Below are 144,179 nucleotides of genomic sequence, written 5' to 3'. Positions count from 1 at the left end.
GTACAAACTGCCAGGTATAAAATAAGTACATCACAGAGATGAAAAATACAGAATAAAAAGAAAAAAAGAGGGATCCCTGGGTGGCGCAGCGGTTTGGCGCCTGCCTTTGGCCCAGGGCGCGATCCTGGAGACCCGGGATCGAATCCCACGTCAGGCTCCCGGTGCATGGAGCCTGCTTCTCCCTCTGCCTGTGTCTCTGCCTCTCTTTCTCTCGATCTGTGACTATCATAAATAAATAAAAATTAAAAAATAAAAATAAAAAATAAAAAAAAAGAAAAAGAAAAAAAGAAAAGTACAGAATAGGGAATATAGTCAGTAATATTGTAATACCTTTGTATAGTGAGAGATGGTGACACACGGTGGCAAGCCCTGATGTATAAAATTGTTGAATCATTATGTTGTACACATAAAATATACTATTAATTGTACTTCAACAAAATGAAACATGGAGATATCAAAAAAATAAATAAAAATGAAGGTGAACAATCCATTGCTAACAAAAAATATAAAAATAAAAAAAGCAAAGAATCTCATTTATAATGGCATCAAAACAACAACAACCTAGGACCAAATTTAACCATGAAGGTGAAAAACCTCTATGCTTCAAAAACTCTAAGACACTGACAAAAGAAATTGAACAATGACCCGAATATATGGAAAGATAGTCTGTGCTCATGGATTGGAAGGATATTGCTAAACGTTCATCATATCCAAAGCCATCTACAGATTCAATGCAATTGAATGGCAATATATCGATGGTATTTTTCACTGAACTAGAATAATCTGAAAATTCATGGGGAACCACAAAACACCCCAACTAGCCAAAGCAATACTATGGAAGAACAAAGTTGGAGGTACCACAGTCCCTGATTTCAAACTATAGTACAGAGCTACAGTGATCAAAACAGTATGGCTCTGGCATGAAAACAGACTAACAGGGCAGCCCCGGTGGCTCGGTGGTTCGGAGCCGCCTTCAGCCCTGATCCTGGAGACCCGGGATCGTGTCCCACATTGGGCTTCCTGCATGAAGCCTCCTTCTCCCTCTACCTGTGTCTCTGCCTCTCTCTCTCGGTGTGTCTCTCATGAATAAATAAAAGTCTTTATAAAAAAAAAAGGAAAATAAAAAAAGAAAACAGATACACAGATCAATGGAACAAAATAGCCCAAAAACAAACCCATGCATTACATGGTCAATTTATCTATGACAAAAGCAGCAAGAATATACAATGGGGGAAAAAGTCTCTCCATTAAATAGTGTTGGGAAAACTGGACAGCTACATGCAAAACAATGAAGTGGGACCACTATCTTAAAGCATATAGAAACATAATTTCAAAATAGATTAAAGATTTCAATATAAGACCTAAAATCATAACATTCCTAAAGAAAATAGACAATAAACTCTTTGACACCAGTCTTAGCAGTGTTTTTATTTTTTTGGACCAGTATCCTCAGGCCAGGGCCACCAAAGCTAAAATAAACAAATGGACGTACATCAAACTAAAACGCTTTTGCACAGCAAAGGAAACCACGAACAAAAAGGCAACTCCCTAAGTGGGAAAATGTATTTGCAAACCAAACACATGATAAGGAGTCAGTATCCAAAATACACAAAGAACACACTCAACTCAATATGGAACAAAAAAAGATCTTATAATGGGCAGAGAACTTTTCCACAGCAGACATGCAGAGGACCAACAGGTACATGAAAAGTACTCAACTTCATCGAGCATCAGGAAAATGTAAATCAAAACCACAGGTAGAGGACACCTGGGTGGCTCAGTGGTTGAGCATCTGCCTTTGGCCCAGAGTGTGATCCTGGAGTCCCAGGATCGAGTCCCACATCGGTCTCCCTCCATGGAGCCTCCTTCCCCCTCTGGCTATGTCTCTGTGTCTCTCATGAATAAATAAACTTCAAAAAAAAAATAAAAAAAAAAACACAGGGAGGTACAGCATCACAACTATCAAAGTGGCTATTACCAAAAAGACAAAAGCGTTGACAAGGATGTGCAGAAAAGGGAACCTCATCCTCTGTTGGTGGGAATGTAAGCTGGTGCAACCACTCTGGAAAACAATGTGAAAGGTTCCTCCCAAAAATTAAAAACAGAACCACTGTAAGACTCAGAAATCTCACTTCTGGGTGTTTATCTGGGAAAAAAAAAAAAAAAACACAAATTCGAGGACACATATGCATGCCTGTATTCACTGCACTATTGTTTACAATAGCCAAGATGTGGAAGTGGAAGCAACCCAAGTGCTGCTCAAGAGATGAGGGGATAAGGGATCCCTGGGTGGCTCAGCGGTTTAACACCTGCCTTCGGCCCAGGGCATGATCCTGGAGACCCGGGATCGAGTCCCACGTCGGGCTCCCTGCATGGAGCCTGCTTCTCCCTCTGCCTGTGGATCTGCCTCTCTCTCTCTCTCTCTCATAAATAAATAAAATCTTAAAAAAAAAAGAGAGAGAGAGAGAGAGATAAGGGGATAGAGGACAGTGGGGTGCATACATACCAAGGGGGATTATTCAGTCATACCAAGAATGAGGGCCTGTCACTTGGAACACCAGCTACAGACCTAGTACGCAGCTGGTGGGTATTATGCTAAAGGAAACAAGTCAGAGAAAGACAAATACCATGAGATTTCTCTCCTATATAGAATCTCAAAAACAAAGCAAAGATGGACTTACAGATACAGGAAACTGTTGGTTACCAGAGAGGGGAAGGGGCTGGGAGTCTGGCAAAGCAGGTGAGGGCAGTCGAGAAGCGCAAAGCCCCCGTCACCAAGTAAAGGGGTCACAGAGCAGAGGGAACAAAGTCAATAATATTGTAATAGGTTTGTATGGCTGGTATGAGGCGGTAGGTAGACGTGTCCTAGGGATCATTTCATCATGTGAAACTATCAGATCACGCTCACGAATACCTGAAACTAGTACGATATCCAATGTCAATTATATAAGCAATAAAAATAAAGTATTTGGCACTGCCAAGGGCAATAGTGCTACTTGATGGCACAAAGGGCTTTCAAAGCCTTCACACAGGATAAAGTTAGGTGGTGATCCCTGAACAGGACAACAAATTTATTTTCTAGCAAGATCTTTGTCTGAGCTGCCCAAGAGCAGTGCCGTTAATATATTGTTGGTCATGGGTGCAGTGAGGACTGTGGAGCGAGCCCTTCGTTTGCTCACTCTAAGGGCAAGGGATAAATTCTGAGCCAGAGTCACCATCATCCTTCTTGGGAAGGAGGAAGAAAAGGGAGTCAAGTAACTGAGGATGGCACGAAATAAAGACTGTGTTCTGTCGGATTGGAAATTTGATTGTCATGTAGAGGTTGGTAAAGAAGTAAAAGTTTGGGAGCCCAGGTGCCTCAGTGGTTGAGTGTCTGCCTTTGGCTCAGGGCGTGATCCTGGAGACCTGGGATCAAGTCCCACATCGGGCTCCCCACCTGGAGCCTGCTTCTCCCTCTGCCTGTGTCTCTGCTTCTCTGTGTCTCTCATGAATAAAAAAATAAAATCTTTTAAAAAAAAAAGAAAAAATTTATTTGGGGAGCTGGGAAGTACATGAAGAGCTCACAAACCAGAATGATAAATTTGGCAAGTATACTAATTACATTTTAGGCTGCAGGCCTGTTATTAAGGGCTCATTTGTGTGGAAATATTTATTTTATACACCCAACATAAAGGTAGAGTTAAAGCAGGCAGCACAGCATAGCAGTCAAGATTATAGGCTGTGGTTCTGAGTTCAAATCCACCAACTTCCCTGGATACACGGCTTTAGATAATGCCAAACTATATCCTTCTCCTTAAAATGGAGATCCTATCAGAACTTTGCACCTCAAACATTCATTTATGAGGCTTAAAGTGTTACCACATCTAAATTTCTTAGCACATTACCTAGCACAGATCTGGCACGTTACTCAAAAACATACCTGAGATGAAGAAATGGGTGTTCACTTTTGGGAACTGCAAACCCTTGAGTTCTTCCTAGATTTAAGTTGGCATTTATGCCCCTGGGAACATTCCAGAATCCCATAAGGGAGGCCAGCTCTGCACCAGGCCTCCTAGAGGAAGGAGTGAGACCAAATGCAAAGGGTGGAGACACCAGGGGCCTTGGCCTTGCCTCCTCACCGTGCTGCCCCAGGAATCTCAAGGCCCCGATTGAGAGAGTAATCCTGACTTGCAAGCAACCATTTGCCCCAGACAGAACTGCAGGGCTTAAGAAAGGCCTAGAAGGCCCCAATGGGACAGGACAACTCTCAAGAGAAGCTGCTACCAGTGAAATTCCTGCTACAGATTTCCGGTCATATGTCCTACCCCTCAGCGAACAAGAGTCCCAGGGGGGTACCCAACTTGGGGGAAGGACCCTCTAAAAGGTCTTCATCGACGGGGCTGCACGTAGAAGGTTTGGAGACGGGGCCCCCAATGTTGGCATCACAGCCTTAGCTCTTGGCCATAGATCTCTTCCAGTTGCTCCCCCTCGGCCAGTTGGAGCATTCTTGACTTTCCAGAATGCCTCGTGGTAGAGCGGAGCCCAAGGGGAGAGGCCCACCAGTGTCAGCACGTCCTTCTGCTCCCTCATCTTAGATTTTTTTCAAATGTAGCCAGTGAGACGAGAGAGGCATTGTAGCCGCTGTGTGTAGACTCGGTGAGGAGACAACACAGAAAGTTAAGGGAAACATGCTGACAAGAACTAAAAGGTAATAGGACCAGGGAGGAGAAGTGGTGAAGGGGGGACAACTGAAAAGACTGTCCCACTGCTAGTGGGAGCACGGAATGAAGACCCAAAATGCAGACAAAGCCAGAGGTATTTATGAAGAAAAGCAGTGGCGTGGAGTCATCAGAGATCCTCTCTTATCAGCCAGGGTTCTTCCTGAAATAGAACCGATGGCGTATTTATAGACCCACAGGTACGTATGGAAATACAGAGATTTGGCCGTCCTGTACACATGACCATGTGTGTGCGTATGTATCTACCTAAATGCATACAGTTGACCCTCAAACAACACAGCTCTAAACGGCAGGAGTCCATTTGGGACTTTCATTCTCTCCAAGCTTAGGAAAACGTCTGACGTACAAAAGACCTGTTCACCCACAGCTTATGTTATCAGTGAAGCTTTCAGTCAACAGTAGGCTGTTAGTAGTTGACTTGTGGGGCAAAGTTATATGTGGATTTTTCACTGTGTGGGGAGTTGGGCCCCTCAGGCCCTGTGTTGTTCAAATGTCGCAGTGGGGTGAGGTGGGATGCAGGGAATCTGTTATAGAAATTGGTTCATGTGAGGGGATCCCTGGGTGGCTCAGAGGTTTGGCACCCGCCTTCGGCCCAGGGTGTGACCCTGGAGACCTGGGATCGAGGCCCACGTTGGACTCCCTGCATGGAGCCTGCTTCTCCCTCTGCCTGTGTCTCTGCCTCTCTCTCCCTCTCTTTCTTCCTCTCTCTCTCTCTCTCATAAATACATAAATAAAATCTTAAAAAAATAATTAACTCAAGTGGTTATGGAGGTTGAAAGGTCCTGCCATCTACAGGCTAGAACACTGGGAAAACCAGTGGTGGAATTTAGTCTGAGCCCAAATGCCTGAGAACCAGGGAACAGCTGGTGTTAAGTCCCAGACCCTGAGGGCCTAAGAACCAGCAGCTCCAGTATCCAAGGGCAGGAGATGATGGATGCCCCAGCTCGTGAAGAGAGAGAGAGAACTCACCCTCCCTCCCTATTTTTGTTTTATTCAGATCCCCAATGGATCCCATGATGCCTACCCACATTGGTGAGGACGGCTCTCTTCACCATTTCTACTGAATCAAACACTATCTCTTCCAAATATACTCACACAGGCACATCCAGAAATAGTGTTATACAACTCTCTGGACATCTTTTGGTCCACTCAAGGTGACATATGAAGTTCAATGTCATATCCTCCTTTTACTTACTTACTTTTAAAACTTATTATACATTGCCTCATGCATTGGAAGGGGGAATAAGTGGTCAGGATTCCACTGATTTCCTCAACAAAATCTAGCTGGAGCTACTCTGAGCACAAAGGGAGGAAGGTGGGATTTATTTAAAGGCTTCAGAGATATCTTATGGAACCCCAAAGGCAGGAATGGAGTCAGGCTCCCAAGGCTGGAAAGTTCCTGGAAAGCCATTTGGGTCTCATCTCTGTTTTTGATTCTACAAGTCCTTTTTTCCCCTCTCCTTCCTCTGCAAGCGACTTTCTCTACTTCATAGGAACTCTTAGTGGAACATGGCCACCTCACCAAGTTGTAGTTCCAACTACCTGCAGAGAGTTTACATTCCTAGAAGCCATCTCTTTGGCCCAGCCTAGGACAGATGGGTAAACAGAACACATAATGGGCAGTGGGCCTCTCCCTCACTTCACCACAGACCTCCATTTGGTACTTTAAAGCCCTAGGACATTCGTGTTGCCCATTTTATTCAGGCTCTGAAAGGGAAGGAGGAAGGCAGAAAAGGAAAGGAGGGAGGAAAAAAAATGGAGAGAGGAAGACAAGGTAAAAAGTCAACTTCATGGTGCCACAAGAGTAGACCTAGGATTGAAATTAGAAGAAACAAAGAAGGAAGGAGTGAAGAATAAGCTGACAGATGTAACTGGTATCATCATGAAAACTCCAGGCTCATGGTAACCACTTTTGCTGACACTCACCTATCAGGAATACCAAGATGGAGGCTGTGGCAAAGAGCCGAAGTTAATACTAGAACTGGACTGATCCTGCACCCAAAATAGGGGAAGCAAAGGGATTTGTCGATCATTTATTACGTCAGTGTGGGCACCTTGCAAACTAGGTGGTTTGAGGAAAACGAGCAGAGAGACTGACTAGAGTGTGATCACCACACAGTGGGGGGTGGAGCTCACATTAGCATCCAGGCTCACCGAGATGGCACAGCCCATGCCAGCCATGGGAAACCATGCTCCAGTCCAATTATGTTTTACTGTTGCTATATCATTTAAACTATAGCACCTACTTGAAAGAAAGTGCTAAGTCTAGATAAATAGCCTATTGAAAATCATTCTTTTATGAATAAATACTACAAATTAACATTTTGTAATACTACAAATTAATACTACAAATTAACATAACACATCTAAAATATTTGAGGATGTCGTCCTAAGAAGGTAAATCACATATCTATAATCCTAAGTACTTGGTTTAGGGACTATAAAAATGAACTTTACCATCCCTGTTTGAATCAGCAGGGTCAAAATTTAAAACTATTTAGGCTATTCTCCTTGTTATTTCTCTGGATATAAACATGTCTACGTGTAGAACATCAATAAAAACTTACTAAAGCAGCACCAGGGTGGCTCAGTCAGTTAAGCAACTGCCTTCGGCTCAGGTCATGATCTTGGGGTCTTGGGATTGAGCCGCAACTTGGTCTCCATGCTCAGCTGGGAGTCTGTCCCTCTCCCTCTGCCCCTCCCCCATTAGTTCATTTTCTCTAATAAAATCTTTACAAGTAAATAAAATCTTATATGAATATCAATATGACTAATCACAAAAACAGGCTGAACCTTGTCAACTCATCAGAACCACTATTCTTTGGCAATCATGGGATAGGACTATAAATTCACTTCATAAAATAACTCCCAGCAGTTGAAGAGGGATCTTAATGAGTAGAGGAATTGGGTGGAGTGGAATATTAAAGGAGAGTTACTCAATTAACAAACGTTTCTTGAGTACCTACTAACTATAAAACACTGTTGAGTGCTACAGAGTGAAAGCTAAATAGTCTTATTCCCCTACCTATAGAGAAAGTCTAGCAAACCTCAGTGCTCAGTTTTAGAAAGAAAAGGTTTTTAAATTGGCTAACATGGTTTTCATATAGCAACATTTCATTTCTATACTGCCTATCCACAGTTTCAATAAAATACTTTCTCTTGTGGTCATATCAGTTAGCTGGGCTGCAGGGGAAGTGGGGGGCTGGGTTTCTTCCTTGGGCTCTCTCATGCAGTGGGGGTTAGAGGTCACCTGGGGATACAGTAATCTAAATGCCCACTTGGGCTGGACATCCAAGATGGCACACTCAAATGGCTGACCGTCAGTGGTGACTGTTCACTAGGGGATCAGCTGGAGCTGTGAACTAGAGTACCTGCATGTGCTTTTCCATGTGACTTTGCCTTGGGCTTCCCTACATAGCATGGCAGCCCTAAGAGGGAGATTAAGAGTGAGCAGAGAAAAGCAGTTTCCTAATGCCCAGAGAGGATCAAACAGAGTTAAGGTCTATACCAGAAACTAGCAGTGTCCCTTATTTCCACTATATTCTGTAAGTCAGAGCCATCACAGGTCTTATCCAAAGACAAGAAAATAGAGAAATAGAGACACCTGGGTGACTCAGTGGTTGGGTGTCTGCCTCCGGCTCAGGGTGTGATCCCTGAGTCCTGGGATCGAGTCACACAACAGGCTCCCTGAGGGAGCCTGCTTCTCCCTCTGCCTAGGTCTCTGCCTCTCTCTGTGTCTCTTATGAATAAATAAATAAAATTAAGAAAAAGAAAATCGAGAAATAAATCATCTCTTGATAAAGTAGCATCAAAGTCATATGTAGAAGACAATGTGGGATTAGTGTTATCTTTGGAAAACACCATCTGACATATATATAAAAGCATTGTTTTGACCAATATTGTACTTCAGATTATTTTAACTATTAAAACTTTAAATGCAATAAATTATCATCTATCCAGCAAATAAAGTTATCCTATCTAGACTTTCCTAAGGGAAAGAAAGAAATGCCTCATTTGGGGAAAGAACTCCCTTCAAATAGTAAGATAAGTACTAGTTTATGCCTAATATGTACATCACACACACCCACGCTACACATAGAACAGACAGAAGTCTTTAATATGAAAGGCAAGATCATAAATCCAAACACAAACCTCATTGATAATAAATCTAAATGCTTATCTTAGAGTGTCGTATCTTCTCAGCTCTTTATCAACTCAAACTGAGATTAATTCACTTAAATCATCTATATGATACTGTTAAGTGTTTCAGACTATATAATCGTGTCTTCTTGGATTTTACGACCTATATCAAGGGGGAGAAAAATATTACCTCCTCTTCATGATGAGTCTTAACAATGGTTGATGTGTCCCTTATTACTGTTTGTTCTTGGGCTTTTTCTTCCCCAAATGGCTACCAAAATAAATTGCACAAAATATAGAGTTGACTGGACTGCCTTTTAACCTGCGTTAATTTACTGTTTCAAGCATTTGTTGTTGCTCATCAGTAGAGACAAGATTACTGTAAAAGTCTCAACACTTTTTAGTGCTCTGTATAAAATGGAAATGTAAATTCCTTTTATAGTAACTAACACAGATTAACTTTGATGAAACTGATATCAACTCTTCATTTTTTAATAGGGTCATCAGGTAGACTTGGAAAAGCCCAAAATACTCTCCTGATGCTTAAAAATTTCTAGGTCTCGTATATGTTAGTCTTCTTACAAAGACTACTTTCTTAAGTGGGGACTTAGAAAATTCCAGATGGTAAAAATGTAGGCTCTTCCAAGGTCAGAAAAGAGAAAAGCATTTTAGAAGACTGCAGTTTTTCCTGAGAACTTCCTCCTGCCTCGCCTTTTGGTGCAATGGAGAGGAGTCCTTTCACCTCTTGTTCTCCATGAGCAAAGATTCAGTCCTCTTTCCTAGCTCCCATCCCCAGTGTAAGCCTTGCTGCCATTTACCAGTATAGACAGTCCTGAGAGCTCCCAAGCTCTCTGAATGATGAGGTTAGGGAAAAAGTAGCAGGAGGCTGGTTCACTGGAGGGCACTTTGAATCGATTGTTAACATGTGTTGGGAATGCAGGTCAATGCATTCTGGGATTGGGCTCAGGTGGCTCACTGAAGGAGGTTACTTCCTTGGGCTACCTTTGACCTCAATTTAAGCAATGTATTTATAGTTGGGATAATGTAGTGATAGCATGACCTTATAGTAAATTGAACGAGCCCATTAACGATGCAATGATCACCCATTATGAAGCCCTTTTTTACAGGAATGATGCATTTAGGTCTTGGATAGAACTTGATAGGGACCAAGGTGGTAGAAGCGTGGGAAGAAACTTCAGAAACAAAGATAAACGGTTTGTTTTCTGGTGAATAAATAGGTCACTGTTCCCAACACTCCATTTCATTAATCAAGTTGGCAGGATAATCAACAAGCTTAATTGCTAGCAAATGATTAAAATGGGAAAAAATAACATGTCCAAATAGCTGGAAAGTATGGTCAAAATTTTATAAGATTTTAATATAGTCTTGTCATCCAACATATCACTGGCACAGTCAGAAGAGAATCTATTAAGATTTTTTTGGCCAGAAAAAAAAAAAACCCTCAAGGATTTACTTCTCCATTACAGGCTATGTATCCCTTATTTTCTTGAGAATCTTATTCCAATTCTCAAGTTTACTGGAACTACCTTGATGCACTTATAAAACTAAGCGGATCTCCATTATTCTTGTTCATGATGCTAAAAACAAATTCCTTAAGGTCGTTATTGTATTCTGTTATCTACACATTTTGTTGTGCCATTACCAAAAACCTCTAGGAAATTGAAAATGATGATGGTAAACAATGAAATCGCTACATGAAAATCAAATGTAATATACCAAAAATGTAGAGAATAAAGGAGTGTTCTTTTAACTGTCCTCATAGGTTATGAAAATGATAAAGAGAGGCAATGACTAACGCCAAACTCTTGTTCCAAAGACAGACAAGTGATATTTCAGATGGGTACAGATGGGTATCTAGAACATTCAATTTCCAAGCCCTGAGCCTTCAACACCTCTGTCTCCTACATTGGATGACTCAGTGCTACAGTCTGGTTTATCTAGTCCCCACACACCTGGAGCTCTTGCTTAACTAATCTATTATGTCTGTCTGACAAGAGGACTTTCCCAGAAATACTTCTGAACCTCCTTCTCATGAATTATTTTACAAGCAAGCTCTCCCTTTGACACCTTACTCAGCATAATACTGTATCCTGTGTAGATGGATCTTTGAAGAGATAAACAAAACTGATATACCTCTAGCCAGACTCCTTAAGAAAAAAAAAAAAAAGTCAAAATAATTAAATAGGAAATAAAAGAAGTTGCAAACATACAACGGATATACGGAAGACCATACAAGAATGCTACAAACAATCCTATGCCAATAAATGGGACAATCTAGAAGAAATGGATAAATTGCTAGAAACATACAGTATTCCAACATTGAGTCAGGAAGAAATGCAAAATCTAAACAAATTGATTACTGAGTTGAATCAGTAATCAAAAAATTCCCCCCCCCCAAAAAAAAACCAACAAACAAAAGTCAATGCCCAAACGGATTCAACGGTCAATTCTACTGAACATTTAAAGAGGAGTTAGTATCTATTCTTCTCAAACTCTTCCAAAAAAATAGAAGAGGAAGGAAAGTTTCCAAAGTCATTCTATGAAACCAGCATTATCTCTGTACCAAAACCAGAAAAAGATATCACATAAAAGAAAATTACAAGCCAATATCCTTGATGAACAATAATATAAATATCTGTAACAAGATGTAAACTGAATTTAACAATACATTTAAAGGATCATACACCATGACTAAGTGCTATTTATTCTAGATATGCTAGGATATTTCAATACCCACAAATTAATCAAATCACATTAGCAAAAAGGATAAAAATTCCATGGGGGATCCAACACGGGAGAAATCAACAGAATCCCAAAACGAAATGAAGGAAGATCCTAGGTCCACGTCTGTGCTGCAAGCTAGAGGCACACCCATTCCAAACAGGAAACACCAGTAGGCTTGGAAGAGACTTCCAAAAGAAGTTAAATTAGGGCAGCCCAGGGGGCTCAGCAGTTTAGAGCCACTTTAGCCCAGAGTGTGGTCCTGGAGATCCAGGATCGAGTCCCACGTTGGGCTCCCTGCATGGAGCCTGCTTCTCCCTCTGCCTGTGTCTCTCCTTCTCTGTGTGTCTCTCTCATGAAAAAATTTAAAAAAAAAATTTTTTTTAAAGAAATAAAATTAGCAGAGTACCTAATGTGTTTGAATATATTAAGGATTTATATAATTCGGAGGGAGTTTTCAACTGAATTGAGTACGTAAAGCCATGTAAATGATGGACAAGATGCTTAACAATCCCAAGGAAAACAAAATGTGTAGATGAAACAGAGAAATCACGACATACTGCAGGAATCAGCAGCAGATGGGGTTTACTCTGGCAGCATAACATCTGAAAACCAAACACAGTTTCTATTACACATATCTGTACAGGAAAGATCAGCATGGGAACTCAGATGGAGGTAAAAAATCAAACTAAACCCTCTTCTTTCAAAATAAAAAGGTCCTAGTTAGTGCCTGAAACTGTAAGATTGAGAAGTAGCCATACACTCGCTGTCTTTAGGTATATGTTCATTACATATACATAAAATCAGGCTGGAGAGTTAAAAAATAAAAATAAAAAAAAGAGCCAAACAATGGCTCAGAGGGCTACTCTTTTCCATAAGAGGTTTGTGGAGGTATCTAAGGTCTTTGTAGTATGTGTATCTTTAATCCCAATAAAAGTTAAAAAGTGTATTTCAATTAGTTGAAGTACAGAATACAAAATCTTACCTATTGTAACATAAGCAAGAATTAAAAGAAGGTACGAGCTGGCAAAGACATTGATATGGAGAAAGAAAGGTCTTCCTTGGGTTTTAAATGATATACTTTCATAAAAATGAAATTTGGGGTTTGCATACTTTTCAGTGTTTATCACAGATTTCAAAGGTCCAGAGATGAGAAAAGCCCCATATGTTTCTATTAGGTTGTTAGGACAATGATCTCACAACTGGTTGACATGAAGGCTTTCCACAGGGCACACGATTTCCAGGTTCTTAGTTCATATGTGGTATTTCCTAAAATAGTTGTCCCTGAAGACATCCTTGGGGCTGAAGACGATGCTGGTTTCCCTTGCCCACGTCCTCTACATAATCGCCTTTCTCCCAATTTTCAAATGAAATGCAGATCCCTCCCTCATCCCTAGTCTTAGCGTGGGACAAAGCCACGACTCCAAAAACCTCTGGAGCATCAAGCCAGGAGACAAGTCAAAAATGAATGACTGGCGTAAGCAAATGAATGACTCTGATGAAGGGGTGATACTCATTTTACAAATTGCGTAGTTTTTTATTCTTTCTTCCCACAATACAGGAGTATCTAAGGCAATTTGTCAACTACTAGGCCATTAAAATATTTCTGATGATCACTGTGACTGTCAGCATGTGACAGGGCAGGAGTTGAAGGAATTTTGCTACTCCCTCAACAAAACACTCTCCGTTTCTATATACAAATGTGGTTGTTAGAGCAGAAGAAATAAAATCGATGCTGAATCCTGTATCACTCTAAAATGTATCCTGGTCCATCTCATCAATATCTACATTTTGAGTACCATTTTACTTTTTAGGTTTAATAATTATCAACACTTGTATTTATGCTATGATTATATATTAGTAATAACTAATAATTATGGTCACTTGAAGTTTTTTTTTTTACAACTCTTCCAATTCATATTTTTGCAGGAAAAGCTTGAGAAGGCAATCTAGAAAACCCTACAAATATGTATGTTGTGACAGAAGTGGAATTTATGTATGAGAAGAATGAAAAGCAAATTTTCCAATTTCTAAAGCAAGGCTTTCCTCATAACCCCTTTAGGGATTACGAAGGGGTTTTGTTTTTTTACTTAGTTAACGACAAGGATGAGGGGCACCCGGGTGACTCAGTGGGTTAAGCATCTGCCTTGGCCCTGGGTCATGATCACTGGGTCCTTGTTCAGGTCCTGTGTCAGGTTCCCTGCTCAGTGGGTAGTCTGCTTTTCCCTCTCCTCTCCCCTCTGCCCCTGCTCATTTTCTCTCTCTCTCCTCTCTCTCTTGCCCCGCCCCCCTCAAAAAAATAAATAAAATCTTCAAAAAAAAAAAAAATACAAGGATGAGGCCAGGCAGGGCAGTAGAGACATACCACCCATAGAAAGCCCAAGTTCCTTGGGCCCTCCCTCCTCTGTTCCCCACCATCTACGTTTTAAATGGATGGTGATGACTACCAAATTGTCATGTATTTATATTTCTTTGACTATATGGAAAAGGTGATAGTTTTTTTCATTTGAAAATTTTTCTTTATTTTTAAGTGTCAATATTTAAAATATGCCAGAGATCATCTTTTGTTACATAACAATCATGCCTTTCTCTTGAAATAATTTAGGTACCAACTTCAGTGAAGATATTTAATTTTTAATACCTTAAACTTAGTTACCAATTCTACAAAGGGATGCATAATTTTTGAAATTATTTTTACAAGTCTGAGAGCAAAAATTTTGCAGTACACCTGCCCAGTTTAACGGGTGGGTTCACATCGCCCTCTTGTGGTGGTTATGATGGAAGGACACATAATTTAGACATGGTTTTTTTTTTTCCCCTCAAATTACATTCTCCTTGTTGCAATGAATAAATAGCAACTTGTTGTAGAGATGAGTACATCTCACATCTTCTTACTAGTTTTATAAAATTTGGATATAGTAAAAGGATCTTGAAAGTTAGAATATGACAACGCTTGGGGCATCTGAGGGGCTCAGTTCCTGATCCCAGGGTCCTGGATGGAGCCCAAGTCGGGCTTCCTGCTCAGCGGGGAGCCTGCTTCTCTCTACCCCTCCCCCGCTTGTGCTCTTGGTCTCTTGGTCTCATTCTCTGAAATAAATTAAAAAAAAAAAAAAGAATAGGACAACCCAATAGATTAAAAAAAAAAAAATCAGCTTATTTGCCTTCAATAATTGGGATTCGGCATTGACCAAATAAGATTTTTGCTCTCCACATATGTCCAGACCGTGCACAGAGTCCAGAGACACAACGGAGGCACTCCATCAGCTGAATGAAAAACTCATCCTATCGTTTCAGGTTGTTCTCAGGGTAACTGTGGAGCTTTGCCTAGGAAGGCAAAGCCTCTGCACAGTTTTCTCCCTACTTCCCCCTTCCTCCTACCCTGCCCCACGGAACTCCATGCCCTGGTGCTGTCAGCAATGAGGATATCCATTGTGGACAAAGGGTGGCACAGTAGACAGCAGGCGATAATGAAATATCAAACAACAGGATGTGAATTTTGCACACACACACTCCCCTCCCCCGCCAAGCTCCTTGCTAGCTGTGACCTTGGTTAACATAACAGAATTCTCATGGTCAGTTTCTACAACAGTGCAATGCAGGCCTCACAGATGCCACGTGCAACTGCCAAAACACATTGGAAAGGTGCTCAATAATGGCAGCCAACTGGGGATCCCTGGGTGGCGCAGCGGTTTGGCGCCTGCCTTTGGCCCAGGGCGCGATCCTGGAGACGTGGGATCGAATCCCACGTCGGGCTCCCGGTGCATGGAGCCTGCTTCTCCCTCTGCCTGTGTCTCTGCCCCTCTCTCTCTCTCTCTCTCTATGACTATCATAAATAAATTTAAAAAAATAATAATAATGGCAGCCAACTGCAACGATGGCTCTTTTACACGTGCGAAGGATGAGCGGGTCTGCGCACATGGAGGATACAGTCCCAGCGAGACACTTCGGGTAGCTTTAGTCACTTTCATTTGTTCAGTCACAGCAGTGCCATCACATACATCTTCCGAAGTGTTTTCTTTCCTGTTCTGAGACAAAAATTTCACCCTTATTACACTTGCTCGCTCTTCTCGCTTCCTCAGGTGACTGAAGTTGGTTTATGATGAGCACAGATGCCGGCCCCACAAATATGATCCTGTCAGCGACCCCAGCCTGACAGCAATGCCCCACTCGCTTCCTTCACTACGGAGAAGGCCAGCTTCTCCCTGTGTGCTCAAACCCTACCCGTCTCACCTTCGCGGAGGCTTGACCGTTGCTTGATCATGTTGTTTTCCTTTTTAGTGAGAAATATCCTCAAGTATTTGCTTCTCTTTCAACCAACCTTACCTCCACCTCCTAAATAAAAATTGTCTTTGTATGCCACGTGATCCTGTAGATGATGATTTATTGCTCTGTCCCCCTTCATCATTAAACATCTTGAAAGAGTGGTCTATAGTCAGAGTTCTGTTTCCTCACCTCATGCTTTTTTCACTCTACTCCATGTGGAAGGATGAATGTTCTTCCCCTTGACTGAAACTGGTCAAGGTCAAAAATTTAATTCTGATACCAATTCCAATAAAATGGGTTCTGCTCTTAACAGATTCCTTAGCAGCTTCTGACGGTTGACCACTCAAATGAGAAAAAATATATATATGGTATGTGTAGATGGTGTCTTAGGGATGACTTGGTGGTAAAGAATATAAATTCACAGGAACTTAAATAGACAAACAAACATTCATTTGGGGGAAAAAAGTCTCTATTATCTCAGGAAATCTCAGCAGGAAATTCAGCCAAGTGCTGTAAGATCATTCACTGGGTCACTCTGGGTATGCACTCTGGGAACTCTTGTTCCTCCTCCTCCTCTCCACATGTCGGCTTCATACCCATGTTTCTTTGAAGATTTCCAATATATAACTTTCTAGGTCAAGGGATCAGCAAAGACCTCTAAGAGTAACTAAGTCTCTCACAATAAATTTCCACGAGAGAAACCTGATTAGTCCAAGCTTGAAGTATGAATCTTTTCCCAATTAGCTACGGTCCGTGACGGTTAATTTTTACATCAACTTGCCGAGGCTACGGTGCCCAGTTACTTGATCAAATGTTAATTAAATGTTCGTATGGTATCAATGTTGCTGTGAATTTTTAGATGTGATTAATATTTAAATGAGTAGACTTTGAATAATGAGGATTAACTCCCTCCCTCTAAATTTGAGTGAGCCTCATTCAATTAGTTATTAACCTTGAGAGCAAAGACAGATTTCCCAAAGAGAAGAAACTTTGCCTCAAGTCTGCAAAATAGAAACCCTAACTTTCCAGCCTTCTGACTTGTCAAAAGGATTTTGGACTCCCCAGCCACTACAATCATGTGATCCAGGGCCTTAAAATTAATCTTTCCCTCTCTTCCCTCTTCTTCTATCTCCTCCCCTTCTCTCTGTATCAATACAGATAAGTAGATAGGGAGGGAGAGAGGAGGGAGAGAGGTATAGATAGACCAGAAACAGGTATTGTTTCTCTAGAAAACCATAATAATACAGTCACAAAGAACAAGCTTAATCCCAGCAGTCTCTCCTGTTATTGAAAAGCAGGTTTAGGGTACTGGATATGAGCAGAGTGGCCCCAGCTCTATTATGCATATGATTCCAGAGAATCTCAAACTTAATTATATTTATAGTTCATTGTGCTTGCTCAAGAAAAATTCGCCAATATATTAACATCTGTTCATTACTATTTAATCTAATATCAATTCAAATATTATTAGCTACCTAATTAAAATTTCAATCTTTTCTTTAAAGCATGCCTATTCATGTTGACATTTTATACCTTCAAAGTCTAGAATTAAAATAGAGAAGACTCTTTGGAACCCTCTGCATTCTTGGAGGGAGAGACAAGTTATGGTTGACAAAAATATCCTGTACATAATATGGGTTCCTGTGATGGGGGAAAGAGGTGGGAAGACCAAGGACAAGAGTGGGAAGGAACCCGATTCTCTTTATGACACCAGTAAACCTTCATTTTTGCCCCCTTCTTCCTAGAGGAGCAAAAGATGATCTTGGATTCCATCATAAATACAAAATATGTATTCATCCAAATGCTAAAATTACTGAAGAAATATAAATGGTGTTTTGTTTCTGTCCATGGGTCTTATTTTCAAATCATCTATATAGTTACAGTAAAACCATAATCAACTGGAATTCTACTTACCAGAAAATAAGCAATGGAGAATCTGAGGTGAGAAGCCTTTTTTTTTTTTTTAAGATTTTATTTATTCATGAGAGCTGCAGAGACACAGGCAGAGGGAGAAGCAGGCTCCCTGCAGGGACCCCATGTGGGACTCGATCCCTGGTCTCCAGGGTCACGCCCTGGGCCAAAGGCAGACGCCCAACCACGGAGTCCCCCAAGCGCCCCAAGGAGAGATGGTTTGAGGAAGGAACATGGGTTGACTTAAGAGAGGGAGAATTCAAGGTGCTAGCAGACAACCAGCCCCTAAGAGCAACACTTCAGAGCTTAGGAGAAGTCACTGTTGGCAACAAGGTGGAAACCATCCACTGAAACAAAGTACTTCAAGTGGCAAAAGTTGATGGGCTTGCTAAGGGCGAACAAGTAAAGACAACAAGTAGAGTTTGGTACATGTTTAACGATTTCAAACAGAGAAAGTGGTCTGACACGAGGGAGATAAAACATCTGCTTGGAGCAAGCACCATGGTTTGCCTCTCAGAGGCGTTTTTCCTCTTTCACTCTTGCTAGGCAAGTCTTAGTTTGCCTCATTCCACTGGGGGGTGGAGGAGTTACTGCAGGCTCCAGGGTAAATCCTAACTGAGTTAAGCCCACCATTTGTCCTCCTTTCCTTTTGCCACAGGCTTGTTTAGGCATATGCACGTATACACACGTTTGTACAGCACTGGTGGCTGAATTATGAGAGGGAGAGTCTCCAGTGTGGAGACTTCTGAGAAAGATACCTTCACTAGGATAGAAAACACGGAAGAGAAGCCTCCCTTCGGCTACATATTGCTCCTGTTAGAACAATACAAGCAACGTGGCCCTGATGAAGGACACTATCTCAATAAAGGCAAAGTAAAAAAGGAAGGAATCCGTGTTGATTATAATCACTCAATTATTAATTATCCTCGATACTAAGTACTTCAGGACTATGGGAGGTGACTTCTCTTCCATGTTTAAATCAGTTGAATAAGATTTTCTGTTACTTTACTTGCTGTCCAAAGTACAAATTAATATCTAAAATACAGTCAGAGTCTTAAAATCAAGGCAAGTGAGAATCAGCAATGTCAAATGCTCTCAATAATTCAAGAAGAAGAAAAGTCATTGGTCTAGATCCCAACTGAAACGTGTGTGTGGGGGAGGAGGGGGAGAGTCAAAATCTTTAATTTTGTTTCTTATTTTATATATCTCTTTTCTTATTATACTAAGTGAAATAAATTTCAATTTCTCTTATTCTATACATATCAAAACTTAAAAATGTATCCATACACTTACCAATTTAATGCATGCAACTGAGAAGGACATTTTATTCACACTTGTATCAGTTAGGGTGTAGTCAGAGAAGAAGAATGACAGTGTGGGGATTTGGCACAAGGATTTGAACTTATTGATTGTAGGAGATGGTTAAGGAGTCTCTGAAAGGCTGTTGACCTTGCATCTGACGTTGGAGTTTGATACACACATGTTAAGACAGATGGGAAGGGAAGACAGATATGAAGTGAGGAAGAGAAGAACAATCCCAAATTCACAAGGAAGAGCTGGAGCCCACAGAACAGACTGAAAATATGTTCAGTTTTTGTTGCCTCTCACACTGATTGAGTGAGTATCCTGCAAGAAGTAGGGCCTTTGATCAAGCCAAGGGATCAGAGACAGGTGCAGTCCCAGCCGCTGCCTCATGCTAGGAGGTGAGCCAGCAGATAAATGACAAGATGCACAAATGGTGCCCATACCCTCATAAAGCCCCCTTTTGGTCCAGCCTTACTGGCAACATACAGAAAAGGGAATTCTGGGGAATGTAATGGAGACTAATAAGTTGGCACATTACAGTAATCCACATTTGCTAGTCTCATGAAAGAAAGGGTCTCTATTATCATGGTGATACTTTTTCCTTAATCTCATGGAATGGCCTTTGGAAAGGACATTTGATACTTGTCAGTATCAGACTACTAGTCTTTTAGTAGGACCCATTTTGTAAAATACTTGCACCTGCTCAGGCATCCTACTATTTCAGTTAGAAGTTACAAATAAGGGACCATTTATCACCACTGGACTATACCCTGAACTTGGTGCGTATACAGATAGTGAAAAGGTACATTCTGAAAGCAGTTGCTTTTAAAGACACATATTTCTTGCTATGAATTCAAGAGACTTCTACCAAGTTGGCATCCTCTACTCTCAATTTTGCCCAAATTTATCAAAAGTACTGTTGTCTCAACCTACAAAATTTAGACCCACAATAAGGGTCATCTAGAAACAAAATAACATGTAAAGACCCTGTTCTATTCTTGGAAAACTAGTTTTGCCAAACACGTTTTTCTTATGTTACAACTGAATGAAAGACTAAGCAGCATATAAACCATAGCTATGTTCAGAACTGTAAATAAAAGCCAAGTTAAGAAATATGTATTTACTATTGATTTCACCAGTAATTTACCTGTATCCACTTTGGTATGTCAGTTTACCTCTTTGTGCCTCTTTTTTCTTATTATACTAAGTGAAATAAAGTAAATTTCAATTTCTCCTATTCTATACAAACCAAAACTTCTAAGCGTATCCATATACTTAAGTCCAAAATATTTAAGACGTATAGAACAGAACAATTTAAAATATAAAAATATTTCCATTCATTCTGACTCTGGCATAAATATACTTTAAACATACCATTATAATGGAGTCATTAACTATTTTTTAATGATTTGGATAGACCAAGAAACAAATCCAACCAGAGAAATTTTGCATTAAATGTATCATACATTTTTCCTTGTACATTTTTAAAGTTGTACAAATTAATTAGAAACCTTAAGGCCAATATAAATAATGTACAAAAAAATACATTTGCCTAAAAACACATACTTGTGAGAACAGCAAAGAGGATAGATTCACCCTACCGTGTAGCAACACTCTTGTAATACTGTAATTAAGTGGTCAGACAACTGGATGACTGAAACAAAATAGCACAAAATTCCACTTATGTATACCCAACAATTTGATATAGGTCAAAAGTTACACCATGAATCAATGGGAATAGTAAGGACTAAAAGATAGTGTTATAGAAATTAGTTCACAATATGGAGGAAAATAAAACTATCTCCTTGCCTAAAACCTTGAACAAAGTAGATTCTAAATTAATTAAAAACTTAAAAGTAAAACCTAAAGCCATAAAAATGAAAAGAAGATAATGTAGAATAGTGTTTTGTGACTAATGTACAGATAAAGGACAGTCAAAATTCAAAAGTACAAAACACAAGGCAGGGAAGAGACAATGGATTTGATCATCAAGAAATTCTGTTTAATAATAGATTAGGAGGAGATATTTATAATATTTCAAACCAAAAAGGGACTAATTTTGCAGCACCCCCAAAAAATGATAATGATCTATCGATTTCTTGTTAGAAATCGACAATTAAGTAAGACAAGCAATAGGAAAATGGGCAAACTATATGAACAGGCAATGCACAGAAGAAACTCAAAGGAATGTGAAATATAGGAAAAGATGCTCAAACTTAATCTGGATGTGCAAGTAAAAATGAAAAAATTTTAAATAACATGTGAAAAGATGCTCAACATCCTACATTATTAGGAATATAGTTGCTCATTAAAGTAAGTGAGATACCCTTACACACCTATTAGAGTAGCCAAAATACAAAACACTTGACACCGCCAAATGCTGGAGAGCATGTAGACAACATGTAGAACAGCATGCAGAACAACTCTCATACACTGCTGGTGAGAATGCACAATGGTAGAGTCTCTTTCAAAGCCAATTTGACAGTTTCTTACACAACTAAACATATTCTTACCATATGACCTCTTTCATATTTATCCAAATTAGTTGAAAACTTAAGTCCTCACTGAGGGGGGCACTTGATGGGATGAGCACTGGGTGTTATTCTATATGTCGGCAAATTGAACACCAATAAAAAATAAATTTATAAAAAGAAAAAAGAAAAAAAAAGAAAGAAAACTTAGGTCCTTACTAAAACCTGTACACTAGTCTTTATATGATATCTTGACTCATAATTGCCCCAACTTTGAAGCAACCAAGATGTCCTTCAGTACATCAAGGGATAAGTGAACTATTATATCTAGACGCAGTGGATTATTCTTCAGCATTAAAAAGAAATTAGTTATTAAACCATGAAAATATAGGAAAAAATTAAATTGCACAGTATAAAATTAAAGGAGCCAATCAGAAAATGCTACATATTGCATTATTCCAACTGTATCACACTCTAGAAACAGCACAACTATGGATATAGTAAAACGATCAATGTTGCCAGGAGTTGGGGGAAAGGAGGAATGAAAAGACAGTGCACAGAGACTTTTTAGGTCAGTGAAACTATTGTGTAGGACATTATATTGGTGTATACATATCATGCATCTGTCACAACCCATAGAATGTATACCTCTAAAATCAGGAACAAGACAAGGATGTCCACTCTCACCACTTTTATTCAACATAGTACTGGAAGCCATAGCAGCAATTAGACAAGAAAAAAAAGGCATCCAAATCAGCAGAGCAGAAGTAAAACTGTCACTATTTGTAGAGATGTGACACTACATAAAGAAAATGCTAACTACTCCATCCCAAGGCTATCAGAAATGATAAATGAATATCCATAGTTGTGCTGTTTCTTGGGTTTCATACAATTGGAATCATACAATATGTAGCATTTTCTGATTGACTTCATTTTTATAAACCTGTAAATTTGCAGGTTACAAAAATAATACACTGTAATTACTTGCTTTTCTATACACTAATAATGGGCTACCAAAGAGAAATTAAGAAAACAACCACATTCAATTGTAACAAAAAGAATAAATACCCAGGAATAAATTTAATCCAGGAGATGAAAGACTCATACTCTGAAAACTGTAAGACAGTGATCAAAGAAATCGACCAATATTTAAATAAATCTTTAAATAAATGGAAAGATAGAACATGTTTATGGATTAGAAGAATATTGTTAAAATATCCATAGTGCCTAACACAATCAACAGATCTAATGCAATCCCTATTAAAATAATAGTATCTTCCACAGAACTAAAATAATCTTAAAATTTGTATGAAATTACAAAAGACCACGTATAGCCAAACAATATTGTCAACGATGAAAAAAGCTAGAAGTATCACAATCCCAGATTTCAAATTATACTACAAAATGATAGTAATCAAAGGAGCATGGTGCAGATACAGAAATAGATCAACAGAACAGAGTGCTCAGAAAGAAACCCACATGTACAAGTGCTCAATTAATCTATGACAAAAAAAAAAAAGGCAAGGAGAGTTTCTTCAATAAATGGTGTTGGGAAATGGGGCTGGGAAAACTGTAAAGCTACATGCCACATCCTGGATCACTTTATTGCACCATACACAAATACAAACTCAAGATATATTAAAAACCTGAAAACATAGACAGTGAACTCTTAGACATTAGCCTTAGCCATATTTTTCTGATCTGTCTCCCCAGGCAAAGTGAACAAAAGAAAAAAAAAAAAAAAAGGGAATTGAGACTATGTCAAACCAAAAAGCTTTCAAATAGTGAGGAAACAACAAAACTAAAGGGCAACCTAAAGAATGGTAGAGGGTATTTCCAAGTGATTTATCTGATAAGGGATTAATATTTAAAATATATGATGAATTCATACAACTCCAAAACAACAAATAATCCAATAAAAAAATAGGCAGATGACTTTAATACACATTTTTCCAAAGAAGACATTCAGATGGCCAACAGACACATGAAAAGATCCTAAGCATCAGTAATCATCAGGGAAATGCAAATCAAAAATCACAATTAGATATCGCTTTACATGAGTCAGAATGGCTAGTCAAAAAAGATGATTAATAACAAGTGTTGGCGAGGTCGTGGAGAAAAGGGAATCCTCGTGCAGTGCAGGTAGGAATGCAAACTGGTGCATATGGAAAACAGGACAAGGTTCGTCAAAAAATTAAAAACAGAAATGCAATATGATATGGTAATCCCACTACTCAATATTTACCCAAAGAAAAAGAAAATACTATTTTAAAGAGATAGATGCACTCCTATGTTAAGTGTAGCACCATTTATGATATGGAAGCAATTGAACTATCATGGAATGAATGGATAAAAATGTGGTATATATAAAGAGTGGAATCTCTCTCAGCCATAAAAAATGAAATTTTTTTTGTGACAACATGGATAGACTTAGAGGTTATTACGCTAAGTGAAATATGTCAGAAAAACACCAATACCATAGGTTTTCACTTACACCTGGAATCTAATCCAGAGAAAAAACTTCTTTCCCAGAGGGGAGGTTGATGGAGTGATGGGCAAAATAGGTGAAGGGGATAGAGAGATACAAACTTCCAATTTTAGAATAAGTAAGTCATAGGGATGAAAGATAAGGTATAGAGAATATAGTGAACAAAATTACACTAACATTGCATGGGGACAGATGGTAACCACACTTAAGGTGATGAGTAATGTATATAATTGTCAAATGAATATATTGTATTATAATTGTATGTCAAACTACACTTCAATAATTTTTTAAAATGTAATGACAAAAGAAAAGGAAAGAAGCGACGGAAGGAAAGAAGGACTGACACAGGCAAATAAACTACTGAGAAAAAATAAAAAGCCATCAGAGGCCTCTTTGTCTCCTCCACCCCCACACCATTGCTGTCCCCCTGTGGGCGCTTCCCTTGTACCCTTTTTTGTTCTAGGTCTTGCTGAACTTCTCTTTTTCTCAGAACCTCTCCCTAACCTCCTCCTCAGAGCCCATTAAGACCCGGCCCTTTAAAATTAAACCCTCTGAAAATACTAATGTTAAATCCTTAATTTAACCTATCCCCTGGACTAAAAATTTCCCCAAAGTAAGTGAGGATTCCCACAAATTTGCTAAGGAATCTAACATAGTCGTTTGGACTTACCAACCTGGTTCCTCAGACTTAGACCGGCTAGTTCACATGATCGTTAGCAAAGGCCAAGCCCAACTCGGGATGAAAACAGCTAAGTAGGATGAGCCTGAAAAATCTAGAACCACAAAGGTGAGACCAACCCCCTGCCTTGTTATACTATCTGGTTTAAAATCACGAAGTGAATTCACCTGGCAATTCCTAGGGCTTTTCCCGAAACCTTCTGATGAGAATGAGATTCAGGCTTGCACTCAGAAACCCAGTGAACCTGTGCACAATTCTGACCCAAGTTGACTCCAAATGGTTTCTAAGGCAAATTCTGGCCTTCTGTTGATGTTGAATCCACTCAGGTGGATTCACTCAGCCTTTAACTCTGTGTTCATTAACAGGTTCAACTGAGATCTTTTCTTTCTAGTTAAAAGGACCAAGGTGGGGCAGCCCCGGCGGCACAGCGGTTTAGCGCCGCCTGCAGCCTGGGGCATGATCCTGGGGACCCTGGATTGAGTCCCGCGTCGGGCTCCCTGCATGGAGCCTGCTTCTCCCTCTGCCTGTGTCTCTACCTCTCTCTCTGTCTCAATAAATGAATAAATGAATAAATGAATAAATCTTAAAAAGAAAAAAGAAAATAAATAAAAGGACCAAGGTGGAATGGAAAACCATGTCCACTCTAGCTTTGGTTAAGTTAGCACATCAGCTCGCCCCCACCCTAGGTGTTTCAACTAAAAGGAAGGCCACTAAAATCCTTAGTTTTCAACTCCAACAAACGGAAGCCTCTAAACAAAGCCAAACTTCATCTGATCTTTGTCACTACTGCAAAATCTGGGACACTGGAAGAAATACCAGTTTAAGCTCTCCAGGAGCCTTCAGCTCTCCAACCAATCCTTTCTGAATTACAGACTCTGAGGAACTACAGCAGCATTTCTCCATCTTTCTCCAGGTTGGAAATGAATCTCTTTCTGTACTTATTGACGCCGGAGCTACACTGTTGGAGCTCAACCCTGTTATTTTTTTGTAAGATTTTATTTACTCATGAGAGACAGGCAGAGACACAGGCAGAGGGAGAAGCAGGTGCCCTGCGGGGAGCCGGATGGGGGACCTGAGCCAAAGGCAGATGCTCAACCGCTGAGCCACCCAGGTGCCCCTCAACCCCACTATTATTAAACAGTCTCTGCCTTGAAGTATTCAAATGGCTCACATAGCAGGGGTTTCTAATAAAGCTCAACACATTCCTGTGTCTCTACCGATTCCATTTAAGCCCTCTGAGGGATACCCTCTTCTCCTTATTTCTTTCATCCCTATCCTTTTATTGGACCAAGATTTCATATAGAGATAATACACTAAAATCTCTTTCTCCAGAAAGGGAGAGATAATTCTCGAATTTGATAGCAGCAACCAAAATAGGCAACCAGATTGATCAAATAACCCTTCGGTATCTTTATTTGTTCCATCTCTGACAACACAAGATCTAATAGTAAGGATACTAACTATTGTTCCCTACTGGACGGGCTACAGGGCATCAAGCCCATTAAAAAAAAGATTATAAGCTTGGGGGGGGCGGGGTGGGAGCGCGCGCATTACCGCTGGAGATAAGACCTGCTAATATCTCTTTATCTTTATTTAGGAAGGAAAAGATTACAACTGGACAGTAAGGCCCCAGGGATTTACCAAAAGTCCTTCCTACATCTCCCCAAATTTAAAAACCATTTTGGACGATACAGTCACCTGGAGGCTCTGCTTTGTGACAACATGCAGAAGACTTGCTTTCTCTGCTCCTCTTCTCAAGCCTCTTCGCATGGAAGACAGCATCCACCTGTTAAAACTTTTAGCCTTAAAGGGACACAGAGTCTTCAAGGAGAAATTGCAGTTTGCTCAAAGGAAATTCTGTTATTTGGGGCACCTAATTTTACAAAAAGGGCTACATTTGTAGATCAAAATAGGTTCCATGGCTCCTTGAGCTTGCCCCAAGTCAAAACTAAGTGCCATTTACAAGGTTTTCTTGGCTAGTGGAATCTAAAAAACAAATCTGACCCTATCACTTGGGAAGATCGGGATGATTTTGCCTTTAAAACCCTAATGAAAAGCTTAAAAAAAAAATCCTCCACCCTTGAACGTCCCAATGACTAATTTCCTATTTTCCTGTCCCTGCTAAACCCCATCCCACTTCCCTGCTCCTCACACAACTAATCATAAACCCCCCACCACCACCTCCTTGCCTCTTCTGGGAGTACTGGGAGTAGTCTTCAGGACCGGTTGTCTCTGGCAGGTCACCTCCTTGCCCCTCCCTGATGACTTACAGAGAGCTCCTTTGCTTAACATCAACTTTTTTGTCCTGACAGTTCTTTTTTAAAAGGATCAAAGTGGTAAATGTTATGCTGGGTATGCTGTTGCAGCTTCATTGGAAATCATCCAGGTATCTCTGCCCTTGGTTACCTCGGCCCGGCAGTCTCAACTGTCTTAGCTGAAGCCAAACTGCATATACCCATGTGACAATGGTGATGCCTCTGCAGTAGCTCATGACTTTGGAACGCCCCAAAGTTGCACTGCTCTCAAAGGAACCAACAACCAAACTTCAGTCATGGTCTGTGGAGATGTTCCTTCAAATGATAATCTAGAAAAATTGTAGATGCCCAGCAATTGGCCCTAGAAAAGGAAAAACAATATTGGAAATCTAATAATTGTTGGTTTGGTTAGAAAAAGAAAACTCCAGCTTAGGTCAAATAATAATCCAGTTGTAGGATACTGACCTTAGACGGGAAATGCCTCAGAGTTCTCCCTCATTCCCCTCCTTGTTACTCAAATGTAGCCTCGACAGTCTGCAATCTGTGCAGTTTCCCTCTGACGTGGAATAGGACAACCAGTAAATGTCTCTCTTTTGTTTTTAAAGATTTTATTTATTTATTCACGAGAGACACAGAGAGGCAGAGACACAGGCAGAGGGAGAAGCAGGCTCCACACAGGGAGCCCAATGCAGGACTTGATTCAGGGACTCCAGGATCACGCCCTGAACCAAAGGTAGACTCTCAACCACTGAGCCACCCAGGCGTCCCTAACCACGCTTTAGGACAGTATTTACTAGCATGCCCCAGGGGATGAAGACCTTAAACATCCCACCTTGCAGCCCAGAGATTTTGTTTATTGGAAAAAGCTATCCCCAGAAAGGCTTCATAGTGCAACTCTGTTAGAAAGGCCCCTCTCAGGTCCTGTTAACGGATCCTTATGGAGCCAAACTCCAAGGAATCGACCCTTGGATCCATGTGTTGCATCTAAAGAAAGCACCAAGCCTGGGGCACCTGGGTGACTTAGTCAACTAAACATTGGCCTTTGGCTCAGGTCATGATCCCAGGGTACTGGGGTCAAGCCCCATGTTGGGCTCCCTGCTCAGCGGGGAGTCAGCTTCTCTCTCTCCTCCCTGCTCATGCATTTGTGCTCTCCCTCTCTGAGGTAAATTAAAAAAAAAATCTTTAAAATAAATTTTATTTATTTATTTTTAAAAGATTTATTTATTTATTTATGATAGACACACAGAGAGATAGAAAGAGAGAGAAGCAGGCTCCATGCCGGGAGCCCGACGCGGGACTCGATCCCGGGACTCCAGGATCGTGCCCTGGACCAAAGGCAGGCGCCAAACCACTGAGCCACCCAGGGGTCCCTTTAAAATAAATTTTAAAAAGAAAGCACCAAACCCTGACTGGAACTGCATCCCCACTGGCAGCCTGGAAAATAAAGATTTCCAGGAATTAAAGCAGCTGAAGGAGATAGCTTTCCCCAGAAGACAGAACGGGTTTATTTACCTTTTCCTTGCTGTTGCTTTTTATCCTATTTCCTTCTTTACTTTTTTGACCCAATCTGTTGCTTAAAGAGGGAACTTCCCTGTTGGATCTGTTACCAGAAACTCCGATCTATCCACGATGTCAGGGATCCCTTGGTTTTCTCTGCAAGCAATTTGTTTGATCCCAAGACCTATCAGGATAGGCTGTTAGAGCTGGATGTTCACATACTGGTTTTAACCTCTAACCATAACCATACTCTTTAGCTGTTTGCCTTCAAGTTCGGCTCCTGGTTTAGAACGATTATACATACAACCCAGGGTCATTATTCTGCTACGTAAACATTTTGCACCTGTTGCCTGTCAAATCTCTATAGAAGTGACGCACCCAGTAGGTGGTGTTAGCTCGGCACTCACGGATGATCTCTGATGCTTACAACCGTGTAAGATACTGACCTTAGATGGGAAATGCCTCAAAGTTCTCCCTCATTCCCCTCCTTGTTACTCAAATGCAGCCTCGACAGTTTGCAATCTGTGCATTTTCTCTCTGACATGGAACAGAACAACCAGTAAATGTCCTTCTTGGCACTAAGGGATAAGACCACTAAATATCAAAAATCTAATCTTGGAGCAGCAAGGTTTTGAGGAAAGATCTTCATCAGAAGGGGGACATGGGGAAATGTGAAAATAAGTAAAAGAAACCTCATTTAAAATGGAATTGGGAAGCCCTAAACGGTGAGCTTTCATGTACCACCAGTCACCATAAGAAGCATTACCTTGCATTTCCCAACAGGAGACTTACTTGACATACTCCGGCAGCGGGAAGGAAGAATTTCTCTTTGTCCAGCAATAGCCCAGCCAATGAGAACTCCATGAAACAGCCCTTTCAGCTTCCTCCTTTCTTCTGTAAAAGCAAATCCCTCTCCTCTGTTCTCCAGACTTGCCTCTGCTTCACCATACTTTGCTTGTCCTGAAATGCAATTCCTCTGCTATTCTCCAATAAACTCATTTTGTTGGTAAAATAGCTGGCTCTTTTGTTTAAGGTCAACAGATAATGAAGGACTTAGAGTAGCCACAACAATTTGGAAAATGTACAGAGTTGAAGCACTCTCACTACCTGACTTCAAGAGTTATATATAGTTATCGAGATTATTTTAGCATAGGGTCAGTAGAATATTCAGAAATAGACACACATGTGGTCAACTGATTCTTTTTATAAAGGGGTCAAATAACCTAGGAAAATTATTCTTTTCTGGAAATGATGCTAAATAAACTGGATATCCACATGGAGGAAAAAATGAGCCCCAACTCTTAGCTCTCATCATACAAAAAAAATTAACTTGAAATGGAACGACCTAAATAACTCTTCTAGGAAAAAGAAAACACACACACACACACAAGAAAATCTTTTTGATTCTACGGTAGACCTAAGCTTCCTATATGGATGGGATACAAAATATAGTAAATATTACGGGGAAAAAATTAGAAAATGGACTTCATAAGAATTTGAAAGTTTTACTCTTTGAAAATTACTGTTAAGAAAAAAAAAGTAGGTCACATTTGGAGAAAGTATTTACAATACACATATCTGATAAAAGACTGGTATTTAAAATATATTTAAAATGCTTCCAGAGGAAGTTGATATTTTGAGACGATATGTATATGTTGGGGGCAAGGGACATTAACAAAATCTCTAGCTTCTCCATTTTGTTGTGAACCTAAAAACTGCTTTAACAAATATGAACTACTAAAAAAATAGGATAGAATAAATGCTTACAACTCAGTAACAAGAAAGCAAAGAATCCAACTACAAAATGGGCAAAAGATTTGATAGGTACTTCAAGTAAGACATATAAATAGCCAAAGCACATGAAGAGATCAATATCATTCGAAATCAATAACATGCAAATTAAAACCATGTGACTGCATTACAAAAGTATTACAATAGCTTTTTTTTAAAAAAGACACCATAGCTAGTGCTGGCAAGGATGCAAAACAAGTAGAAATTTCATACATTGTAAAACGGTACAGCTATGTTGCACGCATTTGGCAGCTTCTTTAAAAGTTCAGTGTTTACCGTATGATTTAGCAATTCTAAAGTATTTACTCGAGAAATGAAAACATATGCACAAAACAACTTGTAAAAGAATGTTAATACAAGTTTTATTCATATTAAAAGCTGGAAGCCCATGAAGTGAGCAGTATATCCATACAATGGAATATTATACACCAATAAAAAGGAATAAAAACATGAACTAACCTTAAAAACAATGTATTAAGCAAAAGAAGTCAGACAAATCTAATAGTAATTAAGCAAATCAGTACGTGGTTTCCTGGGCTACAGTTTAAGTATGGGGACTGACTGGGAAGGGCACACAATAAAAACTTCTGGGGTGATGGAAATATTTTGTATCATGATTATGTTAATGTATACATCTCTCAAACCTCAGCAAACTGCACATGTATAGTACATACAATTTACTGTAGATGTTTATCTCATGCCTCAATAAAGTTGACTTAATAAACACCCATTTAGAGTTTCTCTTCTTAAGACAGAACATTCCTCCTATCCTAACAAGAAAAAATAATCTAAAAAATCATAGTCTTATTTGAAATCATTAGAGAGTAGAGGTCACCAGGCAACAAAGAGAACTGAATTCTAAAAACATGACAAGATTCTCCAAGGGGAGCTGATACAAATGAACCATATATTTGACAAGAAGAAAGACTGCATAAAGCAGTTAAGAATAAATCAGTTAGGGGCACCTGGCAGGCTCAGTCAGAACATGTGACTCTTGATTTTGGGTCCTGAGTTTGAATGTCATGTTGGGTGTACAGAGATTACTTAAACATAAACCTAAGCAAGCAAGCAAGCAAGCAAGAAAGAAAGAAAGAAAGAAAGAAAGAGAAAGAAAGAAAGAAAGAAAGAAAGAAAGAAAGAAAGAAAGAGAAAGAAGAAAGAAAGAAAGAAAGAAAGAAAGAAAGAAAGAAAGAAAGAAAGAAAGAAAGAAAGAAAGAAGAGAGAGAATAAACCAGTTAAAGTTTAATGGATTCTTAAAGGATGACTGTGGGCTAGGCTAGTGCTGGGGTTTGCAAAAGCAGCATAAACACGAGGTGCTACAGGAAATTTAAAATTTTTGAAACACACTGATAATGTCCGTCTGTCCAAAATATTGACCACCAGCTTGAGATGATTCAATTTCATCATTAGATCCCACTACATTACAAAGTTTCATGGTTTTTTTTTTTTTTTGATAAAAATCAAGTGCTATAAGAAAATCCGTGCAGAACAGGTAATGAGGATGGCAGTCCCCAATTTGATTCCATGATTTAAGATGTTATACAACAGGTGCACATATCCCAAGAATAAGAACTTGTGGTTATTTTAATACAAAAAAAAAATCACTTTTTTTCTTTTAATACTCAGAAAACTAAGATTAGAAGGGAACTTCTTTGACAAGATAAAGATCATATACAAAAGCGCTATGGCTAGTAACTTACACAGTGGTGGAAGAATGAATTCACCCCAAATGGGAATAAGGCAATTCTTGTAAGATGTCCATTCTTACCAACATCATAATAAAGGTCCTAGGAAGTAGATTAAGGCAAGAAAAAAAAAAGGCATAAAAGATTGTGAAGTTACAAAAAAAATTTTTTTCACAGACGATACAATAATCCATGTAGAAAATCTCAATGAATCTAGAAATTATAATTATGGAGTATACCAGGGTCACAGGAAAAAGGTTAAATACAAAAATCAATAAATACTTAAAAACTGAAATTAAATGGGTACCCGAGTGGTTCAATTAGTTTTGGATTCTTGGTTTCAGCTCAGGTTATTATCACAGGGTGGTGAAACCAAGCTCCCCCATCAGGTTCTTCACCCAGCTAGGAGTCTGCTTGGGATACCTTTCTCTTTCTTCCTTGTCCTCTGCTCCTCTCCTCACTCTCAAATAAATGAATCTTTTTAAAAATTGTAATTAAAAAGAGCATTTATAAGGAATAAACTAACAACATATATGCAAGATTCATTCATATAGTGAAAAACCACAATGATGGGAGAAAGACCTAAATAATTGAATATATACTGTGTGCTCTTAAGTCAGACATCTCAATCTTGTTAAACTGTCAATATTCTAATTGATTATAGGTTCATATAATTTAAATCAAAATCCCAGCAGGCTTTCAGTAGAAATTTACAATTTGATTCTAAAATGTTTGGGGAAAACCAAAGGAATTTAGAAAGCTCTAACAATTTTAAAAAAGAACAAAATTTAGAACTCACACCACCTGATTTCATAATTTACTATTTATTTAAAGATTTTATTACTGAGAAAGAGAATGAGCATGCATGAGTATAAGCAGGGGAGAGCAGAGGAAGACAGATCATCCTAAGCCGACTCCATGCTGGGCACAGAGCCTGACACGGCTCGATCCCAGGACCCTGAAATCATGACCTGAGCTGAAACCAAGAGTCCATCACTTAACCATAAACTGCGCTACCCAGGTGCTCCCATAATTTACCACTTAAAGTGTAGTAATCAAGACCGTGCGTTGTTGGCATAGGCAGAAATATAAAAATAGGACAAAATGGAAGCACAGAAACAGACTCACCTATATATGAACAATGGATTTTCAATAAGGTAAAACAGAAATACAGGGAAAAAGATAGTCTTTTCAATAAATGCTGGAAGAATTGGATATATACTCCCAAAAAGAAAACCAAAAACTAAAATCCTGCCTGCACACATACGCCTCTCATTCATATCTCACATTATATACAAAACTCAATTTGAGATGGATCATAAGACTTAAATGTAATTCCTAAAAGTATAATCCTTTTAAAAGAAAACATGGGAAAAATCTTTTGTGATCCTGAGTCTACCCAGAGACTTGCACGTGAAAGTTTATTGCATCTTTATTCATAATGGCCAAATGACTGGAAACCCAGTTGGTAAATGGGTAAACAAACTGTAGAATATTCAATATAAAGAACAGCACTTAATAATAAAAAGTAATGAGCAGTTAATGCAAAGCACAGATGAACTGCAAAAATATTATACTAAGTGAAAGATTGGCTCAAAGCCTTTATTTTGTAGGATTCCTTTAAATAACATTATGGGAAAGGTAAGCTGATAGATAAATCAATGGTTGCCAGGGACTGGGTTTGGGGAAATTAGGATGGGATAACTTTTTTGGGGTGATGGAAAGATTTTTCTATCTTAAATACGTTGGTGGTCAAACAACTATATAATATACAAAGGTTATTACAATGTATACCTAAATACTCCTTAGGGGTAGAAAAAGATAGTCTATCTAAAAACATCAAAATATAGACAAATCGTTTTCCATTACATACCACATCTCTGAATATCTCTTCAAAGTATCATGATCTTTCCTAAGTAGCCATAAGTTACAAAACCCAATTTTTCATTTTATATATATATAAGCATAGTGCTTTAAGTGGTTAATTAACCTCTGTATTGTTCAAGTCAATAAAATAAATATTAAAATTCCTAAAATTTACTTGAGACCTTTCTCTCTTAATTTCTAAACATGCAACTTAGGTGTTTATGTTTTAGGTGGTTTTTAAAAATTAGTTGAGTTAAAAAAACAAAAAGATAGTGAAAAGACTAGTAATAGAGATATTGATAAGGCAAATAAATGTTTCCAAAAATACTAACGGATCAGGTAACAATGTTAAGACAAAAAGCTTAATAATGCTGGCCAACTTATGGAACATAGCATTTCTGGGAAAGAATCAAAATAATGAAAAAAAAATACAATTGATATGTGAGGCACAGTTTTAAGTGCTAGGGTTACAGCAGTGAACAAGATAAAGTCCTTCCCCTAATGGAACTCACATATTCATGAAAGGGCAGTCAATGACAAGTGAAAAAGAAAAAAAAAAAAGTCAAGTAATACTCTAGGTAAGTGCTAGAAGGAAAAGGTAAGGGATTAAAAAATGATTGATAGGGGCAGGGTACCAGTTTAGAGACTTGACATGTGAGCAGGGACTTGACTTGATTATTCAAGCGAGGGAACAACAATGCAAAGACCTAGAAGTTCTTTGGGGTATTCTAAGCAATGGGAGTAGTGTGAGATAGAAAGAACAGAAAAGCTAGGGGTAAAGTGCCACAGATTATCAAGTTGTGAATGCCGAGTCCACCCATTTATCAAAAATTATAGACATTGGCAGTTTTTATTTGATGAAAGGCTGAGTCTGGCTTTCCATATTTAAGATTAGATGCCTCTTAGATATTTAAGTGCAGATGAGTTCAGGGGAGTAGTTGAAGCTGAAGATACTCCGCACAGCAATGAAAAGGAAAAAAAAAGTAAAGCAGGTGAAACAGAGGACACAAATAAAAAATATTATGACAGTAACACCACAGGTTTCCAGAAAGCAGAAAGAACTGGTCAAGAGGCAAGACCTGATCTAAAATATCAAATAAACAAAGAATATAACACCTAGACACAGTACAGTGAAAAGAACACCAGAGACAAAACAAAGTTTGGAAAGGACAAAGAGGGAAAAAACCGTGAATGCCAGGTCAAATTCCACAGCTCATCTACAGATTGGATACCTAATAGTAGTCTACAATAATAAAATTACAGCACAATCCACATTTCTGCCAGATAATATAGATGATCAATGCAATCAAGATGTTAACTCATTTAAAGAGAAGCATTATGACTTCAGGTTTTGAGACTATTTATATGTTCCCAATTAATATTTAGATCAAGACTCAAATGTAGACTGGGACAAAGAATTAAAATAATCTTACTCATTTGGGAGTTTGAATTACCAATCTTGTTTCAAGTAAGAGCTAATTTTTTTTTTTTTTAAAGGACAGGTGGCTAATGGCCTTTTAGGATAGAAAATATGGCACATGAAGCTTCACCAAAGAATTTATATAGATATTTGGGAAAAAACCTGGAATTATTTTTTAATCATACTTTACCAAATAATCTTATCTTTCATTCTTTAACATAGTTAATATTTCCTATCCTTAAGTCTTTATAAAGAATCCAAAGATTTCCTGTAATAAAACCAATCTACTAGGTTCTTAAAAAAGAAGAAAGAAGTTAGCCTAAATAAGGCATCTATTAAATTACTTACTATAGTCATTCTCCAGAGAAAATTTCAATTGTTTTGTTTTAAATGTCTACATTTAGAAGATTTAAGAATTTTAACAAAGAAGTTTTGACATTTTGTCTCAAGATTTTTGTACTATTGCCTAGTTGCCTGTCCTTAAATATGTTCATCATAAATCTTGCACTATATATAATAGTTTCATATTTTTGAGTCTTAACTAATGTGTTCGATAGTTGTTCATATTAACATGTTTAAATATCAATTTAGACACAGTTAAAAATATTTTTTGCATTACTTGCTGAGCAATGAACTACTCAAAATTTTAACAAGCCACATTTATGAGTTCACATTACAATTTCAAATGAAGCTGGTTGTCTAAAAGAATCTGATATTTAAAAATTGCTTTTCCATCCCCCACCATCCCCCAAATCGCTACACCCCTTGTAAAGAAACATCACAACTGTAAAACTACATTATTTACAGCCCAAAGACTATTTTCCAGTCAGAAACAGTAACGAAGGTAGGAATTACGGCGTTTACCCTAGTGCATATTCTTTAAATCTCATGGAAATGAAATCAGTATATTTATATAATCCTTTCATTACTTAACTACAAAAATGGATTACAGAAATTATATAACGTACTGTTTTATGCAAATACAAAGGTTTGTTTTATTAAGCCACTCACTCTGAAATTAATGAACGAAATCATTCACACTCCAGTTTTCCACAGCTTTCCAATCTAAAATTACTTTCTAACGTATCCTGAACAAAGAATATTTTCTTTATAAGCAAACAGGCCATTGCTTTTAATAAGAATCATTTATTGTATATTATTAAAGTGGAGGGTTAATTGGTACAGTACTGTGCATAATCTCTCACCCTTGAAAATTTAAACACAAATGGATAAAAATAGCAAAGCAGAATGAGCATGTAAAAGACAAAATTTATGCATATCTTATAGAGAATGTTCCCTGTTATATTTATGTACTAATGTTCTCCATTGTGTCTTAATAAGTTTATGGCTTGTTCCTCTTCTACAGGATTGCTGACTTCTTACAAATAGTGAACATATTTTCCATCAATTAATGTTACATACAGTTTTAGGTTTTTCATTCAAGTCAACTAATTAGGTGACTGAAATATTTAACTAAATGTTAAATCAGAGCCCATTCCATTGCCTCAAAATATGTAATACTGTTCTATGAAATCTGTACAATAGGATATAATACAAATATCCCAACTACAAAGTGATGATTAAAAATGCCAACCCTGATCTGTTTACTGTATTAATATAACTTCATTAAGTATTATATTTTTTCGTTAAATGCAATCTTCTACTAAATGTGGGAAAAAGTGGAAAAGCTTAAAAATGTATACTGGCACTAAATTGTTTTTATCACTTTTATATTTATATAAATTAATGTTTAAAAATTGAGTTATTCTTCATATGTTATCTGATACACCAGAAAAAAATAGATTATCATTTTTCATGGTAACTAAAAGAGGGATCAATACTTAAAAAAAAAAAAAAAAGGAAGGAAAGCTTTGTTTTGTACACATAAGATTTTAGACCTAAATGGATAAAAGGAAAATATTTAAAAAATAAATCCATCTATGGATAAATTTCTGTAGACTGCTCCCACAGTTAATCAACAGGGACACATTTTAGAATATTACAGGCATATACCAATATATTTATATTTGTCAAAGTTAAGATTCAAATTTGTTACATCACAGCACACACCCAAAATGTATGCCAACATGATTCAAAAATCCCCACTGAATATAACAAAATAAAAATCTGTGAATAAATATAAGGCATTCTAAAATAAAATCTGCAGAAAACCAACAAGAGTCCAACAAAGATTTCTATGATCTAAATTTTACTTCATAGATTCATATAGTCTTCAAAATAGATTTAGTTGTAGTGCCACATATTAGCAAGAATCAACTGCTTACCAAAATACCTTTTTCCTGGTAGCTAAATGTTACTACTAAAAACAAAACGAAACAAAACAAAAAACAAATAAAAAAAAGTTAAGTGCTTAAGGGAATAAGAATGCAGCAGAAAATTACAGGAGCCCGCATATCCTTTTTCTTAAATTTAATTTGTCATATATAAGGTTTTTATATACAATCAGTGTGCATTGTAACAGTTTATATTAAAAGTCAATCAAGTTTATCTAAAATGTTACCTGGCTGCATAGCACATTTGACATTATTGCCCACATGAAAAGGGAAAACAAATGGATTTACAATAACTTTTGGCCATTTTGGATTCTGTAAAGTGTTCATACACCTACCCTTTTAAACCAAATGCATCTGAAAAAAATGTTTCCAGAGCATGCAGTTTAGATTTTACATATTATCTCACCATTTTGTTACTACAAACACAATATTTACTAAAAAAGAAAAAAAAAAAAAGAAAGAAATAACATGTATCTAATAAAATAGTCAATATAAAAAAGAGGACTAATGGAATTAAGTGGCCCCTTTCCCCATTTTTTACATTCTAAACAATGATTCCATCAAGACAAATCATTAAAAAGTGTTATTACACTGATAAATTTTTTTAAATGATAAGAAGGCCTGAGTTGGTAGGGAAAGGAACAGTCAAAAAAAGCCTGAGAAGGGAAAGGAAGTAAGGAAAGCTCATTTAATCCATTTACAATAATTTACAGCCATTTTTATGTGTGTATGTATGTGTGTGTAAAAAGGCATAATAATAGATCACAAACAGGAAATTCCTGGCTATTTTACAGATATAAGTACAGAATTTAAATATTCAAGCTTGTGATGAAAAGCGGCAAGGTGGTCGCAGTGTACAATGTAAACAAGTAGCTTTGGAAAGTGAACAAAGTCCTTGAGTGTTTTTTCTTTATTAAGAAAAGAACTCTCTTTCATTCCTTCCTGAAACATGATCACAGGTCAGAGTAAAGTTCATATACAAACATAATTTAAATGGAGGTCAGTCTAAAATCACTGACTTAAAAACAGTTTTATCCAGCCTATATGGAAGGGCAGTGTTGAGGTCCCTGTAATAGTAAACATTTTCCATTTCTTTAAAAAAGAAAAAAAAAAAAGTACTACAGTATTTGTAGTACAGTGCAGCATAATCCTTAAATATAAAAATATTTTCTCTTCTGTTGGGATAATAGACCTTGCATCCTGGAAAGAAGTAACAATACTGCTACTGATTGAAGATCTGTTTATATCTTTCAAGTCATGTAAGGCAATTACTGTGTTGGTTTATGATATATGGCTAAAAGAAAAGTCCAGAAAGACAAAGTATCAGTTTTTGTTATGTTTTCCGACTACTCCAGGTATGCTCAGGTGTACTTTTGTGTTCAATTGAATGTTCAAATGGAGATCTGGAGCCATAAGGAGATCTCTGATCTAGTGGTGATCTGGGGCCACTACTGGAAGCTCTGTGGTCCATTTGCCAATCTGAGTGATACCTATAATCCCTGGAAGATTTATGGTGTGTATACTCAGAACTTGCCCGATGGTCTGAATGTAACCGATGATCTGAATGAGAACGATGATCAGAATGAGATCTATCCTTTATACTTCCTTCCAAATTTGACCTGTGATCTCTACTCCTGTGATCGTCCAGTTTTCTGTGTTTCTCTCTATCACTGTAATACCTAATAAAAGATAAATTAGAATTAAATTGATACTCCAAATTAATTGTTTCCAGATAAAAACAATTAAAAAATAAAACACAAAAATACTTTAAGGCATCCTTTTAATTGTATATTAAGCTCTGTGTTTTACTATAAAAACTTCCTAAGTGAGCTTCAGTCATTGGACCTATCTCTGCATGCCTCTCTGGAAAAATCATTCAACTCACAAAATTAAAGTGAACCATACAGAATACCCCAGACAGCATCTAAGTTTACACGCCCATTTTATTTTTTAATTATTTTTTAACTATTTAATACTTAATATTTATTTTTAATTAAAGCATAATTGACATACATTATCATACTAGTTTCAGGTATACAACATAGAGATTTGAAATTATACACATTATGAAATGTTCACCATGGTTAAGTGCAGTTACCATCTGTCATTATACAAAATTATTACAATACTGACTATATTCCTAAACTGTACTTTATATCCCCGTGACTTATATAACAGTATAAATGGAAGCCTGTACTTAATCCTCTATACCTATTTCACCTATCCCCCCCCCAACCCTCCAGACAACCATCAGTTTGTTCTCTGTATTTAGGAGTCTTGTTTGTATTTTGGTTTGTTCATGGTTTTATTTTAAGATTCCAGACACACTGAAATCATATGGTATTTGTCTTTCTCTGCCTTATTTCACTTAGCTCACATGCCCATTTTTCAATTGGTTACTTTTTACTCTACATAACAATTACATTAATGCATCTTAATTATCCGGAAGTGGGGATTAAGATAATGGTCTAGAATATCCTTGCAATCAGAGCCTTTTATGAACCTCCAAACAGAAAAAAAAAAACAAAACAAAACAAAACAAAAAAAAAAACAAACTCTAAAATGCAGTCTGTGAACTAATTTGCAGAAGAGAATTTTCACTAGTTGGGGAAAGGTCATTGTTATAAATTATATAAATTATGTTCTATAAGCCTGTAAAATTATAAATATTTACTACTACAAACAAGGCTTTTCATTTTGTGCCTTTTTCTAAGAGCTAATCTACAATTGACATAATTATAATGTGACAGTGCTTCCACTACAGAGAAGAAATTATTGCAGTGAGCACAAAATGCAAAATGCAAAAAAAAAAAAAAAAAATCTATTAATTTCTTTACCTCTGACCTTTTATTCTCAAGTTTTTTTCTTTTGCTTTCATAGTTATCATTAACTGATGAAAATATTCCTTTACCAAGTAAAATGTATTTTGTTGTTATTATATTCAGGTTGTTTACTACTCAAAGGCTTCAAAAACCAATAAACTGAGAAAACTTCCTGATTTCAGGACTTCCCAGATTGCTGTGATGAAGTTTAACCTCAATAAAGTGTCTTCACATTTTTTTCCCCTTTGTGTTTTGTTTTAATGGAATGGAACATAAAACCCGCTCACTGAATTTCAGTCATATTCCATTGAGCTTTTATTTGACTCTATTATTGTTGAAGAGTATTTGAGCCAATATTCTAAAACCAACCAACAAAAATGAATCCCTATGACTTACCAATTATAGAACTCCCTACACTTTCATCTCTCACTGTACTTTCATATTTATAATTAAAAAAATATTTTATAGAAATTCAGTTCTCAGTATTAACAAAAAGTATTATGTATCAGTTTTTTTATTTGTAAACAAACATCTTTATTTCACTTAATATTTGCTATTATTACCTGAATACTGAATTGGATGAAAATGTCAAATATTATAAATTAAAAAAAAAAAGTCATGAATAGGCAAACTTTCAAAACTAATTGTACAGTTTACCTGCTTTCTTGCTTGTAATGATCCCAGTCACGATGATCTTTACCATTACTAAAAGAAGAATAGGGTCTTTTCCTAGAGTCACTCTTTTTGTAAGAATCTCCCTGATGCCGGTCTTTATGATGATCATGATACTGAGATAAGTGTCTATCAGATGAATAACTGTCCCTGCTACTATCATCGTGATTTGTATTCTCTTTTAATCTTTCCACATCTGTTAGATAAAGAATACAGCTTTTGTTAATGATGTAAAAAAAAAAAAGAAGAAGAAAAGAAAAGAAATACATGGTATACAAACTTTGCTGCTAGATTATAAGAACTCCTTTCTCAACTCCAGCAAAAAATCAGTTGTCCAACAAAGAGACTTTAGAGATGGTCTATAAAAGTAGTAGAGTAAGGCCTACAAAGGGGTTACTGTATTCTGAAATGTGAAAAAAAAAAACAACTAAAAAATATAAGGCCCACTCTTCTCAGACCATACTTTTGTGAGTCTTGCACCTACAGAATACATTATTCTAAATAATATTTTTAAAAATTACATTCATTTTAACAATTATTCTGTAAGTTCTAGAAACAAAAGGTTGATTTACGAAAGGTTAATTTAACAAGCTAATAAAAAGGATTACTGTTTAAGATAACAGATTTGACTTAAAAATGTGAGTATATATATTACGTAAAGCAAACCTGAAAGAAGAAAATAATTTTTAAATTTACTCTCTAAAACAAGTGGTAGCACTTACCTGGATTTCTAATCACTTGAGCATTCAAGTTGCTGTTCTGGTCATTATTTTGCTAAAATAAATACACATATGTAAGAATCTTTTAAGTGGCTTCAAATACCTTTATAAAATAAGATAAACAAAACAAAACACCCTAAAAAGAAATCATGATGCTGAAAGAAGTCCTCCTATATTAGGATGTATAAATGTATCATTTGCAGACATCTTTTTTTAAAGCATAGACTATCCCACAACTTTCTTAAAAATTTGACTTTGAAAGAATTCTAGATTTAGAGAAAAGCTGCAAAAATAATACCTAGAGTTCCCATATGTCTTTTACTCAGCTTCTCCTAATGTTAATATCTTATATAACACCACAGTATAATCGTAACTGAATAACACTGGTACAGTACTATGAAGGGAACTAGAAACCACATTCAAATTTTACATTTTTCTACTAAGATCTTTTTTCAGCTCCAGGATCCAATCTGGTACTCCATATTACACTGAGTCTTTATGTTTTCTTAATGTCCTCCAATTTAGGACAGCCTTTTAGTTTTTTTCTTGTCTTCAATGACCTTAACACTTTTATAGAGTACTAGACAGCTCTTTTGTAGAACTCTCAATTAAAGTTCGTCTGATATTTTTCTCAGGATCAAACTAAGGTTATGCACTTTTGTCAAGAATTCCATAGAAGTGCTATAACCTTTCTTAGTGCTATATTATACTGAGGGTTCATGATGTTAATCTTGGTCAAATGTTTAAGGTAGGTATTAAACATCTTGGAGGAGATACTCTGAGACTATCCCAATATCTTGTTTTCTTGCCCACTAATTTTAGCTTCTTTCACAAGATCCTATGGGCAAAAAACTTTAATCGTGCTCTAACAGTGATTTTATAATTCCTTCATTCCTTCTACATTTATTAAAGGAATTCTTCTATAAAGAAGAATATCTCTCAGTTTTAATAACAAATTAAAGGAAAAAATATGATGGATGCATTAATTTACCTGAGATTCCTGCCGTTTTTTAATAGCATGTTTATATAATTTATGTAATTTTCTGGCATCAAACTCTGTAAACTTAGATACAAAAATCCACAGGTTTCTAGGAGAAGAATAGGTAAATTAGTCTAGTGGAAAATATTTAAGCTTTTTCATGGAACCCTTAACCTTTAGATATAAACACACACACACACACACACACACACACACACACACACACACAGCCTTCTACAGAACAAAGTCTAGGAGATTATTTCTAGTATTTTTAAAAACTTTATATGGCTAAGACTCCAATCTATTTTAAGTAATCTCTACATGCAACATGGCGCTCAAACTCACAACCCTAAGGTCAAGAGTCACATGCTCCACTGACTGAGCCAGCCAGATGTCCTCATATGGTAAAATTCCAAATGAAATTAAACATTAAGGGACGCAGGAGTGGTTCAGTGGTTGAGTGCCTGCCTTCAGGGCATGATCCCAGGTCCTGGGATCAAATTCTGTATCAGGATCCCTGCAGGGAGCCTGCTTCTCCCCTCTGCCTGTGTCTCTGTCTCTCATGAATAAATAAAATCTTTAAAAAAAAAAAACCAAAAACAAAAAAAAAGAAATTAAACTTTAAGTTTTACTTTTCTTCCAAATCCCTTCATTTTATAATCTTTTAGAGTGAAAGGAGTAATCTATCCTAATTTGAAACCAAAAAAGATGTAAACTTACAAATCAGGAAGGGACTCCTAAGAAACAAGCTATGTTAGTAGTCTGACTAAAGATAGCATCAGATAATGTGGATTAAGTATTTAAGAAGGGTCCTAAAGAATTTGTTAAAAAAAAGTAACTGTATGGGGGTGCCTGGGTGGCTCAGAAGGTGAGTGCCTGCCTTCCATCTTATGCTCCGGTCATAATCCCAGAGTTCTGGGATTGAGTCCCACAGTGGGCTCCCTGCTTAGTAGGTAGTCTGCTTCTCCCCCTGCTTGTGCTCTGTCAAAAAAAAAAAAAAAAAAAAAAAAGCAACTGCATGGAAGTTATCAACAGAGAAACTTTGAATCTGGTTCTTGAAAATAAAAAGAGAATTTGGCTTTATCCATTTAAGCTACACACACACACACACAAAACTGAAATTTACTGTACCCCTGTTCTATGGTTCTGTGGTTTGGGGGTATAATAATTTCGTTTGAGAATAATTCTGTTTCATAGTATTTACGGAAAGCATTAAAACTCCAGTATATATATTCCAACTATAAATGAAAGATTAAGGCAGATAATATAGTACTTTAGGATTATTTCCTCTCCTTCCTCATAATTTATCTTTTTAAAAAAATATTTCAGAGAGAGAGAGAGAGAGAGAGAGAATGCACATCTGAGAGCAAGAGAGCAAGCAGGGGAAGGGGCAGAAAGGAAGGGCTTGATCCTAGGACCCTGAGGTCACAATTTGAGCTGAAATCCAGTCAGATGCTTCCCCGACTGAGTCACAAAGGCGCTCCTCCTATCTTATCATCATCATCCAATTGAAAAATATGCAGTGCCTTATATACAGTTTATAAAGGGTTTGCAGATGATTACTAGTAGGCTCAGAGATATTCTCTAACTGTTCAAGGTCACAAAGCCAGGAATTAGCCAAGATGGGGACCAAGCACATCTGATGCCAACTCCAGGAATCATCCCATGGCATTAGGGGCACATGACTTCAGGCTATTATCATGCATGGCTTCAGTGTCATCAGACAGGATAGCTCAGTTTCATCTGTTTTTAAAAGCCTAGTGATCATAATCAACTTCCTGTCTCTATAACAACATGGGTTCTGGTTAAAGGGCACAAGGATAGTACTTTTTTCATTTAGTGTAATCACTCCTTCTGAAATATGTCATTAGTTTTTTGCTTTGATGTGCAGCTGCGCTGCAAAGAGCAAGGAAATCAGCAGACTAATAAATTGATATGACTGGTTTGTGGTTATTTTATAGTATTCCTAAATTGTTTAATAGTTTGGTTTTAACACTTATCTGGATCTGGTAATCATTAAGTGATTTGTACAGGATTATGGCAGTTCAGATTTACAATTTTAAGATCAACTGTGCTGCTGCTGCTTCGAAAATAAAGCAGAAAATAAAATTCATTTTACACTGCCTGAGAATATTAATTTTTACAAGGCTATTTATTCATACCTGAGTATGAACTGCTAAATTTACATGATAATACATTTTTGTGTCTGGTACTACAAATTCTAAAGATATTACTAAGAAGAATTTGGTGAAGTAGATATTTCTAAAAATCAAATGCAATCTGAATTCTAGTGAAACAGTTTTCTTTTTTTTTTTTAAGATTTTATTTTTTGGAGAGAACACAAGCACACACGTGAGCACTGGCAGGTAGAGCGGCAAAGGGAGAGAGGGAGGGACAGGGAGACTCAAACTGAGCTCTAAGCCCAACGCAGGGCTCAATCCCAGAATTCTGGCAACAATGACCTGAGCTGAAGTCAGATGCTTAACCAATTGCACCACCCAGGTACCCTTCCACCGTTTTGTGTTTAAAGGCAGAGGTGACACCAGTGGTTTATCGTGATGTATAATTAAGCAACTGTTCACTAATAAAAAGCTTTAAAGTTAAAGGAAAAAATGAAAACAATCAGAATAAGAAAAATTGAAATGTAAGACACAAAAAGATGGCTACATAATTATAAATTTAACATTTCCTGTAAAGTACATTACTTACTTTCTCCACTGCTTGATTTGTTCAGGATTTGTATACTCTTTTAGACATTCTGTGATATGGTCTCCAATTTTTATTAAACACTGTCTAGTATGCTCCAGTTGTTCTCTTTCTGAAAGGCCTTTTTCAGGCCTATCAAGTTGTTTCAAAGCTGCTTTGACAGGCCTCATTCTTTCCTTACACTTTAAAAGGGAAAATAACATGTGTTAAAAAGAAGACTTCAAGAAAGATCTACTTCCTTCAATGATATCTTATATGAGTAAATATAGCACTGTTTGATGCTAAAATTAGCATTAAAGCTTGCCTCACAGCTCTTAAACATCAGGGTTTTTTTCCCTCATATTTTCTTCAGAAAGTAAGGTTTTCCATTATCATTTAAATTAGATCTTTGTGTATGTAAAAGCTTTGGATTTACTTACCTTCTGTAAAAATAGTTACTTTTTACCCTGTAACACATCATTATGCAGCCTTAAACACAGAATGTTAAGAAATAATATGTCTCAAAACATAATATCCTAGAGATCCATTCTTTTTTTTTTTTTTTTTAAAGATTTTATTTATTTATTCAGAGAGAGAGAGAGAGAGAGAGAGAGAGAGGGAGAAGCAGGCTCCACGCAGGGAGCCCAAAGTGAGACTCGATCCTGGGTCTCCAGGATCACACCCTGGGCTGCAGGCAGCGCCAAACTACTGTGCCACTGGGACTGCCCCTAGAGATCCATTCTAATAAAGAATATAATATAAAAAAAATAAGAATCTCCATAAAATAGGCTGGCAAAGCTATTAAAATCAATATAGCTATAAGTATAAATGTCTACTCTTCTAAATCTTTGGGATCAAAAAAAGCTGCTAATGAAATTTTACTCTTATATTTTGACTGGTCAGAGAATTGGAGATGCTTGATAAGAACCAACCTTTTCCTTGGCCCATGTTATCACTGATATGCTAATAAAAGAATGATATATCAAAAAAATTGTATGATTCAGTTAAAGTTTATAAGTGCAATAAAAGTAATTTTTAACCAAAACTAAAATAAAAATATTACTAAAAAAGCAAACTATACATAAATTTTACTTATATATACAAATGCAAAACAAATTTAAAATGAACAATAATTAAATTCTCAAGCAGCAAAATTGGGATAGTTCCAGGAAAGTTAAAGATGGATCAACTACAGACGATATATTTAGCTGATCCAACGCCATTACATTTTAAAAAGAAATCCTTACACTGCTGCTGTAGAAGGGCCATTCTTATTTAAGGGTCACACTTATTAAATTAAGTGTCTATGTATGTGTGGAATTGTTTGAGTATTTTATTCTATTTTATTTACCTATTTGTCCAAATCACTTAGAAGTTTTCCATCTTTTGTCAGGAATAATTTAAATAACATTAGAATTACATGTTTTTTTAGTTAAAATTGGAACTCAGCCAGGCCTGATGTCTTTTTTTTAAAAAGAGCAAACCCTTTTCCTTTCTAACTTTTATTTTATTTTATTTTTTAGAGATTTTGTTTATTTATTCATGAAAGACAGACAGAGAGAGAGAGAGAGGCAGAGACACAGGCAGAGGGAGGAGCAGGCTCCATGCAGGGAGCCCAGTGTGGAACTTGATTCCAGGATCACACCCTGGGCTGAAGGCAGGCGCTAAACCGCTGAGCCACCCAGGCATCCCCCCTTTCTAATTATTAGCATTACTCCTACCTGTTCTCTACATTTCCTGTTTCTTGTTCAATTTTGGTAGTTTATATTCTGATAGAAAAGGATTCATTCAGCATACGTAATTTGAGTGCATACCATGTTCTAAGCATTGTCCCAGACCCAGGAAATAAAGCAGTAAATAAAAGAGAACTTTTCTTTGTGGAACCTACACTCTAGTAGGAGAAAGCAGGCAATAAATAAACAGGATGCAGTGTGTTGGATGGTGACAACTGTGATAAAGAAAAATTAAAAAAAAGTAGAGAACTTTCTACCTCATATAAGATTTCAGAGAAGAGTAATGTTTGAGCATACACCTAAAGATAATGAAGGAGTAAGCTATTTTGAATAGAGGAAAGAACAAGCACCTATGTTCTAAAACTTGTATGTTCAAAGGAATAGTATAAATGCCAGTGTGGCTGGAGTCTACTAAATGAGGGAAATACAAAGCAAAAGATGATAAGAGTTAATAAATGAGATGTAGTTTCTTTTATCCTATTATTATGAAACTTTCATCCTGAGTGAGGGAAAGCCACTCAAAAGTCTGAAGCAAAAAAATAAGAGGAGGTGAGTTTCTTCTCTCTGTAACAGTCATTATTACTCTGGTTGCCATGTGGAGTATGCACTGAGGAATGAAAGGGGTATAAGTACAAGAGTGGGAGCCATGAGAAACAGCTATGAAGCTACTGAAATAATCGAGGGCAGAGATGGCTGTAGCTTGATGCAGTATGGTAGAGCCAATACGATTTACTCATTGACTGATAGCAATAAAGAAAAAAAAGAGGAATTCATGACTAATATCTATGCTAAGCCAAGGCTAAAGTTGGGAATTGGAACAATGATAAATATTTATAAAGCACTTATTAGATATCAGAAGCTATGTGCTGTGTAAAGACACCTCGTTTGATTCTGATGGTAGACCTTTGCAACACTATTTTATTGAAGAAACTAAAGCTTAGAGTGAAATGACATCTGTCAAACCCAGGTCTGACCTCAAATGCTGTACTCTTTTCCTTGACTGTTAAATTTTGAATGACATTTAGGAGACAAATCAGTAAGACACAAAGAAAATCAAGAGGTGTCAAATTAGGCAAAAGATGTAAAGGAAAATGACCAAGAAAAGGCCTCTGAATTAATAATCAGAGCTATCTCCAAGTAAAATTTATATAGCAATAAAATCCTAATCATGCAAGCTCAGAAAGTCTGGCTCCAGAGTCCATGTTTAAAATTATAGGAGATTTTTAGGATCAATCATGAAGGTTAATGGAGAAGAAATTCATGCATTGGGCACAACAGGAAATTTTCCATTTCAGCTGTTATATGAACAAGTTAGAAGGCTAAGGAGGAAATTGGGCAAAAAAAGGTGGCAAGAGGTACAAAGGTACAATTTCACCTAACTCAGTAATGAACAGGGAGAGTAAGGGAAGCACTTCAAAAGACTTCAGTTTTCATTTCAGAAAAGCAAAATCTCACCACCACCTCTCTATTCCCACCCAATAGAGAGTGTTAAAAAAAAAATCAACAGAAAATGGATAGAAATGCTAGATTAAGAACTTGGTCAAAAACAGAAGGTTAACCTTAAAAAGATGGGAAGGAACCCCAGCGTGTAAACATGAAGAGATAAAAATGAAAAGTCCAGAGAAAGGTTCAAATAAGTAAGATGGAAGACAGGAACAAAAGTAACTTAATTCTGACTGTCTCCAATATTCTTAGGGATTGAAGGGATATAAAAAGCCAAAAATTAGGAGGGGAAAAAAAAAAACTGTCATAGGAACTATTAAACTCAAAGAACATGAAAAATATTTGAAGCTGTATTAGGGCATGCCATGGAATTAACAGGAACAAATAAATGGGTTCATTGATCAACATTCTCTAGTTAGGGTACAAAGTAGAAGAAATGGGACAAGAAGGTAACCTGGGCATTTATAATGGTTTCAGAGGTAAAACAAAAACATGGTTTTCGAAGTGAGAAGTTCCATCTTTCAAGTATAGTATTTATTACTAGCAATAAAACTGACAAGACGACACCCAAACGGCACAAATGATTCAGAGTCTAGAGATCCTAAAGAAGAAATGTTCCCCCCCCCCCTTTTTTTTTTAAAAGATTTTGTTTATTTTTTGAGAGTGAGCTAGCAGGCATACACTCCTGAGCACAGAGGTGGGGGTGGGAGGCACAGAGGGGAAGGGAGATGATCTAAAGCAGACTCCATGCTGAGCCCTGACACAGGGGCTCCATCTAATGACCCTGAGATCATGACCTGAGCCAAATTCAGAGTAAGACGCTTAACTGACTGAGCTCACCCAGGCAGCCCAAAGAGGAAAATTCTTATATGAATGTAGATCTACATTTGTGCACATTGTAACTGCATATGTAAGACCCAGACTGTATGTTGTTCCTTTAGGTGCTACCAATAATAATGTATCTCTTATTCAAGGATAATATGTACCTGTCTTGTATCATACAGGCTTTTTCTTTAACATTGTTACTCCTTCCTGATTTTGCTCTATATCTGGATTTTTTTAGTCCTTTATCAATCTGCTGGCATGTCTATATTCAATAACAACATCCACTACAACCACTATCAATTTTTTGAGCAAAGAACTACCTGAAAACTTCTCATGTATCAACCATCTGATCATATTTAATTTCCTAACAGCAGCACTCTGGCTCTAGAGGCAGTACATTCAATTACTATGCATAATTATTTCCCCACACTGCAACCTCACTATAAAGGTTTCCTCAAAATGTGTATCAAAATTAATTTCACAGGTGAAACTATTCTGGGCTTCTGACTGTATCCAGTAAATAATTCATTTGGGAAAAGGCCAAGATAGATACTCCCTGACTTTGATGAACAAAAAAACATGACAGCGTGTAAAACCAGTGTTTTTAGACCTGTGTTACTCAAAGTGGTCTATGAACCTGTATTAGTCCAAAAGAGGGAAGAAGTACAGAAATTTTAGAAAACTTTGTATCATTTTGACAGTGCAATTTTTTATCTACTGAATCTAGTAATATAACATTGGAGCTTTACATTTTGCCTTTTTTTTTCTCTCATTTTCACTTTTCTAATGAAATTTTTTTTTTTTTTTAAAAAAAGAAATGTTTTCATTTGTTTTTATTATACTTTCTAAGAATACTGATCTATAAAAGATTGGGGGAAAAAAAGAAACTAGTCCTTCACTGTAGATAAGAAGCACTATTACATAGATAAAAGGTTCAGGATCTGAGAAGTTTAAAATTCTAAAGCTGAAGGGAAAAAAGTTTGCTTCAAGGATTCTCTAAATGCCTCTCTTTAAACTCTTTAATTTATTAAAAAGTTCTTCAAAGTTAATTCTAATTTTAAAATGACTTTTAAAATTTAAATCTATTGCCTTTATAAATCTGAACTGTAGTACTACCCAATTCAAATACATTTTTAAAGTGAAAGCTCCAAAAGATAAAATTGCCAATTAAAATAAAATGTTATATGAATTCTTATTAATAACCAGCAAGTCTACTACTTACAATGCTGAATGTCTTCTGATCTAGCTCTTCAGATTCTTCAGATATGGGAACTGGTTCACCACTTGCAGTGATATGAACCGGAGCATCTGACACTGAAGATTTCTTGGATCTTTCCTTGCTCTCAGACTTGGATTCGTTCAACTAAAGAAAAAGAGAAAATAAAAACAAAAATCCAACAAAAACAAAGGCAAAATAACACTTGCAGAAAACAATGTCTCACTTTCTATTATTGTTTGTTCTCATTTCATACTGTTTAATCTTCCTAGGAAACCAAAAATAATTCTACTCCGTACTATTACCCTATAGGTAAAGCATTAAAAAAAAAAAAGAAAAAAAAAGATTCAAACCTATTTTTCTCCTTTTCTAGATATCCACATGTATTCTTAAAGAACTTAGTTATTTAGGCTAATTTGAGCTGATAGGCAATTTATTTTCCTAAAATGTAAATAGGCTGATTGTGTCACTTTCTAAGTTTTACATTATGATTTGCATACCTTTTCTTCCTTTATGTCTTTTTCTTTCTGTATAGCTTCTTTTACTTTGTTTTCTCTTTTCTCTTTAAAATCTTTTTCTTTTATATCTTTCTTATCCTCTTTTTCTTTTATCTCCCTTTTAAGTTCTCTTTTATTCTCTTTTTCTTTTGCTTCCCTCTTTTCTTCTGATTCCTTCTTTATAAAAACATCTGGCTCAGGTCTTTCTTCACTGTCTCTTTCTGTTTTAATTTTTTTATTTGGATGTTTCACAGAAGTGATCTCATCCTGAAAAGTGCAAGTATGGCCAATGTATTACTAACCAAATCTTGACAAAGACTAATTCCTTTTCTTTGCAAGACTATAGATTGCATGTATGTGGATTCAGAAAGAAATAACCCAGAATCCCATTAATAATGATACATGCAATGTTCACCTTCCTATAAAAACTAAAGTAAGCCAACCCCATTTGAAATTCAAAATAAAATTAAAGGAAACAGAATCTCATTTTAAAAAATGGCAAATGTTTGAAAAGGAAGGTCCTTTGCTCTATCCCTCTTAGTGCTATCCTGTTAGAGGAGACTATGTAATGAACTTTATAAAAAAGGAACTTCAGTACCTAAAAGTAGAATTTCAGGTCTTAGTTCAAATTTTAAATGTCACGTATACTAAAACATGCTATGTCTCTTTCTAATATAAAAGTCTGTTTTTTCTAAAACACGTTCTTACCTTATCATCATCTTCATCGGACTTCTCTGAAGGCAGGGGTGAAGAATCACTCTTCATTTCTTCTTTCACTTTTATAGACTTCATTGCTTTATTCTTCTTAGCTCTTGCTTTTCTCCTCTTTGACCCTCCCTAAAAATAATTATTTTTATTCTAAACAACTCCACAGATTAAGTAAAAAACAATTTCTTAAAATACTAAATCTAAAAAGTTAAAAGAACACATATTCCTACCCAATCCTTAGTCTAATGGTAATGAGCTACACCAATCTTAGGAAGTCAACAAGAGTGACATAACTTAATAATATGAAATCAAATGCATAGTATTATGAATAATAGATATTAACTATAATTAATAATTCCTTTAAAAATTAGAGAAAAATGGAAGTTGAAAGAAGTTTTTTCAGCTTCCTAAATTAGTATTATCTTCAACTAAATTTGATCCCACCAGAGATAGCATCAGAGACATTTTTATTAAAAAAAGAAAAATATTTTTATTGGTACATAGGTATTTATGGACATTGTGGTTATAATGCAAATGGTGAAGGCTATTAGTGTCTAATCACCTCTCCTTCAGTGTATTTTTCCTACTTTTTTGTACCCGCCTCATAAATAAGCTCAGTGATCTTTAATGCTGTTTTTCCAAGACCACCAAATAAAATAATAATAGAGGCTTGAGCTCTTAAAAGTACACCACTCTAAGCAAACTGCCCCTAGTACCTATCCAAACACTAGGGGAAAAAAAAACAAAAAACAGGATCCTATTTCTGAAAGATAAGACTTGCCAGTTTTAACAGGAATGCAGAGATAACTTAAAGCAAAGTATCAGCATTTGCAATTAAAGCTACCAAATTACAGAAAAATATACTTATAAGGTCATATTAGCCTCAGATATCTAGGGCTATCAGTAAACCAAATTAATCTTACTAAAAAGTAAATTGCTCTTAAGCATCTAAATCTTAACTTACTGCACCAGAAAGTCTCTGAGCTTCTTTTTTTGCAAGATCTCTACTAAGTAATTTGATGAGGTAGTCTGCACGTGTCTGCAACTGCTTTGCTTGTGGTTTTTTATCAGGATCATCTGGAAGAATCTGAAAAGAAATTATTTTTTTCTAGTTGTCTTTAATAAATAATACGAGAAACCTATTGTCTAAAAAAAATGCTTACTCATTTAAAGAAATAATGTAAAATTTACTGGCAAGTTACAATCGTTAAAATTTGTAGGAATAAACAACTAAGAATGCAAAATACATTTTTCTTATACCTATAACCACAGCAAAGATTTCGTTTCCCTGGGATGAGTTCTAAATAAATACACGAAAAAAAATCCCTCCAATCAGGTAATAATACAAAGTATGAGGTTAAAAATTTCTTTCAAATATACGTGTATTGCTCCCGTGTTATTAAACATCATAATATTCTTAGATTTCTTTCCTCTCTCATTTAACAGTATATCTAACCACAAAGTATACAAAAATTCCTCAAAAACAATCTATCAGCTATTTAGGTGACCCAAAGCATGCACCATGAAGAAATTTTTACAGTGGAAATTTCAACTACTCAAGTTTGGCTTCATACGTAGCAAATGACATAGTACCAATATCAAAAGGTTCCTCTCCTCTGTGAAGTAGTAAAATATAAAAAGATAACTTAAATGATAATAAGGCAATGTTTCCAGTGTTTTCTAGTCTAAGCAAAGAAATGATTTTAGCTACTGTGGTAGTATCAGAAGACTAAAACCCGTAAACATTGATAGTAACAAAAAAAAAAAATCAAAATATTTTTTGCTCTTGAGTAATATGACAGAATGAGAATTTTACTTTAAACCTAGTACTAGGAAGAAAAATACACCTATACCTTAATAGTAAAGATATAATTTCAGAAGTAAAGCAAAATCTCAAAGATCATTTAAATTAACTCTCTCATGAAAACCAGGGGACCGTGGTCATACAGCTAGAGCCTTGGTTTCCTATCGAGTTTGTTTGTTTGTTTCTTTTTTTTTTTTTTAAGATTTTATTTATTTATTCATGAGAGAAACAGAGAGAGAGGCAGAGACACAGGCAGAGGGAGAAGCAGGCTCCCTGTGGGGAGCCTGATGCAGGGACTCATCCCAGGACCCCGTGATCACATCCTGGGCCAAAGGCAGATGCTCAGTCGCTAAGCCACCACCCATGCATCCCAATCAAGTTTATTTCTAACATAATTTAGAAGCAAAAATCTAATTCAGTATCAGTAGTCAACAGAAACAAGAAATATATAGGTACCTTGTGTGTTAAACTGAGGTCAGGATCCATTTTAATCATTTCCCAGCTTCCATATCCATATTCGTAGATACCAATTAACAAATTGGAATCATCTTCTTTGCCCCAGTCTATATCAAAATGAGCTGCCTTTGTGTGGCATGGGATAGTATACCTGTATCAAAGTTAATAACCACTGAGAAGTTTAGAACTGCCATATTAAAAATTAATTTTGAAGAACATATGTGAATTATTGAAACTTCAAAAATACTATGTTTTATTTTCTTTTTAAAAACATTTCATTCAAACTAGTCAATGACATAATACATTTTATACCATATATACATATCCGACTTATTGAATAACAACAAGTTTTTACAACGGATAAATTAAGCAACTCACTGCTTTCTTTCTTCTGGATCTGAAGGAATGGATTTGTGCAATGGTATTAATTCTTCTTCATGGGAGATGACGAGCTTGGCATTCACTTGTACTCCAGATATTCGGAACGTTGGACCCTTTACTTTTCCAAGTCGACCACCTTAATTATTTTCAAGATAAAAAAAAAGTGTGAAATATGCAATTCTATAAAATACGAAGCAAGATAGATTATTACTTATATTAATATGCATTACTTATTTAGCTGTATTAGTAAGTATTACTTGTTTGTATTACTGAGGGGTGGCGCTTGCTGGGAAACCTTATACTTCACTAGAAGATTTTTTAGTACGTACTAGAGTGATTATAATATAGCAGACGTGGATTCACAGAAAGCATCTCTTAGAAAGCATTTCAAAAAAAAAAAAAAAGAAAGCATTTCCATAAACGTTTTATCAACTGCACAAGATACATCAATCTATTAATAATGTCACCTTCTAAATAAGTATCCTAGTATATCTTTTTCAGGATTATTAAATCTTATCTAAATATTTTCATTTAGGTAGGTAAATTACGAAATAAGCTTAACGAAGTATCTATGCCCAAAGCCAGTATCACATGTGTACACTACATTTTCCCAGCCATCTATACTAAAAATACAGTAATTTCTAATGTTATCAACCAGCTACAATATACCAGACAGACTCCCTTGCTTTCTATAATACAACTCTGTTACCCATTTCTTATTACCCCAAAACAGTCCTGCTTTATTTTTTAAAGCATCTTTTAAGAGCGACGAATAGGTAACTGAGATGTAATACCTACATAACTCGTTAAAAGTTATTTGAAACTTCCATTTACCTCTCTTTAAATCACTCTCACTTTAATTTTTATTACCTGTTCGCTCTGTTCCTGAAGAATTATCCTTTAAAGCTTTAATGCAACCATTATGCACCAATTCTCCTAGTCGTCTGAGGTCTGTTTCTGACTTATCAACTAATTCAGCATCCCGAGCAATTGCATCTAATCTGTTAATGAAGTGATATAATTTTGAGTTAAACATTTAAGACAGAATAAGTTTTACTCTACCTCAAGCTCTACAAGTCACTCTACATGCCGTACAAATTCTAGTTCACATAAATGGCACAAGACATATAAAAAGAAATTTTTAAAATGTTAAAATATTTGCCAGGAAAACAATTCATTTATATAAGCAAGAAAAATAAAGTAAACCAATTCATTTTATAGAACAAATGGTATGCTTCAAACTTGAAGATTATGTAATAATTCTATAAAAGCTTTTCAAAACCAATTAAATCTTAAATTCAAAAATGATTAAGCATTGTAATACAGATGACCCTTGAGCAACACAAGCATGAACTGGACAGGTCCAGTTACATGTGGATGTTCTTCGATAAATATAGTAATTCTAAATATTCAAAATAAAACAAAATTACTTTAAGAGGGAGTTTTGGAGAGAAAAAAATAGAATTAAGCCAATTTGAGTCTTTGACACTGTATATTCAGACAGTGGGTATGCCATAACAAAGGACAAAGAATATTCAAATCAGCAATTATTGAAATTAATCATTAACTTAAAAACAAATTTTTCTGATAATTTCTTTTTTAATAGTTTATATAAAAAGGAACTATAATTAGGATAACGTAAGAAAACTTCCGTAGTAAGGGAAAACATAACTGGTCTTTAAGTCAAAAGACTGTATTAGCAGGATGCCTGGGTGGCTCAGGGAGTATCTGCCTTTTACTCAGGGCATGATCCCAGGGTTCTGGGAACGAGTCCTGCATCAGGCTCCCCAGGGAGGAGCCTGCTTCTTCCTCTTCCTATGTCTCTGCCTCTCTCTCTGCATCTCTCATGAATGAATAAGTAAATAAAATCTTAAAAAAAAAAAGACTAAGTTAGCAACTGACCTTCTCTAAAGGATAAATCTGCTATTTTATGTTTGTGATGAAAAAGATCAGATAAAAGCACAATTATAAAAATGCTGAATATTTTACAGACATGTGTATTTCACAGGAAACTTCATTTGTAGGTAAAATTTTAGAGCCTAGAAAGAATTATGAATATGAAATCCTTTAAAAAAGTCTATTTGAAATCTGCTTTCTACAGACTAACTTTGTGAATGATTTTCAAGGCAAATTTAGCAAAGTAGCTAAACTGAATAGTGGTATATATAAATAAAGCTGACAGCATGAAACACACATTCTATAATTCTATGCAATTATAGACAAATGTATTTACCTTTCCAGAGGGCCACCAAATTTCTTGTAACTCTTGATAAACCTAATAGAAAATAATTGTTTGGTTTAAATGTGGGCTTCACTATCTATTAAAAAATAGATTTATAAACATACAGAAATAAGAAAACAGTTGTTAGTGCAAAAGTTAAATGAATAAACTATGCTAAAAGCAAAAATGTTAAAACGTTAAGATATACTAAGTAAAACAAGACATATTTTAACACCCAGGATGATGTTTAGAAACCAATATAAATAAAACAATAGAAGCTAAATTTTATTTTAGAAATTACTTTATTATTTTCACAAGACAAGTTCAAGGCTACCACAGGAAGTGTATCCAGAACTATCAATCAATCATACTACACCTCCTCAACATTCCAAGTATTGATAAAAGTTTACTGAATAATAGCTTTAATTCAGATGTATGGTATTATACCAACAGTGGAAAATAAAAATTTTACTTAAGAACAAAGCTACCCAAATGGTTGATGGATGAGGGGAAATATCCAGGAAAAGTAGAAGTTGAAATGTTCTTCAACTAAAGACAGAAAGTCCAGCAAATCAGGTGGCCATAAAAGTACCCTTAATAAAATCTAACAATGTATTTAGTTTTCTGGTAGAAAGAATGAGGAAGAACTTTATCGGTCAGGTCTATGATTTAAAAGAAAAGAGTTACAATGGCTTGAAAGAAACAACAGACTCTCAAAATACAACAGTGAGCAAACCTTTTTACAAATTTCATAAGCAAAAATATTACATAAACAAAAGTAGGCTGTTATCCCATTCCCCTTATTATAAATGTGTATAAAGAAACAAACATACTTTGAAAGAAAAGTAGAATTTATACTTCATAACTATCTTACCTCAATTACTATTTGGACATATCAGAAATGCTTTTAACATTGTTCTTTCAAAAAGCAAATCTCAGTGTTAAAAAACTAGAAAAATATGGAACTAAAGTATTCCCACATAAAAACAGTAATATCGGGACTCATAAATGCAGTGAGAAATTTTAATAAATAAATCTAACATACTAAAATATTTATTATTCAGAAGGGCCACTATTCTGAACCTCATTAATAAAACCAAAAAATTTTAGCAGTCTAATAGACTAACAATAAATAAATAACATGCAGAGATTAGATACCAAACTCTTATTTTTCATAGCTATCATGAACACCCCAAAATAGAACCATACAATCCCTACACAATTATCATATATTTGCCTCCTCTAAAACTTTCATCTTAATCTTTGAAAATTATGGGATTTGTGTATTTTAGTTTCACCTCCTAACAAAAGCAAGTTGAAGTAAAATAGTCTGATGTCATCTTACCGCCGAATTTCTGCATCACTAAATCCTTTGATATTCTCTCGAGGAATAGTCCGTGGTCTTCCACGTTTCTTTGGCCTTTTCCTTTCTGAGATTGAGTCACTATCAGATCCAGAATATCTCCTACTTCTACTGCGCCTCCCTTCACTTCCATTAAAACTAATCTGGAATTGGAAAACAAAAATGCATCTAACCTTAGACTTACAGAAGGCTTCTACTGTAAGAGCAAAGAAAACATTACAAAAGACTGAGAGAACTAACAAATTCAAATGTCTGGATATCAAAAAATATTCTATAAATAAAATTTAAAAGCAATTAAAAATAAAATTAAAAACAGAGAAAAACATGGCAGGTTAATGACAAAGAGTTATTAATGGTCCTAACATCTTTAAAAACAATCTTAAAAGTCAGAAGGAAAATACAAAATTGCCTTTCTTTTTTTAAAGATTTATTGAGAGAGGGAGAGAGAGAGAGAGAGAGAGAGAGAGAGAGAGAGAGAAAATGCATGTGAGATGAAGAGAGGGAGAAAGAAAAATCTCCAATAGATTCACCACTGAACAAGGAGTCCGATGCTCGATCTCACAACCCCTGCCATCATGACCTGAGCAAAAACCAAGAGTTGAACAGCTAACCAAGTGAGCCCACCAGGTGCCCCCAAAATTGTCCTTTTGTAACAATATGAGAAAAATTAACAAGCAATTAATCAAATAGAATAAACAAAGAATTAACCTCAATGGTAAATGTCTTTTAAATGAAAATTAAAGTAACAATATTTATTTATAACACCCATTACTTAACAGAAACATCAAAACACTTTCTGTAAGTCTCTGGAATTTTTCCAAACTCATGATGCATTTTCTGAACCCCTAATATGCTGAGACCTAACTGAAAGTCAAAGATAGTATTCGGTTCTTACTCATTCTAACCTCCTCCCATCCTTTCACAAGAAGTAATATGGTGCTGTGCTTACCACGTACTATAAAAGGAAATCATTATGGGGCTGGCCAGAAATAAACACTAACAAGAAACTACATACATGGTCACTTTCAGACCAAATACACATTATTTAGCTCCATTTCTGCCAATGATGTAAAAAGATGATAGGATGCCACCACGATCCTAACAACAAATCTCATCTATAAAACCCTAACTTCTCTTACACATCAAAATCATTAGGCAACCTAATAGTCTAGAATATATGAAATACAGTAGAGCTTGTAAGAAAAGACAGAACTTGAACACTGGCTCACCTGTGAAAAGCAAAAATGGTAGACAGCAAATAACATATAGGCAGACAAAAGGAAGTTGGCTAAAACTTGCTAAAGGCTGAGTTTGGGTAACTATGAGAGCATAGGATCCCTGGAAATGAAAAACATGGAGAAAAAAAAAAAAAAAAGAAAAACATGGAGAACAGAGCTTGTACCCTCTCTCAGACACTCCTCTGCAAAACAGGTGCTCATGAGTGAAGACTGGAATCAGGGCAGGAGATCAGAAAAAACTTTCCTTCCAGATACTGGCCTGGAGAAAAGGAACAGTTTTCTACTGCACTAAGAGCACCCAGAGGAAACATAATACAGTAGCAGGAAAAGAAAAAGAAAACAAAAAAACTACCCTAGGGGAAGGATAGCGGAAGGATGACTAAGCAATTGCCTTACTTGCCTCATACTCAAAATTTAAGGAGGCACCAAAAAAGCTCAGTAATCAACACAAATAATCTTCTAACACAATGTTCTAAAAAACAAAACTTAATTCAAACAAAAAAATCTAGTATTAAAGTTTCTTTCCTTTTGCTGTAGGATCTGATGTAGCCTGGCACGGCACTGTTGCCATTATTTAAAAGTCTCCTCTATTTTCTTCATTTGGGTTATAAAATAAACAGCAGTAAGTTTTTAAAAATTCATATCACAAAAGGTATGCTCTCTAATGATGATAGAATTGAACTGGAAATCAAAAACAAAGACACTTAGAATATCTACCAAATATTTGGAAATTAAACACGCATCATAACAACAACAACAACAACAACAAAAACAAACCAACAAAAAATATCTAAGGGTCAAAGTATGTCATAAGGCAAATCAGGAAATGAATGAAAATGAAAACACAACCAGGTACCAAAATTTACAAGATTCAAAAAAGGCAGTGCTTAGAGGGAAACTCATAGCATTAAATGATAGTAATATTAGAAAAGAAAGATCTTGATTCAATTGTCTAAAGCATATATCTTAAGACACTAAAAAAAAGTAGAGCAAATTAAAGCAAAGCAAAAAAAAAAAAAAAAGGGTAATAATGAATAGAAATCAATGAGTTTGAAATAGAAAAATAAACAAAACCAGAGATGATTTTTTGGGGGATATTATTAATAACTTTATGCTCATAAATTCAATAACTTAGATAAAACGGACAAATTCCTTAAAAGAAACAAACTACTAAACTCAATCAAAAAAAGAAATATTCTGAATAGCTCTTTATTTATAAAAGAAATTAGAGTTAACTTTTTTTAAGAATTAAAAATTCTAACAAAGAAAACACCAAGCCTAGATGGTTTCCCTGACAAACAGTGACAAACATTTAATGAAGAATACCTATTCTATACAAACTCTTCCCAAGAGCAGTAGTAAACACTTTCTAATTGATTTTATGAGGCAAGAATTATTAAATTAGATAAAAACATTACAAAAGAAGGAAACCATAGGAAACCATAGACCAGTATACCTTATAAACAAAGCCAATCAGTTCAAGTATAAATACCCTTACAACAACAGACCTATCTTTTAAATGAAAAGGTCACCTGTTTTGCACAGTTTCTCATTCTCGGGAGCATATAAATTTCTTCAAGTTCCTTTTGCCTTTCTTCCTCTTCTAATCGTCTTCTTTGATCTTCTGGAATTATTTCCTCCCAATTCTTTGAATTTCTTTCTGGTTCCAACTCAATGTCATCCTCATCCATATTTGAAAAGTTGGCAACCTTAAATTCCAGAATTTTAACAGAGTAAGTATTAAAGAAGAATTCATCCTTAAGTTACATTTTGTGGGACAAGAAGTGACATATTCAGAATAAGGCAACAGAAGTTAAATATCCTCAGGATAATGAATATGACTATGGATTTGGTCAAAGTAGAATAAACCAAAAGACTTCTAAGAATGATTCTCTTTTGTCCTGCTGCTCAAGGAAATTAGTTGACAGAACAAAATAATTTATAGTAACGTGTTAAATCATCTTCTGCCAAAAATACCACACTAGTCCATTAACTACAAAGTGCTGTAGAACAACCCAATATTCTCATTTTTATAATCATAAAAAGTAGTATTAGAGCTACTGACAAGACAAAAAGAGCTCTGGGTCCTTAGGTTCCTAGCTTCTTCGTCACTTAAAAAAGAGGATAGAAAGAGCTAACTTTTGTGAAGATTAAATAGGACAATACATTTAAAGAACTATGACGACTCTGGTACACTGAAGGGATTCATTAAAGCTAATCACAGAAACTGGATGATAAAAACCTATGCTTATCCTGTGTAAGGAATAAGACTGCAAATGGTATTCATTCTCTCATGTCTATTATTTAGTTGTTTATTTACCTTAAAGATTTATTTATTTGACAATGTATGTGTATGTGCGGGGAGGGGGGAACAGAGGGAGAGAATCTTCAAGCAGGCTCCCTGCTGAGTGTGGAGCCCTACATGTGGCTCAACCCCTGGACCCATGAGATTATGACCTAAAATTAAACCAAGAGTCAGATGCTTCACCAACTAAGTCACACAGGAACCCCATATTTATTACTTACATGTGATGGAAGTCCTAAAGCCAGCAGAATAGGAGTATCAACTCACTGATATAAAAGCAATCTGTATTTACTTTACTTACCTTATCAATGACATTTTTTTAAACTGCCAATTAATCAAATTAAAACCAAATAGTATAACTTAAAATAAAATTAATCACAGCATACTCAGAATAAGTACCAGTTACAGAAGCCTTAATTTTTCCTTAAGATTAAATAGTCGTCTGACTTATCTCCCTGCTTTTAATTCTTACTCCATTACACTATATCCTCCACATTGCAAAGTGATTCACTAAAGTTACAGAAGTTTTTATTCACTGCTGTGTCCCTGTGCATGGCACACTCGAGGGGCTCAATCAACATTTGCTGGATGAACAAATGACACAAACCGAACTGTGGAAAATGGCCAGAGGAACCTACCTCTTTATACGAAACAACTGACATACAACTTACTCCATGAGGCTGGCTGACTTATGATGCTTTAGGACTCCTTCCAACCTTTTCGCCCTCATTTATAAGTACTAATTAATAGGCATTCGTTGCTTACATGAACTGATTAACTTGAATTTTCTTAGGTGTGATAATGCTTAATTTAATCCTTTGTCAAAAATTGCTCCAACAAACATTAAAAGCCTTCCATCATAACTATCTACATAAGAGATAACGTTCATTAATTTACCCATATATTTGAGGATGTGCTATTTGCCAAGCACTTTTTTAGATGCTAATCAGAATAACAGCTGTCCTCATTCCACTAAATGTACCTATTCATAAATGATTTGGTCCTTTTCAAAACAAGTTGCTACTGGTTTGTCAGAATAAGGGAGAAAAATTTTCATAGACTATAGCAAATTTTAAGACAAAAATGTTAATAAATTATGTGGATTGTGGTTAAAGAAATTAATAAAACATGAAATGACAAAAAAAATCAATCCCTTTCAATTTTAATAATTTTAAGGAAAAAAAATAAAAAGAAAGGAAATCTACCTTGAACTGGGAAAGCAATTCATCTCCTACAGTTAAAGGGCCTGGTTCATTTTCATGAGTTTCAGCTCTCTTCAAGATTTCATCTATATCCATTTCCTATAATTAGAAAAAAATCTTTAAGTATACTTTAATATATTTTGAAGTAAATATACCTTATACTTAAAAGTCTACAGAAATGACACATTTTGAGGCAATTTTTTTTTTTACCTGGGGCTCTTGTTCTTCTCCTTCAGGTTCCTTAAAAAGTTCTTCAGCACCAAACTTTAAAATGGCTGATAATTCCTCTTTATTGAAAGGAGTGGAACTAAATCAAGAAAAACAAAAATGCTTAATACTAACAGTTAACAACTTAATATTTACATTGCTGTTTTATTCACTATTGATACAGTCAACTTTATATAAGTAAGTTATATGACAGAGTCAGACAGGTGAATTATTAGTTCACTTATTTTAAAAGTAAAGAACTTGAAACCTGGAAGTTAAAGGAACTTCTCCCAAGACTTATAAAACTTGAGTCGTGAATTCAGCACTGAACGTATGCCTCTGACTAGAAATTACTCTGGTGCTTTAAAAAATTTAAAAAATTACAATACTAAATATGATGCTTCAAAGATCTATTTATAGCATGTAATACTTCAGGAGAATGATTGTAGAAGCATTCTAAAATTATTTTTTTAAAAATATTAAAGTAACTACCAGGGCACCTGGGTGGCTCAGGCAGGTAAGCAATCTGCCTCCGGCTCCGACCGTGATCCGAGGGTCCTGGGATAGAGCCCTCGTCAGGCTCTGCTCAGCAGGAAGGCTGCTTCGCCCTCTCCCTCTACTTTTCCCTCACTGCCCGTGGTTCATGTTCTCTCTCTCTCAAATAAAAAAATCTTAAAAAACAATGAACTACCTTGAGGGAGCAGAACCTGTATGTAGTACTGTCTTCCCCGTCGTGTCCATTCTCTGAATCACAAGATGATCTAAAACCATCTTCTTTTTGGCCCTTTCAAGTATATCCTCTTCAACTGATCCCTTTGTAACCAGACGATAAATATTCACCTGTGAAGATACGTATGATAAAACATAAAATGTAGTAAGAAGGCTCTGTTTTGCTAATCTGAAATACCCAAATACTGTATAGAGCGGGAAGCTCATGCTACATGAAATTTTAATAGGTCAAAATAAAAATTTAAAAATATATACCTATACATATATAAAAGCTAAATTTCTTCAATTTGAAGATGATTTTGAGGTTGTCCCTCTTACATTTTGGTTACAAGATTTTACTGGCTTATTTTCATTTTCTAAAAGCAATGATAGTAATTTTTAAATTATCTTTTAGCTGAGAAAAAAGGTAGAAAAAGTAGAAAATATATGATAATTTACACTAGGTTCCCTTAATTCTGATTAATGTTTCATACTCCACAGAATCAAAAATTCTGTGAACCATCCCCCCAGGGTAATGATGAAACCCTGCCATAAACAATGCTTTCTAAAATAGACAAAAACTGATGTGTAGAAATTTGGCCCTATTTCTCAAGGTCAGCAGTTCCATATCAAACAGTACCACCATATAGGGATATTTTGGAAATTTACGGGTACATTTTTATAGTTTTTGTAATCATTAATTAGGTGAGCTTACGAGCACTTATAGAGCATAGGGACCTAGGACACTAGACATTCTGCATTAAAATGGATATTGAGGCACAAAGACAAACTATCCCAAGTCTTACAAATGATTTTTTTAAACTTTTTAAATTATTTGGAATCAAATTTCGAATTCTATTTTAATGTAAACAAGAAGAGTTTTAATGAAGTTATAATATATACAATTTTTCAGCATTGCAACTATTCCATAGAGCAGATAACTGAGTGTCTTTTTATTTAATCTCTGTCAAAGCTATCATTTCCAAATGTGTTTAGTATTGGTGTCACCAATAAAACTCATCTGGATTACTCATCTACACTCATTTTGTAGTCATTGCATGTAAATATTTAAAAATAGATATGAAATACCTTTGTGTCAGATTTAAAACCAAATACTAGTAAAACAGCAGGTACATGCATAATTTCACTCATGTGGAATTTGAAAAAACTAAACAAATAATGATAGAGGAAAAAAGAGAAAAAGAGAAGCCAACCAGGAAACAGCCTCTTACCTATACAGAACAAACTGATGGTTAACTTGAGGAGGTGGGGGAAGGAGGGGGGGTTAAATAGGTGATGGGGATTAAGGTGTGCATTTGTTGTCATGAGCACCAGGTGTGGTATGGAAGTGCTGAAGCACTATATTGTACACCTGAAACTAGTATTGTACTGTATGAAAACTGGAATTTAAATAAAAACTTAAAAAACAAAGAAAAACCAGCCAGGTACATGAAGCACAGGATTCTTACTATAGTACATCAATAATGAAACAATAAAAAAATGTATCTCAATAACCATTAATAAAAAAAATATATATGCACACTTATATATTTTAAATTAAATGATAATGTACTTAATAAATGTATTATATTTTAAAGTATATTCATATTTATATCACATTTATTTTTTTAAGTTTTGTAACATAACAATAAGAAATCTATGTTACCATTATTTTGTGAGCTTATTCAGATATTCTTCCCAGAGGTCTACCATGTAACTTTCTAGGATATCTAACTGGTTCTTCTAATATATCCTCTATTTTCTATCATCTATTAGAAAATGTGGTGCCCTTTAAGTAGTCTTTAAGCAATATAAATGGAATGTGAACCCAGCCAGGTGTTGAGGATTTCAATATAGGAAGTGTCTGTTTAGTGCAATTAACCACTATCCCCCATCTCATTCATAAAACAGGGCTCTTTTGACTATTCACATATAGATTAGGCCCAGCTCATTTGTGAGATTATCTTATTTCCTGATCATCTATTCTTTGACAGTCTACAATTTATTGTTATGTTATTATCCATACTTCAAGATTTGCCTCTCTTTATAATGTGCAAGTGTTGTTATCTAATTTTAATACTAATTTTTACTCTCTTATGCACCAATATACCCCTGCTCTTTCCTTCCTTTGTACTTTCTATGGAGAAAGAGTCTTGCTCTTATTTCCCCAACTCTTAAATTTATTCTTTATATTCTCGTGTAGTACTATAGGTTAAAATATGTATTTTTTAAAAAGAGGCTCTTTTAAACCTAAATTGATATTAGGAGATTCAAATCAGTTTCAAATTCATGTATCCAATTCAAGGAAAATGTGGTGCTAAAAATAGCTGTTGTAAAATGGGACCATTGCTATAAATACAAGCTTTCACTTAGGGGTATGCAACATTGTTCCAGAGTATAAAAAATTACAGAAATAATAATGTATTTCTGATGACAGTTTTGAGAATTATTTGGGTAAAATATCTTTTCAGTTTAAAATTATGGGCATATTTTTCAGTAGAAAATATGAAATTTTAAAAAGGTAATAAGATGTGGTAAGTCTTTCTGTGCTACTTGCTCATATCTCCACTCTAGAGAAGTTTGAGCAGCACTATTCTAGGTAGAGTGAATTAAAATACAAAGACCAAGGCATCAGAATGACGACAGATGGTTTTTTCTCAAGGCCTATTACAACAGTGCCAGATAGCTGTACAAAAACTGTAACGAGAATGGCTTTTTTTGTGTAAAAAAATCTTATAGGCAAATGGATAAAATACAGGTAAACACAAAGGTAGCAATATACTAAGCAAAATCTCTTAATAGTCAAAGTAAATAAAGACATTATAAAGTTTATGTTTTGAATGAAAAACATTGGTTTTCTACAGCAGTAAACAGAATATGACTTAAAGAGGGTGCATAATCCTATTTTGGCATAGTTACTTCAATTCTGCCAGACTGACAGGTGATTTTGAGAAATGAGTTCCCATGTACCTTACCTGTTAAAGAGTAACATGACTGTGTTCCGATGATATGACCAGGAGGATAAACCAAAATCACTTCCAAACACTGATGATCATAAAAAAAAAGAAACTTTAACAGTAAAATAAATGGAAAAAAATAATACCTGTTTCTTCTGCCCAATTCGATGAGCTCTAGCCTGTGCCTGAAGATCATTTTGTGGATTCCAATCAGAATCAAATATAACAACAGTGTCAGCAGAGGCTAAATTAATTCCTAGGCCTCCAGCTCTTGTGGAAAGCAAAAAGCAGAAATCCTGTAAAAAATCATAAATAGGCTCAATTTTAAGTTATTCTGAATTGTGACTGTAAATAATAAATAGGAGAATTTTACAATTGATATTCTGATTTTTAAGGTATTTTACCAATAAAACTAAAAGGTAGTTTTAAAAAATACTAATAAAATACAAAAACCTTTGGCAAAACCAGGCAACAAGACTCCAAAATACAAATATACATTGGGATAATGTAGACCAAGTTTAAAAAATTCTAAATAAAATTGGGCTAATTTATTTTGAAGCAAATTAACTGTCCTATGCTGAAATAGTATTGATAGGAAAGGGTAAAATTCTTCAGATTTAACACAGAATACTGATTTTTAACTCTCATGTACAAAACAAAGTTGGCTAACAAGATTTTTTTAAATAAAAAACAAGCACATGATTAAAATAATGATTAAAATAATTTGCAATTTTAAAAAGCACTCATACCTCTGATCCTTCAGCATTAAAATGATCTAGAGCTTGTTTTCTCAGCTCCCCCTTTATTGATCCATCTAATCTCTAGAATAAAACACATTAAAATACTGCATATAACAGAATCAAATATTTAAAAATATTATAATCAATTATAGAATTAAGTTAGTAGAAAAGGCAGCATTGCTTTTGCTAAGACTGTAAGAGTAGAAGGTACTTCTTAGGCAAGAAGACCATGCCCAGCCATTCTATCTCTCAAGTTTGTGCTCTTAATTACTAAAGCTATTTCCCTAGTAAATAATGGCAATGGCAATCATTCTGCCTGAGTCTCACTATAAGAAATACATTTTAGATGTGAATGAGTACACAAAGCAAGTTACGTGACACAATGTACCATGATAAACTCTAATGCATTAAAATCTACTGCATTTTTTGAAAATGTTAGTACAACGCATTGATTCCCAGTTCCATTAACAGGTTACAGACCAACAACCATCAGTGTCACCTGAGAACTTGGAAATGCAAAATTTTGAGCCCCATCCCAGATCTACTGAATCAGAAACTCTGTGAAAGGGGTCCAGCAAAAGCCGCTGATTAAGTCTGAAAGTCACGGATTTGGGCACCATGGGTTCTAGTCAAACAGCCTGCATTTGAGTGTCTTCAGTATTCATGGGTGCCTGGGCAAGAGATCTCGACTTTTCACCTTGTCCCTTTCTGAGGTAATGGACATGATAGTAGTACTTCCTTCAGAAAATTCAGAGGATTCAGTGAATTAACACAGTAAAACACTTAGCACAGTGTCTGACATATATTGAGTGCTTACTAAACACTAGCTGATATCCACCCCCCCGCAAAAAAAGAAATTGAGCTATTTTTTATTAAAAATCATAATTAGTATAAACTTAAAAAACTAAGCATATCATTTATTGAGGTATGATTTAAACCAAAAGAATGTTAAAAATAATTTTCTCTGGAAATTAATCTGGGAATGAGAAGGGATTAAAGCCAGAGAACCACTGATTACAAGCACTTGTTTACTATTTGCTTTGTTTGACCACATACATGTAATAGTTTATCTAAAAACAAACCAACATAAGGTTGAGGCGGGATAGAGAGGTGGAATGGAAAAACAGGGTAATAGCTAAAGGGTAGTTTCTTTTTGAGGGGATGAAAACATTTTAAAATTGTGTTGATGGCAGCCCAAGTCTGTGAATATATTAAAAATTACTTAATTGTGCACTTCAAGTGGATGAATTCCATGGGATGGAAATTACATCTCAATAAAGTTGTTAAGGAAATCAAACAATGATACTTTTTCCTAGCTTGAATGACTATATATTTCTCAATCATGTTCATAGCACCAAAAACCTGTCCTTCAAAGCAGACATTAATTACCACAGCTGTAACATTCTATTTATTTGTAATTATCTGCTTAATGTCTATCTTCCAGATTAGGATATAAGCTCCAACAGAGCAGGGATTATATTTGCTGAGGTTCATCATTATAATTCTGCTTCTATTTTACTGCCTGCACTAAATATGTATCATTTACTAGTTATGGGAGTGTTTACTAGGTTCTAATCACTGTTCATGGAAGGATTAAATATGGATTAAATAAATTATTAGAAAGTACTGAGACTAGCACCTGACTCTAAACATCACTCATTCCTATTAGCTTTAATTACACTGAATGGATTTCAAAATAAATACTGAATAGATGGAATATACACCATTTTGGTCGTTAGTACCTTCGTTAGAGTAGTCTACAGTTTTATTCAGCAAACTGTATCAGAATAATTATGAGAATATTATTCTTCAGAATCTGTAAGTCCTGGTAACATTCACAAGGAATGCTCTTTCTCTTCCACAAACTAAAGCCTAATACATAAAGCTGCCCATTTAGATTTGGGCACAGAAGAGGAATATATAATTAAAACAGAAATCAGAGAAAAGGAAAAACTGCTTTGCTGCTAAAATGCAAGGTCAAGAAGAAACAAATAATGCCAAACAGAAGTTTTAATTTTTTAGAGAGGAAGATGGGGAGGAGGAGAGGAAGAGAGACAATCTTCAGCAGGCTCCACACCCAGTGCAGAGCCTGATGCGGAGCCAATCTCACAACCACAAGATGACCTGAGCCAAAATCAAGAGTCAGGCGCTAAACTGACTGAGCTAATAGGCACCCCACGGATAATTTTTTTAAAGATTTATTTGAGAGAGGGAGACAGAGAGAGAACACGGTGGGGGGGAGGGCAGAGGGAGAGAAAAATCTCAAGGAGACTCCCCACTCAGACCCTGAGATCATGACCTGAGCCACAATCAAGAGCTAGACGCTTAACCAACTGAGCCCCCAGGAGCCCCCACAAATAGAAATTTTTAAAACAAATATATTATCTTAAGAATAAGTTTATATAGAAATCTATACACAGTTAATTTTATAGAACACCTTCAAGAATCAAATGAAATTTAAGTCAAAAACAAAAAACGAAATGCTTACTTGAAAGGGGAATTGACGGTATTTCAAATATTCTGCAAGTATATCTAACATCCGCACCATTTGGGAAAAAATAAGAACTCTATTGCCTCGTTCTCTTAGGCGAATTAACAGTTTGTCAAGAAGAATCAATTTTCCGCTACTACGGATTAAGTGCTAGGAAACAATAAATTACAACTGTTATAGCATGTAAAAAGAATCAATCAAATGAAACAAATGCTCCACTTAACAGTTCACCTTTAACTATTTAAAACTGAAATACTATATTTTTATAATATTGGAAAATAGTTTATTTCAGTTGTGAAAGTTTCCTAGGACCCTTCTAGGATCATCTTGATCTACGACAAGCTAAAATTTTCATTGCCATTTAGCACCTAAGCTCTCGTCATGTTTAGGGGGCGAAGGGGTCAGTTTTACTTTATTTGCTAGTTATTACACTACTTCTCCAAAAACCTTAGCTGAAAAACAATACACTAAAAGCAGCAGCAACTAAGCAACTAAAGGTTTTAAAACAGTTAAGAAAACGTTTTAATTTATACCTATCAGTCACTGAACCTACAACTATAAAGCAGTACTGCGGCTGGATGGCAGCTGTGCCTTCTTCACACTTCTCATTTGTCTTCCAGAAGTGATAAAAAGGGTAAAATCTGAGGTCAAGAGATTTTTCTCAAGATTACCATTTGCCATATCACAAATTCAGCATATTCACTGACATTAATTCTTGTCGATTAAGAATATACAAAGGGATTTCTGCTGGATAAATCTTAGTAGTCCCTTCAAATCCATTTTTAGAAAAATTATTAAAATAATTAATTGGATAAAATTATAATTTTGAAGGCTTTCTTATAAAGACTTAAAAAAAAAAAAAAACCAACACCACTATTTATACCATAACCAAAGAGAATTCCTAACCAGTATATTAAAGCCATGTGCCATTTTCAGTTATAACTGACATAAGCATTTCTAGAATTTCGTTTTACCATAAGGTAACAATATTTTAAAATCCTTACTTGTAAGGCCTCCTGTTTATTATAGAATTCATTATTATCTGGTGGTTTAATGAGGTAGCAATGGTTACAACATTTCTTTAGCTCCATCATAATGTTCAAAAAGCCTGAGGTACTGCCCTTGGAACCTTTGCTGAGGGCTTTATAATTCCTAGTTAATATCCATCTGTTTAAAGAAAAAGAAAAAAAAAAACACAAAAATGAGGCTTAGCAGAGTATTTATCAGAATAAATTCTAAAACCATAAAAAAACAATTAAGCACCAAAGCAAAACTGCACTATTATGACGTTCACAACTGGATATACAGTGGACCAAACCTTATTCATAAGATTGATGAAGTTCTTTCATAACATTGAGAACACAACAAATAATTTATTATCTGTGCAATACACAATAAAAAGGCTTAATGTAACACAGTGAATACCATGTATTAATCCTTCCCCCCACCCGCCAAAGTTACTTCAAAAATTACCAACTGTTATCTATGTTAACCTTCCTACAAATTTTATTAGATTAGGAAACCAAAACCCAATTTCTTATAGACCTACAAGAAATCTCATAAACATACCTGGTTTACTCACAATGCCTTCTAATTTAATTACAATAACACAATACATATTACTTGTAGAAAATTTTGGGTGGTTATTTTATTACTCTAAAATACTTAATAACTATGTAACATTTCCCCTCATCATAATGTACTTTGTCTTCTACCACCTTTAATTTTCTTCTTTTTTATGAGGAAGTCTTAGAGGGATTTGAAACAATTTCACCTCTGATTTGCCTCAAAATGATAGGAGGTGGGGGAAATGGGAATGGTTAGAGATAAAATAAGACTGGCTACGAGTTGAAAACAATGCTGAGTGTTGGGAATTTATTATATGACCCTCTTTTTTGTATATGTTTGAAATTTTCCACAATACAAACCTAAAATTTATGCAATAAATGTATTTCTTTCAATGTATGGCACTTATAGACTTTATCATGAAATAAATTTCTGAGAATCTAAGTGCATGTAGCAGTGTTTTTTATGCAACTAAATGTTTTAAAAAGACATTAGGACAAATATTCCCTTTTGATTCTTTGAAGTACTACTGCACAGATTTTACATATATAAATTATCTAAGGTATGATTAATATTCAATGGGGAAGTCTAAAATTTTGTTTCTTTTTCTGGCCTCTAACTCTGTCAATTAAGTAATTATCATAATTACAAAATAATGCCTTAGTAGTACTAATACTTTAGTACTTACACTGAACAGAACCTTCTATATGGTAACAAAGCATAAAACAAACTCAAATTAATTACGAATTAATCTTAGGTTAGCCAAGAACTTGAACATGCCATTCAAGCTCTCTTTGTTCAATGGCCCAGAGAGTAAATCTATTCTAAAATTCAAGAACTGTTACGGCTCTACAAACCTACTGTGCTGTGGGACACCTTGATGAGACAAGGTTACAGGAGGTTATTTAGAATTAAATGTCTAAAACATGTGCTCTGTTTACTGCTTACTTGTAATACTGTTTCTGTAAAGCACTCATTTCCATTCTTAAAATCTGCTCAACTTTGGCAGGAAGAGATTTTTCCACATCTTTTTTAACTCTGCGTAACAGAAACGGCTCAAGCTCCTTGTGGAGGCTTGCATAACCATATTCTCTGCCTTTCCCATGTTCTTCTTCAAAATCTTCCCAGGAAGAAAACCTTAAAAATTTAAGAAAATGGAAGAATCATTGAAAAAAGTCATACAACGTGAGTTTTTTTTTTTTTTTAAGATTTATTCATTTGAAAGATAAGAGTGAGCGCTCAACGCCAAAGAGACAGCACCAGCAGAGAAGAGGGGCAAAGGCAGAGCAGACTCCCCACTAAGGAGGGAACCCGATGCAGGGCTCCATCCCAGGGCTCTGGGACCTTGACCTGAGTGGAGGGCAGCCACCTGGGCGCCCCTGCATATGAGATTTTTGAGAGTAGTCATATATAAGCAAAATACAGACTTTCAGGAAAAAAGATTTGCTAATATTAGCCACTTCTAAGAATTATCCTTCCCAAGAAATCCACCATGTATCCATATAAAGGTGAAACATGAATTGTTTTATATAAATTATGATTCTCCTTGAGTAAAAGATGTTAAATAAAATTAAATATTTTCAAATACAGAATTATCACTAAAATATTTTTCAAAAAATGCAATTTTAAAGTTCTGAATCTATTGAAAAAGAATGTGATCTTAAACAAGTTATCTAGCCCTTATTTAATCTAGTTTTCCTCATAAAGAAAAGGGCATTACCAGTACCTTATTATTGTTACTGCTACTGTTAAATACCAGGAAGGACACTATTTGTTTTTCAAGTGAATTTTATTTTGAACATGGGCAAAATTAACTGTCATAATTTATTATACATGACTCAAACTTATTTACAAAACTGAAAACTTAAAATATTATTAGAAATATGAAATGCTGTATCCCATGTCCTTTATTTTCCTTCTTATAAATCTGTGGTCTAATGTTCTAGGGCAATAAAACTTCTTGTGGACCTTATTACCAACACTAATAATTTTCTAGCTAAACTAAAGATACAGAACTAATATTAAAACCATATATCCCAATTTATCTTACTTTTCTGGCATAATGAAATGTAGCAAAGACCAGAGCTCTTTGAGGGAGTTTTGTAGAGGAGTTCCAGTAATAAGGAGACGGTGATTGGACTTAAAGTCTATTAAAGTTTTATACAGAAGAGAGTCATCATTCTTCAATCGATGCGCTTCATCTACACCTATAAACGCCCAGTTTAGACCTCCAAGGAATGCCTTAGAATGAACAGAAGAACAAAGTTAAATCCTTAAGAGAATTTAAATTCAAATTACTAAACTGAGGTATAAAAATTAAGAGCAAACTTCTGTCTTTTTTCAAATAAAAATTATATTATTTCAAGATTTACTGAAATCCTCAAATCAAGTAACTCAACATGCAAAACAAAGTTCCTTCCATGACTAATTCACCCACTGGAAAACAGAGAATAGCAAATGAAAGGTTTTACTAGCTTACACATTCATTAAAAAAAACAAAAAACAGTATCATTAAAATAGTATCATTTAAAAATTTTTAAAGAAGACTTTTAGCTGAAGGCCAGCAAAAGCCTCTACTAATTTAGAGAAAACATGATATAAGTTTGGAGGTGTCTTACGCCAAGTATAGAAATAATTCACTGTACGATTTTTATGAACTGTGGATCTCTAATATATAAATGTTAAGTCTCTGACTTAAAACAGAAACAGCCTGATTCTGCGATTTAACAGTTCTGTGTTCTGGGAGACAAGCTCATTAACCTCTTGTGAGACTGGATTTTTCTTTCCAAAAAAGTAGAAATAGCAGTATCTTATAAAATAGATGGGAATTACTTGAGATATGAACTACAAAGAATTAACATCTATAAAGCATTTAGCATAGTGCTTCACCCAGCAGTAATTAATTCTTTTACCAATTTTCCTCCTCTTTAGAGACCTTACAAATCAACATATTATGCCGAATTAGCTTTACGTAAGTCAACAGTTGGCAAACTTCTCCTATGAAGACCCAGATGGTAAATATTTTAGCTTTTTGCAGACAATGTGTAGTAGTCTCTGTCACATAACTCTTTGGTTGTTTTTATACCGTCAAAAAATGTAAAAACCATTCTTAGTTCAAAGGTCATAAAAAAACAAGCCATATGTGACCCACAGGATGTAGTTTGCTGACCCATGATTTATCTTCTCATCCTATCCACAATACATAAAGGAAAAAGGGATATACACCAAACAGAAAAGCATAGGTAATACATACCTTATCCTTCAGTAAAATTTCATAAGTTGTTAAAAGTATATTAAATTTTAACCGTTTGGTCTGGGGATGCATCCATTCATGAGTCCGTATCTATCAAGAAATTTTAAAGATAGTTTTAAGGAAAACATTAAGTATACTTTTATTTGAGTATCTAAAAAAAAAAAAACCTTCAAAATACATAAAAAACTATGTATATGTTTATGTAAGAAAATCATTTTAATTCTTAAAACAGTCCAACAAGCTAGTCATCTTATTTATAAATGAAATATAAGTACCACAGTACATCAAAACCTGTAAAAAATAAAGCGGACGCATTTTTAATACACACTTTCCACTGATGGAAGTTCTCATTTAACAAAACACAAGAGATTAATTCTTTTAATAACACAGCAATTATGGATGAAATATGATATCCGAGTCTGCCTCACAATATTTGGGAGGAAAGTACTCTGTAGAGGTACAAATGAAACAAAACTGGCAATGCATTGAAACTCTGAAGATGGAGATGGGCACACAGAGGTTTATTATATTCTTCTGTCTGCTATCCTGTATATTTGAAACTCTCCATAAGAAGTTTAAAAACATTTATCATATAAAGTAATACTCAACTGAAAATAGTCTTTTATTACAGCCAATTAAACATGTATTGAACACTTACTTTGTGGCAGGTTTTACACTAGAAATTAAGACTATGAAGACAAAATACCTGTCCTCAAAGACAAGTATGTCTATATTTTTAAATTTGTGGAGAAACAACTTACCATATTTCTGCTGTTAATGTCACCTAAATAAACCACAGCATTCATTTGAGAAGCCCATGTCTGAATTTCTCTTTGCCAGGAAGTAAGGGTGGAGAGTGGTACTACTAACAGAAAAGGTCCATATAATTGATGTTCGTGAAACAAATAGTTCAGAAATGAGATCGTCTGTATTGTTTTTCCAAGGCCCATTTCATCAGCAAGTATACAACTATTTCCTCTACAAAATTAAAAGCAAAAATTATGTATGCAATTAGGTTCAGAATTTTACAAAGATATCTTTTACATAACCCATATACACAAATTTAAATAGTTAAAATTAATCGGACATACAAACAAAAGACCACTTTTATTGGCTATAAGTAAGAAATTTTAGTAAAGGCCTCTGTAATAGTTTAAGTGGACAAAGTTTACCATTTTAGTCCAAAGGAAGCTTAAAGATTAAAAGTAATAGGAAGCAGTGTGGCAATTAAATAGATTAAACTCAAACCCCACTGGATTTTCTTCTTAATATGTAGTATTACTTACATACTAAGGAAATTTAAAAACCTGCATATAAACGCCAAAATCTTTATCCTTGATATTGATGGAAATATTTTCCAAATCCTGGATTTGTGAAATTCATATGCCCTCAAATTAAACAGACAATTCAAAATATACTTACTTGCACCAAGAGTGAGCAAGCCAATTTAAACCATTCAGTTGATAATCTCTTAATTCTAAACTTTCATGTCCTCCAATATAGGACGGCTGCTTCTTTAGGGCTACAAATCTTGGCCTTTGTTTTAATACCTTTAGTAGAAATAAATGTTAATAAGAACTATTAAATGTGAGAATTTTAGAAGATCAAAATCTCAGCTTTTACTGTAAAATTTGAAATTTTATCTCCAATTATCAAGCTCAGACATTCCATGGGTCAAAATATATCTCAGGATTCATTCAAAGAAGATTGTTATGTCTTACTGTAACAGCCATGTACAGTGATAAATATTTTGTCTTCTTTTTTTGAACAGAAAATGATAGAAATAAGTTCCTGCTGAAATACTTGAGTCTTACACAGTTCACAAGCAAGAGCTTTGTTAAAGTCTTTCAGTAAGCTTGTGCAGCCCTGATCTAAGAAATAAGCCACTCAACCGGCTTAACTTTCTGATTTCTAAATTACCATTACCAGTTTAACTCAATCTTGTAATAAGAAAACAAATTCTAATAGTATACTGATCCTCAAAACTATAGCTAATAATTTCTGTAAGTATAAAAATCTTATATTAGGCAAAGTAGTCCTGAGTACCACCTCTTTTCTTATGGATATATCCCTTTTTCTTTCCTACCTTAAAAGAAAATATTCACTAACTTTTAAAGCAAGCATATATTTTCCAAGGAATTTACCCTATTTTGTCTCCCCTCACAACTACTACCACCAATTAATCATGTTCTTGACAGTTTCACTCACCAAGGCTAGAAGACAGCACCACATCTAAGACCACACAGCAATTACAGGAACACCATTTCCTCTAAGACCTATCAACCAAGTAGCTCTCTCTTAGCCTATCTGAAATCAGAATCCAACTCTCTATTTGGGCTTGTAGTATTTACGATACATAAATACTATTTTCAATTATTTAAAAATTTCAAACAATACTCACTTTGCAATCTTTAAAAGGAGTGGTTTTTGATTGATTCCTGCTAAAATACTCATCTATGCAGGCTTGAAACTTTTTGGAAATTAGAGCTCCATCTTCCCAGCTGCATTCTGAGTATGGAAGGCCCTGCCATTTGCAATAATAATCAGGATAACCAGCTGCTGACTTCTGATTGGAATGAGCTGTGAGATAAATCAGGTATTTATTTATTTGTTTTCACACTGAATCTTACCTGAGGACTAATTTTTGGTAAAAAAAAAAAAAAAAAAAAAACCTACACAAGCAAAAATTAGTCAACTGGTTTACAATACCCTATTACAGTAAGACTACTACCGTATTTGATGTGTAAGCAGTAAATTTGCAATTTTTTTTTCGGGTCAAGCATGGAAAGATACAAGTTTAGTTAAAATCACTTATTACTAACCAATTATTCGTTCCACTATTTGATACTGTTTATGTAGATCATCTGTAAGTTCTTGCTGGCAATTGTAATATTCCACATCTTCTGGAGAAGCATTTTTCAACCTGAAAGATTATTAATCCAGAAATAGACTTCAAAATCTCCCCTAAATAACCATTTCCCCCAAATACTATCTATAGCATAAAATCTCCCATTTGCCACTTATCATGTGAGTCAGCTGAATAATGAAGAAACTGAAATAGAAAATAAAGTGAAGAATCATTAATTTTTAATTTTATATATGTATAACTTATATGGGATACATTCTACATGACTGTTATTAAGAAGTTTAGATATGGCTATTTTCAAAAAGTTTTACTTTCAAATACAATTAAGTCTATAAATAATTATTACTGGATTCTTGACTATGTATTCCTTATTAACAAAAAAAGCTTAGTAATGATCTCTGAACTGTTAAAAAATTAAATCTAAAACATATTTACCATCTTTTTGTTTCCTGATCTTTTTTCTTATAATTATCCAATTTTTTCATTCCTCTAACATTCTGCTGCTTAAGGGTTTCTTCTGTCTCCCAAGTATTGTGGATATGGGACCATCCTTTCCATTTAATTAAATACTGGATCTCTCCTGGTTCCTTGTTTTTCTCAAATCCTGCATTTGGGTCACCATCTGCTTCAACTGCATAGATGGTTGTAGTAGCACCAGTAGCTGAAAAAGAAAACACAATAATGTAATTCTGTTATAAGATTGTTTCCTTCAACTCAAAAATTCAAGAATATGAATAGAAAAATGTATGCACTTTTAAATAAGTATCAGGGTACAAGAATTTAATTTAATTTGGTACTACCCATTACATAAAACAAACTCCGAATTTTAGAATGGATAGATTATCCAATTTAATCCCTCAGTTTTAGAATAAAAAAAAAACACGGTCAAAAGACAGAGTGGCACACCTTAGATCACACAGCAATTTATAGTAACTGATGACTGGCTGCCTCATAACTAGAAACAAAATAATGACAATGAAATGAAAAAATGAAAAATCATCTTTAAAAGCTGCATGTCCAAAACCATTATGTAGGAGGTATATGTACCCCTGTGTTCAATGCAGCATTATTTACAACAGCCAAGACATGGAAACAACCTAAGTTATCCATCAACAGATAAAGAAAATGTAGTAACACATGTATAATGGAATACTACTTGGCCACAAAAAGAAGGAAATCCTGCCATTTGCAACAACATGGATGAATACTGACGGCATTAGAAATGAAATAAGTGAGACAGAGAAAGGCAAATACCATATGATCTCACTTCCATATGGAATCTAAAACAAACAAACAAAAACCTTATAGAAAAAGAGATAGATCTGTAGCTACCACAGACAGCTAAGCAGGTATGTGTGCGTGGGGAAGTGAGGGGGAGATAATAATGCAGATGTATACAAACTTTCAGTTGTCAAATAAAGTATTAGGGATGTAATGTACAGCATAATGACCATAGTTAACACTGCTGTACAGTATATTTGAAAGCTACTCAGAGAGTAGGTTCTAAAAGTTATTACAAGGAAAAAATTTTTTTTTCTTTTTATTCTATCTATAAGAGATGATGGATAAATATAAACTAAACTTGTTGTGGTAATCATTTTTGCAATATATGTAATCACTATGCTATCTACCTTAAATTTTATACAACACTGTATGTCATATCTTGACAAAAACGGAAAAAAGTACATGTCACGATAACTAAAAATGACCTACATATTTGAGATGAAAGAAAAAAATTTAAAAAGCAAACTATTTGTGAAATTTAAAGTACCTAAATAATAAACGTTATTCAGGCATGACAACAGAAAAGCTCAAATACATAGGTTAAAAATTTTTTGGGTAGCCCTGGTGGCGCAGCGGTTTAGCGCTGCCTGCAGCCTGGGGTGTGATCCTGGAGACCCGGGATCGAGTCCCACATCCAGCTTCCTGCATGGAGCCTGCTTCTCCCTCTGCCTGTGTGTCTCTCTCTCTCTCTCTCTCTCTGTATGAATGAATAAATAAATCTTTAAAAACAAATTTTTTTCTAATTATCTGCAAAATAAATGAAGTGAGGCTAAGTGAATTATTCTGTGAGAAGAAAATACTCTGGCTAAGGAAAGTATATAACAAATAAACAAAATAGATGATAAGCCACCCTCTTAACTTTCAAAACTGAAATAACTTCAAGAAATTACTCTACTAAATATGAAACAACCAAACAATAAATATGTTTTTTTAAGAAAATACCTCCTTTTCTCCCAATCCGACAATCCATAAAACGTTCTATTGTTTCAAATTCCTCTTCCTCAGGTTGAGGAACATCCTCTCCACAGACTTCCAATAGATCATCAGAATCTGTTTTCATTTCTTCATCTTCTTTATAGCTAACATTGACAGTTGCTTGGCGACGAGAACTTCTTTTATCATTATCATAATCTTCTTCATCATCTTCCTCCTCAGATGAATCAATCTGTCTCTTTTTTTGTCCAAGAATTTTCTTCCCATTTTTTGCCTTAGATCTAGGTAGGGAAGACCAGAGGATAGAGGTGTTTTACAAAAGCACTAGCATAAAACAAGATGCGAGACACTATACACAAAAAGAATACCTTCTGTAACCAACAATTTTCAGCATCAAATAAAGAGCATACTAGAGCTTACCTATTTTGAGGTTTTCTGCTTTTAACTTTGTTTTTTGGCTCATAATCAGATTCTGTTTCATCACAACTGCTTTTATCTCTTTCTTCTTCTTCAGATTCTGAATCTGAACCAGACTGAGATGGAGATCCTGACCCAGACATTTGCCAATCTTCACTGCATATAGAATATATAAAGTATGTTTAATTACCCTTATGCTGTAAATTTTATCTCTAATAAAAATACAAAAAAAAATCAAAATGAACTACATTTCAGTTACTATAAAAAAAATGTTACTTTTACCCACACCAACAACATATTAAAATGTGTCTAGAATAAAAGAAATGCTTGAAAATATTCTTCACAGATTTCTCCTAGAACTCCAGCATTTGGTTAATCATTTAGTTATATACTTCAGTGAACGGCAAATAAGGAAATGTTATTCTGATTATCACTGTGGATGAAAACATAGTATGCTATTTAAAGAATCATAGGGTTTAATTTTGAAAATCTTGTATAATTATACTGGCCCTCTCAAAAAAAAAAAGATATTAATCCCTTTCATTTTACTTTTCAAGAGACTGTGACTTTTAAAAAAAACACTCTGGCACTGATTTTTAAAGTAGTGTACAATATTAAGAAGCCTAAAATACAGCACAGAAAAATGTATTTTAAAAAATCAGTTCATTTTAACCAAGAGTCAATGATTACTTGCTATTTTTAGTCTATTCAGTCTATTTAATTCCAATAAACATGTAGAGAAAAATTACTGGAAGCACATGTTAACATTCTGCTATAACATAAACTTCAAATGGAAGATACACATTAAATTCTTATATATATGCCATATCCTGTCTCACAGCTACTGCTTCTACTCCATTCCTCTGTATCTCTTGCATCAATTATGACTACGTTAAGAGTTACATAAGCAGCACATATGCTAAAATCTGGTTTATGATAAAAACATGAGAAGCAATTTTTTTGAGATCTTTCTAGAGTTTGCATGTTAGAAGTAGCAACAGGTAGAATATATGAAAGTATCTCCACTTATTTCTTATAATACAAATTATAATGATTGTAATATCTAACCAAGACTACCCATCATCTTAAATCACTGTTTTTTAAAAATATTATTTGGCTCTACCTATGCTAAGTTTAGAAATTACTAACTGAGTGGAAGAGTTTGGAGAGCTGATGAGACACAGTAGTTGAAAATGTACTTGGTAAACTAGACGACAGATCTGAGGAAATCAGCCAGAATGTAGCATAACAATAAAGGGATAAAAAAAACATGATACAGTAAGATCTTTGAAGATGATGATGGATGATCCAGTAGAAATTTATAACAGATAGAATCCAACATGACTAATATATGTTAATAGTAGTACCAGAGATATTTACAGGATAAGAGATACAAGAGAGATGCAGAAATACAATGACTTGAATTTCCAGAAACTAAAATCTTCACATATAAAATGAGTGAATACAGTGGAATAAAAAAAAAAAAAAAATCCAAAGCTATACACACCAAAGCAAAACTGCTGAATATACAAGTAGAAAAGACCGAAGACAATGGAATATTATTTTTGACAAAATGAAAAAAGAACTTAGACCATCTGAATAACTGAACCAAGAATCTGAAGTACTCTTAAACACTTTCTGGGTCAAGATCTTTAGGAAATTATAGTCAGTTTCTAAATGAGTTCTACAGAGAAAGTAAATTTCAAGTACAGATGAATAAGATAGCCATTAACATAAACTAAAAAATACTCAAAATCCTTCATCCACTAATCCCTACACTTCTATGTTAAGTTCCCCAAGTTACTAAGATTTTCTGATATGACCAAGTAGATCTCTGGAGTTAAAAATACATAGGAGAAATGCATTAATAGAGGATATAAATAAGTGCCACAAGAACCTCAAGTCCTCATGGAAAGACAAATGTTAAAGAATACTGGTTTAAATTAACCTAATAAGATGCCATAAACCAAGAATTTACAAAAGTCTACTTTTGACAATAATTTTTCATCAAAGAAGAAACACAAAATCAATAAAGTCTTCCTGATATGAAAATGATTGGTTAAACAAAATGACATACTCTTTATGCTTTTTCCTTTTGACCTCATTCGATGAGTCATCAGAATCTTCACTGCTGGAGGAATCCTATAGGAGAAGAAAAAAACTAATGTTATTAACGATGAGAATTTGACCACTGATGTCAAATTTTTGCTTGTCATACTATTTAATATCCACCTTGCTAATAACACTGTTAAAGCTTTATTCTGATGTTACATTTGTACCATTAGCACACAAAGTAATAACATCTTTATTATGAATTTATAACATAGCCATTGAAATTAAGTAAATATCACAATGTCAGCATTTTGTACAATACCTTAAAATCTACCATCTCTAAAAACTATTACTGTTGCCTAAGATGGTCTCAAAAAAGAATTGTAATTGTTGGTATGTCAAATTTTGACTTAGTATTTTTCTGCCCCATTAGACAGTTTTTTTACACAGTTCTTGACTATTTCTGTACAAATATACATGCTGGTGTACTTATGTGTGCACAGGAACTATATGTTTTAAAGCCATAGCCTACTCTTTTAAAAAGATGTTGTAAATTCTGTTATTCATATTCTCTACAAGTATGGTTTAATAGGCACATTTGTCTATTTTCATAGTATTCATATTTAGTTTATTTCTAGTTTTGCTGTGATGAGCAAATGTACACACCTGTCCACTGCTCATTTTGGATTAATCCCTAAAAGTATAATTACTGGATAACTGAATATGGATATTTCAAGGCTCCTGATACACATAAACAGTTATTTCCTCATCCTTTCACAACATTTACTGTGTAATAATTTCATAAATAACCCCACCTAGTTAAATGATTCAGCATCGTGTCTACTTTTTAAGAATTTACTTATTTATTTATTATGAAAGACAGAGAGAGAGAGAGAGAGAGAGAGAGAAAGGCAGAGATCCAGGCAGAGGGAGAAGCAGGCTCCACGCAAGGAGCCCGACGTGGGACTCGATCCCCGGTCTCCAGGATCACAGCCCGGGCTGCAGGTGGCGCTAAACCGCTGAACCACCGGGCTGCCCTAAAAGTAATAGCTTTTTCATAATGAAAACTCACCTCCTCTGATCCACTATTGGATGAAGCTGGATGCTGCTGCTGCTGCTGCTGCTTCTTGAGCATTGCTGACCTCTGAACAGCCAGAATACTGGGGCTAGATTTCCAAAACTATCAGAGAAATACAAATCACAGAAGGATGAACTTTTGAAAAAACTGAAAAAAGGTTAATTTACTGAACAGCAGTACCAACATTATCACTGCCTCGAGTAAGAAGACTCTTGTCTATACTCCCAGTAGGAGTAATACAATATTATGGCAATTAAAATTCTGAGCTTTAGTTGCACATACAACAGTTATAGTGCGCTGATAACAATATTAATCAATATATTCTTTGACACTGAATATTATTTTCAAAAAATAAAGTGTCATTACAGGACACCAGCGCTACTCAAGAAGTGGCTGCCTAGTTTAATTGAGGTGAGGTAAAGATGAAGAGCTTGAGTCAGAATGCAAATCAACTATATCAACTAAATACAGTTTCAGTTCAACTGACTTATATTACTTATATTTGTATTTATTTATTAGACAGCGAGATTTTTCTCTTATTGAAAGAAGCTTGTGTTGATGTATATTCTGGCCCAAGGATCTTACCATGGATTGGTACTCTAAGAAACACTACTGTATTCTATTATGAGGTATACATAGGTTTAGTAAATCTTGCAGTAGCTTTTTTTCCAAACAGAATGACCCTTAGCCTACTCTACCAAGTATCTTCAAGGAAGCAAGTTCTGTTAGATTCTCCTGCTATTAACAATAAAGTATCTCCTTTGAAGATCTTGAAAGTAGAGATCAGACACTGGAAGATTAACAGAAAGAAGTCACAAAGCCTTTAATTTTTATCCATGAGACAATGAATATTTATGAAACTCAGTTTCTGCCTTAGAAAGTTTTATTTGTTTATTTTGTACTTGCTTGACTGCTTCTCTTCCAAGTCAATTAAGTCCACAGATATTTAACTACAAGTTTGAGAAAGCAAATTCTAACGTTTAAAATTAAATGTTTTCTAAAAGCTAGATTAAGAATGCTATAAAACCAGTGTTGTAAATTTTTCCAAAGTAGTACAAGAAATCTATCTTTCAGGATACTTTATTTATTACCTCAGCTCCATCAACTTTCGGTGGTTTTGCTTGGACTTTGTTTTCTCGGGAAGTGTCTGACTCAGACTCTGACTGACTGCCGGATTCAGATCCAGAGTCAGAGTCACTGCTACCTGACTGGCTACTGCTTCCATCACTACTGCTTCCAGAACTTGAACCAGATCCCGAGCCTGAAGCTGACCCAGAATCATCATCCGACTGGCTACAATTTGAAAATAAAGAGATTTCAAACAAAATTTATTAGGAACTTAATTTTCCTTTTAAAAGTCAGCAGAAAGCCCCAAATCATTAAACCTTATTTATGTCATATTTCCACATTCAATAGCCAAACAAACAGAAAAAAAGAATTAATGTTAATCTGTAGTAACTGACATACTTGTTAGATTTGGTACAGTTTTGGCAAAAACATAAACAACCAGGTTACAATCTTCCTCTAAGATAATGAGCAAAATCTATCAAACACAAAATCCTGGGCTTGAAACCTGGGAAGCCATAGTCCCTCATCCTTAAAAGGCCATTTAACTATAGGAAATCTAATGTAGAAATTATGTGAAGAAAAGGATAAATGTGCTGAAAATCTTCACAGTCACAGGTAGAAAAAAAAAAATGTCGTTTTTTACCTGTTTTTAAGTTTATATCTGTGTTCTCTCATTCTGGGGGAAAGTAATTTGTTAAAATTAAACTAAGATAAGATGTAATTTACTAAAAGAAAATCGGTAAATTGCTTCTCTGACAATATCACTGCATCCATCATGGTACCACAGTGATAAAATCTGAAGTAATACTAAGTTCTCACACTCTTTCCTAACCTCTGTATATCACATGTGAAAGCAATTAACAGTTCACTGAGAAACGACCTTTTTTCCCATTACTATTTTTCAGCCCAAAGTAACCTAGAAATGGTCTGGCCTAAACAGGTGATTTTGTAAATTACTATTACTCCCAAGACCATTTATTCACATGGTGTTTACATCTGAAATGTTGAAAACTAGGGCATTCAATTCTTTATACACACAACAGACTCAACTTTTGATGTAATTTCATCTAGCTTTATGACAAACAACAGGTAATGCAGTTTATGTATACACAGCTAAACTCGAGCTTCATGTCCTCTGCTGTAATTTTCCGAAATACCACCAGATGGAGGTATTACTCTAAGGAAATAGACTGCAGTATTAAAAGTAATTCATTTTTAAGATTTCTCCTTTTCTAGAACAAGGAGTTTAGTATGCACATGGAAACAGACATAAAAGTTTGAAAGACTTTTGATTCCAAAAGTTAGATATAAATTAAAATGCTTAAAATGCAAACATATCTTTTTAAAATGTGGGAACCTAGCAGAATCATTTTTTTTTTTCACAGAAACAGCAAAAATCTGCCTTTTAAAGTCTATGATATCGAGAGCATTTTTTTTAAAAAGACTTATTTATTTTAGAGAGAGAAAGAGAGAAAGAAAGAGCACATGCATGTGAGGAGGAGGGGCAGAGGAAGAAGAAAGAATCTTTAAGCAAAATCCCCACTGAAAGCTGAGTGTCGAATCTAAAGGACTCAATCCCAGGACCCTGACTGAGATGACCTGAGCCAAAATCAAGAGTCAGACGCTTAACCAACTGAGCCACCTATGCGCCCAATATCAGTTTTGTCACAATTTCTAAAAATCGGTCACATGGTTTAGAGGTCCAAAAAGAGCACAGTGTCTTGTAATAAATAAATAAACAAACCCCACTTACATCTTTTACTTGGGTCCCTTCAGAGAAATTTTGGCAAGAATATTGAAAAGATATTTTTCCTGACATACAATTTTATTTCTCCTTTAACCCACTAGGTCTTCCATTTACTCAATCAACTTTACTGAGAGGTATCATGTATTAGGTAATAGGCAAGACAGAAAGCAGAAAGAATCCTTATCATTAAAAACCCTCTAACCTGGTATGGAGAGACAGTCATATCAACCAATAAATGTTGTTCTATACTATTTTTAAGATCTAGGTGTATGGGGAGCACTGCAAATACAAACAAGTCTAACAGAGTAATTAAGGAACACTAAGAAAAAAGTATGATTGACAGAAAAGGAGAATGGGACAACTGGGTGGTGGCTTAGTGGTTGAGCATCTGCCTTCGGCTCAGGACATGATCCCAGGGTCCTGGGATCGAGTCCAACATCAGGCTCCCCACGGGGAGCCTGCTTCTCCCTCTACCTATGTCTCTGCCTCTCTATGTCTCTCATGAACAAATAAATAAAATCTTAAAAAAAAAAACGAAAAAGAAAAGGATAATTAAGCTGAGAAGTATCACTTTAATGCTTGTAAGCTTCTCGAGGATACCATTTATTTTTTCCAAAGTACCTACACCAAAAATGTTTACACAGGTGAGGGTGCTCAACAGATATTCGAAAAGTAGACTGATGAGAACTACTGAATTTGTGGGCTATCATGGGCCTATATTCTTGATTATGTCTTGATTAGTCATTCCAGATAAATGGCTAGTCAAAATTCTCTGTTAATAAATTAAAATTCTAGGTGAAAGGAGGAATCTTTCCCTGTACCTTCTTCAGGTCATAGTAGTTCTGGCAAACGGCCTGAATCTAGGTTACTCTAATGGCATAGACCTATTCCAGAATGTCTTTAGCTTATTTATTTGAAGCATAAAGTATTTAGTTGTTCTTAGTAAGATTAAGAATATACAAAGATTAAGTAAGAAATACCTTAGGCATTGCCACAATCTCCAGGATACAGTTAAGTAAAAAACAAAAACAAAAAACAAGATACAAAACAATGTTTATAGTATGCTTCCTTTGTAGAAGGGAAAAAAAATATACATACTTGCCTATACTTTTACAAAAGCAATAATGCCAGCATAAACCAACAATTAAGTTAAAAATGGTATCTATGGAGGGAGGGACAGCAGGAAGAGAGTTGAGGAAATAAGGTTTGAAATGAGTCCTCAGATTCAAAACATGTAAATGTTTTATATAATTATTTTTAAAAATCCTAAAAATTTTAAGGAAAACACAGGTTCACGGGGGAAGGGGGCAGAATCTATATTCAGACAAAATTGTGAGTTAAAATTGGTGAAAAACCTCTCCTTATTAATTGTTTCAGCCTACTTCTGTAAATGCTCTTTCCAGAATAAAAAATATGGGCAAGGCCTAGCTTTCTTTTATAAATCATCAGTGTTTCTATAACAAAGTGCAAACACTTATGAGGTCTTTCAGGAATTTGTCTTTGCCAACCTATTGCCAGCCAGTTTCCCACTTAAACCTTTTAGTTCTAGCAATGGCAAACTACTAGTAATTCTGAGAGCCAGTTTCTCTTTCCAGTTCCTGCTTTTGCTCAAGTACTTCTCTTATTTTTCCCCACTTTAGAATTCCTACTTGAGTCTCATCTCAGAGTCATTTTATTTTATTTGAAAGAAAGAGCACAAGCAGTGGGGAGGCACTGAGGGAGAGAGAGAGAGAAGCAGACTCCCCACTGAGCAGGGAGCCCGAGGCAGGACGATCCCAGGACCCTGAGATCATGACCTGACCCAAAGGCAGATGCTTTTTGTTTTTTTGTTTTTTTTTTTTTTATGATAGTCACAGAGAGAGAGAGAGAGGCAGAGACATAGGCAGAGGGAGAAGCAGGCTCCATGCACCGGGAGCCCGACGTGGGACTCGATCCCGGGTCTCCAGGATCGCACCCTGGGCCAAAGGCAGGCGCCAAACCGCTGCGCCACCCAGGGATCCAGATGCTTAACTGACTGAGCCACCCACGTGCCCCTCAGAGATGTTTCTCTGACAAATCTCTTCTGACTCCATTATTCTCAATCCAACTTTCAATTAGAAGTATCCTTCCTCAAGACTTCCAAAACATTATGTACATACCACTATCTTGGCTCTGAGTACACTACGTAAGCATCACTGTGATAGTGTTTTTGGTATCCTAATTTTCATATTTTACTCTATGTTTCTAGAGTGTTGGGATCAACTTGTTGCCTGCCCTTTGTATGCCAAACACCAAACGAAGAGCTCAGTATCTCAATGGGTGGATGGACGTATACAACAACAAAAAAGTCAAGGACAGATATGGGTTCAAATTCTTATTTAAAATTCACAAATATAATCTGCCTACAAGAAATATTGCTGAGCTCCAGCTAATGTTTACTTATTTAGGTAATAACCAATACATATGAACTTTTATACAATAAGTCACTTAAAGAGTTAATTACCCTTATTATTTATATTAAATCCCACTAGCACATTAACAGTGCTAGATTAAAAGAAACACTGTATTCTTTTCCTCACCTTTCTCAATTTACAAAATAAAACCCACCATAAGTTTATGGGCACTTTGATAAAATTGTTTTCTGAGGGTAAATTAAATAGAAATACAACATTTAAAAAATAAAATAGTAATTCAAATTAAAGTCTCTATTCAGGCTTATTTTTACATTCCACTTCAAATATAAACAAGAGAGCAATATAATGAATTACCATATACCTAAAAACCGGCTTCACAATTACTCTTACCAGTCTTGTTTCAAATAACCTAGCTTCCCAAACACAATCTCAGGCATTTTAAAATTTTACCCATAAATACTTAAGTAGGACAAATAAAAAGAAACCAACACTATTTTTAAATATCCACAATATCAGTATCATACCTTTAAAATATCACCTACTCATGAATTTTAATATGAAATTAAATAATATTAAATATCTAGTTCAGTCTGTTTAGTCATGATTTCATTCCTTCCACTAACTGCACTTCAACCTAATTTTTTAAAGTCTCTTTCATTTTTTAAAGTTATTTAAATTCCAGTTAGTTAATATACAATATAATATTAGTTTTAGGTGTATACTATAATGATTCAACACTTCTAAACATCACTAAGGGCTCATCACAAGTGTCCTCCTTAATCCTCATTATCACCTGTTTTACCCATCCCCCCCCCACACACACACAGCCTTTCTGGGAACCATCAATTTGTTCTCGATGTTAAAAGTCTGTTTCTTGGTTTGCCTTTTTTCCTTTGCTTGTTTTCTTAAATTCCACATATGAGTGAAATCATATGGTATTTGTTTTTCTCTGACTCTTTAAGTTGGCTTCATTATTTTGACAGTTCCCTCTTCCTGTTTTCTCTTGCAATTTATTTTGTGGAAGTTTTGTGGTAGTTTTTCCTGCTTTCTTAGATTTAACTTACGAAAACCCTGTAGTATTAACATTATTTTTGTGGCCCTTGTATTTCTGGTAAACTCTTAGACCAAGAGACTCAGAGTAAAATTCAGCTTTTCTGAGCAAGAATATTTTTTGAGTTGTGGACTTCTATCAGAAGAAACTTTCAAGTCTGGTTGTCTCTTTCCAAGTGAGGCTGGTTGAGCTGCGGCATTTTCTGCCTTATCTATTCACTACACAGTTCCCTACAAGCTCTCAAGTTTTAACAGCCACTGATCATGATGGCTTTATCGCCTATTGTTTAGAGACAGTAAAATGGTGATATTATATCATTCTTCATTTACCCATTATATAATTTCTTCATTATTAATAGATGGAATACTTTTATAATGATAAATTTTCTCTCGTATTTGTTATTCTTGAGATACAGTTCATACACGAAAGCCATTTCCATTTCTTTTCCTTGTCAGTTTTGTCAAATTGCTGGCATCCTTTCAAACTTGATCAATAATTTTTATGTCTCACTAATGCATAGATTTGAATTATCTGATGAGTTTTAATCCACTGTGTCACTATTGATGTTCAAATTGTCCCATCTTTAGCCAAAATGAAACTCTTTATTAGTTCCGGAGTCCTTCTGACAAGAACTGAAGTGGTCTTTGACAGCTTCCTCACTTTCTGGTTTGACCAGAAGAACCAGGCTCATCCAGTATATTTCTTGTTTCAGTATGTAACTTGGGCATTTCATCAAAAACCCCTGCTTCTGTTTAGATTAGAACTTAAATTGCAATCTGAGTACTAGGTGAGCCGATTACTATGGGATCTGACACTGTTTTTAATGGAATGGTGTAGAATAAATACTTTGAGAGACAATGCATTAAGAATTTATACTACCAATTCCAATTTAATGGCAAACCAATTTAACTGGTTTTTATTTCTTTGGTTTTATGTTTATAGTATCACTTTGATTGAGTTTTTTTTATTCCAAATGACTTTAACAAAATTACTGCTTATCTTAGAATTATGTAATAGTTTCAAAATAATACCAATATTATTAACAATATGATTATCAAATGTTAAGATTTCTTTACAATTCTTTTTGTCCTTCAGGAATACTCACTCCTAGAATCAAATTATTGCTCTAAAGTCAATGAAATAATTTATTTCTATATAGCCACCAATTTGGTATACTTAGCATCATTTGTTTTTCTTAAACAAAGTGCTTTTCTAAAAAAGCATTTTAGAAACTGCTTTTTATTCATTTCTATTTAATCTTGCTTTATTATTTACTTGGATCCAACTTGAGGGCTATAGAAGTTATAGTCAAAACCTACTTTCCATCCTTGTCTCCTCTACACTATATCCTCTCTCCCCTATAGTTTTTTTTTTTTTAAGTTTTACATTTATTTTCCCTTTTCTCAATATAAGAAAATTATGAGGGACGCCTGGGTGGTTCAGCGGTTGAGCACCTGCCTTTGGCTCAGGGCATGCATGCTCCTGCGGTCCCAGGATCAAGACCCATATCCCACATCAGGCTCCCTGCATGGAGCCGCTCCTCCCTCTGCCTACGTCTCTGTCTCTCTCTTTATGTCTCTCATTAATAAATAAATAAATTTTAAAAAATTATGAATAAAGATAAATGCTTGTATCCTATTTCATAAATAATCACTAACATTTACACACTATTAAATGTTATATATATTGTATTCTGAAGATTATTTCACAGCAGCAGGTATGTTCCCCCTTCCTTTATGCAGCTGTACATATTTCATTTCGTAGATACATCACAGTTTTAACCTGTCCCTCAATGATGAATATGCTTTGTTTCCATTCCTATGATACCACAGTGATACAAAAATATGGCCCCTTTGCATGTATCTATCTATGGCAGCATATCTTGGGCTGCTATTTATCAACCAATATGGCAGCATATCTTGGGCTGCTATTTATCAACCAATATAAACATATCTGCTGGAGCACCTAGGTGGCTCAGTTGAGCATCTACCTTTGGCTCAGGTCGTAATCTTAGGGGGGTCCTAGATTGAGTCCCGCCATCTGCTCCACACAGGGAGCCTGCTTTTCCTTTTCCCTCTGCCTATGTCTCCGTCTTTCTACGTCCCTCATGAATAAGTAAGTAAATAAAATCTTTAAAAAAACAAAACAAAAACATATCTGCTTTGAAGTGTTAAATTTATAATCATGTAGGACCCAGATCTTGATAGCTAAGTATTATTCCATACTTAAATGAACTCAGTCTTTTGAGAAATGGCAGACTCTAGGGACAGAGAAAGTACAAGATAAACCTAAATTATCTTGCCATACCAAAAAGCAAAATACAGGAAGGAAGGGAGGGAGGGAGAATATCAAAAGAACAGGGGGGAAAAAAATAAAAAAGGACACAGGAGCCAACCTGAAGAAGCTTTCACTGGCCAAATCTGATCTGAGCATCAAAACAGACCATAAAAGGTTATTACCCAGTAAATAAAACAAGAATCCTTGAGTCCATGCTGATGGCAGGTAGGTAGACAGGGAGAAAGACAGGGGAGGATTCTGATAGGACTCTGAATGCCAAGTGATTAATGTGACCAGGAGAGCAGTGTTAGAAAATTACCATTTTGCAATCACCATAGAAAACACTGGTTTGGGCAAGGATCATCAGGACATGCTAAATCTGAGAGTCTGATGAGTAAGATACTTGCACAGTCTCAAGGCATCTTCTCAGAAATTCCTTTTTAGTGTACTAGATAAATGTGAAACCAGTTAAAAAACCAGATACCACCTTGTCCTGGTAATCAAAACTCACGCATCAATAGGGATGGACAGGAAGACAATATGAGCCTCTAGATATACCTTTGAGAAAGACACATCACCATTTACACAGTATTCCAGCCAGGACACAACCTTTGAGAAAGACACATCACCATTTACACAGTATTCCAGCCAGGGATACATATGGTAGGAGATGCATAACTTGGATCTAATTGTAAATGAACATAAGTCCAAATTGAGAAACATAACCTATAAAATAAGTAGCCTACCATCTTCAGAACACTAATGTCACGAAAAACAGAGGAAGTGTTCCAGATTAAAGGAGATTCTTCAGAGGGGACCTGGGTGGCTCAGTTGGTTAAGCGTCTGCCTTAAGTGTCTGCCTTGGTTAAGCATCTGCCTTTGGTTCAGGTCATGATCCCAGAGTCCCGGGATGAAGCCCCAAGGTGAGCCCTGAGTTGGGTTCCCTCTCCCTCTGCTGCTCCCCTGCTTGTGCTCTTTTCACTCTCTAAGAAATAAAATCTTTAAAAGGAGATTAAAGAGACATGATATGTGATCTTTGACTGGACCCTATACTGAAAATTGATTAATTAGGATGACTGACTACACTAAAATAATGATTGAAAGATTAAAGTACTATTATCAATGTAAATTTTCCTGAATTTAATAACTATACGTGGCTTACATAAAGGAGCATCTTTGTTCTTAGAAAATATATACTGAAGTGTTAATATGTAAAGGGGTATGATATCTGTAAAATGCTCTTGAAAATTTCAGGAAAAATAAATATGTATTACATATGAATCATGTATATAGATATACATGTATAAAGGCAAAAAGTTAACAAATAGTGAATCTGGGCAAAAGATACACAAAGACTTCCATGGTACTATTTTTGCAAATTTTCTGTATTCTTCACGAGTACCCCTCCTCTATTCATCCTTTCCTTCTCCATTTGAGTTTTTCTAGATCTCCACCCTGAGATCACATAAGACACCCACCAGGATTATCTGGTACTTAGTACATGCTTAACGTAAGCTAGTTGTATTGTAGAAGTGTTATTACTTAAGTCTATCCCTACTCTCTAGAACTCTGACAGACTTTAAAAACATGTGAATTAATAAACAGTTAATACTCCCATTTCTCTACTTTTCATTCAAAATATCATAAGCCTAAATCTTTCACAAATTTTCTTGTGCTTTCTTCCCAGTTTCTCTGCCTCTACTTTTCTTCTTTCAATTTTTTTCTTCTTTTCTCTGCCTCTACTTTTCTTCTTTCAATTTTTTTCTCTAAATCGTCTAACTTAAAATTGTTACGGGAAAAATAATTTTGAAGAATCAGAATATCTAGAACACTCAACACTAGGTCCATTTCTGATATGGTAACAATTATCCACATCCAAGCAGCACTGGTTCCTTCCAATGATACATATAATCACCAAATCTCTAAATAATCTTTACTCGTCACCGCCCCCCCAAAAAAATATCTTATACCCAGACAGCTTCATTCATTCATGTTATCTCTGCTTGACCCTTATGGCCCATTCTCTCTCTCATTTATGGTCTGGTTTAGACAAAATTTAAAATTGTTCTTCAGAGATTTCAAAATCTCTTCCTAACTATATTCTAATTTATCCTCACATCAACAACAAAAGTGTCCTTGAAGGCACATAGAGGAAGTTTTTCTCGAGTCTTTCTAAAGGAGGAAATCTTCTGGGGTCTCAACTTTAAGGAGACTTAATTCCCTAGTCAAATACTTAATTCCAACCTCAGCCTCCTGTCCAGAAACCCTGTATCCCTCCGAATATCCCCTGTCCTGCCATGTTTGCTCAGAGCTTACTGTTCCTTACCGCTGGCTTCAAGGTCCCTTCTGTTCCTGGCACATAAAAGTTTTTTTCTGAAGTTCAGCAATGGATCTATTTTTTGCCCATTTGCACTATTTTATTAAGGATTTTCATGGTTTGCGGGTAGGAAGTACTTTACAAGAGTTCATGTTAGCTCAGCCTTGCAGGATAAAATAGCAACATCTCCTTGCTCTGCACTCAACTCTCTGCTCAAATTAGTTCTCTAAAGAAAACACCAAGACTTACAATGGGTATGTGAGAACATATTCTCAAGTGAATAAACAAAGATTCTTCTATATTACAAGAAAATAATGTTCAAGTACTTTTTCCTTTGTTATCACAGGAATTGGAAACTATGTCTACAACGGGACATAAAGGAAGAATGAATAAAATAGTGAATGATCTAAGAAAACGGTAACAATGAGTAGCTGCTTTCCTTGCCATCAGATCAGTGAGAGAAGAAACTGGCCCTGATAAAGGGACAGGAATAGACTAAAAAAGCCAAGACAGTGTTATTGGAAGGGGAAAAAAAGAGAAAGTATTATAGGAGTGGGCGTGAAAGTACCAAGGAGTAATGAAAAGAACCTCTCAAAACAACACTAAGGAAGAAGACAAAGACTGTGTATTCAAACATTATATATAAATTAGACTGCCTATATCAAAGGCTTACATCAATGATTTCTCATTTTAATTCTATTAAATAATGTATTTACTTTTGTCCCTAAGACATCAAGACTTTCTTTCCAGTTTATCCCATTTCCCTACTTTATCACTTTCAAATTGTTTTTAAACCGGTAGTAGGAAGGATTAGACTCGGAGGTAGGGGAGGAAGGCTATTGGACACACTAATAAAAGGTAAACTGATTTCCCACAGAAATATTAATAGAAGGTTGACAAACTTGACAAACACAGTAATATATAAACAAACAAATGTGTTTACTATTCTAAGGAACAAATATATTGCACTAAATTCTCACGTCATGCCTTGTTCCCTCCCCCTGATTACTGTTTAAGAGTCAGTATCATTCAAAAGGACTTCTTTGGAGTTGTGAAAGAATTTTTAACAGACACTCATGGGGGAAATTCAGGGCTAAACTGATGAGTGCTCTGAAGTTCAACCCTAACTTATTTTTCCCTGGCTTTCTAGCTCCTTCTTCTCATTGTTATTATATTTATGTAGGTACACCCCATTAGGCCTCAGGCTTCTGCGACATGGGAATAAACATACTTAAGGATTATTATCAAGATTTAAAGCATACAATCTGGCATATTATAGAAATTCAATACCGACAGCTATTAGAAATTTTTTTAAAAAGGTCTTTTTACTGAGTTTAAGATCAGAATCATTACATCAAGGTCTATTCTAGTGGTTCTTTGGACTGTCATAACTGTAAGTATAAATATATAAAATGCCTATGAACAAAACCTACAGATAAATTTTTTAATACAAATTGCTTAATTAAAAAGGAGAAGATATGGTGGTTACTAATTGGTGCTTTCTGCCAGATCCTGAGTTCTCATTTAATTCTTTCAATTTCATTTAATAAATAAACAGGCTTAAAGAAGGTTTAAGTGAAGAAACCAAATACTAATACTATGATTTAAAAAAAAGTGTACAAATTTTGAATACCTATGAAGAAATAAAAGAAAATATAGAAAAATGAAAGCCACTAAATTTTTACCATGATAGGTGTGATTTAAATATAACATTTCTTTATATTTGTGCCATATGTTTGTTATCTACTTGCTCCTCCCCCCCCTCACCCAGTATCCATTTTGTTTGCCCTTTAGTAGTACAGAACTGTCCTCCAGCTTTCACTGGTATATGTCCATCCAGCTGAAGATTAGATTTCTCAGTCTAGCTTTCAGCTAGATGTGGCCATGAGAAGAAGTTCCAACCAAAGGGATATGGCTAGAAGTGATAAGGGATTTTAACATCACAGCTTAAATAAAGTGGTTTGCCTTAAATCCTCCCCGTTTTCTTCCTGCTGGCTGAAAATGACAACTAGCAGACCAAGAGAAACCATGTATTAAGATTAAGAAGAGCAAAGCTGTCCCACTAGTCCCAGTACCTAAATAACCTCAGGGGGTACAGCTCACTTATCTGAGAGTGAAAAAGAAGTTAAACTATTTGAGTCTCTGTGTTTTGAGGTTTCCAGTATATAAAACACTCTACCTGGTTCTCTAACATATTATAACAATGTTTATGCAATTAGCATTTTTGAAAGAATAAGTTCGGGCAGCCCGGGTGGCTCGGCGGTTTAGCACCGTCTTCAGCCCAGGGCATGATCCTGGAGACCCAGGATTGAGTCCCACATCAGGCTTCCTGCATGGAGCCTGCTTCTCCCTCTGCCTGTGTCTCTGCCTCTCTCTCTGTCTCTCATGAATAAATAAAAAAAAATCTTAAAAAAAAAAAAAAAAAGAGTAAGTTCTGTACATGGATAACACGAATTCACTGGCTCATCTCTTCAACAAACAAAAAAGTACCGAGCAAGAATCTCTAAGCAGAGACAAAATATCATGGGAAAAAGTGAAAGTGATGAGAATCAAAGATATAAAGATAGACTGATACCTGATTAAAGAACTAGAGATTAAGGAAATGGAATCAGGGGCAAGGCCATTTATGGAGGGAGTGATTTTTAGAACTCAGCACTGATAGTATTCCCTATGCTTGTCATTCTGGAGAATGATTCCTCTCTGAAGCAACTGATAAAACTTTCCACTCTAAGATTACTCAAAAATATCATATTCTTTATGTGACCTTCTCCAATTTCTCCAGGTGCATCACTGTTCCAACCTACACGTTCACAATATTTTGCTCATGTTCTTAGAAATGCCTCCACAACACTACAATTATTTGGTATATGTACCTCTCTTCTAACTACATCCTGGAATTCATTAAGTCAGGGGCTTCATTTTAGTTGTTTTTATAGACCATTATTCACTTTAACAGGACTAGAGAAACAATATGGAAATTTGTAGGTATTGAGAAAATACTTAAAACTAAAAAAATGAACTAGTGGCCAAAGGCCAAAAACTTTTCGGACTATGGCAAATATTACATTTTATATCATAAAGCTGTATAGACATACACACACATGCACACATAGGCATAAAAGTTTGATGAACCAGTATTCTCAAAAAGACATATTGTATTTTTTATCGTAGTTTACACTACTGTCTTAAAGAGGAGCTGATCGTAATCCTTTAACATTCTGCAACTATTTAAAATGTATTACCCTAGAATAGTCATTTAAAAAGTGAGAAGAGGGACGCCTGGTTGGCTTAGTGGTTGAGTATCTGCCTTTGGCTCAGGTCGTGATCCCAGGGTTCTGGGATCCAGTCCCACATCAGGCTTCCCATAAGGAGCCTGCTTCTCCTTCTGCCTATGTGTCTGCCTCTCTCTGTGTCTCTCATGAATGAATGAATGAATGAATGAATGAATGAATAAAATCTTTTAAAAATAAATAAATAAAAATAAAAAATGAGAAGAGCTCAGCTAGATGATAATAAAATCAGACTACCTGTAAATTCTGTAAAATTACATTGTATTAAAATGTTATCCACGAAGAGCTCAGCTAGATGATAATAAAATCAGACTACCTTTAAATTCTGTAAAATTACATTGTATTAAAATGTTATCCACCTTATCTTTTATTATAAACCATCAAATAAATATCAAAGGTTTGAGAAAACCTAGAATGTATCCATCCATCTGTATGTATGGTTCTGAAAACCAACTAACGCCAAAACAGCAACCCAACAGTTCCTTTTAGCATTCTAAATTACCAATCCAAGTCAATATTCTACTATAAACTCAAAGTACAGTATGCTTCTACCACCTTAAAGCCTCCAACTGAAATTGAGAATAAAACTGCTCTGACTAGATGCTAAAAAACGGTCACATTTAGCATGACTAATTTCAAAGATGACTGGGTTTAGTCGTGTTTAAGAGGTGAAGACAGTAAACTCAAAAGTTTCTCTAGTAAACATTCAGGGAATCAGATGAGAAATAAAGGCTACTAAATATACATTTGAAAGGCATTAAACAATAGTTTCATAAAATAGATATAACATTTGTTGTAATATCAAGAACAATACAAATCTCTAAGCCGATAATTTTGTTTCTTTTGTTTCTTTTTTTTTCTTTTTTTTTTTTTTTTAGATAGGGGAGGGGGGTAACAGGGGGAAGGGGACAGGGGGAGAGAGGGGGAAGGAAAGGGGGAAAGAGAGAGAGAGATGGGGAAGGAGTAGAGGGAAAGGAAGAGAGAGAATCATAAGCAGAATCCATGCCCAGTGAGGAGCCCAACTCCCGGCTTGATCTCACAACCCTGAGATCATGACCTGAGCCAATACTGGAGTCAGACATTTAGCGGTCTGAGCCACCCAGGTGGCTCCTCTAATTCTATAATTTTTAGTTGTAACACATAGACAAAGCTTAACTGATGACATTTATGTTTTCCCCATTACATTACCTATCATGCAAAAGTTTAACTTATCTAGAAACTTTATTTCTTTTTTTAAGATTTTATTTATTTACTCATGAGAAACACAGAAAAAGAGAGGCAGAGACATAGGCAGAGGGAGAAGCAGGCTCCACGCAGGGAGCCCGATGTGGGACTCAATCCCGGGACTCCAGGATCATGCCCTGAGCTGAAGGTAAATGCTCAACCACTGAGCCACCCAGGTGTCCCAAGAAACTGAATTTCAAAATAATCTTCAAAATAATTGAGTGGAAAAAATAAGAATAATAATTGAGTGGGAGGATTTAGAGACTAAACTAGACTGGCCGTGAGATAAAACATGAAGTTAGATGATGTGTACGTGGGGGTTCATTTTACTGCTCTCACTACTTTTGCACATGCTTGAAATTATCATCCACAACTTAAACACTAATAATAAAATAAATGTCTATCTTTAAAAAGTTCCGTTTAAAAAATTTGATTAATTTGTTTTAAAAAAAGATGTTTGAAATATGTATACACTTTTTATTATTTTAATGAATACAGTTGCAAAACAACCAAGTTCCCAACACTGTATGCTTTACTTTCTAACAAAGTTATATGTGACTTGATATTTCATCAGTCCGCAGTATGCATGGGAGTGTGCTGCTACACATAACAACCACCTCCATTTACTGTGAGCCATTCGATTAAAAAAAAAAAAAAAAAAGCAAAATCATCAATGTAGTATAATATGACTAACATAAGCTACTGAACACTGAACACTAGGGTCAATCTTTTGTTATAAAGTACAGGCTAAAAATGGAATAAAGACATTATTTACATTTTTTGTACCCATATACAACTGTAAGTCTTATAAAGTTTCCTTTCAGATTAAACTTCTCCCCTTTATTAATGCAACATTTACTCAACTAGAAATGGAAATACTGTAACGGTTGCATCAAATGGCAATAATCATACTATAATTAACTTCAAGCACAAAAAGAATAGTCTCTTTTCAGAGAATTTAGACTGCAACTACACTCTTGTCTAGTGGCCCCATTCCTCCACATAATAACTCTTTAGCACAGTATTTACTGCCATCTAACATCATTTTCCCGGGTATAAAAGTTACTCTTTGCTTTTTTGCCTAAGCCTGTCAAAATACCTTACCATCAAAAAAGTCACATTATCAGAACTTTTAACATGCATAAAATCTAAGATCACCCAGGTTTTACGTACCTCTTTTAAAAACACCACCAAATTTCATTCTGACATTGGGCTTGATATAGAAACTGTTTACCTTATGATCAGTGACTCCCACTTTTCAACTGCTGCACACTATTACTTCTTTGTATTAACTATAATTTGGTATTTTTCTTCACTGTAAGTCTAATAGGAAAACCTCCAATTTTAATATCTCATGCAATCTACTACAAAGTAGTTGCTCAATCATCTAAATTAAGCATCTGAGGACAGAGAACTGTACCTCTGAAAGCAGCAATGAGAGATGTGAAATAGCTAATATGAATGGTTCTCATTTAAGAAAAGAACTCCCCCCCACAAAAAAAAGAAAAGAGCTCCCCACTTTTTTTTTTTTAAGATTTTATTTTATTTATTCATGACAGAGAGAGAGAGAGAGGAGAGAGGCAGAGACACAGGCAGAGGGAGAAGCAGGCTCCATGCAGGGAGTCCGACGTGGGACTCGATCCCAGTCTCCAGGATCATACCGCAGGCCGAAGGCAGCACCAAACCGCTGGGCCATCGGGGCTGCCCCCCACTATTTTTATGGTTTATGTCTCATCTCTGAGATACTGGAGACACTGGATGCCAGAAGCCAGTACGGTTTAGCCAGAACTTTTCATGTTTCCGTACTTTATTCTCAATGATAACTTTTTTTTTTTTTTTTTTTAAGATTTTACCTATTTATTCATGAGAGACACACAGAGAGAGGCAGAGACAAGGCAGAGGAAGAAGCAGGCTCCCTGCGGGGAGCCTGATGCAGGACTCGATCTCAGGACCTCAGGATCACGACCTGAGCCAAAGGCAGATGCTTAACCACTGAGCCACTTAGGTGCCCCTCAATGATAACTTAGAACTCAATCTATCCACAACAAAGAACTCTCAAACGCAGTTTAACATTTACTTAAAGTTGACTTTTGACTAAGGAATCACCTCATATCACAGTGACTGATAATATACCTTTAACAGCAATGTTCTCAGTCATTCATACATAAGAACTTGATTCTGGTACAATAAATTTCTAGAGTATCTCTCTCTTTAAACGTGTGGTTCTGACCAGTAGTCCATTCACATGAGTAATATTCTCTCAATGAATGTTGCATTTAGTCAGCTATCCTTCCTTACCTCTCCTTCCTTCACTTGGGACCAAACCGTACACTGACTTCAGCATAACACTGAGTAACGTCAGACTGAAGAACTGCAAAGCGAGCATGTCCAACACATTCTTTATTAGGAAACTTGCACTTCTTCACTGGGGGAACTATGACCTCTGTAAAAACCTTCCTTTCCAACCCACGTCTGAATATATGCTATTTGTTCTTCCTTTCTTTCCAAACTACATCATTTCTTACTATTAAGGTTACAAAAATTAAAGAGCTCCATGAAAACTTTCCAATAGCCCATTACATTACTCCAGTACTTTGCCCAATTCTATTTTCTTTCACCTCATTTGTATACCTATACGCTTCCATGAATTTGAATATGCTTACTCGATTGTGTGTTAAAACCAAGCTATTGCACTGTCACCTCTAAATCACAATAATCTTTTTTTTAAAGACTTTATTTATTGATTCTTGAGAGACGAGAGAAAGGCAGAGACATAGGCAGGAGAAGCAGGCTTCCTGCAAGGACCCCAGGATCACACCCTGAGCCGAAGGCAGACACTCAACCGCTGAGCCACCCAGGTGTTTCCATAATAATCTTTCTTCGTTAACATGGCAAAATACTGAATGGTTCCAGGCAAAAAGCTTCTCCTACATGCATATGAATTTAATATACATACAAATCTGGGAATCTAGTTAAAATGAAAATTCTGATTCAACAGATCTGGGAAAAAGAGGGGAACTTTTAGGGTGAAGGAATCACTCTGCACAGTAATGGAGTAGAGGACAACTGATTCTGTGCATTTGTCAAAACACATAAAACTGTACATCAGAGAGTAAATGTAATATATGCAACTTTAAAAAACCAACTCATGTGACTGAGGAACACAGAATGGAATGCAAATTGTGCCAAATGAATCTAACTTTATTACAAATTTATGACAACCGCATTGAAGAGGGTGGGAGGAAGAAGCTAACTTTAGTAACTTTTTAGAAAACAGTGTTTTGACTGGAAACTAAAAGTCTAAATATAATATGAACTGTATACTGTACATAAACACTATATTCTAGTTGACAAATATGTTTCTTCTGGGAGCATGGCCTAAAAATTCTCAAACTGCTTTACCTGTATCTGACCTTGTGGTGCATGATGGGATGGTGGATAGCAGGTGCCAAGTTTCTCTTTGAAGGAGACTGAAGTTATAAAGGAGAAGGAAGGTTATCATGAATCCTGCAGTACAGAATTAGAGTTGGAGACATCAGTATGAACTCATGTCTACCTCAACATGCATAATGATAGATACCGAAAACTAGAGATATGTAGATATGTTTAGTATATATACATATACTACCTAAGCTCTGTCTGGTTTTTCCACTAAGAGAACCTAGAAGTGATACTTGGGTAGCAACAAGTATACCCAGCACCCAAACCTTGGTTTCTAATACCCTTTTCTCCAATAAAAGGATCCAGGGCTCTTTAGAGAAATGGCTGATTCTAGGGCAAAAAGATAAGGAGTATATAAAAAGGATACAGAGGCCAACGTGAAAGACAACACCTGATGGGCAAGGCTAGAACAATCTGAGCAACAAAATACATAATGTACTGGATTATAACCCAAAGTAAACATATTCATAAACATAAGTCCAGGCTTATACAAATGAACGATTGAATGAATGAAGAAAAGACTTCTTTACAAAAGAATTCCTCTTAATATACATAGATACTCCCTCACAGCAGGAGATAGAACTTAATTCCAACCTTCCCCCCAACCATTTGAGAGAGGGCTAGACACAGTGACTTGCTTCCAAAGAATACAGTATGAAAAGAAAACAAGAGTAACTCAAAGTGGAGACCCCTGGCAAATATTATGTTAGCTAAGTGATGAAGATTAACATCAGTAATATCATGTGGATATTACCCTCCCCATACTACGTGACTACGTAAAAGAGCACTTTATCTCTGTGATATTCTAAACTGATAACCCCAGTTTATCCTAATTTAATCTTTTTTAAAAAAGATTTTATTTATTTATTGAGACAGAGAGAGAGAGAGAGAGAGGCGGGCAGAGACACAGGTAGAGGGAGAAGCAGGCTCCATGTTGGGAACCAATGTGGGACTCAATCCTGGGACTCCAGGATCACACCCTGGGCTGCAGGCGGCGCTAAACCGCTGCACCACGGGGGCTGCCCTATCCTAATTTAAAAACCTCAGAAAACATCCCAAATGGGGAATATTCTATAGGACACCTGGCCAGTACTTCTTAAGACTTAAGGAAATCAAGGAAAAACGGAAACTCTCACAGAACCAGAGGATACTGCACAGAGCTGACAACTTAAGGCAACATGGTACCCTGGATTGAATCCTGGAACATAAGTGGCATTAATGGAAAAACCAATGAAATCCAAGTAAAGTGTGGAATTTAGTTAGTAGTTTTTTTAAAAAAGATTTTTAAAAATGGCTATAAATCTGGTTTCCCCTTCTGGAGAGTAGGAATCATAATACTGCATACATCACGGGAGTTTTAAGGATGAACTGTGATAAATTCATGTAATACTCTGTGCACTATGTGTACCATGCCTGGCTCAGAGTAAGAGCTCAATCATCATCGCATGCCACATTATTTTTGTTTCAAGAGAAATGAAATGTACTCAACCTCTTGCTGGAATGGGCCAGGAGACCATCCTCTGGGGGTTCCCAGGGAAAAAAATAACAACAATAACAACAACAACAAAAAGTGGCAAGACAGTGAATGACTCCAGCCAAACAAGTTCATATACACACACACACACACACACACACGAATTTCACATGAACACATATCACACTTTGGAATCTTGTTAAAATGAGATTCTGATTCAGGCGGACTGGGGTGGGGCCCAAGGTTGTACATTTCCAACAAGCTCCAGGTGATGCCAATACCACTGGTCCCAGGGCCACAACTGCAGCTTGAACTTTTCAGTTTATGTATTTTTTTTAATTTTCTATAAAAAAGATAAAGTTTTTCCATCTATTCTTTATCTCTTCCCTGCAAAGAAATTTCCTTATTTTTAAATACAGAACTGTTACCAAATGTAACCAAGCAGTCACCAAGATCTTAAATAGCAACTACTTAAACAGTATAAAAAGGGGCAATTACACATTAACATTTGCCTCCACATTATCTCATGCCTATGTAGATAAAGTAATGTATCTGAAAGTCGAATCACATACAATTCTTTTACCCTTACCAGTCAGAAGTCTAAACACTTTCCAGTCACTAAATTAATCACAATCCTAAGAAATAGTATGAAAATTTTAGTTGAGTAAATTGTATTTGGAGAGTGTAACGTATTGCTAAAGCTCCTGCTCAATACCCTATTGAATTTCTAAAATGTTAAGATTCTAGATGATCTGAGATTATCACATACAGCATATTTGAGGGAAAAAAAAAAAACCTTAATAGGAATAGATGAAGTACATACAGAGCTGAAAAACAGGGATTAACAGCAAATGGTGTAAATGAGACATACTTTTCTGCAAATAATGACATCATGGGAAAATTTTAGAAACCAGTTTCCTTAACTCAATGATGTCTAGCCATTTTGGTTTTATGATTTCATGTTTTCCTGCCTTTCTTAAAATGCTTCTTAGCATAAACTTTTGAAATTTAAGAATAAACTGACTTTTTTTAAAAAACTCTGAGATAACTGCAAAGTAAGCTTAGAAAAATACCATTTTAACTGGCACTGCCTTTAAAAATTATTCAAATTTACTTAGGGAGAAAAACTGATTTTGATGACAACAAATCTTTCTGGTATGCGTGTACATAAATGCAACATTTCCAAAAATGGCATACCATAGTTTTCAACAAGACACTAACAAATAAATATATGGTAAAGAAACATGGCCTGTGTTCGAATTAACTTCGACTTGGTGTTCCTTAAACTTAACAGGTCCTTTAGACTAAGGGGCTTCTCAAAGCCTTTTAAAGACCCTTAAGTTTTGGGATCCCTGGGTGGCGCAGCGGTTTGGCGCCTGCCTTTGGCCCAGGACGCGATCCTGGAGACCCGAGATCGAATCCCACGTCGGGCTCCCGGTGCATGGAGCCTGCTTCTCCCTCTGCCTGTGTCTCTGCCCCTCTCTCTCTCTCTCTCTCTGTGTGACTATCATAAATAAATAAAAATTTATTAAAAAAAAAAAAAGACCCTGAAGTTTTATAAAAGGAAATTTTCATTTAGAACATTTCCACTGATTATATTTCCTACTCACTGCTTAAGCAAAAACACTTTTAAAAAGTTCAGATCCAAAGAACTGTGAAGTATAAAAGGCCAACAAAGGTATCTTCTATAAGCCAAGAAAATTTGTGTGACATATAAAGTTCTTCTAAGTAAATATAAAAATTACACACATGTATATTTAAAACGTATTATAAATATATTAAATCAAGCACTGTTAACACTATGAAAAGCTACAAAGAAACAGAAGAATTCTAAGAATCAGGTCAATAAAGCCCAATTGCCAGCCACAGATTAACTATAAATGGTTAACTATAAATGGTTAAGACCATTGTGGCACATCACCAACAATTTCCCTCACTCTGTAAAAATTTTTCAAAGGCACTATATGTAGACGTTAATTAAAGTGATTCAAATAAATGATCAAATTCACAATTTTAGATTATCAAAAACCTAATCTATAGGCAAGAAGAGAAACTTTTCCAAGCATGAAGCATGTACTAATCCAAAAATTAGCAAAATGTGACTATGTAGTTCTGGTCTTCATCCACAAATCTATTCCTGGATTAAATCATCATTCAAGGGAACTTTATAATAAAAAGTCTAACCAGGATTTGGAAAGCTTATTTTTTTTTGTTTGTTTTTTCCTCAAATCCACACAGCCAGGAATCAGTACTTTGAAATCTTCCAACGGAATCTTTAGAAAGCTTTACTTCAGTTGTATAATAAACTCTGTGCTGAGTTTAAACTGATGTGCAGGTGCATCCTGACCCACATTTCTTAGTAAATAAGTTTCAAAATTGTCAGTTATAAGCCAAAGAGACATCTTCCTGTGTATTCTTTCTCCTTTCAGAGAATAGTCATAGACCATCTTTCCACACGGAAAAACATTTTTTAGTAGAAAGCTAATTATACCAACCAAAAATGTCAGACGACTTCTTAATTTTACTTCATTTCATAATGGAATTTCCACAAAGGGAAAAAAAAAAAATCTAAAGCAAAAATACATTTAAAAATTCTACCCAACAGAAATCAACTTTTACTTTAAAAACTATTTATGTCATTTAAAAGCAGAATATATTTTCCCTCCCTTCCTTCTATATTAATATTCATAGTTACTATAAGCTTTTTTTGTGGTGTGTTTTGTTTTTGTTTTGCAAGAAAATACCCCTATGTATAAGTTCACATCCTCAAGCACCATCTCCCTTCTCTATACTGCCCGAGTGTGAAAGCTCTGCCTGGGGGGCGGAAGGGTGGGGGTGAATGAGGGCTTAGGATTGGTAACAATGACAGTAGAGCAAAAGAAAAGGACAGTGTAAGAGCAATAAGGAAGAAAATGAAAGCAAATTAGAAGCACGCCTCCCTTCTGATAAACACCAAGGCAGTTGCAAGAACAAGATAACTTGACAACCACACTTCTCAAAAGCACATAAAAACCTATATAGTAGAAATAACTCAGAATAATTAGAGAATATAATTTGCAATTATTTTAAGTATGCACTGTAAAAGATTCCTTTAAGTAAATGTGATTTCACAGAGTTTAACTTTTTTCACTTATACTACCAAATCTAACTTACTACTCCCCTTTAGATATGGCAGCAAAATGCATAAAACAGTATTGGAACCAGTAAGGGCTCAGAATGTAACAGTTGAATACTCAAGTAGAAGATTTAGTCTCAAGAGTCTTATTTCCTATTTTTGAGAGTTTAGGTCCTGTGTTTCCTCTAGATATGTCTATTAACCATTTTGTTGCTCACTGACAAATAAATAAAAGAATGTGGACAACGTGACTCTTAATCACTTACTAGAGTCAATATGCCTGTAGAGATTTGAATCAAAGATGAGATTCAAAACTCTTCTAATTAGACTCTCAACTCTGGTGATTCTTGAACAACTGTATTATCCGAAACCTTATTATACTTTGTCAATTAAGTAACTGAATGTTTCAGTTCAATTCTTTTTTTTTTTTTTTTTTAAGTAGAGACCTCGTTCAGAGAACTAGTTAACGCAGAGCTGTCAACTCAGATTTTGTATGTAACATATAGACCAATACCTGTTCAGCTAAATAATGCTGCTTTCTATAACTGCTCCTATGTTATCTAAACAGTCTGCCCACAAAAGTTTATAAACTAAAGTACACCTAACAAGACCAGAAAAATACCAAGTTTAAAGTCAAATACTTATACCAATGTTTCCTTTTCTAGCCAGCATTTTTTCTGAAGTGCTCCCAAATGCCTGTATTTTCCTTTTTCTTGCCCATCTCATTTCTCTACCACTGTAATTAATGTTCCAGTTACACAGTATCCTATGGTATGTAAAACATGATGCTAATTGTAATAAACAAAATATTGAATGCTCATATCAGGAACTATTTTAAGCCCTTTACACATAACATATTCTCAACTTTAAATAAGATAAAAATACTGTAATTCCTATTCTGTAAGTGAAAAAAAAATCAAAACCTCAGAAGTAAAATAATTTGCCCAAATTTACACAAGTAATAAAAAGTAGAACTGGGAAAAGTAATCACGCAGTCTAACTCCGATGCTCACATTCCTGATCTCTACTGATTAAGTATATACAACTGCATGGACTCCATCAATGCGCAGATAACTCAAAATCTGGGGGTTACATAAAAATTTAAAGAGTCTTTGTGAAGAGGTTTCTTACATGTTAAAATAGCTTCATATGGCTTATTCTCATTAACTGTATCTTCTCTGCAAAGACATAGCCCAGGTAACTCATTCATATATAATGAAAACTCTACTTTAAAAAGAAAATTGGGGGAAAAAGGGTTGCAGTTATATTTTAACAAACATCCAGATTAGTGTTGTCCAAAAGTACTTTTGGAGGGAGAGCAATGTTTTCTATCTGTGCTACACATCATGGTAGCCATTAATCACATGTGGGTTTCCGCACTTGACATGCATCAAGTATGACTAACTGCGCTCTGAATATTTTGTAATCTTAAATAGTTTAAATAGCCACATGTGGCTAGTGGCTACTATATTGGACAGGACAGGTATAGAAGACAAAACGCCAGAAAAAAGGTGAGTTAAGAACTCCTTACTGTCTTTATTTGAAGAGTGCTCTAACAAAGTTATTTAAATGTCTCGTTTTACTTGCTCTATTTTCAATTAACTGACCCAAACAATAAAAACCAACAAAGAGACTTCAGAAACCTAAACTTTCTATATTTAAATTCTTCTTTGCGTATTTCAATGAAAAAAATAAAACCTGTATTATCAACAAAACTTCAGGTATCAGAAACGTTTTACTGTTTGGATAACTAAGAGGAAGAATCTGATCTGAAAACTCTGCCACCTACTAGGAAAACTAAAGAGTCATGTTAAGTTTTACATTCTCTTCCTAATAAATACTTGATAATAAAGTGCTTACCTTGATTCTCCACTACTGTTTCTAACACTTTCTTCATCACTGTGTCCATTCATTGTAAATATCAAGAAGTTTTAAAATATAAATCTTCTCAGTTTAAAAGATGAATACAAAAACGAACTCCTTTAACATCAAAAATTCACGGATGAATTTTCTCCAACATTCACAGGCTTCCTGGGCCCTTTCTGATTCACCTAAAAAAAAAAAAAAAAAATTGAGAAAGTAAGAAAATTTCTTGTAGAGAAAAAGATTAGTCAATCTATTTAGAGCTTACAAAAATCTGCCTCAGTCAGTTAGAGATGGTAAGGAAGGGGTAGGAAGGAGTCCTTCCCTCGAAATACTTAGGCTTCTATTAACTACAATCCTGACTAGGGACTAGAATTTAGCACCACGGCTTATTTCTGACAGAAGAAATTAAAAGTCTGTGGAGTGATAAAACTTTTAGAGTGACTGCAACTGTGTATCAATACACACATATACACATTACAGATAAATAGACAAGCACAGTCAAGTGGTAGTATGTAACCTGCATCCCAAGAACGGAACATGTTCTACCAAATGAAGTCTTATTGGTTACTTGGTCCAACAAATGAATGGAGCGGGGGGGGGGGGGGGGGGGGGGGGCATTACCTTTAATCAAGCGCTAATTCCTCTTACCAACAACTTCATACACTTAAGGGAGGGAAAGTTTCGGAAATGATCACGTAAGAACAGAGTAAAAGGTACCCTATACTTTCGGCGAAAAACGTACAGGTCAAAACAAACGTGTTCTCTCACAGGTAAACCGAGACCGGAGTGATAACATTTAAATAGCATTCATCCAGTCTGGTCTTGCAGAGGTTCCATTTATAAAAAAAGAAAGAAAGAAAGAAAGAAAAGAAAGGCAATAGAACATACAGTAGGATTCATCAAGAGGTGGGCTTGGGGTGGGTAGAAATCCCGAGCCAAGCAAGACACGGGCATCTGCACCTCTGGAGACAGCGGCGCACTGGAGAGTCACCTACGAGCCACCCGCGAATAAACAAAGGAGATCTCTGGCAGGGGAGGGAGAGGAAGACGCGGGGGAAGGAGACGTCAGATCCTTCCCCGGCCCCGAAGTACCGGGGCGGGCGGCGGGGCGCGGGCGCGGGGCTGTCCGCCGGCCTCCCGCTCCCACGGGCCCTTCCGGGGCCCGCGGGGCGGGGGGCGGGGGGCGGGGAGCGGGCAGCGGGCAGCGGGGAGCGGGCGCTGCCGGGCCGGCCGCCGCGAGTCCGCCTCGGAGCCCTCGGGGGAGCCCGGCGCGGGGGAGCCCGGCGCGGGGGACCCCGCGACACACGGCCACAGCCACAGCCACAAAGTGGCCCCCGCTCGCTCCGCGCGCCCAGGGCCCGGGTCCCCGCGGCCGACGGGCTTGGCCGCCGAACAATGACGCCGCCCGGAGCCGGGACCTCGGCCGCCCGGAGTCTGTCCCCGCCGACAAAGTTCGCAACTCCGCCCGCTCTCCCCGGCGGACTCCTCCTCGCCCTTCAAAATGGCTTTCCCCGCGCGTCGCGACTTCCCTTTCCCCCCGTCATCCTGCTCCCGCGGCCAGCGCCGAGCGCCGAGCGCCGCCGGGCCCCGGGCGGACGCGGCCGAACAATGACTCCCGCGGCCCCAAGTCGCTCGACCTCCCCGACCCTCCTCTCCGCGCCCGTCGCGCACCGGCCGCTCCGCCGCCGCTAAGTTTTCCGAGCGGCCCCGGCCCGGGCCCCGGCCCCGGACCCGGACCCGGCCCCGGACCCGGGGGCGGCCGCAAGCCTGCCCCGCCGCCCCCGCCGCCCGCCCGCCCGGGGCCTGCAGCCCGGTCCCAGGGGCGCGCTTCCCGCCTCAAAGTTCCCGCAGACCCGCCCCGCGCCCTCCCGGGCTCGCCCGGCCTCCCCCCGCCCGCCCGCCGCTCCCCACGTGCTGGGAGTCCGCGTCGCGGCGGGACCGAAGCCCCGGGCCGCCAGCCGCAGGCGGGAGGCGGGGAGGCCGAGGGGCCGAGGGGCCGAGGGGCCGAGGGGCCGGGAGGCCGGAGCTCCGCCGCCCCCGCCCGCCCGTCCGGCGCCGGGATGCGCCCGCCGCTCACACGCCCCCCGCGCGCCGAGCCCGTCAGCCCGGCCTCGCCCGCCGCCCGCCCCGCCACATCGCGACCCGCCCGCCGCCCCCTTTCTTACCGGCGGGCGTGCACGGCTCCGCGGGCGGAGGGAGCCGACCGGGCTCCGCGGCCTCCCCCGCGCCCGGGCCCGCGGTCTCCGCCGCCGAGCGAGTCCCCGCGGCTCCGGGCGTCTCGGGGTGAGCAGGAGTCCGTGAGGAGCAGGAGGAGGCGCAGGAGCAGCAGGAGGAGGAGGAGGGGGAGGAAGAAGGGGAAGGACAAGCCCCGGGCCGCCGCCGCCGCCGCCGCCGCCGCACCAACGCGCGATCCCCCCGCGGAGCGGATCCAACAATCAATTCATTATTGAAGCACCAACGGCGAGGAAGGCAGCACAGGCGACAAGTAACGAGCCGTCGTCGTCGCCGCCGCCGCCGCGGCCACGCGCGCGCTCCCGCTCCCGCCGCTTATCGGCTCCCGGCAGCCGCCATGACGCCGAGAGAGCGAGCGCAACCGCCGCCGCCGCCGCCGCCGCCGCCGCCGCCGCCGAGGTCGCCGTCGCCTCCGCCTCCCGCGCGACGTCAGCTCCTCGGCTCGCTCCCCGGCTCCACTGGGCGCGAGGCGGGCGGGCGCGCGCACGCCGGGCTCCTCGGGCGCGCGCGCGCGGGCGGGGGGCGGGGCCACGCTGCGGGGGCCGTCGGAGCGGGGGGGGCGGGAGGGAGGCTATTGGCGGCGGGGGCGCGCACGCGCGGAGGGCGGGGGCGCGCACGCCGGCCGCGCGGGGGCCGCCGGACTCTGGCCGCCGGGGCTCGCTCGGGCGCCCTCGCTTAGCGGCGGGGATTCGGTTCCGGGAAGCGGGAGCTGCGGGCTCGCTCCGCGCGGGTAGGGACGCAGCTGTCCCTCGGAACGGTTGCGCGAGGACGTCGCGGCGGAGGGACTGAGAGGCTCCCGTGGGAGCGGCGGGCTGCGGGGGCGGGGGCGGGGGCGGGGAGGGGGATGCTCAAAACGACGCGGGGGCTCGGGGCGCCCCGGGAGGGCCAGGCCGGGGTCCTGTGCGCGGTCTGGGGGCCTAGGCCTCGAACCCTGCTCCCGGGGGTCCCGACGGGGTGGGGGGCGGTGTGCATCCCACCAGGCGGCCTGGGAACGCGGCTGTCGGGCAACTGCGCTCCGCCCCCCCCGCCCCCGCCGCCTGCCCCGTTTCGGCGCCGGTGGCACCGGCTCCCGGCGGGGCCGCCCAGGAGCGGAGAGAGAGACCGGGCTGCTGCTGCCGTGACACCTCCTGCTCTGTGGAAAGGCTTTCACGGCCCTTGTAGGCGCCTGCCCGCAGGCGGGGAGGAGGGCGCGGTGCAGGCTCGCTGCACAAAAGCAGCTCCCGGGACGCTGCTGACTGTCCAGCTGGCCCGCTGCTACTTAGTTGGCGGTTTCTTGCATAACTGTGACTGCGGGTCTCAGTTACAACCCTTTTAAGGGTCGGAGGAAACACCCTTTCCAGCGTGGCGCTGCTGTCCGGCTTCACTCGTGTTGAGCGCATTCCAAGATTTTATTTATTTATTCATAGAGACACAAGACACAGGCAGAGGGAGAAGCAGGCTCCACGCGGGGAGCCCGACGGTGGGTGGGACTGGATCCCGGGACTCCAGGATCAGGTCCTGGGCTGAAGGCAGGTGCTAAACCGGTAGGCCACCCGGGCTGCCCGAAAGCATTTCTTTAAATCCAAATTCTTGTGGACTTTCTTCACCTGGCCCCCTGCCCCCCCCCGCCCCCCCGCAGTCCTTTGACTCAGGCCAGGTTAATGATCAAACTCTCTAATCGTTTTCTCCAGATTTGGTGCCAAGGCCCACCTTCCGAGGCAGAGGAGCGTGAATGTGGTAGCTGCGTTCTCAAAACGATCCTTTTCATCTCTTCGGAAATAACTCCTGTTTTAGTCCACCAGCTGCTGGAACAGTTTGGTTTAGAGGCCTCAGAGAGATCTCAAAACGTCATCCCAAGTATGTGGAAGGAAGTAGGGAAAGGCAAACAAGTACACATGGTCTGCTAAAATACATGTATATATATGTACATGTTTATCAATAAGTAGTAAAACAAAATGTAGCACTGCCCTCATTTGTAAAACGAGCTGTGCTCAGCCTCTTTTTCTTGTATCTTTTTTTTTCCTAATTACTAAATCACCGTAATGCTGGGTTGTGAAGAAGATTGTAACAAGTAATCCATTTTTGAAGTCCCGAAACGTAGAGACGAACTGCCAGTGTCTAATATTAAAGGTGATATTAATTCAAAATTAATGATGAAGGTGCCTTAACGATTGGGGCTTCCTGTGCCTCACACCAGTTTCTTTATTGGATTACTAGAGTGGTAAGTAAAAGGGAAAAGCCCCAAGAACACAGTAACCATGGCAGTTAAAGAATTCTGGAATCAGAAGAAGGATGCGGATGATAAAGTTGAATTATATCTGTACTACATTTTATCATCTCACAAAAAAAAGGATTGTACGAGTTACATGTGTGTTTTCTGAAAGCACATCACAAGCTTCTTAAACTGCCATTTGGATGTAATATACTACACGTAAACTCTGTAGACGCTTTTCTTGCAAAATAAGTCTTAGTAAATTTGAAATAAAATATTGAACCTTGGATATTTATATTTCCGTTAATATCATAATATTCCTTATGACTGCACAGAATTTTATAATTGCCGTTGAGAACGTGGAGAACTACAAGGTAAGTGGAAAATGGGAACAATCTTGCCAGTTTTTTAAAAGCTATTTTATTTATTTTTTTTAATTTTATTTATTTATGATAGTCACACAGAGAGAGAGAGAGAGAGGCAGAGACACAGGCAGAGGGAGAAGCAGGCTCCATGCACCAGGAGCCTAACGTGGGATTTGATCCCGGGTCTCCAGGATCGCACCCTGGGCCAAAGGCAGGCGCCAAACCACTGCGCCACCCAGGGATCCCCTAAAAGCTATTTTAAAATGAATAAGGCAAGAGTTATTTTTTTGACCATTTGTTATCTGAACGGTTAAGTTTTTAGTTTCACTCTGTATGAACAGACTGTCCTTATCTCTATTGGTACTAAAAACAATAGACAAACAGTTGATAATCTCAGCACATGACTGGCAAAAATCCCTGGAAATTAATGGCAACCAGGAAGTCTTTATTATTTCCCATTTGAGAAATTTCATATTCTTTGGAAAACATACTATTTTTATAAAATCTAGGACAGCACTTTGTGGGTCCTTGATTCTGTTACACTCTTCTAGGACTAGTTAACTGACGGGCATCCATAGATGGAGATAGATTAAGAACCACTTATCCAGAATTGTGAGATGTTCAACATAAAGGCAACGATAACTCTTGCTTTTCTCATGAATATTTTGGATGCCAAGATAGGATTTTAATTGCATGATTATGTTCTTTTTGCCTAGAGGATTTGTGTATGAGAAGCTGCTAAAACAATCAGAACAATATTAAAATAGCCTAGAATCTAAAACAATGTCATCATCCCCAGATCCTTGCCAAACAGTGGAATAACTTTCCAAATATACTTAAATTTACAAAGTTCTTTATAAATAGAATCCATGAAATCCTAAGTCACCTTATAGTGAAAATTTACATTTTTCTATGTTTTTAATTATTAAAATTATATGACAGGAGCTGTGGTTCCCAGTGTTGGCAAGGGGGGGCGGCAGGAGTCAGAAACTGGGGAAATTTTTTCCTAAGAATGCTGGACACTCCTATTCCTTCCCTCTTCTGATATGCAGAATTTCTAGGTTCTAGATAGTGTTTAGAATTTTTTTTTGGATTTTTCTGATATCTACCAATTGCTCATTCACTTTTGGCCATCATATTTGGGAATTTTTACTGATAAATTATTGAATCGCAAGTTTCAAATGGAAGGTTCTTAAAGGTGATGCTGAAAGACAACTATAGGGGATCCCTGGGTGGCGCAGCGGTTTGGCGCCTGCCTTTGGCCCAGGGCGCGATCCTGGAGACCCGGGATCGAATCCCACATCGGGCTCCCGGTGCATGGAGCCTGCTTCTCCCTCTGCCTCTCTCTCTTTCTCTCTCTCTCTCTGTGACTATCATAAATAAAAAAAAAAAAAAAAAAAAAAAATTTGAAAGACAACTATATAAAATCTAACCATTGGGGACTCCTGGGTGGCTCAGTGGTTGAGCATCTGCCTTCGGCTCAGGGCGTTACCCTCGGAGTCCTGGGATGGAGTCCTACATCGGGCTTTCCACAGGGATCCTGCTTATGTCTCTGCCTCTCTGTGTCTCTCATGAATAAATAAATCTTAATAATAATCTTTGAACTATATATATTCTACTTTCTCTAATTTCAAAGTGTGCCCACAGAGTAAGAAAAAAATTAGCTGACTGGTAGCAAATTGGTGCATTAATGCTGTATCAGATCCTTTATTTACTGTTCATTTTACCTCGGGTATGCTGTCTTTACCCTTTATCCCCTCTACTTTTATTATATAGGCCCCACTTTCTCTGTGTCTTTCCCTGTAGCTCAACCTGTGGCTTCCTTCAGACTTGAAACCTAATGAAATCACTCCTCTGCTTTAAATACATATTTTTAAATATACCACAAATCTGCATACATAATGTTTTAGTCTTTTCACAGTCTGACCCCAGCATTGCCTCCCATCATTCCTAGGAGACACAAGATACTCTAGCCACATATTTCTTCAGATCATTAGAAAGTTACCTTTAAATGTAAGTGGATATAGTTCATCTGTCTTATGAATTAGCCTCTTACGGGTTTAAGCAACTCATCAAGGATTGTTACGTATCCTCTTGCAATTGTACAGACACCGTAAGAGGCATGTCAGGGGCAGCCCAGTGGCTCAGCAGTTTAGCGCTGCCATCGGCCCAGGGCATGATCTTGGGGACCCGGGATTGGGTCCCATGTCAGGCTCCCTGCATGGAGCCGGCTCCTCCCTCTGCCTGTGTCTCTGCCTCTCTCTCTCTCTCTCTCTCTCTCTCTCTCATGAATAAATAAATAAATTCTTTTTAAAAAAGAGGCATGTCAGGCAGCTCTCCACCTCCCTTTTAGGACATCAAATTGTGTATTATGTAAGTGCAGCATATCTTTGTATCCTATTAAAGTACTTGTTTCCATATGACATTGTGAGCTTCTTGAGTGGATGGAGACTCTGTTCCCAGTGCATTATTGTTGACATTTATTCAATAAATTGCATACCAGACATTCTGCCAGGGTGAGGGGTCCCTGTGGGTAGGTTGTATTAGAGCAAAAACATACTTTCAAGAGTTAAAGTCTAATAGAGGAAACAATCATACTGCAAAATCGTAACAAAAATGGTATGAAGAACCAATCGTGAGAATTCATAATGGAGGACCCTAGTCAGAAGAGTCTCCAAGGGAAGTGATGTGGTCTGAGAACTGAAGAATTAATATGGAATAGATAAGCAAAAGAGAAGTAAAGAGCTTTCCAGGTAAAAAAAATAAATAAATAAGATGAGCAAAAATCTTGGACCAGAGAGATGAGGTCGATTTATAATCCAGTTGGCCAAGGATGGGCATTTTTTACTTTCCGAAGTGCTCTGGTTTGGACTACAAGGAGGGTAGTACTGCTAGAGCAGATAGAACAAAGGAAGATGAAGCTACATAGGAGCCAGGCTATACAGGGTCCAAAGCCAGGTAAAGAAGTGGGTTCTGGGCACCTGGGTGGCTCAGTTAAGCGTCCAACTCTTAATTTCAGCTCAGGTTATAATTTCAGGGTTGTGAGATGGAACCCTTCATCAGGGCATGGAGCCTGCTTAAGATTCTCCCTCTCCTCTTTTCTCCCCCTAAAATCAGTAATAAAAAATAAGTGGGTTCTTTTCTTGGAACAAAGGGAAACCTTTGAAAGATATTAAACTGTGGTAATGAAGGATTTGCAAATTGGAAATTTTACTCTAGCCTTAAAAAATTAGTGGTATGTCAAAGAAAACACAATATCCTTTAGTGAATTAGGCTAAAAGATAAGAAATACCTTGATGGGCCAGGGTAGTGTTATGGAAGAGAGAGTAGATTTGGAAGGAAATGTCCACAGAATTTGTTGATGCCGTTGGATTCAGGGTTGGGAGGAGGAGGGAAGCTGTACATAAAATGGAATGGCATGGAACTGAATAGTAATAGCATTCACTTCAATGGTAATATATTTGGAGATGGGTAGGTGTGGAGATCATAAATTTGGATCATAACTGAGTTTCTGATACCTTTGAGTCAGGATTCTTTGGGATAGAGGTCTGGAGCTGAGAAGGGAGATCTGGACTGAATAAAAACTGAAGTGTGTGGGGAGAAATTAACGTCTTGAGTATACATGAAATAAACTTGGAAGACAGCCTAGGAGCATACAGTCAAGAACTTCAGTTAATTTTTGGCTAGGTGGAGGAAGATGAGCTGGATAAGGAGTTGCAGATGTCAAGGATGTTGTGCAGTGGATAACAAAGGCATAAGTACTTCAAGGAAGGAGTGGTGAATGGTATATAATGCTATTGAGAATCATATGAAATAACATCAGCATATCCATTGGATTTAGTAACATGATGAGCTTTTGTTACCTTAGAATTATTTTGCTGGAATAATAAATAGGGCCAGAGCCAGGTTGGAGTGGAATGTGATAAATGAAGAAATTGAATCATGGAGTCTAAAATCAATGACTGACTTGAGAGGGAATATTCTCTTTGCTTTTGGGGAGCAGGGTTGTGTAGATTTTTGTTTAGGTAAAGACAAGGTATTTCAAAGACAACAAGAAATGTCCTTTTGAGAGAGAGGTTGATTAGAGACGAGTTAACGATAATGAGCTAGAAGGATTAACAAGCATTCAGAAATGGATATACCTTAAAAGTCTGATTTGGGAAAAAAATTTTTTTTTCAACCAGGAGCTAAATACTAGATACCACTATTTATAGTTATGGGGTCCAGGTGATGACTTGATGTGATTTAAAGTTTCTGTGAGTCTTCTATTCCCCAAATATATGCACACCTCATATTCTACTAATGTTTGAAAAATTGTTGGTAGAAATCTATTTTCAAGCATATACTCCTGGGAAGACTAATATGCTAAGACATTAATTCTTGACTGTGCCCAAATTAAACTTTGGGTAGCCTTGCAATAAAAATGCTCAAGCCTTACCTCAAGAGATTACATTCCTTTGTTTTTAGGTGGGGCCTTGGCTTAAGCATTCTTAAAAGCTCACCTTTTTAATTGTTTTTTTTTTTTTTATTTTTTGAGGGACAGGTGACAGTCCTTTTTTTTTTTTTTAAGATTTATTCATTCATGAGAGACACAGGCAGAGGGAGAAGCAGGGAACCTGATGGGAGACTCAATCCCAGATGTCCTAGCCGAAGACAGATGCTCAACCGCTGAGCCGCTCAGGTGTTCCAAAAGTTCACTGTTTTTAAAAGATGATTCTACTGTGCTACAGCACTGGGAAACTATGGACATTGTTGTATTAACACTGCATTGACTCAAAACAGTTTGGATGAAGTATGGAGAGGCCGGGACACTTATTTTGTTAATAGTGGTTATTAATGGGGCAAGGGGAGATTTTGCCCCACAGGTGACATTTGGCAATATCTGGATACATTTTTGGTTGTCACAATGAAGGTCAGGTGCTGCTGACATGTAGTGGGTAGAGGCCAAGGATCCTGCCTAAAGATCCTACAGTGCATCGGACACCCCAACAACAAATAGTTATCTGGTCCCAAATGACAATAGTGCCATTGTTGAGAAACCATGCTATAAAGGATGACAAACTTAAGTATTTTTTAGTGAAATCTTAGTAGGTAGAGTGGTGGTTTGATAAGGGTACTAATGAAGGAGGAGGATCTGCACACTACCTAACAAGGTAGTCTAAACTCAACCTTGCTTATAATTAGCAACAAAAGAACCTCAAAAACAAAAAACAAAAAAAAAAAACAGAACCTCAAAACACATTTGTAGAACAGAGAAATATAATTAGCACAATAGACTGATAATGTTACTTTCCTTGTTTAAAAAAAATACGGTGTAACAAACTCATTGTTGGTGTAAGTGTAAATTGGATTGGAAAATTGATGGCACATCAGGCTCCCTGCATGGAGCCTGCTTCTCCCTCTGCCCGTGTCTCTGCCTCTTTCTCTCTGTGTGTCTTTCATGAATTAATAAATAAAATCTGGGATCCCTGGGTGGCGCAGCGGTTTGGCGCCTGCCTTTGGCCCAGGGCGCGATCCTGGAGACCCGGGCTCAAATCCCACATCGGGCTCCCGGAGCATGGAGCCTGCTTCTCCCTCTGCCTGTGTCTCTGCCTCTCTCTCTCTCTCTCTCTCTGACTATCATAAATAAAAAATAAATAAATAAATAAATAAATTTTTAAAAAATAGAAAATAATAAATAAAATCTTAAAAAAAACAAAGATTCACATTGTGAACAACTCTAATGCATTGTTTAGTGAAAGAAAACTTTGAATTTGAAGTCAGATCTAGTTTTGAACCATTAACCTCATCCATTATTGTTTACATGACATTGGACAAATCACTTATATTGGGATTTTTTTGTGACTATAGAACAGAAGATTGATGATTTAAGAGAAGTATAGAAAAATCTAGTTTGTTCTGATTTTAGCCTTATTTCATGATCCTCCACCACTGAGAAATACAGACATTCAGGGATGGGTCTCAGCAGCTATATTTGTATTAGGTAACTCAATGCCTCTGTCTTTAGCTAGGATTAACAACTATACCCTACCTGGACCAATCAAGTTATCTTGAGTATTTAAAATTGAGGTCGAGAAAGTTTGTCAACTAATCTTTCTGAGAAAGAAAGGTCAAGGCTACCTGACTTAGGAGCAGCATGTGGAGAATCTTAGTTGTGTTGCAGAGTAAGAATCTCTCACATTACTGTGTCATTCAGTGTTCTGTTATAGTTGTGTGAGGTTGATACCTTTCTCCCCACTTTATTTTATGACTAAGGAAACTCAGAAGCCTGACTAAAGTAAATATGTGCTGAGCTAAAATAGAACTCAGGCAGTCTGACTCCAGAGTCTGTGCTTTCATGAAACCGTGCTGACATACCAGACACAGCTATAAGAGCTGCCTTGGTTCCTGATAGGTTTCCATTTCTTGATCTCAGTCCCTTGAGAAGGTTGAGTTTGCTTCCTATCTTTGAATTATTTATCATAATTTATCCTTATAATAAAATTTCATGTCTTTGCTTAAACTAGCTGAAGTGGGTTTCTGCCAATTGCAACTGAAGAGTATTTCTCCAGTTTGACTGTGAATGGGGTTGAAAACAACAAACCACAGAGAAACTGAAGCTGGATGAATCAAGGTGGAATAGCAGGCAATAAAGATTTTCCTGCCCTAAATTGGGAACTTGTTAGCTCATGTTATACAATTGTGAATCTTTTACCCCCACTTTCCCCAATAGTATCTTAGAACTCAGAGTATATATGCACTGAGGTAAGGCATTAGAGAATTAGCTGTATGTATATATGTATATATATGTCATGTGCACTAGTTACTGTATGTGGAGGGTTTTATATAGTACATTTAAAAGTACAAAAGAGACAAGTTCTAAACAAAGTTCCCAGATGAAAGTCAATTGCACCAAATTTGGCTATTTATGTCAAATTTAGCAGCTTTGGCAATTATTGGAAGCCAATTTGCCTTTGGTCTGAGATTATATAAACAGATCAAGGAATTAGTCAAGGGAGGGGGATCTGAATGACTCACTTGGTTAAGCATCTCACTCTTGATTTTGCCTCAGGTCATGATCTCAAAATTATAAGATGGAGACCTGCTGGGTGTGGAGCCTGCTTAAGATTCTCTCCTTCTCCCTCTCTTGAAAGAAAGAAAGAAAGAAAGAAAGAAAGAAAGAAAGAAAGAAAGAAAGAAAGAAAGAGAGAGAGAGAGAGAGAGAGAGAGAGAGAAAGAAAGAAAGAAAGAAAGAAAGAAAGAAAGAAAGAAAGAAAGAAAGAAGAAAGAAAGAAAGAAAGAAAGAAAGAAAGAAAGAAAGAAAGAAAGAAAGAAAGAAAAAGAGAGAGAGAAAGAAAAGAAAAGGGAAAAGAAATTAGTCAAAGGGTTTATTGAATTGCAACATTTTTTTTGCAACCTTGCTTCTAATACTGAAGCTTTTACATTTGCATTCCAGAAAGTGAAATTTTAGTAATAGCAATAGAACTCTCAAGAAGGAGCAAATGATATTAAGTGGTCCAATTTCTCAGTTCCCTCCAAAATATTTTCACTGCCCATCTCCTTCACAAAAGTGTGATGATCCTTTACAATTTCTATCAATAGCTGCTAAGATTGGAATGCACTATGTGTCTGGGAATATTACTAAATGCCAAATGCAAGCTGCCGTGCACACTTTTTCTCTTGTTTGCTTTGAGGCTAACGTAGAGAACAATGAGGATGGACAGAGTCTCAGCTGTTGCTAAGAAACAGAAGTTCAGAAGAATCGACAACTTAAGGAGAAACCTGACCCACTAAGGTCTTCAGCATTAGCTAGATACAAAACAAAACTCCCTAAAAGAAAATTGACAGGCAGTTCTCCACAGTAAAGCAGTAGCATATGATAAACCCCAAAGTAGACCCAGAGCACAGACTGTCTCAACCCCTCAAACACCTCTCATTGTCTAGTACAAAAGAATCTGCACCAGCCAGAAGTGGGTACCGTTGCCCCAAATGACAAATTTAGTGTCCTTTGTCAGGAGTGGCCCTGGAAGACTCTGTAAGAGAATCGAAATTGGTTGCAGCCAAATTTCCTAATAACTGACTAGGAAGTGGGTCCATTAGCTCATGCCTTGTAAGATTTCAAGAGCCTATTATTAATATCCTGTTTCTGCTGGACATAATGTGTGATTTGGTTGAACTAGTTGAATTTAAATTTAGTCCACATATTGCAGAATTAATTCACGTATTTCTTGGGTGCTTTTTATATGCCTATCTTTGGGGTAGGGACATGGAAAACAGTGTTAAGATGGACGAGGGTTTTTCTCACTTGGAGTTGCCATTCTACTTTGGGGGAAGGAAGAAGAGAGACCGACCCATCATTAAAGGAAGTAAGGTTACAAGTTGGGATGGGTTCTGTAGGGGGAAGGTGAAGTTATGCCAGAGAAAATAAAAAAGAGACAAATGGAAAGAGCAGTGGAGTAGTCAGAGAAGGCTTCTTTGAGTTGTAACTGGTAGAATGAGGTCCTGTCTATTGTAGGAAGAACCATGGGAAGGGCAGGAAGAAAAGTGCAAAGACCCTAAGGTAAGAAGGGGTTTGTTTTATGTAAAGAACTGAAGGAGGCAAGTTTAGCTGAAGTATCACGTATGAGAAGTTAAGCGGATATTGGACTCGAGATATTCAAGGAACCTCCTTTGGATCCAGAGGCTTGTGGATTATGGAAGACACTTGGGTTTGATTCCAAACACGAGAAGATGCTATTGGAAAATTTTACACCAAAGCATAGTAAAATCTGATTTACTTTCTGTAAGAGTGTTGTAGCTGCTATGTAGAAAATGGATAATAGTAGCAAAGTGAAAGTGGGTCTTTCTAGTTCTCCGCTTAAAAAGCTATTCTAATATATAATAGCTGTTAATATAATTAGAGGAGTAGCTTTGAAATGTACGGAAGATGGAATCAAAATTAATTTGGGTTGTAAAAGTAACAACATTTGAGTTGAGGTCCTCATTTTCTATGTACTAGTATCTAAATATATCAATAAGCAGCAAACCAGTATATTGTTTGGAAATGTGGAGATAAATATCAAAGAGCTAGAAACGTTGAATGTATTTGAGAGTGGAGAGGGCTGAGAGAGGGAAATGCTGTTTTTTCCCCATAAATATTCAATATCATTTTTAAAATATAAATGTGTGTGTGTGTATGTGTATAAAACCTTTACAATGAAAAGGTTAGAAAGGTGTGTGGTAATAGATGGAGTAAGTCAACGAAGCGTTCCTTTTTAGTTGAAAATACTGATGTATGTTGGTAGACTGGCATGAATAATAAGAATATGAAAATTTGATGATATATAATAGACAAATGGAATAACTGAAGAAGCAAAACTGAGAAGAAGCGAAAATACAGGTGTCAAGAGTTAAAATTGCCCATGATAGGGAAAATGACACTATTTCAATTTTAACAGGAAAGAAAGCTGAGAAGGTGAGTACAGATGCAGAGAGGTTTGATTATCTGTTGGAATGAAAATGAAGTAAATCCTCTCTGACAGTTTCTATATTCACAATGAATTATAGACGGAGTAGGATCATCACCTGAAAATGAGGAGAGTGAAGGAGTCTGGGGTTACACACACACACACAAAAATGACACTTCTACATCAAAGAATGTAAAGATGAGCTTCCTAGGGAAGCATAGTAGGACTGCCAGATTGACTTGGGTGTTCATCTGTGGTCTGTGGTCATGAATTCAAGGAGAAATGAGTCAGCTAATTATATTTTCTTTATTAAGTTTCTTGGGTCTCTGCACAAAGAACCAAATACTTGAATTCAAGGAGGTTTGAGATTTTGTGAAATGAGTTCAACAGAGAGAGATGGAGGCCAAGGCAATTAACTGATTGTGCTTCAAAAGGAATATGATGAAACAAGAAATCCAAGCTGGGTAAATGTGGGAGTGAATACAGATAATTAAAAAGTAGTAGGAAAAAAAAAAAAAAGTAGTAGGAGTAGTGAAGGGTGTCAATGAACTTGAGGTCTATAAGAAGCTAAAGACTTAATGCCAAGTTAATGTGAGCTGGACGGATAGGAGGTGGTGGACCAAACAGGATGTTCAAAATGGATTATTTCACAGGCAGTACAGTTATCAGTGCTTACATGGCCCAGTGTTAGGATAGGATAGGATATGAATTGAGTTTAGTGATGATCTTTGGAGATGATGAAGGCTAAGGAATTGTCGTGTCCAGTTCCACGGTAAGGAGCTTGGAAGTCTCTACCCTATGCTAGCAGACGGTAAAATCAGCAACTCTTCTTGGAAGAGAAGGGACAAGACAGGACAGACCTCTGCCCCCACAATTGGTGAGACAAACAAATACACAGAGTCCTCATGGTTTACCTGAGCAGAGACAAGCAGCAACCACTGTGGGAACAAGACCAGGTGAGGAAAATCTGAACTGTAATTGATTAATTTCTGGAGGCTTTGTGTAGGTAACTCTGAGAGTTAAAAAACTCAGGGGACCCAGTCATAGGTCGCCCCAAATATTACAAGATTTACCTCCAAGAGCTTGCCTAGGTTTCACAATAAATATCTTACAAAAATCCCCTTGTGCTCTCTGCAAGGGGAGGGGAAAAGAACCATTCAGAAATATCCAGACCATTCTGCTCTTCTAAACAAAGCCTGCCTGAAACAAAGCCTAGTTTCAGGGGAAAGTAGTTAGCCAGGGCCTAACCTGCTGGGCTATTTTCAAAGCCTAATTGACCTAGGGGAAGGGAAATACCTAACTCCTTCCCACTCTAACTACTCTATCCCCACCTCAGGGGGGACACAAAAAAACTGAGAGACACTTGTGAGGCTCACAATCCAGAGACACAGGCTCACAAAAAGACTGACATCTAATCATAGAACTCTCAAAGGCTTCTCCTCCACCAACACCTCAACACCACATCACTAAAGGCCTATTTAGAGCAACTCTTTTTATCCAGGACATTAGGTGCAACTATCCAGAAAAAAATTTCCAAGTATATCAGGAGGCAAAAACCTCACAGTTTGAAGAAACAGAGTAAGCGTCAGAACCAGACATGGCAAAGCTATTGGAAATTATCAGTCAAGGAGTTTAAAGTAATTATATGATTAATATATTCCAAACTATAATGGATAAAAGGCAGCATGCAAGAACAGATGGGCAGTGTAAACAAAGAGACAGAAATCCAAAGAAAGAAACAGAAAGAAATGATACAGATTAAGAAACAAATAAAAACAAAAACACAGAAATAGAAAAGAACTAAGATTATGCTATTGGCTGAGTCATCTGCATAATATTTTGAAAGTCACTGAGAATGACCATGTATAGTGTTGGAAAGGGGAAAATGATAGTAAACCAGAAAATAAAGTTGTCAATAGATAAAAGAATGACTAGAAGTGAACAGCTGTAAAGGACTGACTAGTGATCAAGATGATCGCATCAGCTTCAAAGAAGCTTATATTCTTGGAGACAAGAAGGACATGTCCCAGATCCTAACCCTGAGATTCACTATGTAGGGGCACAAAAAGTCTTCAGTTGAGGAGCGCCTGGGTGGTTCAGCGGTTCAGCATCTGCCTTTGGCTCAGGTGGCGATCCCAGAGTCCTGAAATTGAGTCCCACATCGGGTTCCCTGTGGGGAGCCTGCTTCTCCCTCCGCCTGTGTCTCTGCCTCTCTCTCTGTGTGTCTCAGGGATAAATAAAATCTTTTAAAAAAGAAAAAGAAAGTCTTCAGTTGAAAAGAATATAGCCAAGTCATTAAGACAGCCTAGACCCATTTATTTTTTTTTATTTTTTATTTTTAGCCTAGACCCATTTAATTCTAAGAATATAGATCCTAATTTGATAAGGACACATTCTATTCAACAACTATATGTGAAACATCTATGTATTATGCTATTTTTTCGGTGTTAGAGATATAACAATCAAAAAAGAAAGCCAAATGTCTGCACTTTTTGAAATTCATATTCCTGTGTGGGGAGCCAGAAAGTAAACATATGTTATATCTGGTAGTGGTAAGCACTACGAAGAAAAAAAAATATGTATTTTGAGAGGGATAGAAGGTGATGGGGATGGTATTTTAAACAAGGTCACTGGGAGCTTTACTAATAAAGGTCACAGACATGTGAGCCAAAAACTGAATAAAGAAGAGACTTGCAGATATTTGGCAGGGGCAGGAGCATTCTATGTAGAAGGAAGAGTGAGGACAAAAGCCATAAGGCCAGAGAGTACTTATTATGTTTACGACACAGCAAAGAATCTAATTTGAGTTCAGTAGAGTGAGCACTCACTAATTATTTGTTTGTTTATACTAATTTTTGTATTAACACTGAGGAAGTAAAAGTGTTCATTTAGCTAGAAGCTTCTCTGTCTCTTTTTATATTTTAAATTCTCCATAGGTCATTATTTTTTAACCTGAAATGTGAAGTATTTACATATTTGGCACAATATAATAAGTAATAAATGCTTTATTAGTAAAAAATTAAAAATCAATTTGATTTTATGATTTCTTAACATTAGTTATTATTGTGGATCACCTGTTTTTTTTCCTCTGACTAGTTAAGACCACTTTAATAAGAGAAATGTAAGCAAAAATTACACAAAACTATCATTTTATATATGTCACTAACAAAACTTCCAGAGGGGATGGTAGGTGAGCCTACATGATTCATCTGAAATAAGTGAATAAGAGAAATAAGTATGCATACTTTGTCTAAATCTGGTGTCCTATGGGTCTTCATAGTTAAATTAACATCTAATCATTAATAAAGCTGTTTGAACATTTTCAAATCAGTCCAAACTCCTTTTTTTTAAAAAAAAAAAAAAAAAAAAAAACATAGGATGAAGAGTGTGGTCCAGTGGAACTGCTATGAGGAAGAATGTGGCAGCCAGTATCCTGCCTATTATTATATTTCCATTTTGGCTCCATCCCTACCACCTCCTAAATCTACTCTTAACAAAGAATCTGGGGGGTTGGGGGTGTCTTTAAAAACAAAAAGCAAATCCTATTGCTCCACTGTTTCGCACCCTTTAAGAAAAATCCAACCTTCTTTCCATCGTATTCCAAGAGCCTGTATAACCTGACTCCAGTCTAGCTCTGCAGTCTTAACCCATCATTCTCCCCCTACTCATTCTGACCCAGCCATTTGGCCTCCTTTCTGTCCCCAAGCCTGCCAAATTCTTTTCCACTCACAGACTTTTGCTCGCGTTGTTTCTAGGCCTGGAATGCTTCTCTCAGCTCTTCTCATGCAGGCTATTTGTCATCCTTTAGGTCTCAGGTCAGATGTCACTTCCTCAGAGAGGCCCTCTAAACAGCATTCTCTAAGGAGGCTTTTCTCAGTTACTTTTTCTAATTCCCTTGTTTATTTTCCTCATAAAAACAGCAATTAGGATTTACCTTCACCTCATTTTACTTGTCTAATTTGCCTATTGTTTTCTTCCTACTAGAGGATAAGCTCCCTGATAAATTGATATGATGAAAAAAACACTTGGAAAAATTTAAGGATATATTCAAAGTAAATTCTGTAGGATTTTTAAAAGCAATTAAAAATTATAGGTAAACCATAAGTGCTCTATAGAAAGGAAATAAAAATATAGTATCCTATTGCTGTCTTTTTCATGGTTATCATGAAGTTAAATATGATTTAACTAAATATGGTGATGTAATTGTCTTGGAGTGGTAGGGGTAGATACGGTATATGAATGACAGATGCCTATAGTGGAAGTTGGCATTGTTGGTCCAGCATCCATTCCACATTTTTCCCTATTGCATAGTGGCCCTATAGACCTCTTTAGATGTCAACTTAATTAAATTGTGGGTGTTATCTGATTGCCCTTGCCAATCTAATAAATCTTTGGATGGGAAGTTCTGAGCCAATAAATCCATGGCATTCCCCAGGTTATAGGGAATGAACATATGACCCAGTTTGTAGTAAAGATCTATAAGGGATTCATCTAGATATTCAGGAAAAAGATTTTCTTTATTCTAATGTGAAAAATCAGAGAATGAACCTCTCTCTTCCTTTGGATATCAGCTGTGCTAGTGTGAAACCAGAAACTGCTATCATTCACTTGTCCCCCACAAGAGAGACGGTCTAAGGATGGTGACATCATAGAATAATAGATAATAGAACTGAGGGAACCGCAGAAAGTGGAGCTAGTGCCATTGAATGAAGCTGACAGAATAAACTCACAATAAACTCTGGGCTTCCAATTGTGGAAACCAGTGCAGTTCTTATTTCTTAAATGAGGTGGGATTGGCATTACTAGAAGTTGAGGCCTCTTACCTGACAAAATCCTACTTTCTCTTAATAACAAGTGAAGAGACATTATCTAAAATATGTAAATAAAGAAAACACTTTAAATATATATTATTTAGAAAAACAGAGCTTGCTAGCTGAAGAAACTGCTTTAAATACTTGAAAAGTATCTACCTCAGGGCCCAGAGATGGAGAGAAGAGAGATGAGCTATAAGCTATTCTTTTTAGTTGTTAGTCTGTCAAAACTATTTCACTTGCTAACCATGTACTTTATTTAGACTTTTCCAAAAAGAACCAATGAAGTTTAGAATTTTAAATTGAGTCCATTTTAAAATATGATTTCTCTAATTACTATTTAATATGGGCAATTTAAAAATCAAAGTATTTGGTGTTCTAGATGTAGAGAATGGTAATAGAAGAGTGGGACGTAGAATGGACATAGAAAGAAAAGTGGGGTCTTAAAGGATAAGAAGTTTGAAGTTTCATCTTTTTAAAAAAAAATTGAGAGAGAGGAGGCAGGAGGGGTAGGTAGGGGCAGAGGCAGATGGAAAGGCCAACTTTCTCTAAGCGGGGATCTGGACAGGAGGCTTGATCCCAGGACCCCAAGATCATGACCGGAGCAGAGGTTTAACGGACTGGGCCACCCAGCACCCCTCATCTTCTTTTTAAGGTGCCCAATGAGTGATATCTTTAAATGTATACACTATTTTAGAGAGGTACTGAACAACCAAAAAAAAAAAATACTGAATGTTTCTTTGTTAAGATAGATTTCTTAAAATACGGTTGTCATAGCCCATTTCTGAACACTAAGAATACCAGCTTTTCTTTTTCTTAGATTGATAGTATGCTTTCTGTAAGTAATATTATGGCCCCATGTTCCACTTGTAAAATCTTTTTCTGTTTCAATGTAAAGCAAATTTATTGCTCCCCAATAGATTTTCACAGCGCTCATGTTCACTCTGCATAAAATTCTAGATAAATATTTGATACTTTCCTCCTCTTACTACAAATTCACTTTGCATCTTTTCTCATCTCAGATTTCAAATGTCATCTGACATATATTTCAGTGGAGTGTTTCAGTATCTTCCACAACCACTTAATTTTTATACAGATAAATAGCTAGAGACACATCGAGTAATTTTTTCACTACAGAAAAATGCCCATGTGACAGGAAAGTAGTAACTGAAATCCAGCCTATGTCCGCTTGCTATGTACCCTGGAATTTGCTGCCAATGAGAAAGGGCATGTTTTATAATTCATCCAAAGTTTCTACATATATTAGTGGTGACCAGAGTTGCAGAAGGAAATAAAAACAGCAATAGGAGAGGGTTATAGGATATATAATCCATTGCAACCAAGATTTTTGGAGCATTCTCTGAGCATTAGGCACTGAGATCACAGAAATGAGGAAGTCAGTGGGCGCGTAACCAATGGGGTGATCACAGGTCTATTGAGTGCCTACATTTGCGTATTTTTGCCATTGTCTCATTTGGCTAGAGTCCTCTTTTGCTCTTAAATATGTACCAGTATGGATAGTAAATTATACAGTCACCCTAAAAAGGAAGGAAAAATCCATTCTAGACTGAGTGGCATTACAGGAGGGAAGTGGCACAGGGCAGAAATACGGCTGCAAACAGGGACTCTGAGCTGGTGAAGGGACGTTAGTCCCACCACTCTTAAGGAGTTTTAATTTGTCTTGAGAGCAGTGAGAATTAATAATGGTTTGGGAATAGGCAAATGATAAGATCAGATTGGTTCAGCGTTAGAAAGATCAAAAGTACATTTCCCTACCACTGCCTTTCAACCCCCTCGCCCCCACCTCTCACCATATACACATACATGGGGCTAGGAAGGAAGAGAGGAGAATCTTGTCCTTTCTAAGTATGAACACACTCATAACTGAGCTCCACTTAATCTTAAATCCACTATAACTCCTTGGAATCACCCTCTCCATTCCCTCTGTAAAACACACTGCTGGGGATCCCTGGGTGGCGCAGTGGTTTAGTGCTGGCCTTTGGCCCAGGGTGCGATCCTGGAGACCCGGGATCCAATCCCACGTCGGGCTCCCAGTGCATGGAGCCTGCTTCTCCCTCTGCCTATGTCTCTGCCTCTCTCTCTCTCTCTGTGTGACTATCATAAATAAATAAAAATTAAAAAAAAAAAAACACACTGCTGTTGTTGGCACGCTGAACTTTTCAATGCTTATATGTGGTAAGCTACTCTAGGGCAACACACATTTCTGCCCCTGTAAGTTGAATTGCATATTTTAAATCATGTATTTATTCTTTTTTTTTGTATTTATTCTTTTAAGCCTGTTGATGCCAGTTATACTAGTTACTACAGTTATGTAACTGAAAATTACATAAACCGATGAATGAAGAAGGCAAACTAGTTTCTATGATAATTTTGTGGAATGATTTTGAAAAAATGAAAGACAACTGACTAAGAATAATCAGATAAAAAATAATAGGTAAAATAGTATAATCATCCAGAAGATTCTGTGCTCAATTTGCTTTACCATATACTGTGTAACTGAAGCCATATTAATATGCTCTAGTAAAGAAAGGCTACGTCAGGCCTGCCATCGAGGCTACTATTTGGTTGAGCTTACAGTAGTATATGATCATTCTCCAGGATTCATCATTCAGTTTTTGCCAGGGGGCAGACAAATGAATTAAATGAATTTATGATAGGGACCATATATTAGGATTCTCCAAAAAAAAAAAAAAAAAAGGATTCTCCAGAGGAACAGACTAATAGGAGATAGGAGATATTATATATGTATAATATTTGTTAATATAATATAACATATTATAACATATTATAATATATATATAACATATTATAATATATATAATATATATAACAAATTTGTTATAAGGAATTGGCTCATGCTTTAGAAGTCCCAAGATAAGCACTGAGCAAGCTGGAGACCCAGGAGAGCTGAGACAGTTCTAGTTCTAGTCCTTGTCCAAATCCCTAGAACCAGGAAAACTGATGGTATGAGTTCCAGTCTGAGTCTGAATCCTAAGGCAGGAGAAGACTGATGTCCTAACTCTAAGACAGTCAGCAGAGAGAGAAAATTTTCCCTTACTCAGCCTTTTTGTTCTATTCAGGCCTTCAATGGATTGGATGAGTCTGACCCTCATTGGGGAAGGCAATCTGCTCAGTCCACCTATTCAAATGTAAATTTGAATCCAGAAACACTCTTACAGACATGCCCAGAATGTTTAACCAAATATCTGGGCACCATGTGGCCCAGTGAAGTTGACACAAAAGTTAACTGTCACAGACCACCACAAGGCATCCTCGTGATCTTTAAAAGTGACACTTGGGGATCCCTGGGTGGCTCAGTGGTTTAGTGCCTGCCTTCGGCCCAGGGCGTGATCCTGGGGTCCCGGGATTGAGTCCCACATTGGGCTCCCTGCATGGAGCCTGCTTCTCCCTCTGCCTGTGTCTCTGCCTCTCTCTCTGTCTCTATGTCTCTCATGAATAAATAAATAAAATCTTAAAAAAAAATAAAAGTGACATTCATTTCCACCATCCATACCCAAAATATGATATATTGTTTTGTTGTTATTGTTATTTGGTCAGAAGTAGACTGGGTATTAGTTTCCAAGACTTCTATTTAGCCTTCCCCACTTTAAACAGTTTTTACTTCAGAGCTAAAACCCATATGGGGATTACTCCAACTGCCTATGTCAATCACAATTTTAAACCATTAGGGATTAAAGAAATGAACACTAGTTGGCAGAAGGAACGGGTGTCCCAGTGTACTCTCTGTGAGTCCAGATTTGTCAAAGACTACATTTATTACCTTGCTTTTATATATTCCTATTCTTGATGGGAAGATCAAGATAATATTCTCTGTCTCAAAAGTATCAATTTCATTTCACACCCTGTATCTAACTTTCCCTGAAATGTCTGGATATTTCCTTTTACTCAGTGTTCAGTCACCTGAGAAAATGGCCTAAATCCTTTTGGGAGAAGGACTAGAAGAATCATTATAAAATATATTTGCCAGAGTGTTGTGGAGTCCTCTCCACTAAGGCATGACTGCCTCTATGGTCAATAGCTTCTGGGTCTGAAAAGTAGCTCACATGTGGGAACTGGGCAAGGAATCATGATACCTTTACTGTAGTGACCATGCTCAATCTCCTCATCCATTCTTCCTTACTTTGATCACATATATTAGGTAGTATCATTGTTGCGTGCTCATCAATTTTTTTCCCTTAGGGCCACTTAGTTCTGGAAAGCATCTCCACAGCTCTTTCCAGGTTGAACTCCCTTGGCTATTATGCTGATTTTACCAGTCATTAGGATAATTGTGACTATGTTGCCTTCTGGCATTAAGTTCTGTCTTCCGGATCTACTATGCATCTGGGCCCCACCATTCCCCACCATTATTGCTACTAATAAGTCAAGTTCTATGATAATATCACCTACAGTGAGTCCTGGCCTTTAGAGGAGCTGTCACTGAACTTTTTCATGAGAATGTTGCCACTCTTATCAGGGCATGCCCATTGGTTTTGGTGAATGGTGTATCCTCTGGCCCTTCTCATGAAATGTAGTCTTCCTTGTGAGCTTCTGGCCTCATATAATGTACCTACTTCTCTGATCTTTTAAATCTTACCCTCTATTATCTGCCATGGCTCTTTAGGCATTTCAATATCTCTTAGCATAGGCCATTACTTTCTCCAGACTTCTAGGATTTCTAGGAACTATCCTAACAGGAGATGAGATTTGCACCATCTCCTGGGACCCTATCACGGTGTTAAATCCCATATCCCAAGAATTCCTCCAAGTCAATAAGCTCATCCTTATCTACTCTTACGTTCTAGCTTTCTTGATCACATTATTGGTGTGGCATCCATGAGAGAAGGTGGGGTAAGTTTCTTAGAGAGCCTTCTTTTATTCAGAAGCACTCATTGTAGTGACTTTCTGCCTGGAGCTGGGGGGGGGGGGAGTGCTAGTTTTTAATCAGAAAGGTGGGCAACTTCTGTATTCTGAGTGTTCAGGGGAGTCTCGGGAGCCAGAATCTTTGGGGGCATCCACACAGCTATCCATATCCCATGTGTCATGGTCCCTAATTTTCCAACAAGTTACCTACCCTTGGCTTCAATTGCTTTTAAATATTTTTATTTATTTATGAGAGAGAGAGAGAGAGAGAGAGGCAGAGACACAGGCAGAGGGAGAAGCAGGCTCCATGCACCGGGAGCCCGATGTGGGATTCGATCCCGGGTCTCCAGGATCGCGCCCTGGGCCAAAGGCAGGCGCCAAATGCTGCGCCACCCAGGGATCTCGGCTTCAATTGCTTTTTAAAGCTTCTTGATTGATTAAGTTTTGAGTTTGGTGTTCAAGCTTTTTCTTTTTTTTTTTCCCCAGGGCAGAAGGAATGGGTGTCTTTGGAAGCTCTTAGGGAAGTAGTGAGTTTTCACTAGGTTAACTGCTCTCTGGTTTTCATTAACCTTCTGTAGGCTTGAGTGCAACTTAATAATAGGTAGCTAATAATAGCTTGTATCTATTGTTCATACACATACACACACTTTTGAATTGCCTGCATTTTTGCCCCTGCCATGGCATTCCTCTGCTTCAGAATAATCTCCCTAGTGACAACTGGTGAATGTTTTCGTAATTGGGCCACCACATTGTACCAGAGACTGCCCATGCCCCAGATACCGTATGAGGTGAGCTTCATTGACAGTGGGACAGTTCTGATCCAGTTTCCTTTTATCAACTATGTTACTTCGGGGCGTTCCAAGAAACAAAATGACATGAAGTTAGTTGTATAGGAAGTCTTTTGGGAAAAAGATGAAGGGAGATAAAGCAGGATTGGGAAAGAAAGTTTCAGACTGTGGTGTAAATCTGACAAAAGCTCAGACAACACAATGTGGAGCTCGGGAGCAAATATTGACTGTTGGGAAATCCTATATTGGGCAAAATGGCTCAGGCCTAGTACCATCACTGTGCTCAGTCATTGGTTGAGGGCTGCCACAGAAGAGATTGTCTCAATTGGAATGCTGTATCACAGCTTGCAAATGCTGCAGGTAGAGGCAGTTACCTTCATGACATTAGTTGCACTTGAGCTGCCAAGTTTTATCTTGAAGGGAGACTGAAGTAGTGCACTTCCATGGCTGTCCTGCTGATTGAACCCGGAAAGGCTTATGGGTGCCAGCAACTAGCAGCTGAAGAACTTGATCAAGAAGAAGGGGAGGAAGGCTGAAACATGGAGGGCTGATTAAAAGCTGCTGAAGAAGCAATTATAACAGTAGATCTCCCCAAATCTGTATCACTAGGCAAAGGGCAACTTCAAAGTGAAGTTTTACCGGACAACAGCTATGCCCATCTGTTTACATGCTGCCCATGGCTTTTTTCTTGCAACCACACAAGAGTTGAGCAAATTGAAAATATTGACTACCTGGCACTATACGGAGAAGTTTGTCGACTTCTGATCTCTCGAGGTTATTTACATCTATATATTTCTATGGTAGAAATAATAATTTAAAAAATCGTATGCTGTGGCATAGCTCTTCCCAAATCTGCATCCAGAGGAATCACGCTGGTAGTTAGAAATTGGCTGTGGTGGGAGAGTTTTTACCATAGAAATAAGAAAGGGCTACAATTCAGGGCTTTTCCTTTTGGGAGAGCTGCTTGCTAAACATTTACCAGCAGCATTTATTGCTTCATGGTAAGTGCTGTGGACTGAATTGTGTCTTCCTGAAATACATAGATTGAGGTCCTAACTCCCCGTCCCTCAAAATGTGACTGCTTTTGGGGATAAGGTTTTTAAAGGGGCAATGAAGCTAATCCAATATGACTGGTGTCCTCCTAAAAAGTTTGAAAACAGGTACAGGGGATCCCTGGGTGGCGCAGTGGTTTAGCGCCTGCCTTTGGCCCAGGGTGCGACCCTGGAGACCCGGGATCGAATCCCACGTCGGGCTCCCAGTGCATGGAGCCTGCTTCTCCCTCTGCCTATGTCTCTGCCTCTCTCTCTCTCTCTCTCTCTCTGACTACCATAAATAAATAAAAATTAAAAAAAAAAAAAAAAAAGAAAACAGGTACAAAAGGAAGACCATGTCAGGACTGGGGGGAAAAAACTGCTGTGAATAAGCCAAGGAGAGACACTCCAGAAGAAATCAGCCCTTCTAACACTTTGATATTGGGTTGTTTTCTAAGCCACCCAATCTGTGGTACTTTGGGAAAACTGATACAGTAAGCGACTCAAGAAAGTGTCAGTTTACAGAGGAATATTTATTGGAATGATTTTCAAAGACCATTGATCTATTGAGTGTCTGCACTCCACTCTTTTTACCACCAAATTCTGTTGGCCACTCCCAGTGCCAGATCAGGCTTTTGTATTTCTGGAAGACCAGTTCCCTTAGGAAATAAATACTATATTATTAGTAATACTATACTGGTACTAGAGTGTGTATTTGAGTAGACTATTCGACACAGCATCTTTATTACTCTTTTAGGCATAATTAGACTTTAAAACCTTTACAGGGGGGATCCCTGGGTGGTGCAGCAGTTTGGCGCCTGCCTTTGGCCCAGGGCGCGATCCTGGAGACCCGGGATCGAATCCCACATCGGGCTCCCGGTGCATGGAGCCTGCTTGTGTCTCTGCCTCTCTCTCTCTCTCTGTGACTATCATAAATAAATTTAAAAAAAATTAAAAAAAAATTTTTTAAAAAAAAGCTACTAAAAAAAATAAAAAAATAAAAATAAAATAAAACCTTTACAGGTACTTTTTAAAATGAAGTGTTCTTGGGAAGATGCTAATCTATTTTAAATTTAGATTAATACTGCAGAAACTTAGAAATATTTTGTTGTTGTTGTAGATTTTTATTCTGTTCATAAATACAATCATCTACACATGTGTATATCTTTTCTGTAGTTTCAGTACCTGAATATGAGGTCAGTAAATGAAAAATGCTTTCCTTTTTAGGTTTTCAAATATGCACAATTTTTTTTTTAATTCTCTTAGCATGAAAAAGGAGCAGTTCCTAAAACACAGCATTTGCTAAGAAACCTCTTAAGTGTTTAGATGTTGTTGAGCAGTTTTCTACGTGGCATATTTACACTCTGTGCAGTAATAAGTGCATACCTCCTCTAGCAATATGGAGTACTTCAGTCATTTCCAAAAGTTTTTTTTTTGGTTAAGTTTTTATTTTAATTCCAGTTCATTAACATACGGAATTATATTAGTTTCAGGTGTATGATAATTTAATACTTCCATAGGTTACCCTGGGCTCATCACGAGTGCATTCCTAATCCCGATTGCCTATTTAACCCATCCCCCTACCCATCTGGTATCTGTCCATTTTTTCTCTATAGTTAAGAATCTGTCTCTTGGTTTGCCACTCTGTCTCTCTCTCTTTTTTTTTTCCCTTGCTCATTTGTTTTGTTTCTTAAATTCCTGAAATCTTATGGTATTTGTCTTTCTCTGACTGCCTTAGAAAGGCATAGAAATAGCATAGAAAAGTATCTATTCATGTCTTCTGCTCATTTCATTTTTTAAAAAGATTTTATGTATTTATTCATGAGAGACAGAGAGAGAGGCAGAGACATAGGCGGAGGGAGAAGCAGGCCCCATGCAGGGAATCCAGGATCACGCCCTAAGCCCAAGCCAGATGCTCAATCGCTGAGCCACCCAGGCATCCCTCTTCTGCTCATTTCTTAACCAGATTATTCATTTTTTGGGTGTTGAGCATTTCCAAAATTTTAAATGTATTTATTTTTTAGCATTGATGCTATCTTTAATGCAAAGCTTGTTTAGAATGAGATATAGCAAGAAGTAAACGTAGAGATGCTAGAATTGAAGTTAGGGAGGGCTGCAGAGGCTCTTCAACACAGCCATTCCTCTGTCATCCCAGAAGTCCTGTGGGATCCTCCCAAGAATCCCGGGCCCCTGAGAGATACAGTTAGGATCTGTTACAGAGAAATAAACTCTAGGTATAAGTTTGAAAGTTTTGCTCTGAGTTTATGACTTTGAGCTGGCCATTAACCTTCTTTGGTCTTTGGTTCCCTGATCTGCATAGTGGAGATATAGACGACCTCTAAGGCAACTCTCAGCTCTAAAATTTTATGATCTCTAGTTCTACCTGGTTATAAACCATTTCACATCTATCCAGGTGATACCAGGGATTCAACTGATGTTTGTGAGCAAGCTAGACTATGACAAAGGGGAAACAATTCTTAACTGCACTCTGCATTGTCTTTAATTCTGGAAGCATATTTCATTTTTCGCATTGGCTAAATTCATCTCTGGTCAGTAATGAAGAATTATTACAACCTTGCCTGATTTATCTGGCATAGATAAGGAATGTTCATGTTGTAATTTGAAAACTCTGTTAGTACATGAATATCAAATTGACCAGAAACCTGGCATATACTAGGCATTCAATAAATAGTTGTGTCCCTTGTGACTTAGCTTAAAACCACTGCATTGTATACTTTAAAGGAGTGAGTTTTATGGTATGTGAGGTACATGTCAATTTAAAATGTTGTTGAGTGACTTAAATGTTGCGTTTTGAATGTAGAAAAGAGGGAATTTGTGTTGCAATTTTAAAATGTTGATTTCTGATGTTTGGAATAAAACAACAAGAACCAAAAAAATAAAGCAAAGCGCAATAAAAACAGGAAATTTAAATCAAATACCTAATAGCACCATTAGTTGTCAGGACACATTAAAAATATTTGGGATACAACCTTGAACTTTGAGATTTTGGCAGGCATGTACATAATAGAAATTGCCTTGCTGCTTTTCGGAGGCAAAATAATGACCAGATAAGCTGTGTTTCATTATGGCATTGAAACATGTTTTTATGCTTTGTAAGTATTACACTGACATTTAATGACATGAATTCATGATGCCTCATATGTTACATATTATTACCTTGCATCAATTTCTTAATGCAATGATAGTCATGGGCTTTTTTATTAACTATAAAAATTTACGATGTTTGGTCAAACTCAACATGAATGCAGTATTTCAATATATTTCCTCCTTTCTGAGTAAATAGATATTTGCTGGGAGGGGTGTAATCTTAACTATAAGTTAGCTTAAAATAAAAATGCTTCATATTTGATCTATTTCATTTTTTCCTGTTTTATTGAAAAATAATTGACACATATCACTGTGTAAGTTCAAGGCATACAGAATGATGGTTTTATTTACATCTACTGTGAAATGGTAACAAAAATATATTCAGCTAATATCCATTTTCTCATATAGATACAATAAAAGGAAAAAATAGGAAAAATTTTTCTCCCTGTGATGATCTCTTAGGATTTACTGTAACAATTTTTCTATATATCATACAGCAGTATTAGCTATAATCATATTATATATTACATTCCTAATATGTATTTATCTTATAACTGGAAGTTTGTAGTTTTTGACCACCTTCCTCGAGTTCCCTCTCCCCCAGTCTCTCTGCCTCTCTTAATCACAAGTCTGATCTATTTCTATGAGTTTGGGTTTTTTGGTTTTGGGTTTGGATTTTTTCTTTACACATATAAATGAGATCATACAGTAGTTGTTTCTCTATTTGACTTATTTTACTTAGCATATTGCCTTCAAACTTCATTCATGTTGTCACAAAACAAATGCTAGAATTTCCTTAGTTTTTTTTTTTTTTCTTCTTCTTTTTTTTTTTTTTTAATGGCTGAGTAATACTCAACTGTATGTGTTTGGGTGGGGGGATAACTGCTTTATCCACTCATCCATCGATGGACACTTAGATTGTTTCCATATCTTGGCTATTGTAAATAATGCTGCTGTGAACATAGAGGCGCACATATCTTTTCTAGTTTGTTTTCATTACCTTTGGATATAGACCCAAAAGTGGAATTGCTATATCATGTGGTAGTTCTATTATTTTTAATGTGTTGAGGATCCTCCATAATTGTTTTCCATAATGATTGTACCAATTTACAATCCTACCAGCAGTGCACAAGGATTCCCTTTTCTCCACATCCATGCCAGAATTTCTTTTCTCTCTCTCTCTCTTTCTCTCTCTCTCTTTTTATAATGGCCATGTTAACAGGCATGAGGTGATATCTCATTGTGATCATAATTTCATTTCTCAAATGGCTAGTGATATCGTGTATACTTTCATGTACCTGTTAGCACCTTTCACATTTCTTTTGGTTTATGTCTTATCTTCACCATATAATTAACAGGAGAGGGCAGGAATAGATTACTTTCAAGAATTCTACAGATTAACATATATTTCAAAGGCAAAATCCTATAATTCTGCTTCTAAACCGCTTCCTTTAGTATATGTGCTACGTGCTCTTTAAATTCATTACTAATGAATCATTTACACCTCACTTGTATCCCTTACTGCATGAAGGATCCTTAGAAATTGTCTAACCCACTCGTTTTATAGGTAAGAAAATTAAAGCTTAAAGGAGCTTATGTGATACATCTAAGACTACCGAACCACTTGATGGCACAATTTGTTTAATTTTGTCCTTAATACCACAACAAAACATTTCTTTAGTTTGTGTCCGTGAAGTGGAAACCAGTTATAAACTTTGCAGTGGATTCAGAAGACATCTGAAGGAATTCAGGCTTGAATAAGGTGAGGTTGACCTCCTCAGAATTACTTAATAGTTCAAAAAATAAGCCAAAAATTATTAATTTACATTATCTGAATTCACAAATAAATCTGATGCCTCTTCCTCATCCTGTTCCTCATTTTCAATGAATATATTTCTACTAGTATGTTAATATTTTCATAATCTGTATTATTAACAAAGAGGATTTGAGACAACACAGAAACATATTTTTACAAAGCATTCAAGTCTTGGACTTGCTTTGCACCATAGTATTAAGTTCAGATGATATATAAAAATCATCATATATTAAATCCCAGGTCTGTACTACTTTGCCTGACTAGATGCTTTTTTTTAATGCAGTGAGAACTCTGCATTGCCCTGCTTATGATGCCTCTGGGGCCTCCCCTTCTCTGGACTATCGTTCCCCCTCTTTCCCTCCAAAAACCTAAAACACTGGATAGGTTGTGTGCATATAACTTCCAAATATCAGAGTCCTGGCCAGAATCTGGTCCTCACTGTCTTGGGGTGCTGCTGAGAGGTCCGAGGGAGCCACAGCAGAAAGAGTGTAAGTCCTTTCCAAAAAAAAAAAAAAAAATCATTACAGCACATTATATGTCTGTTAAAAATCATTCTTAGTAAGAACTTTGATAGGCTGAGGAAATTTCTGGCAAAAATTATATTTGTTTTCATATAGGCAGCTCTGAATAATATAACACAGTTCCCATTCTGATGCTACAATGTGAGCAAACAGTAAAGATCAGGGCAAAAAACAGACATTTTTATTGACTGTTTCTCTTAGGGAAGAGAGAAGCTCCCCCAACCTTGGTTTTCCCACCCAGGTGTACGCTGTTTCTGCCTCTGGGGTATTGTTCTTACTAGTAGCTTTGCAACAACAGCAGGTGCGGTTAGTTTACCAACACATTTGCTATATCACCAAAATGCTTCTGTCATCAGTAGCCATTTTTTGTTATACACTCACTGATGAACCAGATAACCGCTAAATACACACACGCTCCTATAAAGATGTAAATAAGAATCTGTAGTGAATGTTGTGCTGTGACACCTAGATTTCAGCCCCATTAGGACTGAGACACCTATGCTTACATCCACCTAGAGTGTTGGCTGCTGACAGCTCAGAGCTACATTCTTCTCTTGAAATTCATCTTGACCTAAGTCAGATTCTGCATCAAATTTACACCATCTCTGTTGATGTGGGAAACTTCTCTGAGGGGGCTTTAGAGCTCCCATGGGTCAGCTGAGGCCTGTGTTACAACTGCATCATGGTTCAAATTCTTCCTCTGCCCAACCCTATTTCTCTTATGGCTCATAGATCTTGTTTCTGAGAGGACCCACCCCCACCCCCAACAAGCCTCCTACATGCAGATCTCAGAATCTTAGAGTCCCTCGCCTGGATCCCACCCTACAATATATGCATATAGGTATATATAGAAATAGGGGAGAGAAAGGAAGAAATCTGAATAGGGTGATTAATTGTAGTTATCACGTGGCATAATCATGAGCTAAGGACAAGAAAGCAAGGCTTGGATATCAAATTCATTTTCTTAAATACCACTGCTCCTATTTTATCTATATTCCTTTATTGGATGATCTTCCATTTATCCCTAAATGTTTAACTACCTCATCCTTCCATGCTTCACTCTCTTTTCTCTGTCTGATTCCATGAGCAATCTTCACATTCAGATTATTTCTATGAAATTCATTAGTAACTCACAAATGGATTCCTAAATCTTTAGTTCCAACTCTAATCTCTTTTCAGAGATCTACATGAGAATTTCCAAAGGACTTTTTGACATCTCAACTTGAATTTCCTACAGACACTTCAAATTCATTCTGTTCAAATTCATTCTGTTAAATTCATAAAGTGAACAAAACTGCTCCCCCATAGTCTCCATTCTTTTTTAATATGACCACTGTCTTCCCAGTTCCTCAAAGTAGATTACCCTAATCATTGTTATTCTTCCTTAAGAGCTTACTTATTAATGGGTCACCAAGTCTTGAAGACTAATAAAAAATGTGTCTAAAATCTACTTTTTCCTCTGCTTTATTTAAGCCTTCACTTTTTTCTTGCCCAAAAGCCCATCTATATATCCAATTTTACTTCTTTAGCCATCTGCCCTTTTCTCTTTCAACCCTGTCTGTATCTCTTAATCAGTCTAATTTACCACGTGTAACTTAACCATAGGCCTATAAAAGAGACTACCCAGGGGTGTTTGCAGAAACCATTCTAGACCCACTTACATGTTTGTTTTCTTTCTTTCTTTCTTTCTTTCTTTCTTTCTTTCTTTCTTTCTTTCTTTCTTTTTCTTTCTTTCTTTCTTTTTCTTTCTTTCTTTCTTCTTTCTTTCTTTCTTCTTTCTTTCAAGATTTTATTTATTTATTCATGAGAGAGACACAAGCAGAGGGAGGAGCAGGCTCCATGCAGGGAGACTGACATGTGACTTGATCCCGGGACTCCAAGATTACGCCCTGGGCCCAAGGCAGGCGCCAAACCACTGAGCCACCCAGGGATCCCCTGGTTTAGTTCTTATACATACCCTGAGTCCTCATTCCATCTTTTCCACTTCCTAAATTTGGCATTTGTGTGTAAGTTCTGGCTCCTAATCTTGAATCTTGGGTTTCTGACTTGCCTTTTTTATTCTGGACCTCTGCAGGTAATGTAGTTACCATAGTCATTCTCATGCTTGGAGGTCGGCAGCCCAGGGTAGCTTAATCCCTGTGTGGGGGCAATGGACATTCTTCTGCTAACTGTTGATTCTAGGAACATACTTTTCCTAAAGATATGTGCAGAAACACTTTAAATCAGCAGGGTTTTTTTTTTTTTGGGGGGGGGGGGATGCCTGGGTGGCTCAGCAGTTAAGCATCTGCCTTAGGCTCAGGCCATGATACTGCTGTCCAGGGATCAAGTCCCACATCGGGCTCCCTGCATGGAGCCTGCTTCTCCCTCTGCCTGTGTCTCTGCCCACCCCCCCACCCCCCGTCTCTCATGAATAAATAAATAAAATCTTAAAATAAATAAATAAAAAAGCATGTTTTTTTCAACACTTCCTTTCTTTCTTTTCTTCTTCTTCTTCTTCTTCTTCTTCTTGTTAGCACACTATATGCTAGATGCTGTTCTGGCTACTAATGATATAGCAGTCAACAAAAATCCTTATATTTTAGTATTCTAGTGGGATAAGTGCATCTGTTGAAGCCCAAGGATAAAGGAGGGTAAGGGGAGGGCGGAATGCTGACCATAGTATTATACCTATCCACCTGGCTGAACTAGTTTGTCAAAAAGAGAAACTGCTTGTCCTGCAGGTACCAGCGTCTTCTCCCACAGCTGTCCAAGGGATCTGCAAGCCAACATTGCTTCATCTACTCAAACATGTCTTGAGGTCAATGAGAAAAAATGCCTTTCTTGCTTAAGCAGCTAAAAATCCACATGGAAGCCCAAGACTCATAATTGGCACGTTTAATAGGGTGATATTTTACAGTATAATGCTGATACAACTTAGTGCTTTTTTGCAGCCTTCTTCCTCTTGGGTTTGAGGCTTATTACACAAAAGGAGCTAGAGACTATTATACAAAAGAAGCTACACCAAAAAGGACATTGATGAGCTTTAGACTCAAAAGCTGACTTTCTTGACCTCTCTCTAGGAAGATAATTGTCTTGCAAACCTGGAGAGTGAAAAGGTTTTCCTAAATTCCTTTCACTGCATTTAACATATCAAAAGCTAGGCCTGATAGCTACTGGGCTTTCAAGGCACCTCTAACCACAATAGGAAACATTGTGTTAAGGCCCAGTTCATCTGTATGTATTATATTCATTATATATATATGTGTGTGTGTGTGTGTGTGTGTGTGTATAGTATAAATATAACAGCTGAAAGAAAACTGTTACATTAAAAACTCTTACCGTTTGCAATATATCTTGATATACTTTATCCACTACAATTTCATTTCTTTTTAGTACGCTATTCAAACACACTGAACTGGGATCAGAGTTAAAAACAAACAAACAAAAAACTTGCCTAGTGGTTTTTCAAAAGGGAGGATTCAATTAGAAAAAGGAGAGAGGTTAAGTCAGCTTCTGTAGGGGATGGCAGAGGTTGTGGGCAATGCTTAAGGGAATCAGAAGGATTAGGGTATTCAAATTCTTGATGTTAAGTAGAATTGATCAGAAGGAAAATATCTTCTATTGGAGGATGGAATTACAGTGATGTAGGTTATAAAAGCAAACTGTATGAAGTCACTAAATTCAGTGGAAAGTGTAAGGTTACCAAGACATTTTGAAAAATAGATAAAGATGAAGCAAATGCTGAATGTTTACATTCTTCAGATGATAAGCATAGGATGAGCTAACAACCACAATTGGAGTTTGACCAAAGGTTAGGCTCTAACTAATGCTGTATGACGCCACACTCCTGATGTCCTCAACAATGGAATCCCTTTCTTGATGATCATGATATCTAAATAAAATACAATAAGAACACGAAATAATTGTTAAACAGTGGTAGAACAACCTGTGGTCTAGTTACTGTCACCTTGTGGAAAAACTAGGGAGCAATTGGAGGGTAACGGGGAGAGAAATTGTGGAAGAAAGATGAGAACATATAAATGATACTTGGTTCAGGCAAAAATAATGTACAGACGGGGATCCCTGGGTGGCTCAGCGGTTTGGCGCCTGCCTTCGGCCCAGGGCGTGATCCTGGAGACCTGGGATTGAGTCCAGGTCGGGCTCCCTACATGGAGCCTGCTTCTCCCTCTGCCTGTGTCTCTGCCTCTCTCTCTTTCTCTCTCTCTCTCTCTCTATCATAAATAAATAAATAAATAAATAAATAAATAAATAAATAAATAAATCTTTATAAAAGAAATAAATAAAATAAAATAAAATATTAAAAAAAATAATGTGCAGACTTGCATGCATAGATTTAGACCTGTTACATTTAACTGAGAAGATCATGTTCACTATGGATAATAGAAGATTGTGTCTTCG

General features: G+C 36.9%; 1 protein-coding gene and 1 long non-coding RNA gene across 7 annotated transcripts; one reads left to right on the top strand and one right to left on the bottom strand.

Moving 5' to 3' along the window:
* Positions 1-37,646: 37,646 nt before the first annotated feature.
* Positions 37,647-111,199, bottom strand: CHD1 (chromodomain helicase DNA binding protein 1). Of its 2 annotated transcripts, XM_077863473.1 has the most exons (37): positions 110,775-111,199; positions 108,604-108,794; positions 84,438-84,639; positions 83,341-83,448; positions 82,294-82,358; positions 80,220-80,372; positions 79,809-80,080; positions 78,018-78,243; positions 77,539-77,639; positions 77,118-77,296; positions 76,139-76,266; positions 75,478-75,694; positions 74,717-74,806; positions 73,514-73,704; positions 72,412-72,600; positions 70,902-71,064; positions 69,895-70,047; positions 67,416-67,487; positions 66,813-66,962; positions 63,693-63,841; positions 63,005-63,101; positions 62,798-62,893; positions 60,820-60,996; positions 58,032-58,192; positions 56,699-56,740; positions 55,336-55,466; positions 54,463-54,601; positions 54,085-54,235; positions 52,789-52,911; positions 51,825-51,953; positions 51,120-51,383; positions 50,626-50,766; positions 45,427-45,605; positions 42,730-42,826; positions 41,742-41,793; positions 41,005-41,215; positions 37,647-39,204 (listed from the first exon to the last, which is right to left on the bottom strand). In XM_077863473.1, the coding sequence occupies exons 2-37, from the start codon at positions 108,654-108,656 to the stop codon at positions 38,859-38,861; spliced, it is 5,397 nt and encodes a 1,798-aa protein (XP_077719599.1). In that variant the 5' UTR covers positions 108,657-108,794; positions 110,775-111,199; the 3' UTR covers positions 37,647-38,858. The 2 variants fall into 2 exon arrangements, with proteins under 2 accessions (XP_077719599.1, XP_077719609.1); XM_077863483.1 differs by lacking the exon at positions 51,120-51,383 and having other exon boundaries at positions 110,775-111,198.
* LOC144292726 (uncharacterized) lies at positions 110,819-113,319 on the top strand. Of its 5 annotated transcripts, none has more exons than XR_013360072.1 (3): positions 110,819-111,094; positions 112,248-112,364; positions 112,512-113,319. It is a non-coding gene; the product is annotated as an uncharacterized LOC144292726 (long non-coding RNA). The 5 variants fall into 5 exon arrangements; XR_013360065.1 differs by lacking the exon at positions 110,819-111,094 and adding an exon at positions 111,460-111,571; XR_013360066.1 differs by lacking the exon at positions 110,819-111,094 and adding an exon at positions 111,640-111,998.
* The last annotated feature ends 30,860 nt before the right edge of the window (positions 113,320-144,179 follow it).

This window comes from Canis aureus, chromosome 2, assembly GCF_053574225.1.
Source record: "Canis aureus isolate CA01 chromosome 2, VMU_Caureus_v.1.0, whole genome shotgun sequence".
Classification (NCBI taxonomy): domain Eukaryota; kingdom Metazoa; phylum Chordata; class Mammalia; order Carnivora; family Canidae; genus Canis; species Canis aureus.
This window is presented reverse-complemented; position numbering and strand designations above follow the sequence as displayed.

Coding starts and splice junctions, on each gene's coding strand:
- CHD1 (XM_077863473.1), bottom strand. CDS start 108,656: ATGAATGGACACAGTGATGAAGAAAGTGTTAGAAACAGTAGTGGAGAA. Junction 84,640..108,603: donor AACAGTAGTGGAGAATCAAG/GTAAGCACTTTA, acceptor TTCAAATTGTAG/CCAGTCGGATGATGATTCTG. Junction 54,236..54,462: donor GATCCAGAAGAAAGAAAGCA/GTGAGTTGCTTA, acceptor ACTTTGATACAG/GTATACTATCCCATGCCACA.